This window comes from Talpa occidentalis, unplaced genomic scaffold, assembly GCF_014898055.3.
Source record: "Talpa occidentalis isolate TD23 unplaced genomic scaffold, MPIMG_talOcc4v2.1 talOcc4.12, whole genome shotgun sequence".
In the NCBI taxonomy this organism is placed as follows: Eukaryota; Metazoa; Chordata; class Mammalia; order Eulipotyphla; family Talpidae; genus Talpa; species Talpa occidentalis.
The window spans coordinates 28,474,445-28,617,803 of NW_023601212.1; the positions used below are offsets into that span (position 1 = coordinate 28,474,445).

General features: G+C 46.2%; 2 protein-coding genes and 1 long non-coding RNA gene across 3 annotated transcripts; 2 read left to right on the top strand and 1 right to left on the bottom strand.

Annotated features, from left to right (window-relative positions):
- Positions 1 to 25,790: 25,790 nt before the first annotated feature.
- Positions 25,791 to 27,809, top strand: LOC129145472 (uncharacterized). The gene is made up of 3 exons (XR_008551069.1): positions 25,791 to 25,974; positions 26,562 to 26,682; positions 27,432 to 27,809. It is a non-coding gene; the product is annotated as an uncharacterized LOC129145472 (long non-coding RNA).
- A 1,763-nt stretch (positions 27,810 to 29,572) lies between these two features.
- On the bottom strand, positions 29,573 to 71,904 carry ADAMTS8 (ADAM metallopeptidase with thrombospondin type 1 motif 8). The gene is made up of 10 exons (XM_037507904.1): positions 71,838 to 71,904; positions 50,057 to 50,886; positions 41,486 to 41,725; positions 40,412 to 40,547; positions 39,657 to 39,824; positions 38,186 to 38,487; positions 35,771 to 35,954; positions 33,242 to 33,414; positions 32,947 to 33,122; positions 29,573 to 30,804 (listed from the first exon to the last, which is right to left on the bottom strand). The coding sequence occupies exons 1-10, from the start codon at positions 71,902 to 71,904 to the stop codon at positions 30,234 to 30,236; spliced, it is 2,847 nt and encodes a 948-aa protein (XP_037363801.1). The 3' UTR covers positions 29,573 to 30,233.
- On the top strand, positions 71,461 to 91,973 carry ADAMTS15 (ADAM metallopeptidase with thrombospondin type 1 motif 15). The gene is made up of 8 exons (XM_037505644.2): positions 71,461 to 72,859; positions 83,457 to 83,589; positions 84,400 to 84,567; positions 84,788 to 85,071; positions 86,857 to 87,034; positions 88,015 to 88,196; positions 88,301 to 88,476; positions 89,231 to 91,973. The coding sequence occupies exons 1-8, from the start codon at positions 71,903 to 71,905 to the stop codon at positions 90,003 to 90,005; spliced, it is 2,853 nt and encodes a 950-aa protein (XP_037361541.1). The 5' UTR covers positions 71,461 to 71,902; the 3' UTR covers positions 90,006 to 91,973.
- The last annotated feature ends 51,386 nt before the right edge of the window (positions 91,974 to 143,359 follow it).

Consider the following 143,359-nt stretch of genomic DNA (forward strand, 5'->3'; position numbering starts at 1 on the left):
AGACTGTTTGGCCTATCATCTTTAGAAATTTATACTAGTATATGGTATAGAGTGCTTTTGTTTTTTAACAGCAAAAGATTGGAAACAACACAAGTGCTCATCCACATGGACTGGTTTAGTGAGTTGTAGAACATCTATACAATGGAATTGATTAGAACCATAAATTAAAAAAAATTGAAGACACTTTCCAAATTAAATATGGAAGAATCTCCAAGTTACATTTCCCCTATAGTTTATTATTATTTTTTAATTTTTTTAGGGGAGCAGCGGGCGGCAGGAGAGGTCTTCGCGCCATGTGGGAACCTCCTCCGGTGGCCAGGGAGCAGCCGGGGATCGAACCGGCACTGCAGAGGCTGCGGGCAGCTTCGCAACCCAGCGCTCAACCGCTGCGCCACCAGGGAGGCCCAGGACTGCTTTTTTTTTTTTTAAAGATTTATTTATTTATTTATTTATTTATTTATTTATACATGCACTGGGTACAGTCAGAAGTGCAGGAGGGTGAGAGAATCCACCAGAGTGAGAGCGGGGAGCGGAGCAGGCAGAAGGACGGAAGTACACTGCTGAGGGGAGCAGCGGGCGGCAGGAGAGGTCTGTGCGCCATGTGGGACCCTCCTCCAGTGGCCGGGGAGCAGTCAGGGATCAAACTGTCACTGCAGAGGCTGCGGGCAGCTTCGCAACCCAACACTCAACCACTGCGCCACTGGGGAGGCCCTCCCCTATAGTTTAATTGTGCTATAATTGACACAGAGCATTTTATCAGCTTTAAGTATACAGCACGATGATTTGGTATATGTATTTATTCTCAGCCATTTCAAATATTTATTACAGTATTGTTAATGATAGCCCCTATTGACTGAAATAATCACCACTGTGAAATGAATTCAAAATTTGGTGAAAGAGAAATTTATTAAAGAGGTGAGGAGCTAGGCTTGGGGGACCAATACCAGATTTCTCTGGGTGACTGACCTTACCCCTGGAGTTTTTGGTCTTGGTTTATATAGTTAAGTTATATGCACAAAATAAAGTGCATTTGTTTTCTGTTGTTTATTTTTTAACAGAGGGATGAAGACACCTAATTAATTTCTAACATTTTCAGTTAACTAAAGGAGGGGTTCTTACACACTTAGTTAAATGATAAGGAAGAAACGTGATTGATAACATCCCTCCATCTTACGAAGCTGATTCACCCAGAGATGTCTGTGTTGGGAAGATGTAAGAACCAAAGGCTAGTCAAATCTCTTATCCTAAGCGTAACCTAAAGAAGTGAGGGTAGGACCTCCCTGGTGGCACAAGGGGTTAAGCACAGCACTATGAAGCTATCCTCAGCCACTGCAGCACAAGTTTGGTCCCGGCCAGCCAGGGAGCTACCCACGTGGCACAGCAGACCTCTCCTGTCTCGCCTGCTGCTCCCCTCAGCAGTGTATTTCAGTCAATCAGTTTGTTCTGTACCCACTCTGTCTCTGGTGAATCCTCTCACCCCCTGTACCTCTGGCCTGTACCCCAGTTCTTGTATGCATAAATAAGTAAATCTTAAAAAAATGAGGATGCATTCATAATTCCTCCTCCATAATCTCCTCCTCCTTCCTGTAATCACAACTATGACAGGGGCTTGATCTGTGGACTTTTCAGGCATTTCCTTCTCTCTCACCACAAGTTTCTTCACAGTAATGCAACCTTTTAAGTTGGAGTGGAGGTAAACCAGTCCAACAGCGCAAAATGTAAACTTTTCTTTCTTTGGTCCTTACCACATTTTGTATACAATATCCTCAGGGTGTTTATCTTTTAACTAGAAGTTTATACCTTTGACCACCTTTGCCATATTGCCAACCCATGAACCCTGGCCTTGGGCAACCACCAATCTCTTCTCTGCTTCTATGACTTTGGTTTTTTAAGTGGATCATGAAGCATTTGGTTCTCTCTGTCCAACTTATTTCATTTTTTTAAAAAAAATTTATTTTTGCGTAAAAGAACTAGGATGTAGGCCAGAGGCGCAGGGGGTGAGAGGATTCACCAGATACAGAATACAGAATGGGGAACAGAACAGGCAGACTGACTGAAATACACTGCTGAGGGGAGCAGCGGGCGAGACAGGAGAGGTCTGCTGTGCCATATGTGGGTTATTGAACTAAAGCTGTGGTGGTAATAGAGCTGACACTTAACCACCAGGGAGGCCCAATTTATTTCTTTTAGCATAATGGTCCTCAGGGTCCATTCATATTGTTGCAACTGGTAGCATTTCTTTTTTTATGTTGAATAATATCCCATTGTACATCTATACCACATTGAACTATTCAGCAAGTTATGTTAAATGGGAAAAAAATGAGGGTTAATATCAGAGTACATTGTATGTTATCTGTCTAATTAAATAAAAATGCAGTTGTGTTTGATTTGCACAAAATATCGGGAAGGATAGAAACAAATAAAAATGGTTATGGGGGGACAGTCTTGTGCAGATTATAGGCACTGGATTCGAGAGAATGGCGTGATAAGGGCTTGCATTATTATTTGCACTAAAATAAATATTGATGCTTGTCAACATACTTTTTTACAAAATTAGATAAGAGGAAATTTCACAAAAGAGGCTCAGCAGTCCTCTCCTGTCTCATATACTGCTTTTCTTAGCAGTATATTTCAATAAATCCACCTGTTCTGTTCTCAAAAAAAAAAAAAAAAGAGCACTTGATTCACTAGACAGTCAATAGTTACTGAGCATCAACCTGTGACAGGCACTGCACTAGGAACTGTGTGCTCAGAATGGGATTTTGTGTATAGGTTTGTAGTGATCATTATTTCTGCTGTCCTCATAAGGTTTCAAACCATCACACATGCACATGCACACAGAACCCAATACATAGCCTTATTTGTGACTATAACGATACTGCCAAACTACCTAAAGACAGTATCCTTCTGACAGTGTATCTGGGAATGATGATGGGTACCAATAGAGCAAACCACCTATAGTGTCTTGATGTGACCCCCAGTAACCAAGGATGCAGTAGACATTTGCTAGGCTCTGGTTTAGGTAGATGGGTAATCTCTGGTCATGGGGGTTCTGTTTTCATTCCAAATGAAGCTAAATGGGGCCTCCCTGGTGGCACAAGGGGTTAAGACGCAACCTACGAAGCAATCTGCAGGCACTGCAGCATGAGTTCCATCCCTGGCCAGGGAGCTACCCACATGGCACAGCAGACCTCTCCTGACTCGCCCGCTGCTCCCCTCAGCAGTGTATTTCAGTCAGTCTGCCTGTTCTGTTCCCCACTCTGTCTCTGGTGAATCCTCTCACCCCCACACTCTGACCTATATCCCAGTTCTTGTATGTATAAATAAATAAATCTTTAAAAAAAATGAGCTAAATGGTCCATAAAAATTAAAACCCCGACCTCTTAATATCATATTCTACCAAACAGATTATGTAACACACTAAACAAAAAATCAAGAAAACAAAACCAATCAAAATGTGAAATATTCAGAGAACAGAATAACACATTAAATTATTAGATCCTAACAGCCATGAGGGATATTCTTGCCACGTTGAGGTCATGGATAAGAGATTGGATTGAATGATGTTTGGCAAGCATAATACTGGGTGGGATTTGAAGAGTGGTTTATGTGCTTAAAGAGAGAAACTCTGGCTTTAGATCACAACTTTTATGACCTGCTGCCTGCTTTCTGAAAGTCTCTTCTAATTATACCTCAACTCTCTTTTATCCCACTCTCACTGCATTTTCCCTCTTTTTATAACTGTTTACTAGGGGTGAGGTTTTTAGTGGGAAGTACTGTATCTATTTCCTCCATATTCCTCCAGCAGCTAGCACAGCTCCGACATTTAGAAGGCTCTTAGTGTTTGCTGAAAAACTGGTAGAGACATGTCCTGTGAAGCAAGAGACTGGGTCACATTGTAGATTCCTCTTTGGTTTGGGGGATTTGGAGTCTAAAAGACATATTTTCCAGTTGGGTGGGCTGAAGGATTGCTGGATGTTTTTGGTAACTGTTGAGATTTGTCCTCCCAGCTAGCCTGCACTTATGCATGCACACACAAGGCAGCTGGCTCAGCACAACCGACTGTGACAGTTCTCAGCTCCCTGCCAGCTGATGAGGCTCTCCCAAAAATCTGTCCCAGAGTCTCCCACACCCTGCCATCTGACTGTAATCTAATCCTCATCCTTAGAGTTCTCTGATCACCCACCCTGTGTTCTCCTCACCTCTGTCCCTTGCTGTCTGAGCTACTCAGACTTCAGCAGCCATATGGGACTAAAGCAAAAGTGAGTTCATCCTCAGAGCATGTGCCTGGGCAGCCAAGTCCTCCAGGTTTGAATAAAATGACCCAATCCATTTGGTATTCTCTGTGTATTCATACAGGGACATGTCCATTCTGGGATGTCCTTCACCAGGGCAGACACTGCCTCAGCCAGATTTGCTAAGGACCCTCCAATTCCTGGTAGGAGGCAAGGGAGGTCAAAGTCTGCCTTCTACCTCCCCACACCAAATGATCATCCCACTAACCACAGGTTTTGCCTTAATGAATTCCAATAGGAGTTTCTAGTCCCAATTCCATTTGGGTTTTCTGAAATCCCTCACCTGGTCTATGGCTGCAAATTTAAATGACTCAAAATAATGGCTTTTATACAAAACAGACTATTTTATCTCTAGGGGGTAAAAAATTGGCAGTGGCTAATGAGTTATATTCCAATCTACAATGCCCTCTGATTGTGTATTATATATTAGCACTCTGAACTTGAAAGAGACAATTGTATAATGTTTGCCCATTCATTGAGAATAATCATCTCAGCTGCATAGCACTTCATTCCAGCCAAGCTTGTCATGCCCATATCCCAGACCTTTTAGTTGTTGCATTGTCCTTTAATGGCAACATTTTTCAGAGTTTGTGGAACAAAATAAGATCTACCTAAATATCAGTTTCTTCTCACGCTGAGAGAAAAGAATCCATTTAGATGCAAAGAATTTGTGTTTTCTAATTCTCAGAGAGTGATCATGCCTTAGCAATTTCCAATATCCATCAGTGATGCAGCAACAAAGTAAATGTCTTTCTCTGTCCTACCAGATAAGCTTTCCCATTCCCTTTATTTACCTTCCAATCTTAAGCAACTTTGTTTTCTTACATTCTGAGGGGAAAGAACATTTCTAGGAAGATAACAATGGAATTGCTGACCACCAGGTAATGGCCAAAGCAAGCTGGCACCAATCAAAATCTCCAGATGCTTGTTTTGCAAGGAGGGGCATGTGTCCTGCCCTGCCTCTTCTACTCTGTTGTAACTCTAGATAAATACCCCTGCATCTTCTGAAGAGCAGGATGGCAGTCTTTCAGACACTGGTCTGCTGCCCTCCTCAATGTGTCGATAAATTAAACTACTTTCCTTTCCCTCAAATTCTGTTTCCTTTTATTGGCCAAGGGAACTGAGACTGGCCAGCATTCCGGTAACATCAAGTCTAGATGCTAGACCATTGGATTGATTCTTCCTAATAAAGCTAGAAAATGTATCAGACAAGAAAAAGGCTTGCATGATTACACAGTAAGCTGGAGACTTAAGACAGAAGGAATGTCATAAAAATCATTGTCGGAATCTTTTTGAATGCAACAGAAAATCTAACTCAAATTGTTTTAAGCAAAAATTTTTATTGGATCACATAGTTAAAAAGTCCCAGGATGGAATTGTTTCTGCTTGTTCAGATCCAGTTCTCGAAGATGTCTTCAGGATTTGGTCCATGCTCTCCATATGGCCACTGTCCTTTCCTCTGATACAGCAGTACTAGTGTGTCATCTCCTCCTCTGGCAACATAACAGCCAAGCAGCTCATTTCCAGCTTCATGGCTCTGGTGAAAGTGCTGATACTGAATTTCATTGAATCAGTTTGGGTCATGGTCCTCATTCTGAACTAATCATGATGATGGGGGTGTGGAGGTGATGATGTTTGCTGATTGCCTTACTCTTGGAGGTGAAAGGCAGGGTCAAATCCATTAACCTGAACCCCATGAACTAGTCATGGAAGATGGTGGTGATTCTCCAAGACAGAATGGAAAAATGAGAATGGATGTCCCAAAAACAAGAATAACTGAAGGTACTGTACTTTCATCAGAAGGTCCTACCAGGTGAGTATGTTTAACTCCCTTTTCAAAATAAGGGAATGGAGGCAGGGGGATTAAGTGCATGCTCTAAGTCACACAACTGTTAAAGACTGAGTCACTATTCAACCCTGGCCTAAAGGCAAAGCCCATGCTTATTCTCCTTGTCTGTGTTTCCCAAACTTGCACACTTACAAGACTTTCTGGAGTGTGTATTAAAATACAGGTCCTCAGGTACCCTTCCCCTGCCCCCTCTGCCTCTCTTACCTGGAGATTCAATCAATCTGGGCTAAAGTCTGGAATTCTCTTTTGTTAATGAGTGTGTTCAGTGATTCTTATGATCAGATTAGTTTGAAAATGTACAACGTGTGCCTCCCACAGGTTAAAAAGCCTGGAAAATGACCACTGCTTGGTGCTCTTCCTGTCCTCTCTTCCCCCACAGAAAGTCTAAAGGAGTTCTTTTTTTTTTAATATTTTATTTTATGTAATTCTTACATCATTTTTCATTTTGCACAATGTATGCATTTTCATTTTGGTTATATTTCCCATACAATTGCACCCCTCTTATTTTGACCCTAATCCTTCCTCTCCCCATCCCTTCCCCCTCCCAGTGTGTCTCTGGTCTATAGTTGCTTGTTGATTTTGATTTTTTACTTTGTATTAATTAGTCTTTTTCCTGGTCCCTTATTTAGGTTTTCTAAATTCCTGCTATGAGTGAGACCATCCGGTATTTTTCTTTTTCTTTCTGACTTATTTTACTTAGCATGATCCTAAAGGAATTCTTTTAATTGCTGGTCATGCACAGTCTCTAGGGCAGTGTCCAAATATGGATGCATAAAAGGTTTCTCTGCTGTATTGGAGGCAATATTTTTTATTTTCTTTAATTTCTTTTTTTTTAAGATTTATTTATTTATTTATACAAGCACTGGGTACAGTCAGAAGCTCGGGAGGGCGAGAGAATTCACCAGAGCCAGAGCAGGGAGCAGAACAGGCAGAAGGACCGAAGTACACTGCTGAGGGGAGCAGCGGGCGGCAGGAGAGGTCTGTGCGCCATGTGGGACCCCCGCCTGGTGGCCTGGGATCGAAGCAGCGCTGCAGATGTTGCGGGCAGCTTTGCAACCCAGTGCTCAACCGCTGCGCCACGGGGGAGGCCCTTTAATTTCTTTTTTTTAAAGATTTATTTTTATTTACTTATGCATTTAAGAACTAGGGTACAGGCCTCAGGTGTGGGGGGTGAGAGGACTCACCAGAGACAGAGTGGGGAACAGAAAAGACAGATCTACAGAAATACACTGCTGAGGGGAACAGCAAGTGAGACAGGAGAGGTCTGCTGCACTATGTGAGTAGCTCCCTGGCTGGGAATTGAACTCTTGCTGCAGTGGCTGTGGACAGCTTCATAGTGCTATGTCTTAACCCCTTGAGCCACCAGAGAGGCCCTCATTTCTTTAATTTCTATCTAAAAAGAAAAAGCACTACGTGAGTGATGGGAGCAGCAGGGAGGATTCAGTACGTGAGGAAGTCTCCTTCTGCTGGTGAGGACTGAGTCTCAAATGGCTGTTCTGCCAGTGTCCCATGCCAGGGTGATATGGCTTGAAGACATTTGGGCTTCACTCAGAGAATATAGATTTGGAACTTGACATACAAACACAATAGTCCTCACCTAAGAGCAACCCAATTTTGCAGTTAGGGAAATGGAGGCACAAAATCATTTAGCTTTCTATCTTCTAAAAAATGGGGTCGAGATAACCACCTCCTAATGCCAGGTAGCTGTTCAGACTCCCACCTACCTGTAAATCTTTCTGATTTTCTGCATGCCTTTGCAGAAAGACTGTCAAAAGAATTACAGGCTTTCGCCCAAGGGTGTTAATAGCTACTATCTTTTTTCTGAATTTTTATCAGGAACTGCTGTTCTCACAAATTGTACTGTGAAAACATTTGCCAGAGATTTCCCAGGACCAGGCTTAACTCTTCCAGTTATTTCAGAATTAGCCTCTTTAGTGGTCTTCACATTTCTTGGTGCCTGAGCCACTACCAAGCCAGGTCCATTCTGTTCCTGGACGCTGGTTCTCTGCTCTTTTGATTTGATGCCTACCTCTACCTCTCACCCCCAGTAGTGAGGGGCAGAGGGAGGATGGAATGTTTCTGTAACAGTTTTCTAGAGGCAAGAAGACTAAGCTTGCCCAGATAATTTCCTTTTGTAGGTGCTGAACCAAGTCCAGGGAGGCATCTGCCCTACTGGTATTTTGGCAGGGGAGATAAGGACACTGCAGACAGCTATTTTCCTGATCCTGCCTGCTGACAGAGGACCTGTAGTTGATTTCTCACATTGCCCACAATTAGGTTGTGACTTTTGATAAAAGTTTCCACCTCACTATGACCATAGTCTAATCTAGGGATTACTTTTGATCTTGAAAGACTTGTGGGTTTTTTTGTACTTTTTTAGATCATGTGCTTTGTTATGACATTTTCATTTTATAGGTGTTTATTTATGCCCACTCCGAAGGAATAGGATAAAGAAGGGGTTAATAGAAGAGGATGAAAAGAACAAGGATGCTTTCTGGTCCTCTTGAATGTAATCCCATGACATATGTACCACACACTGAAAGAACAGAGACTAATAGTGATTGGAATGGTGTAGAATGTTAACTTAAAAATAATTGTCACCGCTGTATGACGGAAAAGAGAACTTTAATTTTAGACTCAAAGATGAGGGATAGTAGGGGCTTCTCTGGTGGTTCAAGGGGTTAAGACGCAGCACTATGAAGCTATCCCTGTGGGCCAGTTCGCTGACCCACCTCTCCTCTCTCCCCTTCTGCTCCCCTCAGCAGTGTGTTTCAGTAAATCTGCCTCTTCTGCTTCCCACTCTGTCTCTGGTGAATCCTCTCACCCCCTGCATCTCTGGCCTGCACCCCAGCTCTTGTATGCATAAATAAGTAAATAAATCTTTAAAAAAAAAAAGAGATGAGGGATAGTATGAGGAAAAGCAGACTGGTACAGAGAATTCTGGTCTGCTGTCCACCTCTCCTGCCCTCCAAGATAGAGTGTAGCTTATATACCATTGGAACAGGCCGGCTGATTTCAGGAAGAAAAAAAAGATCACATTAATTAAAGTAATAAAGGATTTGTTTCTAAGGGCATATGGTAACTTTCTAACTAGCAGAATAAATGCTTGCTATCAAGGGATCCTTATCTCTGTGGCAGATGCAATCTGTGTGTGAGAAATGCAAGAATTAGGAGGTAAAATCTATTACAAAATGTCTCTTTTATTTCTTCATGTGGTGGGAGCAGCATACAGGGGTGGGGCAGATGGAATGGTGGTGGGAGAAACTGCAGAGTGCTTCATAGCCGATAGTTTTATTATAGCAACATGCTATCACTGATTTAAAACAAGTTATTTCTCTATGCCCAAATTTTGCCAAAAGAGTCAAAGTTCTTTACTGACCAGTGTGGTTGCTGTAAGGGTTTATTCTTTGTTGGCCTCAGATTTATGTTTATAAAATAAGGCTGATAATAACTAACCTAACTAAAAGTAAAAGGTTCAACCTGTTAAATATCTAGAGTGACTTTCTTTTTCCTTAAATCTGGAAATACTGACAATCCATGTCATTCATTCAATGATTTACTGTTGTTTTACATGCTCATTCATTTATATATTCTTCATTCAACAAATATGCATTGAAGACATACTATGTGAAATTAGCAATGCATGACACTATGGAGAAAAAGAAAAAAATTTCTGTCCTCAAGAATTTCTAATTTAATTGGAGCGACAAGATGTGCATAGAAAACTAATATAGAGTGTGCTAAGTATACAGTAAGAAAGGTGCCAAGTGCTACGAGAGTTTAGAAAAAGAGAAATTGCTTCCAGGAAGGAGTGTCAGGGAAGACTTGATGAAGGATGGAGTGGCTGAATTGAATTTTAAGTAATAAATAAAATGTGGTTAGGCAGATGTGGGGGAGAATATTCCTTACGCAATAAGGGCCTGAGCAGAGACTTGGAGGTGGAAATAGATGGGATATATTTGGGAAACGATAAATCATCTAGAAAAAGATAGGAAGCTCAAGGGGATTTGCATGGAAGACAATTGGAGGCAAGGGCAATAATTCATTTAGTGAGTATCTGGGGGGACATAGGGGCTGTTAAAACTGGCTGGGAAAGTGTGACTGTGGCAATGACAAGGAAGGGGTGGAAGTGAGGGAAACTGGCAGTAAGAATCCTTACATTTTCTTCTTTCCCTAAAGGCTGGCGGTCACTTCTGCCAGGCCTCCCACTTTTTATTTGAATTGCACTGATTTTAATATCAACCATCTGTTCAGAGTGAGAGTTTGACCAGACGACGATAACTATTTGCATCATGATCTTTATTTTGGACTATATTTGTGTTTTGCTTATGTATGTTGCTTTGCTTTAAAAGGTAGGGGGGAGTGTTGGCAAAGGTGTGGAGATAAAAGAATCCTAGGACACTGTTGGTGGGATGTAAATTGGTGCAGGCTCTGTGGAAAACTATGGCCATTCCTCAAAAAGTTAAAAATAGAACTCCCATATGATCCAGTAATTCCACTTCTAAGTATCTTTCCGAAGAATATGGAAACACTCATTTGAAAAGATATATGCATCCTTATGTTCATTGCTGCACTATTCACAACAGCCAAAATAGGAAACAGCCCAAGTGGCCTAAGATGGATGATGGGTAAAGAAGATGTGGTGATTGTATCTTACTGGAATGCCAGCTTGCTTTCGCTATCACCTGGCAGTCAGAAATTCCCTTGTTATCTCCCTAGTGATACTCTTTCCCCTTGGGATATAAGAAAACAAAGTTTGGTAAGCCTAGAGGGAAAAATAAAAGAAATCAGAGAGCTTATCTGGTGGTGTTAGTGAGCAGAATGAGGGACACCCCAGGGCCCCAAAACATGCACACTCAGAATAGGTTCTGCCATTCCCCACACAAAGACAAACATACACTGAGTGAAGACGACCTTCAATAGAAAAGAATTTAAATCCAATTAGTGTGCAATAGAGAGAAGATAAAAGAAAAAGAATATGGTTAAACACTCATAGTTACCCATCCCCTCGTGGGTAAATGCCCAGCCAAATAGGCTTGGTTCAAAGCAGAGCAACTAAGGCCTGAAAGCTTGCCACAAGTCTAAGGCACCTTCTGTTGGGGACCCATAAGAAAAGGGCAGAGGGAGCTGGGCAAGTCTGGAATGAAAGAGCAAAATCAAAAAATAAATTATGATAAAGGATGCCATTGTCTGCCTTTCCACAGGTCTTACACACATCTCTGTCTTTCAAGTGTCTCCTTCCATGTCCCCCAAGTCCCTGGGAGAAGTCCCAGGTTGAGAAGCAAGTGTGGCTGCTTAGCATGTCTCTGCTCCATGTGCTTCCCCCAGGTCTTCCTTCCTCCTTTCTCCTAGTCTTTTCTAGCTTCTCCTTGCCACTCAGCTCTACCCTTCCTTGGGTAGGGCAGGGAAACTGGAACCTCCCCTTTCTGTGAGGATTACCCTGTTGCATGCGACAGAGAGGGACATATACTTTACTGCTGTATCCTACACACAATGGAATATACTATTCAGCTATATAAAATAAAACAACCCACCATTTGTGACAACTTGTATGGAACTTGAGGTAATTATGCTAAGTGAAGTTAGTCAAAAAGAGAAATACAAATACCAGATGATTTCAGTTGTCTGTGGAATATAAAGAAATGAAACTAATGATCAAACAAAACAAACTTTTTCTCTGCCAACAAAATGATGGTTACCAGAGGGGAAGTGCATGGGAGGGGGAGGCATGCGCAGAGGGCGATCCATGGGATGTTGGTAGGAGGTTATTAGAACGTTGGCAGGGGGTGTGGTATAGTATTATACATTTGAAGAGGTGTGAAGTTATAAAACTTATACAATATTGTAAACCAATATCACCTCCATCATAAAATAAAATAAAAGTCAATGTCAAAAGTCAGTAACATTTATTGAAAACCTAGCAAGGCTTAAGATCTGTATTTGTTTTTAGTTAGAGTTTATTGAATCTCTCTAAAGTGGAAGATGATGTAGAGAGAGGAGGGAGATTAAATCTTTTCCCCTAGTTCCACTGAGATATAAATTCAAGGTATACACAGCAATGTATATATTCCAGGTACACAATATATTGACTTTACTTACAATGACTTTACTTACTTTATTGTGAAACGATGACTACAATAAGTTTAGTTAATATCCATCCTATAAGTACAAAAAAAAAAAAAGAGAGAAAATGTGCTTTCTTCCTTGGGAAAATTATATTTGGAGTTTACAAATTATTATAGTTGTGTACACAAATAATCAGATTAAATGGGATATGTCAACAGTGCAAGATTAGAACAAGTTCAAGACAGGATACGTTTAGGTCTAGTTATCTGGGATAGCATTAGGAAAGAAGTGGTCAATAAAAATTAAAAAAAAAATGGGTCTGTCTATAAACACTCAAGGGTGAGGAATGAGAGAGGAATGAGAGGCTGGTGTTTGAACTGAAAGACCTATGCAGGAGATTGTGTGTTGAAGTAGGTCTAATTAAGGGGATTGTGTGTGGGGGCGGCTACTGTTGATTTGTTGTTTTTAAATATTTATTTATTTATTTTGTAGAAGAACTGGGGTGAGAAGATTCACCAGAGACAGAATGGGGAGCAGAACAGGTGGATCTACTGAAATACACTGCTGAGGGGAGCAGCGGGCAAGACAAGAGAGCTCTGCTGCACCATGTGGGTCACCTCCCTAGCTGGGGATTGAACTCAGAGAGGTCTCCTGTGCCATGTGGGTTAGCTCCCTCTTCGGTGGTCAAATTCAGGCTATAAGACAAACTCAGGCTGTAACGGTGATAGTGCTAAGATTTAACCCCTAAGCCAGGAGGGAGGCCCCTCTGTTGCTGGTAGTTCTATATCTAGGAGTCTTCAAACCCAATTTAGCCAGTTCCCATACAATCAGCCATACCAACTTTTGCAGTCTATTCTGCTTCTGGATGGGTCTCTGGAGAAGAGCTGTTGGAAAGTAGGACTAGTGATTTGGGGAATTGAAGTTCATGTAAACTATGTGGTCTCCCAAATGCAAGATTTCAACAAGGTTGGACTTTGTGTGTGAGTTGATGGAAACCGGGCAGGTGGTGCCCCCCTCCCATCCTCTCACCCACCTTCCCGGCCTTGCCCTTAGTCTTGCCTTCCAAGCCTTCAAAATAGGTGGGGTCTGCTCAAAATCCCACCCACTGCTTTTACCAAGACCAGCTTTCCCCACTCTGAGGAGGGATGTCTCTTGTGGTCTGTGGGCTGCTGTGCGGTTTGCCCTACTGGATTCCTTTTTGTGGTTGGAGGTCAAACTCTTTCTTGCCTGCTGCTTCCAGGAATGTGTGGTGTGTCTCGACGTGCTGCACAGAGGGTTTTATTTTACCTCCCTTGAATGGAATGGCAGTCATCCAGTAGGCTTGGGTGCATGTATAAATAGAGGGTCACGTAAGCCTGCATTTAATATCCAGAGCATAAACTAACCACCACTGTATGCGACACTGTCGTATTTTGATGAAAGGCTGCTGACAGAACCACAGACCATGCCCCAGGCCACCTAATCCCCCTGCTTTATCCCAGCGTAGAGGGGCATATGTCACCATCCTGAACAATTTCTTTCTAGCCACCGGCAACTCTGAGTTTTTTACGATTTTCACACTGCTTCTGCTGTCTATTACCATGACCTTTGGTCAGGGAGGATGAGATGAAATTGGAGGACTGTAACGTACAGCTAATCCCCAACCTTTTTTTTTTTTTTTTTTTTAAGGCAGAGTATTTAGACTCACAGAGTATTTAGAATCTCTTTGACCACAGAGCTAATGTCAAAAGGACCCTTTGACAGGCCAGCCTTTTTATATCTCCTGCCCAGCTTCCTAGGATGTGCTGTAAGAGAGAATCCCTAGCCTATGACTCCCTGCCATTCAGATTCTTTACCACCTGGCCCCAAACTGCTTTCCCATCTTATCATGATTGCATCCTTATTTTAGCCTTTATTTAAGCAGATTGGTCTACTTTTGTTTTCCAAAGCCAGTTACATCACTATTCCACGATTGTAGCAGTCACCATCCTTAACACAGTTCCCCTTCTTTCCACCTCTTGAAAACTTTTCTACGCATTAAAACTGTTTAGTTCCAGGGCCTCCATGACCACTCTCAGGCATAGTCTTTCTCTCCTTAGTATGTAGTGTTTATACTCTTTACTCAATGCATAATTATGTTACTTATGGCATATTCTTTACAACATTACATCTGATTAGAATAGACAGATTTTTGGATTGGAATTCTAGATTTTATTCTAGATCCTACACTAGAGATCCCATAAGATCAGAGGTCATACATTATTTTCTTTGTAACTCCTGCAGTGTTAAGTACTATGTGCTATATATCTATATATCTAAATCTATGAGGAACCAGGAAGTGGTAATTGATGGAATGAGGAACAATCCACTCTTGAAAAAGCAGAGCATTGACAGTATTTTTAAATGAATCTAGAGACATTTCAAGGACATTCCTTGGCTGAGCAGTGGAAAATTGGGATATGAGGTAATGGTTACAGTTATTCTCAGGTCCAGAAGGGAGCTCAGAGAATATTACTTTACTGAAATTCCTTGGAGCCATCTAGAATGTCAGCTTGACTTAGCTTCCAGGCTGGGTTGCTTTCATAATTTTAGGTTTCTTGAAATTCTGTGCCATGGACTTAGAAGACCTGATTTTGACAATTGTCATTTCTCAATAGCCTTAGTATCCATTGCCAATAAATACTTGATGATTTTAACAAGGCAAGGGACAGTGGGTTTAATCTTTTACCTGATATCATGAAGAATGCCTGGGATATTTGTATAAGATGTAAATCTTTTATACAAAATTTAGGTTTTGAACAATGCCTTTGGAATTCCATAATCACCTGAAACATATAGTTAGTGGTTATAAAACTTTTTCTTTAAACGGTGCATTTGACTTTTGTAAATCTACAAATATAACTTTTAGATAAATCTGAGTAATGTAATGGAGACTCAAATATGGCAATAGTTTAGCACAAAATATGGACTATAAATTTTTTTTAAAAAACCTCAAGCTGTTTGCTTGTGACTTATAAAAGGACTTTGAAGGTAAAATTCCAAAAGAGAATTTTCAGAAATATATAAAATTATAGAAGCATTACTGTAATAATAATAGCTTCCACTTACTGAGCATTTGTTGTGAGTCATTAAGCACTCAATTTTCAAAATCTCTTTTAATCCTAAAATAACCCTGCAAAGAGGCATTTGATTAACTCCATTTTAGAGATATGGAAACTAAAGGTTTGGGTGGTTAATCCGGATTTGAACTTCAATTTGTCAGACTCCACAGTCCATGCACCACTATGATGATGTGGAAAAACAGACTGATTGTATACGTTCAACTTTAAGGCCCCTTAGGCGCTTTATTGTACAACTCCGTTGGGCCTGGGGAGGGGCCAGGAGGGGAGAGGGGCTGCTTGCCTTCTGCTCAGGGCATATTTGCATAGTTGTTGTGAATAATTTCTAGCAGGTATCATTAAAATGTCCGAGAGCAGTGTGTGCCTAATTCACAGTTGCTCAAACATTGTTCTGAAAGTTCTGAAGGCAGGGACACTTGAGGAATTCAAAATCTTGATTTTCTAGATGAGTGGTCTTGAAACTGACAAATGAGAGATTTTAGGATCTGAAGTGACAGTTCACTTGCTTGATATCATGGTACTGCCTTTCCTCTGTCTTTGGAGTGAACTGTATTCTCTCGATATTCTTTGTTATTAATTTAATTTAATGAATCAAACAATGTATTGAGAATATCTTGTGTGGAAGATGCTATGACAGGCCCTTGACAGGAGAAATGAGGGTGGGGATTGGGGTGTGTGTGTGTGTTGGGTGGGGGGATGGAAGGACACAGTGGAGGTGGGATTTTGAGGGAGGATGCAGAAATGAATATGTGAACTTGTTCTCAATTTATAAACCACAGAGGAGAACGACCTGTGAGGGCAATAAGTATTTTAATGGTGGGGGTGGAGGGAAGGTATAAACAAAACCCCTTTGGGGACAAAGAGGAGAGTGTATATTCTGCCTGGGAGAGCTGGGGGAGGATTTGTGGAGCAGGGAATATTTGAGCTCACTCTGGAAGGATAAACAGGTTGCTGACAATTGGAAAAGGAAGGAATAGTAGCAGGGAAAAACACGAGGTGAAAGTGACTTAACAGCCAAGGTGAAAGTGAGGTAGTACTTGTTTTAGTCAGGCAGGCGCGGTGGTGGGAATATGGCCAGTGGGAGACACTGAGGGTCTTTGAGCAGAGGAGTAGCATCATTTGATCTTCTGATTTTCCAGAGATGGCTCCTTTTGCATATACAGTCATTGGACAGTGTTGGCTATACTACATGGAACAAGGCTGAACTTCTGTTTTTCCTTTTCTTAAGGAGTCTTGTTGTTGCATTGCAGGGAGAGGGGCACCCCAGACCCCGCAAACCTGCCTGCTCTAAATAGGTTTTGCCATCCACCGCATCAACAAAAAAAACATATGAAACTTTAATGAAAAGGAACTTTAATACAATTAGTAAACAATACTGGAAAGGCAAAGAATATACTTTTCTAAATCAAGCGCCCAAAGTTACACGTCCCCTCGTGGGTAAAAGTCCACCCAAACGGGATTGGCCCAGAGCAAGGCCCCAAAGCCTGCCACAAGTCTAAAGCACCTTCCAGTGGGACCCACAGAAAAGGATCAGAAATAGACAAGTCTGGAAGGAACAGAGCAAAATCAAAATCAAGACAAAAACTGCCATTGACACCTTCCCACGGGTCTCTCACCCACATCTGTGTCACCCAGTCCACGACCAAAAGGCAAGCGCAGTTTCTTCACATGTCTCTCTGCTCCATGTGCCTCCTCCAGGTCTCCTGCTGGCTCCATCCTGCTTCCTTCCTTCCTCAGTCTCCTCTTCTCCCCAGCTCCACCCTCCCTTGGGTGGGACAGGGAACCTGGAACCTCCGCTTTTCCTGGGGACCACCCTGTTACATTGTCAGGAAAAAGACCTTATTGTCCCTTTATCCCCCTTTGTCTGGGTTTAGTTTGATATTCTATTTGCCAGTTGTCTTTCCTTTGATGCTTTTGGCAAGGCAAGGGGAATACCACTGCTTCTTCCTATTGTCATCTGGGTCAGGTATTTGATTCACGTTACTTTGTACTTGTTCTTTTGGTATATTATCAAAAAATGGGTCAGTGAGCAAGTTTTCACTGTCCATGGGTTGAAAGTTTAGTAATAAAGGGTCTGGAGAGAGAGAAGCATATTCACTCAGAGGTGGGAGATGCATCCAAGCACAGGACCGCATGCCATGGATTGAGAGAGCTCTCAAAATAGAAGGTCCTTCTGTTGGGATTCACACCACAGCTCTGGCAGACAGCCCACCCTTATCACCATTAATTTTTAGAGTTCAGATTTAGGCACCACACCCTGGTGTTAAGCTGTTAACCTCCAGCATCAAGGCCACAGCTGCTGGGAAGAATTCCATTTTCAAGTTGTGGCCTCATCAGAGTTCTTCATCTGGACACACCACAAAGGGTAAATGTCCCTAAATCCTATTCCATCGTTCTGGGATTCCATATATATTTTAGTGCATCCTGCTTCCCTCCCTCCAGGACACACACACACACACACACACACACACACACACAGAGTAGTCGTCCTGGAGCAGAGTGGATCAAGGCTTTACAATCCCAGTGTGTGTGTGTGTGTGTGTGTGTGTGTAGAACTCTCAATGCAGAGGATGAGACCACTTTCAGATCTTTGCTACTTCACGAAAGAATAAAACCTGAAACTACGAGGATAATTTGAGGAACTTAGGGACTTTTCTAGAATCTGACTTTACTCAGAAAAAGTCTGCTGCTGGACTTAAGACAAGTTGCAGTTCTCTGATGCCAGAGTTGTTTAACCCAGATTTCTTGCTTTGCCCCATGAAGTTACACTCAAGCCATCAGCAGAGGGCTCCCTCACTCTTAAGAACTGGCAGTGATGCTTGGAAAACCAACTAGTGTAAATCAGAGAACTGTAGCTCTGACTCTGAGTTTACAATCCAATGCCCCAAAGTACTGCTCTAGCAAAGAAACCCTGACCATCTTGAAAACAGGCCAAGTCAACCAGGAGGCATTTGCTAGTGTTTACATTAAATGACACTGTTTAAATTCCTGGATCAAGGTCGGCATAATGTTTATGCTCAGGGTCACACATAGCTAACTCATCCTTCAGTGAACCTAAGAAGCAGAGTGACTCCACGGCCCAGTGGTTTGTTTCTGCTCTGATGCTTGTGGGTCCTAAACGTCGACTCACAGAACCATCAATCATCAGGTCTGGACCACAGCTTTGCAGATGCCAAAGCCCTAGGTGGCATGAGCCCAGATTCATGCCCAATAAGCATAGAGCCTCTGATTGGTAAAGCATGATGCCAAGGGGTTGAATGTTCACTACCTGTCTGTGTAATTTGAGTTGGCCAACTGCCTCAGTCAAAATGGAGATGGCAGCATGGTGGGAATGGAATCAGGAAAATGAGTGTACACACTGCCCAAACAACATCTCCCTGAAGTTAGCATTTCTTGGGAGTGTCCCTGATTTCCTCTCTGAAGACACAGCCATCTAGAATCCAATACCAGGTGTTAGAATGAGCATGCTCTCTTCATGGCGACTTTCTAGCTTTTACTGCCTCTCTTATTTCTCAGCTCTAGGCAAACAATGACGTTTATTATAACCTCATCTGTGACTGTGCTAGGAGAGGTGCCACTTGACTGGCCTCAGGTATTCTTCTCTGAGGCAATTATAGGAATCCCTCCTAATTCTTTGTCCACTTTTGGGAGGCATCATGACCTTTAAGGCATTTGGGAGTGCCCAGGACATACCTTGCCTGTAGGGAAGGTTTCCTGACCTTTTCAAATTCCAGAGGAAAAGAGACACACTGCTGTGAATGAAATCTCCTCCCACCTGCCTTCCTCTGATCAAATGTATCAAAGACAGCAATAAGGTCAAATAGCCCCTGGACAAACTCATCACAGAAGGGCTGAGTGGACTTGAGGAAAGGTGGGAGTTTGTGAAGTCAGGGTTAATCAGCATGTCCTGGAGAAGTTTCTGGGAAGACGCAAGCCTGTGTCCTCCTTGTGATGGAAAGACTAGGGAGTAGAAGTAGAATCTTTGGGGAAGCCACTGGAGGCTACTGCAGTGGGAAATGTGATGGTTTTTGTTTGTACTGGCATCTTTCATTCAGATGTTTCTCATCAGCCCCATACAGATTGATTCCATTTGCAAAGCTCTCCTGGCAGTCTTGCTGGATGAGACTTGGTGGCAAAATCTCTGGCATTTTCTGATCCTACCCAGGCCCTGCTCTTGTATAGTTTCTTGGCGCTTTGGCGTCTAAGCAGAAATTGGCTGAGCAGAGGCTGCTGCTGAACAAAACCAAATGTAAAACAGAGCATTGGAATGGACGCTAAACGAAGAGATTTTTCTAAATGTGGGGGTGGGAGTGCAGAAGTACATGGGGCGGGGGTCAGGAAATGAAGAGGCTTCCTTAGAATTACACTGAATCATGCTCTGGTGAGGGGTGGTCACTGTCCATCTTGTTTGCATGCTTGCTAATTGTGCAAGATCTAAGGCCATCATTCCCTTTCCTCTTCAGTTCCATGAAGGATGCACTATTAAATATCCAGGCCCACTCAGCGCCATCCTCTCATTTTCTGGCCCTCATGCAAATTTGTGACCTATGACACCACTTATTTTTCTCATAATCCTTTATCCCAGCCTTGAAGCCTGTCATTCAGTGTCCTTCTTGACATTTTTCCCCCAGCCCTGCTGTTTCACACATGTGATCCATATTTTTAAAAATGGCTTCTTTGAATGAAATTCTGTGATTTATTCATTTAGTCCCATTTGGACAGGCATTTAGTTGTTTTCTTTTTTGTCATTATTAAAAAAAAATAAAGTTAATGTCCTCACTCTTAAATCTTGTGTTTATTTCCCAAAGACTCAGCACCAGAAGGGGGCGAGGATTGTGACCCACATCCCCACATGTCTGCCTGGGCTGGCATTAGATTGAAGTCCTAGATTGTTGAGTCAAACACATTCATTTTGCTCTTTTGTCCCCCCTAATTCTCTCCTACTTGACATCAAGCACAGAATTTATGTTACTATTTGTGGTGTTCATTAAATTAGGTAATGTATATGCATGAATGTGGTTCTTCCTCCCCAGGGTGTATTTTCTCTCTGGCAGTTTCTCAGCACTAGGAGGACAGGTTTCTGGCAGTTTTGCTGCCTCTGTCTATTCGGTGTCCTCAAAGCTCCGCTGCAGCAGTTTGTAGCCCATGGGAGCTGCGAACAAGGTCTGGTGCTACCAAAGGCACAGTTACAGCTGTGGCAGGGACATAAAAGACGATAGGAGCATTGAACACACTCCTGAACAAGAAAGGGGAGTTTTGAGGGAGGCAATTTAGGAGGTAATTGGGTTTAGAGAGGTCATGAGGGTGGGGCCCCCATGATGAGATTAGTGTCTATAAAGAAGATACCCTGGGGGCCTCCCTGGTGGCGCAGGCAGTTGAATGCATCACTGCAAAGCTGTCCGCAGCCTCTGCAGTGCGGATTCGATCCCGGCCAGCAGGCAAGAATCCCACATGGTGCAGCAGACCTCTCCTGCCTCAACCGCTGCTCCCCTCAGCAGTGTATTTCAGTCAATCTGCCTGTTCTGTTCCCCACTCTGTCTCTGGTGAATCATCTCACCCCCACATCTCTGGCCTGTACACCAGCACTTGTATAAGTAAAATAAATCTTTAAAAAAAAAAAAAGAAGATACTGTGGGGTACCAGGCACACACACCAAGGAAAGGCCAGCCACCTGTAAGCCAGGAAGTGGGACTGTTCGGGGTGGTCCCCAAGGAAAGGGGAGATTCCAGGTTTTCTGCCCCATCCAAGGAAGGGAGGAGCTGAGCAGGGAGAAGGAGAAGCTGGAGAAAAGACTGGAAGAAGGAAAGGAGAAGGATAGTGGAGACCAAGAAGAAAGATCTGGAGGAGGCACATGGAGCAGAGAGACATGTGAAGAAGCTGCACTTGCTTCTCAGCCTTGGGCTTGTACCAGGAACTGGGGGATGTGGAAGGAGACACTTGCAACAGACGTAGGTGAGAGAGCTGTGGGGAGGTTGACAAAGGCAGTGTTTATCTTGATCTTTTTTTTTTTTTTTTAAGATTTATTTATTTATTTATTTATACAAGCACTGGGTACAGTCAGAAGTGTGGGAGGGTGAGAGAATTCACCAGAGCCAGAGAGGGGAGCAGAGCAGGCAGAAGAATGGAAGTACACTGCTGAGGCGAGCAGTGGGTGCCATGCGGGACCCTCCTCCTGTGGCTGGGGAGCAGCCAGGGATTGAACTGGCGCTGCAGAGGCTGCAGGCAGGTTCGCAACCCAGCGCTCAACTGCTGCGCCACAGGGAGGCCCTATCTTGATCTTGATTTTGCTCTTTTCCTTCCTTTTCTGGCCCCTCTGCCCCTTTCCTATGGGTCCCCACCAGAAGGTGCCTTAGACTTTTGGTGAGCTTAGTGGTCCTGTTTTGGGCCAACCCTGTTTGGCTGGGTATTTACCCATGAGGGAATGGGTACCTTTGGGTGCTTGATTTGGAAACCATTAATATATTCTTTGTTTTTCCCTATTCACCTCTTTATTGCACGTGAATTGCATTCAAGTTCCTTTCCATAAAAGGTTTTAAGCACTAGAGTGTGTTTTATCTTCATGTGGTCAATAGCAGAACTTACTTAGAGCACGCAGGTTTGGGGGTTCTGGGGGTCCCTCATGCTGATAACAGGTCCTGATAACAGGATCTCATCAGGAACTAAGCATTCTGACAAACCGATCTCAGACTTCCAGGCTCGAAAACTATTAGGAAGAAATTTCTATTGTATAGTTCACACCTGGGATAAGTTCTGAGAAATGTGTCACTGGGAGATGTTATTGTGTGACTGTCATTGAGTGTAACTACACAGACCTAGATGGGATAGCCTATTACACAACTAGGTTATATACGTGACCACAGTCGAGTAGGAGATCAAAATGCCGTTAAGTAGAGCAGGACTGTACTTTGTTATGGCAGCCTGGGCTGATAGAGACAGCATATAATTTCGGCTTTGTACATTGGGGATAAACAAAGTCCTTGTTCCTTATGGTGTTGACAGTCTGGTGGGAAAGAATGGGAAGCATGAAATGAATAACCCACAGAGGATACACACAGAGAGACACACACACATGCACACGCACACACACACACACATATATATAGTAGCATATATATATAGCTACTAATTATGAAAGGGAGTAACGTGGTCTCACTTAGGCCAAAGGAGAGGTGGGGGGGGACTTCCTGAGGATGTGACCCTCATCCTGAGCCCTGATGGATGAGTCAAGAGGAACCAGGTCTAAGAGCAGAGGAGTGAGTGAAGCTTGGGAAGGGCATGTGTGCAAATTTTGGATGACAAAGGACTTGTTGAGAAGCTGACAAGATACAAATGTCACCAGAGGGGGAGTGTGACGCAACTGAGGAGCTCATAGGTCTAAGGGTTTAAGTGGGAAAGTGAAATTTTCCAATTTGCGTGTCTAAACTGTTGTGAGAATCAGATTGGAGGGATGTCAAGTGGAACAAGAGAGGCCCATTCTGAGGACTGATGTAGTCATCCTGGGTGAAGTAATCCCGAGCAAGGGGTGGAAATAGAGGGAAGTGGCTGTAGTGGAGAGGCTAGTGGGGAAGGAGGGGTCACAGAAGACAGGTCATAGACAAAACTGGGAGGAAAAGGATGAGTTTCTGGACAAAGCTGGTGGGAAGTTGCAAACATTTGGACTTGTAGTATGGGAGATAGATCCAGCCTTTGCAGAAAAGCGTTAACACAGCTGGTCTGACTTGCTGTTCTTAGAAAGGCCTTTTTGAGAGGTTGGTGTTAGGGAACTTGGCTCTCAGAGTGTCCCCAGTCAACAGTTGACTGATAAGGGTGGTTCTCAGTGGCCAGACTGTTTGCGCAAACAATATGACTTACCCGGAACACCTGCTTTTCTTATGGGAGTCTGGGATTTGGGTATGTGCTAGGGAGAGGGTGCCCACATGTCCAGCCTCCAATTAAGATGTACAGCACTAAGTCTCTAATGGGCTTCCCTGGAAGAAACATCATATACATCATACACATATTTCTGGGGAAAGAGTAAGCTCTGTGTGAATCCCCTTCCCCTCTAAGAGGAAAAGAACAGAAGGAAGGCTCACATGGATTCCCCTAGACTTTACCTCTGTGTCTTTGTCCTTTATGATTGCTGTATATCTTTCCTAGGAGTTATATATCTTACTCAGGAGGACAACTACATGCTGAGTATTGTGATTTCTTCTAGTGAGTTTCTGAATGATGGGGCATCTTGGGGGACACTGACACAGCCCCATTAAATTTAAATCTGGGAGTGATCAGTGAAACCATGGGAGCACATGCAATCGCCCAGGAAGAGTGAATAGAACCCTGAAGATCTCTGCCACTTCAGGGTGATGAGGGGGACAGGAGCTACAATGGAGGGCCTGACTCAGGCAGTGAGAGAGGAATGTCTGCTATACTCAGCACAAGGACATTGAATGACCTTGCCCAGTCCCCGTGGGCAGTTGAGGAAGAGGTTGGCTTGTAGGGGGGTGAGCAGGGGAGCAATTCTCTTCAGTGTGACAGTGAAAGAAGCAGTGAGGAGGCCACAGGAGGTTTAAATGTCCTGTTTCTAAGCTGGAAAAGAGAATGATTGATCGCTGCTTTCTCCTGTGTGGAGTGCCCACTATATGATAGGCTTTTAGGTCAGAGGAGAGGGAAGCAAGCAAACACAAGGTGTAGTGCGGGCCTCACAAAGAGTGTGGCCCAGCAGTGAGGACAGGAAGGAACTATCAGTGTGTGAAGTATTTGAAAAATAAAGCACACTGTGCCTTGGGATGTTTAACCCAACCTGAGGGTTTCTTTGATAAAGTGACCTTGAATCTGGGACTTGACCAATAAGTAGGAGTTAATTGAAATGGGGAGTGGTGACAAGGGAATGAAGGGCATTATGTCTAGAGAGAGAAAAGAGTACTTACTTTGGAGGAACATCAGAGCTTAGGGAGCAGGAAGGAGCGTGAAGAGATGTGGATGCAAAATGGTGGCTGTGAGATGAGGCAACACTTAAAGACCCCAAGGGAAGGAGCCAGCAGAGAGGGAGAAGCCACATCTACAAGTAGGGTTGTCGTGGCTGAGGCCCTTGAGAAGGGGGCGCTAGTATCTAGAAGGGATTAACTCTGATAGTTGAAACAGATGTCATTATGTAGCACAAAGAAGAGGATCGATTTTTAAAGTGCTTTCTTTGCCCTTGTGTGCATGGATGGCAGGACCCTTTTAGAATGTGCCCTATAAGAGTTTGGGGTCCCTGGTACCCCTCAGTTGCATGGTTACAGATTCATGACTATAATTTGACCTGCTAACAATGAGATGTTCCTTTTTCTCCTTTCATCACAGGAGATGCAGATTTGGGGTCTATTTAGTAGTGGGAGGTAAAGTCATCTTCTTATAGTAAGGGAAAATGTGGCAGAACTCTGAATTTGAGGAGAGTAGAGAAAGCCTGAAGTAACTTCACAGAAAATAGTGTGACAGTGACAGAAGCAGAGAGGAAGCCACAGGAGGTTTAAATGTCCTGTTTCTAAGCTGGAAAAGTCTGATTGCTGCTTTCTTCTGTGGGATGCCTGCTTGGTTTGCTGGCCAGAATTTCCCCTAAAGACAATAAAAAGTAAAAAGTCAAAATCAACAAGCAACTATAAACCAGAGACATACTACAGTGGGGGAGAAGGGAGTAGGATCAAAACAAGGGTGGTGGGAATTTTATGGGGACTATAACCAAGATGAAAATGCATACATTGTACAAAAATGAAAAATGATATAAAATATATAAAATAAAAAAATTTTTTACATGAAAACAATGTCTAATTAAAAAAAAAGTTAAATTCTTACAGCATATCTCCAGTCATAGAAACATCACCAAACTTCTAACTAAAGACCAAAACACTTCTAGAATTAAAAAAAAAGTGGCACCAGCGTGCTAAGAGCTGCACGTGTGCTCTGATAATAAGGCAGAGAGGTGAATGGTCTGGAACATGGTTCTGCTTTGTTAAGTGCTATGGAAAGACAATGGGACAATATTGGGGAGAATGAGGTTGGAGTAATGGAAGTGGATTTAGTACAGGGAAAGAGGAGTAGAGGCAGGAGAAATAGAGGAGAAATGTGGGGGTGGGCAGAGGAAGGTCAGCAAGTTGCAGTGAGGGCAGAGGATATGCACATGTATGACTGCTGAGGTGGAGAAGTTCTGAGTAATAAGCAAGTTCAAGATGTGGCCTCAGAAGGGCTCACACTGACTCTTGTCACCAGGATCCTCTCTTTGACCCAGTGTCCTCGTGGCTTTTCCTCTCCTTTAGTACCTCCCGTCACAGCTTTCCTTTCCTATTCCTACTCCCTGGTCCAGCAAGAGGAACTCACAGCATCTTTTCTAACTTCCGGAGAAATTTCTTCCACGTGTGTCTGATTCATTTGCGTTTACAGAAACTTGAAATCTCCAGTGTCCAAAACTCCTTTCAACTATTATTTTTCTTCTCTTTCTTAGAAACAGGAAGTTGTGTTTGGCAGAGGATAAACTCTTCCAGTGCCCCCGGGACTTCCAAGATGTTTGGAATGAGGAACAGTGAGATCTGGGAGAAGGTTTCTTTACTCTCTCCTTTCCTGGGCCAATCGTGTATCTGCCAATCATGGACTGCCATGGTGATGGACTGGTCAGAACTTCAGTTTCTTTTGCTGAACCCAAGCCTGAGGGAAAGTATGTTCTAGAAGAGACAGGTGCCATTGAAGTTTCCACTGTTTCTCTCTCCATGCATTAGCCTTATAGCTCAGAATGCAGCTGTATGTTGGGTTTCATCTTTTCCTTCCTAGTATTTATTTGAACAGTGTCTGTGAGGAACCCTTTTATATAGGTTTTTGGGTGTGTGGGCTGGTACTCAATTTTAAGAAGTAAGGCCGACTACTTCCTGAGCAGAATCTCAGAGAAACTGAAGAAGAATGAAGCAAGCTGTAAAGAGGCTCACATATTTTGATTAAGTCTGGCCAGGTAGCTGGGAACTGTTAACCTAGAAAGCAGATGGGTGCCTAGGGAGGGTTGGCAGGGTGCCAGGGAGCCAGGGAATGCATGGAGGTTACAAGCCAACTGCTCTGCCCGCTCAGTCCTTCTCCTTTTAGTTCCCCTCACTGTGTTATTTTGTCCTGTTTAGAATTTTTTCATATGTAAGGTCGATAGGACCATCGTATGTCATGTTAGTGATTATTGAGACTGAATCCACAAAAATGTCAGACTAGATGGATGACTTCTTTCTCTTTCACATTCCATGTGCAACTTTTTCAATGCTGCAGGCTCAGCCAGAGCACCACGGGAAAACATGCTGTGTGCTGCAAGAGAGCCTTTCGCAAAGACATCTGTCCTTCAGCTGAGGGCCACCAATGGCAAGGAGAGCCCTGTTTGCTTCTCAGCTGGGTGTGCTGCTACACGACTCCCATCCTCAGCTCCTCATCCTAGCCAATAGGCTATGCCTGCTCATTTTGAGGGCAATCATTTGGGTGGAGTTAGAGGTGGGGAACACTGGGTGGGAGACTCTTGTCTTCATCAAGGGAATTCCCTCTTGCTCTGCACAGAGCTGAGGGGGCTGGAGCACAGGTGTCAGCATGGTAACTTTGCCTTGCCTAAAATCTGCCTTCACTGTCTTTGTTGTGCTCACTCACCTAACGGCCTCATTTTGGCCATGTATTCAGTAATTTAGCATCACAGCCAGAGGGAGTGCTGAGGCTGCTGGGTCAGAACGCTGTAAGCCCTAGGATTATGCTGCATTTGGTTCATAGGTAAATTCCACATTTCCTTCCACTCTTATAGACAAACCACCTCTAATCCCAAACTGAAAGGGGACATGGTGGCTTCCTCAGGGGTCTGGGACCTGAGGTAGAGGGTGTGTGGGAGAAGCGGCTATGGGCTCGGGAGTCTCTTCCCACAACCGGTGGATACTCAGATGCAGAAGTAAGTCTGGGCTTTGTGAAGAACTGGTATGTGGCAGCAATGCCGCCTTCTCACTTTACAGACTCAAGAATGCAGTAGTGACAAAGCCTCTTTCTTTATTGGCCCTGGAGCACAAATCAAAAATATCAAGAGAAAGCAGAAGTCAGTATACTCTTAAGAACATTTCTGTGATTCTTATGTTTTGTTTGTTTGTTTGTTTGTTTTTTGTGGGGAAGGAGATGGAAAAAAGTGAAGAGGACTACAGAGAAAAATAAGAACTACACATTTGGACTTGAGAAAGGAGGGGGCATCATCATTAAGAGGACCCACTTGGTTAAAAAGTCCAGAGTGAAGGATCTAGAAACTAGTGGACATCATCAGAGACTAAGATATGGATCTAACGAGAAGGTGGGCCCATCATCCCTGGAAAAGATTCCTGGGGTGGTGTGCGAAAGCGGATCATAACGTTGCATACTTTTATAAATTCACCACCCCTTCTGGTCAGCTACTGGGGAATAAAGGACAGAGAGGATACCCAGGTAAGGATTCCATTATCTTAAGAATAAAAGGCTGGATATAAACATTGATGCTAATGTACCACTTTTGAAATACTTCTGGCAGGTGCTGGAAGGTAATGACCATGTTACCTGCCAAGATCGAGCCATTAGGAATCCTATCAGGAAGCACCAATATTTAGTGGTTGTGGGAGCACTAGCTGGAAAATGCAAGCTCACAGCAGAGAAGATGCAGTTTTCCCTTCTCTGGAATAAAAGGGTGGTCATGGTTGGCCAGGGAAAATAGTGCTCTGGTCTCTCTCTGCAGATCTGTTTTCTGAGTCCCTGAGCTGCAGCTGTTGAATTCCCAGACACAAACAAGTATGTATTCTGTGAGCCTTGCCGAGCCCACACAGCAAGGAAGAGCCAAGCTGGATTCCATTCTGCTTTGCACATCAGTGACTCCACTGCCAGCTGAACTCCAGGGCATATGCTGTGGCTGGTAATGATGCAGGCAGCAGGGATGCCGCAGCTGGACTGGCAGGGACAGTTAATGAGGGACACACTTGGCCTTGATTATTTTTGGGAGAATGAAAACGGAAGGAGATGAAGAATTGCAGAAAGATACTTTAGCCTCTACAACGCTGGGGTGCAGCAAGGAAAGCTCTGGTTTTACTAGTCATCATCAACATGCTTTGTTGTTTAGGTAAGCCTGGCCTCCCACTCACTAAAGAGTCAGCAGACCAGGGAAAGGGGTCAACTCTGTGTCCAAGCCACTGTGGTGTAGAGTTTTGTGCGCCATGTACAGGGTATGGCAGGCACTGAAATCTCATTTGCTTTGCCTTGTGCCCCAAGGGCCTGAGTCTTCCCCGAGGGCACCCTTTTTCTCCTTCACCCAAAGGCTCCATAGAACCTCCTCTCTGCTCCTGTCACCATATATTTGAAGGGTCTTGGGAGAAAGCTAAAGGGAAGGACAAAGACATCAAAAGTGATGGAAAAGCAGAAGACGCAGACTTAGATATTTTGTTCCTTTTACTAGAGGGTCATTTATTGATGTCTGTTTCTTATCACCCACTTATGCCCAAGGACTAAGTTCCCCCTACACTAGACCCTGTGTAGGACCAACTCAGATCTGTCCTCTGAGCCAGGAAGCAGCAGGAAGTTACGTGGGGGAATAGGGTATCTGAGAGGTTTGCAGGGAGGTTTCAGGCACCTGTGGGGATGCTCTTCTTAGCAAAAGGACTGACTGGGACTGTTACAAGGTGCTTGGGCCAAAGAATTGTGGGTTGGGGGTGAAATTTGATGTGGAGAGCAGGAGCCGAAGCCATTGGGATGATGTCCCCTAGATACAGGTTTAGAATTCCTTAGATCCTAAGAGAATCCTGTGCCCCCAGCTAGTATGTAAGTGTGAGGATGGGGATGTGTGCAAAGAGTAAGGGGAGAGCCTTTCTCAAAAGAATAATAAGTCCAGCGTTATCACATAACTGCTGTCACCTCCGAATTGGAAGTTTCCATTGGAGTAGTAGTACTCAGAACGTGGTCTCCAACCCAGCAGCCCCCACAGTATCTGGAAACTTGTTAAAAATGCAAATTATCAGTCCCCCCATTCATGACCCATTGAAGAAGAAACTTTTGGGGTGGGGCCCAGCAGCCTGCACTTTAAGGATATCCCAAATATACTTAAGGTAGCTTCTGGAATATCCTAAAGCCCATTGATATTTGAGACCCACTGGTCTCGATTTTGCAGGTGGAGGGTTGTCCCAGTGAATTGGGTTCAGCAGCCTCATTCCAGGATGAGGACCCAGAAGGAGGCCAGGAGGGACTCAGAACTGCAGGTTTGCCTGTGTGAGGTCAAGGTGCACTGACCTAGGTGGGTCTCTGTGGGCTTTGGGTCCCCTGCCCTTTCCAAAGAAATAGTAAACCAGAGCAGACCACTACAATGGCATAAGATCATACTTTAGTTTAGAGACACATTTGCATAAATACTTGAAATGATCAACCCCTGCAGGTAGAAGCATGACAATAGGTGGCTTCCATAGTCCTGCAACTCTGCAGCCCTTTAGATGCTGGGTTTTAATACTAAAGTCAGCCACGGTCATTCCTGAAGACAGCTCGGGAGCTTAACTGTACAGCTTGCTTTGACATTCACCATTCACTCCCCAGCCCCACCCCTCTCTTTTACTAAATCTTTCCCCTCTGAGGTAGATTATTTATCGGGGAAATCAAATAGAAAATGTTTTTCATTTGGGTTTGCTAGTCCTTTGCAAATGGGCTGATTGAATCTCCCATTTGGGTCAATAAGTGCACATTTTTATCTTTTAACCTATGTCCTCTACTTGAACAAGGTCCGCTCCACAAGGTTTAGACTCTGTTGTCTCCATCCTCTTCTCCCTCTTATGAATTCATGCCAAACTGGAGGGGCTGTGGCAATGGGAGGCCTGGACAGGCCAGCCCATGCCACCTCTCTACATAGGGTCACCGTAATGGGGACCCTCGTCTGCACCCCGAGTCCATGAGCACAAGTCTGGCCCCGGCTCCCCTGAATCACAGGGGGCACAGCTGGTTTTCGCAGGGCTTGGCATCCTCAGGTTTCAGAGCCTTGTTGCAGGTGGCTGAGGCCTGGCCTGACAGGTCGCGACACTCCACTGTCCTCCGTTGCCAGCCAGCACCACAGCTGCTCGAGCACTCGGACCAGTCCCCCAGGACCCACCGCGCATTGAGCAGGGGCTGGATGACGTTAGTGGTTGCTCTTTCTTTGCTGTTCTGTATGCTGAAGTTCACCTCATTAGGAACAAAAAAGGTATATTTGACTTTGGGGGGAAAGACCTCACCAGGGACGGTCAGGAGCTGCACGGTCAGAGGCTCAGGCAGGGGCCGGAAGCTCTGAAGCCGCTCCAGGGTGGCAATGGAACCACTGTACTTGAGGATGGTCCCTTTCACCAAGATGTCCTGTTCTATGGCCGAGATGGCCAGGTTTCCATTGAGCAGGTACTGCCCATCAGCCGTCTTCAGGGCCAGGTAGTTGCCATCATTCTGGACCCCCGAGGGACTCCGCTGTTTCACATCAATATTAGTGGCACCAGCTGGGATGGTGACGATGTCATTGTAGCCATAACTATGACAGGAAGGAGAGACATCCTTAAGACCCAGCTCAGGACCTCAGGGAGTAAGCATGCAGGTGATTAGGACTGGGAAGACAAAACCCACTAACAAATAACTCAGCAGTTGTCCCAAAGTTCTAAATAAATTAGCTGCCGAGGCTGACAGGAATGTTTGTATGTTGAGATTTTCAAGGACTTTGCTTTGCCTGGCAACTCTCTTAGAAATGTTAGTATTTTTTTAAAGATTTATTTATGTATGCATACAAGAACTGGGGTACAGGCCAGAGGTATTGGGGGGGGGTAAGAGGATGCACCAGAGACAGAGTGGGGAACAGAACAGGAGGATGTACTGAAATACACTGCTGAGGAGAGCAGCGGGCTAGTCAGGAGAGGTCTGCTGTGCCATGTGGGTAGCTCCCTGGCTGGGGATAGCTTCATAGGTTGCGTCTTAACCCCTTGTGCCACCAGGAAGGCCCAGAAATGTTAGTATCGAGAAGTTTAGATGTGTGGGTCGTGACTAGCACAGAGGGATAGGCAGCCCAGAAAAGCCACCGGGGGCTGTCAAATCTGCTGCTTTGGCTCAGGTGAGATGGCACATACAGGTAGCTCACTGCACTGGTATAATAACTTGGTGTGGCCACTTTCTGACCCAAAGCTCAAACCCAAGTGGAAAAGTCTGCCCCACATACCCTGTTCTACCCATCCGGAGGGACGCCTCATCCCACTGGTTAGAGATGACCAGCTCCGAGGATGGGCTAATATGGTCCTAATCAGAATCAGGGTATAAATATCTGCCTCTGAGAAGCCTCCTTTTGGGTGTGCTCAGACATTAGGGCCACGTACTTCCACAGGCTAGGATGCTGTTTTGGAAAAATGATTCTGTTCTATTGTAGGTTTAGGGCTTCTGTGAGATAGAGACACTACTTTGTTCTGTTCTTTTCTTCTGGAGTAAAAGTATCTGGGTTATAGAGCCTGGGAGAAAGTGAAGGGATTTGAGGAAGACAACCACCTGGTTCTTGGCCTAGCCATTTCTTCGGGGGCAGCTGTTAGAGAATTCATGAGCCCACATGCTTAGTGCCCCAGAGAAAGCAGGCAGAGGGACTCAGCAGCTGAATCGCCCATGTTCCATGCTTCTTTTGTTTATCTCCTTTGAGTTTAAATTTGAGAAGACTCTCTGCTGTGGGCTGACTGGTTCTCTGAGCCAGCTGGGGTAAGGAGACAGAGGACTGCAGTGTGGCAGAGAATACCTGCCTTGCCCTTCCTCCTCAGGAAGTACATGCAACAGTAGGAAGAAAACTGTCCAGGAACTTAGACATGTGGCTTCTCCTCCTGGCTGCCAACATCAGCGTGACCCTTAGCAGAGTCATGGAATCTATTTGTGCCACAGAAGTGGAAGCAAATATTAGGAACTTTATGAACAGGGGCATTAAGAGGTGAGAAAGTGTCTGAAGTTCTCAGATTCATGAAAGCAGTGAGGTGACTGAGTCTCCCCCATTTTTCTACCCTCTTTTTTGAACATCCACCTGCAGAAAGGACTCAGCAGCTGCAGGGTGAGATATCCTTCCCCAAATAGGCCTGGAAGAGTCAAGCTTACTCAGCGGAGCACTATTGCTAATTGACTCAGCGATGAAACATCCTGACCCATGTGAGTTCTGGCTGCCTGGAGTGCTGTCCTCTCCATGGGCCAGACCCTGAGCCAAGAGCTCTGCCTGTGCCCTCTCTCAAGGATCCAGGGTAGGCAAGATTGCCAATTTTTTACAAGAACTGAAGCTCAGGGGGCCACCCTAATGGCCTAGGAGTTTAGTCTCAGCACTATCACCTTGATGGCCTGAGTTCAATCCCCAGCCAGGGGGCTAACCCACATGGCTCAGTGAACCGCTACTATCTCTCCTGCTGCTCCCCTCAGCAGTGCATTTCAGTAAATCTGCCTGTTCTGGTCCCTACTCTGTCTCTGGTGAAACCTCTCACCCCCTGCACCTCCTGTTTGCCCCCCAGTTCTATGCAAAAATAAATAAAATCTTAAAAAAAAAAAAAAACACCTGAAGTTCAGTTCTCCATGAATGTGAAGGAGCAGTCCTAATTTAAACTGAGACTAATGTGATTCCAAAGCCCCCTCTGTTCTTCCAACTTGGGAAGCAACTACCAGGGAGACTCACCTGGAGGGGTTGAGTGAACCGGAGACCTTCCTACATGAGTTGCCTTTGCCCCCACACACCCCACATTTGTCCAGCTTCCTAGGTGAGTCCACCACGTGGTCACAGCCTGCCTTGACACACTGGCCACGCACACAGATAGCCAGAGTCTCTGGCCCACACAGGGTGCCGTCGATCACCTGCAGCAGGGAGGAGGCAAGTAAGAGGATGCGGTGAAGCGTGGAAACTGCCTGCAGATGGGCTATGCCAGGTGGCCCTCCTCTCTGGCTGTGGATCTGAGTTCTGGGAGAATTCTTACCTTAGCCTCGAACACTTTGAATTCACTCCTCCCCCGGGCCCTGCAGAATAATTTGCAGCGATCCCGAGGGGATACCCCAGCATACTTGGGGACCCACTGCAGGAGGTTCCCATCCATGTCAGTGTAGTTGTAGGCATTGTACTTCTCACACTGCTGCTCCCGGAAGCTTTTCCCTAAGGAAGAAAGAAATGGCATGGAGTTAACAAGCTGTGCTGAAGCAGGTGGACCCCCTCGGAGAAGTGTGTGGATTTAAGGTACCTTTCTCCCTTCTGGTTTTGATCCACCCACAGAACACAGGTCCGTTGTCATCTGGGCCCAACATTCCTAGAAACACTGAACTACGTCCATGGGTGACTCAATCACAGGGACAAAGAAAGGAGCATCCAGTCTCAGCAGGGCTCTCTGGGATAAATATCCTTTCCATTTGGGGAAGCTGTTAATTCCATTTTACAGATGAATAAATTTAGGTAGGAGCAGGGAAGAATTCAGAAAGCTTGGAAGGCACAGAAATGAGGCAGGGAGCTATATTTTGGGGTCTCAGCTAATGGTGCTCTATCTTAACTTCCTTGGTGATGATGGATGTGTGGACTTTGCTCTTGCCCCTATACCCACTTGTCATAACTCTGGGTGAGGAACTCCATTTTAGGTACCATGATGACTCCAGCTCAGCAAGGCCCAACTCCAGATGGTTCCTCCCTGAACTTGCTTGATTTTCATTGGGTGAAATTACCATATTCTAGCCTCAGACTGAATGTTTGAGCATCTTCATCCACTATTTCCAATGTGTTCATTAAGTCTTACACTATATTCAGGACAATCTGTGATTTTTTAAATGTCTCCACCCCATTCTCAGCATCTCGGCCCACTGCTTCCAAGTCCCAGCTTCATGGCATCATGCATGACCCTGCCTCCTACAAACAGCCCGCCTCCCCTTCATCCTGCTACATGCTGCTTCCAGAATAATTTGTCCAAGCAAGGCATGTTTTTTCCCACAATCCTGAAATTAAACCTTCTCTCACTACATTCTCTTAGGAGGTTCTCCACCCTCACTGTACATTTGCATGGCCTGAGGATACTCTTCCAAACACAGATGGCTGTGTGCTTCCTGATTCTGATGCAGTACGTCTGAGGGGTCTGGGCCTCGGTGTTTAAAGAAGCTTCCCAAGTGATGTGATGGAACAGTGGCACAAAGAAATGACAGTTGCTCTTTTAGCTTTTGGGGTCATTGGTGGCCCAACCTTGAAATGCTAGTTCATTCTGTTTGACTCCACTGGAGTGAATCAGCCGGTTCAGACCTGGTCATCCCCCTGGCATGTCCTCCCATATCGCATCACAGTCTCCACCTCCTTGTTCAGCCCTCGATCCCCATGAAGCTTCTGAATAGCTCAGGCTTTTCTTGCTTGAATTTCTCATAAACCTGTGGTCTGTGTTTCATAGATTAAACTTACATTGCTTTGTAAAGGGGGTTTGGATCTCTAACTAGGCTGCCAGCTTCTTGAGGGCAGAGATCTTGCTTTCTGCATTTCTATGTCATTTATAGCATCTCTTTTAGTTCAAGCCACCAAGAGGTGCTAAAAACCACTTGACTGAGATGGCTGGTCCTGGTGCATCTGAAATCACATAAACTATTGTCCACATCTGCCTTGTATATATACTGACTTCCCACCCCCACCCCTCTCCATATCTTTCTCTTTCTCAGAAGCACTGTGCCCCACATATCTTACAATCCTGAGGCCAAGTTTTTAGAACTTCATTAGACATAATCCAATGCCAGTGTCTTGCACTTGGACAAAGCTCTCCTAAAGCTTTGCTTGTCTTTTGCTGCCTGCCAGTACTTGGAGCTGGATGGGATGGTGGGGAAAAACTTACAGTGATTCCCTCTCATCAGTTCCACTGCTGCCCCTTACTGCCTTCTGAGTTAATGTGTGTGATTTCTAGCAAGTCCAAGGAGGGTAGGACAATGTCAAGAGGATGCAGAGGCAGTGTTGCTCCCTGGGATGTTTGTCAGGCAGTTGCCACAGCCCTAAGGGGAGATGGGCAGCTCTCCTGAGAAGGAATGTGCACTAGAATCAGATTCAGAAATCCTCCCTCTGCCCTGGGCTGAATGTTGGCTGGAAAGATATTGGAGGTTTGGCTCTGACACTTGCTTTGGAAAACACTTCCATTTTGCACGCAGACATGGGTTCAGATGCCTCCAGCAGGATTATTATCCTAGACACTAGCCCTCCTCGAAGACTCCCCTGCCCCTACCCTGGCATCTTGAACAAGCTTGGTTGGGACTAACATCCTCTATGTCCACTTCTGGAAGGCCAGGGAAATCTCTCTTCCCTGGATTTTGCGAGGCTCTCCAGGCACAAGAGTGCTCTCAGGCCCCTAGGGTCTGCCTTAAAACTACGTGCCTCGCAGAGTTCATTTATGTGTGATGGTCGGGAAGCTCTGCCTCGTGGGAGAACCATCCTACCCCTCCTCTGGGGAATTGGCTGCAGCAACAAAGCAGCTGCCAGGGCAGGTATGACTGGTGGCGATTACCATCAGGGGGACATTCCTCTGTGTGGCACGACTGGTACTTGGCTCTCCGACCCAGGCAGTATCTTCCTCCATTCTGAGGCTCAGGGTCCTTGCACTCGCGGTGTGAAAACTGTACTCCTCCTCCACAGGTGCGGGAGCATTCTCCCCAGGGTCCCCACGGGGCCCAGCCTCCATCAACCACGGCCTGCAACACAAAAGGTCACCCTGCAACAGGAGACTCAGTTCTCTGGGGGATGATATGTGGGAGGTGCAGTTCATTCTGCTGCCCGGAGCTCAATCATTGGTTAGTCCCAATCATTGGTTAGTGACTGTGTGGTCTGCTTGGCTGGTAGTTTTGTGAACATAAGAGTTTGTGCTGGACTGCTGGCCCTACCTCACCAGTGTCTAACACAGTGCCTGGCCCTTAGGAAGTTGCTCAATGTAATAGTTGTTGAATGAATGTCTTTTATAGGAATAAAGTTGGGTCTAATGCAGCTGTTTGCCATCAGGGTCAGTTTTGCCCTCCAGAATCATTTGGCAATGTTTGGTTGTCACAATTGCGGAGGGCATACCCTAGTGACCTCTGGCGGGTGGATGATAGGGGCTTGGAGGACACCCAACAATAAACAAGACAGCCAAGTCCAGTGCCGCCCAAAGGTTACCGTTGCTGAGGTCAGACCAGTGCCTAGACTAAAGGAATAGTCACTGGGATGTGTTGTAACCCGTCGACCAGCTACTATTCCAGGGGGAGGGTAATGTCTGGGAACACACAGAGTTGCTTCAGGTTTACAACTGACCAGGAAAAGGACAAACCTTTGTCCTTGACAGTCACAGAGTTTTCAAAATGAAAATAATTAGGGAAAAAAAATATCAGGGCCTCCCTGGTGGCCTAAGGGTTAAGTCTCAGTGCTTATCAACGCTAAGGCCTGAGTTCTATCCCCTGCCAGAGAGCTAACCCACATATAGTGCAGCAGACTCCCTGTTGCTCCCCTTAAGTGTATTTCAATAAATCTGCCTGTTCTGCTCCCCACTCTGTCTCTGGTGAATCCTCTCACCCCCTGCACTTCTGGCCTACACCCCAGTTCTTCTGTATATCAATAAAATAAATCTTTTAAAAAGTCACAAAAGCAATATTTACTTATATGAAAATGGAAAAATGCAGTAAAGTGTAGAAAAGAAACACTGTTAAATAAACATCCCTACCCAGATAAATTGGCAGGGATTTTTATAACTATCTTTTCATGTTTTTGCTCAGAATATGTGATCATCAAGAAGTAGTACTTCTGTTTTACAAAGGTAGGATTCTGTCACAGATAACATCTTTTCGGACCTTATTTCCCCTTAAAAAAAATAGAGGATTAACATCATCCATCCCAGGATCATTTCATGTCAATGTTCCCCTTGCTGAATTGGCTTTGGTTCTGGGCAGAGGGGAGGGAATCCCCCTCCCCTTCTACCAGTAACGTGTGAAGCCACAGGAGAGGCTGGACCTAGAAGAGCAGCTCAGTGTCTGAGCAGGGAGGTGGGCAATGGCGGAGGATGAATTCATGAATCCTGCCCCAGATCTGGCTTGGAGAAGGTGTGTAGCTCCCTGGGTTGAATCAGTGGTCTGAGTGTGTAGGACATGCCCACCGAGGACAGTCCTCTCGGAGAGGCAGAGTGAGTGTGCAGGCCACCATGGGGACTCGGTGCTGGGCTGGGTACAGGCTGCGGGCTCAGAGGATGCTGTTTCCCAGAGATGGCTCGACTCTCGCAATATGAGACATGTGGTCAGCCCCACAGTTTGGAAGTATTAAGAGCAGGGCAAAGAAGTGAATCATTAAAAGCTCTCACTGGCATTGCCTTGGTTTTTCTTGCAAGTTGACTCTGTCCTGGGCCAAGTTTTCTCTGCCTGGTCAGAAGCAGTTCTAATTTCTCCTCTTTGAGGATGGAAATCCCACAATTACTCTCACTCTCCTGACCTCTAATTATGAATTCAGCTCAGACGTGGATAGGACTTTCTCCCCAGTTCTTAATTGAATATTTCTCTTCCACCATCACTCTATTCTGTTTACAGCAGAAACCATAAGCTTCCGCTTTTGGAGTGCCCCTCGTCTGGCCTTTGTGAGGAGTGTTTCACATCCATCACCAATCCTCACAAGCTTTCAAGTCAATTCCAAAGTAATTCCAAAGGGGGGAGTTCCCAACATGCCCAGAACCCTGGTTGTGTCACTCCATTCACTAGAAGTCAGCCTCCAGGGGCTCCTCAGGCATTGGAATAATGCATTGGAATAAATAAGCGTTGCTATGTTTGTTAAAAGATGAGTGATCATACTTAGGAGTCAGCTGCAGTCTGGCCCCAAGTCTCCTAGCTCGTGGCTCTCAAGTGTGAATTCCTCCTTGACACCCGCGCCCAGCCCCATCCTCCCATCCCAGCAGCAGCCAGTCCCTCCTCACCTTGGGCCTCTCCACTTCCTCCTCCGGCCGGCAGCTGCCCGCCCAGCAGAGCAGCCCCGGCCCACAGGGCGTGCCATCAGCCCAGGGCAGGCTGCCGTTCTTCGTGTGGCAGAGGGGCTCGGCGCCGTCGGTCTGGCACCAGAGCTGGGAGCAGACATCCTGTGCAGAAGTGTTGGGGCAGTGGCGGAAACCCGCCCCAAAGATCTGCTTGCACTGTTGGTCCAGCCCATAGAGGGCGCTGCGGCCTGGCAGGTCTGTGGGGAGGGGCAGGGCGGAGGTGGGGGCGTCCAGGAGGCAGTCTCCTGAGAAATGGAGGAAGCAGAGGAGCGAGAATAAGGCCCGAGACCCCTCTCCACTCTAGTGCCTCCCACATTACGCTTAATTCCTAGGACGGGGTTTAAGGACTAGACATAAACCTTCATCTCAAAAAATGGTCAACAGTCAATCATCTATAAAGAGTTCATCCAATTTTTGACTTCCGTTTTTTTTTTTTTTTTGTAGGATTGAATTTCTGTCGTTGTTCAGAGCATCTAGCATTCATTCATTGTACACCAGGAGGTGCTAGCTCCCTGTCGTGTCACACAAATCTAGTCACAATCCCAAGGGGGATGTAAATGGGGTCTTAAAAACCTGAGGGCAGGGCCTCCCTGGTGGTGCAAGGGGGTTAAGCAATGCACTGTGAAGCTATCTGCAGCCTCTGCAGCACTAGTTGGATCCCTGGCCAGCCAGCGAGCTACCCAGATGGCACAGCAGACCTCTCCTGTCTTGCCACCTGCTCCCCTCAGCAGTGTATTTCAGTAGATCTGCCTGTTCTGCTCCCCACTCTGTCTCTAGTGAATCCTCTCTCCACCCCGCACCTCTGGCCCCGCGCCCCAGTTCTTGTCTGCATAAATAAATAAATCTTAAAAAAAAGCAAAACCACGCCTAAGTAGTGATGTTCAGGTAATGTGACTTTTACATCTTCAATGAGAAGAATCGAGAATAAATTTTCACTGTTTTACACAATAGTTCAAATGGTTTTAGGCAGGCACAGCACCCCTGACCTATCCGCCCCCAGTCTGCCCATGTTCCCTGCCTTTGCAATTTCTAAGTTACCATCTGATTGATAACGCCAGTCCTGGTGACTGTCCTTTCTCCTCTGTGCCACATTCTTCTATTCAGACTGCTCTGCTCAGACTCACCTCCTCCAGACAAACCTCTCAGACCAATTTTACCTGCAGCATGACTAATAATATAAAATCAGCCCAGAAGCCAGGCCAAGAAGACTGGGCCAAGAGGAGCATACTTTATGGCCAGAATGCTTGGCATGCGAGGTTGGATGAGGAACCCACCTCTGAAGTCTCTTCTGACCCTAAATGTCTAGAATATTTTGTGATGTGACGGAGCACAGGCAGAAACAGCACCGATGCCAGCAGTAGCCTGAGGAAGCAGGCCTGCCAGGAAGAGGCAGCAGAGGCCTGAGGATGCCTACCATGCCCGTTGTCCAGGAGCTCTGTGAGGTACATGGCGCTGCAGGGGGACCAGGGTAGCGTCTTGTTTAGGTGGACGAAGAGGGGCGCCATCATGTGGTGCTTGCCCATGGGCCCAAAGAGCCTTGAGCAGGGCTTAGAGTCGTCGTGGGGCATGCTGAGGACGTGCCCTGTGACAAAGAGAGACACACAATTCACTCCAACTAGTCTCTGCTTCTCTCTGGCTGTCTGCCCTGCCTGGGACTGGCCATGGAACCCCGCCCCTTACTCCCTTGCAGGAGACCCACACTCTGCTGACCAAAGAAGGCTTAACCCATCACTTGCTCTTCATGGGAACTACTACTCCCCTATTAGTTTTGTTTCAGGTTTCACAGGTATTTTCTGCCTCAGCCTGTCCTAAATCCACATTCACTTCATTTACTCCCTTGTTTGCACTGCCCTCTCTTTACAATCTATCTTTCCAGAATCTTTCCTACTTGGAATGGATTCAGTATCACTTTACTGGGGCATTTGGTTCAGGTTTTGGCATTTTCCTGGTGTCCTCTGATGAGGGCAGGACACTTTTAATATTTTGGCCTTCTGCTTGGGTGGGCATGGAGAAAGCACAAGATGCACTTATACACAATCACTCTGTCAGGTGTATGAGGGGACAGGGGCTCAGTGCGAGGGCTGCTTGTTTCTTAGGCCCTGGGCTAGCCAGGATTGGGAAGAGCACCTCCCTCTGATGCTGTCAGCGGGCTTGGAGGGCAGGTCTTACCCAGCTCGTGGGCCAGAGTGTAGGCCGCCTGGAGGCCCTCGTCCTCGATCACAGAGCAGCTCTTGTTGGGGTCGCAGATGGTGCCTATGTCGGCCACGCCTAGGGTGTCACACATCCCCTCCTTCCCGCAGAAATTCTGCTCAAAGGAGAGAGCGAGAGCATGAGCACAGACAGAACAGAAAATCTCCCTACGCCTGCTCCTCCTGAGATAAAGGGAAATTTGAAAGCCAACGCCTATTAGTCCGTATAGGCCATTCGTGCGCGCCAGCTGTTTCTCTTTCCATGTTGGCGTGTCCTAGAGCTGGCAGGGACTGTGAAAGCTGTTTTGGGGAGGTAGGACAGCAGAGCAGTTGAGCGCACTGACCCGCAGCAGGAGAGCCTGGGCGTAACTATGGTGCTGGCTCTGTGCCTCAGTTTCCTTGATTGTAAAGTGGGGCTAACACAGGGCCTCCCCTGGTGGCGCAGCGGTTGAGCGCTGGGCTGCAAGGCTGCCCGCAGCCTCTGCAGTGCCGGTTCAATCCCCGGCCACCGGCGAGGGTCCCACCAAAAAAAAAAAAAAAAAGTGGGGCTAACACAAACTCGCCTTATGGGTTGCTTTGCAAATGCAGGAGTGAACAGGGCCTAGTCCCTGTTATTATACTCTCTCTTCATCATGAAGCTGTCCATTTAAATTGCTCCAGATAGGTGAGCCGGCTTCCCAATCTGGGGAAATCTCAAGGCAACACCCTGGTTACCTGCCCCTATTTTAACAGCCGTAGAAGATGAAGTCCTCTCTTATTCCAACTCCAGATCTCTCTCTGGGCAGTTTGAGCCCATTTCCTCTTTTTATGACCTCAGCAGACAGCTGGTCACAAACGTTTGGAAAAGAGCCCTTCTGAGATTCCTTTCCTTCCCTTGCAAATACCTCACACTTGTCCTCATGACCTCCTCCTCGTCATTCCTCACTTGAGGCTCCTGGCGTCCAGCTGGGACCAGCAGGGAGACATTTCCCATGTTTGGGCAGGCCTGGTCCTGGCTTTGATCCGCCCATCCCGCCTCCCTTCCTCCCAGGGTTTCTGGAGCCAGTCCACAGACCTGTCTGGTGAGCAGGATGGCCGTGTCGAAGTGCTCTGGGTGCCGGTCACTGGGCTGGTTGAAACGCCTTTGCCAGCTGCAGAAGTTGCGCAGCGTGAGCCCCCCATTGTCAGACACTTCTGGACCCCATTTTTCATCTTCCACTATCAGCACTTTTACCACCATCAGGTTGATGGAGTTCCTGATGCTGGGGTGCTTGTAGATGCGGGCTGCCACGGACATCAGTGTCAGGATGTGGTTCTGGAGGGAAGGAGGCAGCAGGCAGAGTAAAGGTTAAATCCAGCCCTTTGCTTGCCCGTGGTCACCACCCCTTCTTGTGTATCCCATGTGCTAGGCTCTGTGTTGAGCACCTGGTGAAGACTCTTCAGACCTGAGGCCCTGGTGTTATTTACCTTCATTTTATAGATCAGAAAACTGAGACTTAGTGATTGACCAAAGAGCACAATGTTAATGAGAGTGCAGCCAGCATCTGAACCCAGACTGCCTGGATCCAAAGCATTTGCACTTGACATCTCGTGCAGTCACACATGGCTACGTAAATTTAAGTCAATGACAATTTAGTATGATTAAAATGACAGTTCTCTATCACACTGGACACATTTTAAATGCGTCAATGGCCACGATGGCTCATGGCTGTGTACTGAACTGAGCAGACAGAACATTTCCATCATCACAGAAAGTTCTGTATGACTGCACTGCTTATTCTGCCTTAACCTTGACATCAGCTGCTTCCCTGCCAGTCACCCACAACCCTCCCTGTTCTCAGAAGCAATGGTCTGAATGCCTGAGGTTAGCAGAATTTCCCTCTTAGAATTCAGTGGAGCATGTCCCTAATATCTGTTGGGGGTAAACTCTTCAGGAAGGGAATGGTTAGCCCTGAATACTTTCCTCTAACAAACACTACTAACAACAGCTACTCTGTGCCAGTCTGTGGCCTGCACCTTACATAAGCCACTTCATGAAATTCTCACAATAATGCTCCAAAGTAGGTATTATAACTCCAGCTGTACAAGTGAGGAAATGGAGGCTCATGCATGTTAAATAACTTTCTAAAGTTATACAGCTCTTCAAGTCAGGATGCCAGACTGTGGGCCTATCTCTGACGCTCTTCTCGTTAAGCTTTCCAGTTCTTGGCCTTGGCATGAATGACTCTAAAGGGGTTATTCCCTCCAGCCTTTTGCTTGAGAGGATGCAGTGGGCCTAATGTGACCGAGAAGCTTAGGATCACACCTGCTTTCAGTCCTTCCCTCTCCCCCATCCCTCATCAGCTGAAGGAGTCTGCATTATCCCTTGGTCTCTGCCTATCCTTGGGCTGCAGACTGCCCCAGGTTTGGGAGGAGGCTAGATCGGAGTCCACTCTTCTGCCTCTGGGACCTCTAGAAAGGAGTGCTTGCATCCTTTGCTGAAGGGGCGACAAAGGGACTGAGGCAGGTGTGTCTTGAGCCAGGAGCAAGGTCAGCTGAGCTGCCCCTCACTTGCGCCATCTCTATTCCTTAATTAAGCACCATCTCCCATAAGCCTCTTCTTTGCTTCCATAGTCCCAAAATTGGGAGTGGACAGAGGGGAAAGACTGGAGAGGGACATTCCATTAGTAGAGGCCATGTGTGGGAGTTCCAGACAAACCCCATTATTTGTGAATGGGATCTGTCTGTTCACCTCGCCGGCAACAAGCCAGGTATTTTGTAAGCCCTACAAACAGGGGTTGGCAGGTTATTTAGAGCGTCAAGCACTCTAGCTATGTTTAGGCTGATGTAAACATCTTATCAGCAAAGCTGAAACTTGGCACTTGCTCCTGGAGTTGGATTCCTAAGGGAGAAAAAGCAATCACATCATTATGCAACTGGGGGTGCGGGTTGAGCAGTGGTGGCTTGCTGTGGCCCCTTCCTGGCCAGGTCTCCACTGCTTCAGGGAGCAGAAAGCATCCTCTGGTGTCTTGTTCTAGGGAAAGGCCAGAGTTCCCTGACAGGGATCAATCCCTGGAATTTCTTCCAAGAAAACCTACAACTGTCCTTGCAAGATTTCTTTCCTTTGAGTTCCAATTTCACAAACTCAGAATTGAGGATGATGATATTTTATAAAGAAGGTGTGGTGATAAGAGAAGCAGCTGGTCAGCACGGGTCCAAGAAGATTCAGCATGTATGCTAGAGCTTTAGGAAGTGTCTGTGTCCCAAGATGACTGGGTCAGGCTGAGGTTCTCATGCAATGCAGCTGGGCAGGCATCGTGCAACAGTTCTCTCCCCAGAGAAAACCAAAGGTATGGGGAGGGGGGGTAATCTGAATGTAGGACAGGGTGAGGCATTGGGGATCCTCCCAGCTCTAAGCTTTTTGGGGAGTATCTTCCTTTACAGTGTGAAAAGCTTATCTCATCTTCTCTAGATAAAAATAACTGTCCACCTGGGCTAGTTTTAGAGCCATTTTCCTTCCAGGCAGTGGGTTTGACTTCAGCACATTTGAAGGTCCTCCTGGCTGCTATCTCAGGTGATAATTTCCATTGCAAGAAGGCTGAAAGGACTCTGTGGTCCCAGGTTTCTGTTAAACTCCCAGTCCCAGTTCTGCTTGCTTCCCTTACCTATCCTCGTGCTGAGATTTTGGAGGCAGAAGCTCCGTCACCCCACTCTCTTCTTGGTGACACTTTTCGGAGAAATAGTGTCAGGAATGTCTGACATTTGCTATGCATCTTACAATCCCCCATGGGGAATGTCCTCTGAGCTTGCATGGGATGGTGTTGTCACCCGTGGGCCTCCAGTCTCCTCCAGCCACCCAATCGCCTGGGCCTAATGGGCAGCCTGATTTATGTGGTGCCCTGGACAGTGGGCCTAGGAGCCGGTCAAGCGAAGGTCAGGCCATGTGCTCCACCACCTGGTGTCTATTTATAACTCCCTACTCACTACACAGGCCAAGGCTGCTGCTGGAGGAACAAGAATAAGGTGAGGCCCTCAGTGGAGTGCGGGGTGGGGGGTGGGGCGTCCCAGCAGAACAGAAAACCTCCAACAACCGTGTCAGGTGGGTTGAGCCCACGACCAGTTGGGCTCTGAATGACTTGGGGCTCTCACACCCTAATTCTCAGGGAAGGCGGGGAATTTTTCTGGGAGTCTCCTCCTCTATTGGTGCCTTGGGACCTGGAAAAAAGAAAACACCGCCCCAGCGAGCCAGGCTGGGACATAGCCGCTTTGATTCTTTGAGAGACAAACAAGCAGATTCCTCCCTCAGAGCTTCCGTGGCAGCCAAAGCTAACTCTGGTGGGAGTCTGGGGAAACTGGGTTGGGGCCAAACACATTTCCAGCTCCTTCTGCTCAGAACTCATCCATCAGGCTTTGCTCATTTGCTCTTCACACTGAGAGTCTTACCGTTTTCCTTGTAGTACGCCTGGCAGGGGCAAAGAGGGGAAGAGTGGCAACATGGAAACCTCTGACCTCGCCACCCAATGCCATTACTTTTCCTTCAGGCCGGGCATCTCTTTAGGGCCTGAGATGATGTTGAGGAGGCGGTGGAGGGGAAGCAAAGGAAGAGGATGGAAACCATAGGGAAAAAAGTGGTCCGTCATAATGTCCTTCATTTCTCCTCGTTCTCCAAATAGCTAGAGGTCACACTACTCCAGAGCACACACTCCCTACAGCCATGAGGAGACAAGCTTAAACATCCTGAGCAGAGCATGCTGAAAAGGCTGGCCTCTGCCCTTCAGGACAGCAGAGCTGACACATTAGTGGCTGGCTATGGTGGCATGTGACCACACTGTCCTCCCACTCTGACAATGTCATCATCCAAGACCAGTGTCCTATTAACTGTGCTTTGCTGAGCACCTTCTATATGCCAGGCACTGGATTGGGTGCTTCTCATAGTTGGCTGCATCCTCAAATCAATCCTAGGATGTTGGTACCACTGTTGCTATTTGGGGGGTGAAGAAATGGAGGTACAGAGAAATTGGTAACTTGTGCAAGGACACTCAGTGATTTCTGTTTCCCTTCTAAGTCTACGTTCTTAATCATATACTGACTCTACCCATCTTTGCTGCTAGAAAGAAAACTAGATTAGAGCATGACCAAAACAAACCCAATGCATGCAAGCAAGCAAGATTGCCCCTGACATTGTCAATGTACCCCTTCCTGCAACCTTCCCCAAGAGGGAAGTGGTGGATTAAAGGACTTTGGATATTAAGGCATTTGCTTTGAGAAATACAGCTCAAAAAATTCAGAGGTTAGGGGTGCTGACCATCACACAGTTGAAAATCTGAGTTTCATTTTTCATTCCCCCAAAACTTAACCAGTAATAAATAACCTGCTAATGACTGGAAGCCTTACGTATAACACAAACAGTGGGTTAACAATACTTCCTGTGTCATACATATTATATACCGCATTCTCACAACAAAGTAAGGTAGACAAAAGAAATGTTATTAAGAAAATCACAAAGAAGGGCCTCCCCTGGTGGCACAGCGGTTGAGCGCTGGGTTGCGAGGCTGCCTGCAGCTTCTGCAGCGCCAGTTCAATCCCCGACCAACGGTGAGGGTCCCACAAAAAAAAAAAAAAAAAAAAAAAAAAAGAAAATCACAAAGAAGAGAAAATACATTTACAGTGCTGGACTGTATTTATCAATACCATTAGTTTACATCAGCTGTTTACCAGAAGATCTGCGTATATGTGGACACTTGCAGCTCAAACCTGGGCTGCTTAAGGGTCAACTTCATTGTTTGGTGCAGCAAACTTGTAGCAAAATCCAGCAGCAAACAAAAGAGATGGTAAAGACTCCTTCTTTTGCCAGTGGGAGAACCTAATTCATATGTAAATAACACTTTGCCCATGAAGACTTAGGTGGCTAGAGAGCCTGGGGGTGTATCTGTTTCCATAATTTTTCAAACCAGGATACTTCTGAGACTGAGAGATAATACTATGGCTAATTATGCCAGAACTGGGCTAAACAAACCAGCTGGGCAAACCTATGGTCACCTTAGCACAGGGCTTAGGGGAAATATTTCCCAGTGGCAATGGAAGGGGGAGATGGAATGACTGTGACTTAACTTTTCTCTGAAATCACCTGCTGGTAGGTAGCCTGACATCCTGGGAATTGTTTGGTTCATTCTGGGGAAAATGTGTGTCATCTCTGCACCTTCTCTGCTCTGATACATGGGTGGACAGATCTCCCAGACGGAGTATGCCACTGCTCAGCTCTCTCCTCCCTTGCTCCAGTTTCATCAGGGAACAATGAGTAGGGGCTGGATGCAGACAGAGTTAATGGTCTTTTTGAGGTGGTCCTCCTTCCAGAAATTCCCCTTTGTCTGAGCCCCTTAACTCTGAAACCAGATAAGGAGGTGGGAGGCAGGGGCCCATTCTCTCAAGGGATTAAGTGAACTCAAGTGTACAGAGTTCTGGAAAACTTCATTGTCACTGAGCATTGAGACCAGTTTCGACAGGGCAAATTCTTTCTCCCAGTGTTGAAGGTGGTACCTGCTCAGGACAGGGCCTCCTACTTTTGCTGGGTGTTTTTTGTCTTCTGCTTTCAGGCACCCAATCTTACAGCATGGACAAGTGTTGGGGGGTAAGAATCAAATAGTCATTGAGCCGACCCTCTGCTAAAGAGGCAGCAGGGCACAGTGAGAAGGAGAACTGGACTAGAGTTCTGGAGACATGGGTTGTGGACTCTGTCCTGCCACCTAGTAGCTGTGAGACCTTGAGAAGGTCAACATCCCCTGCGAGTCTTACCTTCATCCTCTGCTTCCCTCATAGGTATTTGCCCTGAGGTGGTGAGTGTAAGACACTCTGCAGATTGAACACACTCAGTGGCACCCCTGTCTAGTGCTGAACTTTCTAGAAGACTCACATGAAGCAGCCTCACAGATGCTCAGACTAGAATTGATTACTTAGTCCAGGTGACTGACCCCATAGATAGGAAATCCAAACCTCATAGAGGGCGAAGTCTCTTTTAATCCTCATCGCACATCCTGATCACTAAGATACCCCAAAGTACCTCCATCTGTGTGAACGAAGTCTGTAGGAGACTTCTTTGGAGAACAGACTAAGATAGGGCTTCAGCATCTCAGCCTCTCAGCTCTAGGTTCTACTTATGAAAAATTGGATTCTATTTGCAGGAGGTGGGTCTGGGCAGGCAAGACTTTGAGGGATGGGGACTTGATACTCACTTTGACTTGGCTGAACTCAGTTCATGGGCCCATTTCAGAAGCCAGGGGACTTCTGAAGTGGAGAAGGTCAAGTCTGTCCTGTGTCATCTCATAGCTGGTGAATGGTCAGAGAAGAGGGTCTGTGGGTCATCAGGGAACAGCTGTGCCTCAGGCCCAGTCCCACCCATCAGGTACCCACAGTGATGCAGGTTTGGCAGTGAGAGAATGAGGGGGCAGGGTAGGGCTGGGCCATCGAAGAGAAGACATTCTTTTAGATGTCAGACCTAGAAGTAGACCCCTAGAGAGAGGAACTCAGCCTGCACAGGTATCTGATGCTTATTCTGATGCTCTCCTGGGCCACATGGGATGGCTGGGCACAGAGGCATGTCTATGAGAATCCCAGAAGGGATGTGACAAGCGTGCACTGGAACATCCAGCCAGGAGTCACATAAGGGTGGAAGTGCGAAGAGAGCTCTGCCAAGAGAAAGGCACCTGAAGTATCTGTACCTGGTTTGTCTGGTGCAGCAAACCTGGGGCAAAACCTAGCCCTGCTTCAGTGGCCTGGGAATCCCAGAGTGTAGCATCCAAGCATGTGTCCTTCTAGATCACTGTAATGTTTGGAGATGCCAAATATGTCCTTGAGGTAAATACTCAATATCTCAAGTGTCTAGTGATGAGCTGAGAGAGTAAGGTGGTAGGAGGCATTAGAGGGGACATTTAGGTTTTGAAGACTGAAAAACAATGGCTGTTTTGGCTGCTTCTCTGTGTCCTTGTTGGCTTTCCTACCTCCTGGTGCTCAGGCAGATGTCAGAAACAGGTGCAAACTAAGACAGGGCCTCAGCATCTCAACCTCTCAGCTCTGCATTTGCAATGAATGTGCTTTAGCCTCTTTCTAGGGGAGCTCCTAAGAGCCAGCCATGGGGGTTCTAACCTGAGATGGGACAAGCCTGGTCTGCCACCCTCTGGAGAACTTGCCTGGGGAAGGAGCCAGAGAAAGCAGCTGGTGCTCTCAGGGTGGAGAGATATTAAGTCAGTATAGACCCAAAGCCCACGAGGCAGGCTACCTTGATAGCTCAAAGCTGCCTTGCCACCTTGGGAGAAGCGAATACCAAGACAGTCACCAGAGAGGCTGCCTGTAGTGTAACCGGCTCCTACCATACCCAGAAGAGTGGCCCCCCACACCTCTCACCCCTAGCGCTAAACATCCTTTCACATTGAATGCATTTCCCAGTGATAGCAGACTGGGGCAGACACAATGAGAAACAGCCAGGTGGACTGTGGCTTGTTTGCAGAGGGGATGACAAAGTTCTTGGGCACAGGTTGAGCCTAGAATTGGGTCCCCAGACAAGACTGACATGATCAATTGAGGTACCAAGGTCCCTGTTCCTGGGAACTCTGACTTCTAAGCGACTCTTCTATACCTGCTATAACTCTGGTTCTGTGCTCTCCCTCCAGAGCACAAATATAGCCCTCTCCTGGAATCCTTACATTTCACATGGTCCTTGGGGAAGGTTGGGTCTTGGCACTACACAGACTTCTCTAGACAAGTCCCACCATCTCTAGTTAGAAATAGTCTGGCTATAGAAGCTGTTTCTTGACTCAGTTTTCCTGCCCCAGCTCAGTAAAGAGCTGTGTCTGGGCTGAGAGCAGCTGGGGTGGACTGAGCATGCTTCTGGCTGCCCTAAGAAGATTAACTGAAGGAGTTCATATCCCCCCTCCCTGCTCCCCTCCCTTTTCCACTGAAGGTTCAGTTTCCCGGGCTGAGCCCCCAGGCAGAATTCTGTTCCCCTCCCTTCTTGAGCTGATGCTGGCACTGCCAAATTCTACTGGGCTGAGTGCCAGGTTGGCAAGGTAGTCCATGCCCCTTGATCAGAACCAGCTGGGCGCACAGAAGTCGAGCAGCCCCTTTCCAGGTTCAGCTCTCTCCAAACAATGTCTTTTACTTCTGGCAACCTCAGTTCTGTATGCAAAGGGAATGAAATAGCATCTTTCCACCCCAGCTGCCTTCCCTTGGGAGTCTCTCAGGTCTGGAGACAGCAGAGGGCTGAGAAATGTGCGGGTGGATGGTGGTGATGGTGGGGGATGCCTTTTTTTCTTAGATGTTCAATTTTTGTCTATTGGGAGAGGCAGGTGCCTGGGGTGCAGGTAGCGGGGCTTTAAAACCCACTTTCAGTTTTGTTCTGCCAAGTGCTGCAGGAGACTCAGGGTCAACAGCAGAGCGGAGGAGGCACCACGACCTCCACTTGAAATTTGAGGGCACAGCCTGAAAGGGGGAGTAGGTATTAGGGTGTCAGAGGTAAGAAAAAGTCACTACGCTGTCTCACAAAGATAAGTTCCTTGTCTGTGGTCAGTCTTGGGAGGGTGAGCATCGCAAGGGGCTTTTCCAGCGGGACTGCAAAGGGAAGGGTTTGCAGACTCTGCAACATGACTGGGGGGTCTCCAGGCAAAGCGAGTCCTACCTGCAGGTCGGCCCCATAGAAGGCAGCCATGGACGCATCGGCCACAAGCAGCGTTTCCACAAAACGAGCCTCAGACACAAACCGCTTGGTCCGACTCGTGGCCCCCAGCGGTGGCGGCGGTTCGCTGGCGCCGGCTGCCTCGTCTTCCTGGCCCTCCTCCTCCTCCAAAGCGTCGTCTCCTCTCTCCTGCCTCTGATCCTCTCCCTTCTCCACCTCCCACTCTGGTCTCGCCGGGAGAGGGTGGGCTTCCGCGCCGGCCGTGGCTGCGCCCTGGGCTCGCTGGCGCGCCGCGGGCCCCCAGCGCTGCAGGCGGTGCGGCTGCTGCAGGGAGCCCCCTGCACCCCGGGGCTGGATGGTGAACTCCTCGCCTTCCAGCAGGAAGGAGCCGCTCAGCCCGCCGCACAGGCTGACGGCCGCCAGCGACTCGGGCTGGGCATTCACGGTGCCGGAGAAGAAGCAGGCGCGAAGCTCCCGCTCGCCCCCAGCCGCCCCGCCGGAGCCCCCGAGGTGCTCGATCTTGAACTCTGGCGCCAGGAAGCTGGCGTCGGGCGCCAGGCGCAGGACGAAGTCCTGGCCGAAGGCGGACAGGTGGAGCGCCAGCTCGCCCGCGCTGCCGGGCAACCGTGTGGGCACCACGAGCTCCGAGGCCGGCCCCTCCGCGCTGGGGCGGGCCGGGGCGCCGCGGGCGAACTGCGGTAGCAGCAAGAGCAGCAGGAGCGGCGGCCACCGGGGGCGGCGGGGGGCATGGAGACTCCGGCGGCGGCGCGGGAGAGCGGAGAAGCGGGCCCGGCGCGGGCAGGTGCTGGCGGCGGCAGCGTGGCCCAGCCGCTCTCTCCAAGAAAAAGAAAATCGATCAGCTCGCCGGCCTCCCGGGCCTGCGGGGACTTGGCGGCGGCGGTCCCCGGGCGGCCCCTCTGGCTGGCGCCACCAGCTCCTGCCTGGATCGCCCGCCCAGCAAGCGCGAGCAACTGGTGCCCTGGACAGGCAGCCCGCGCGCGCCGCTCCTCCGCCCCGGCCCCGCGCGCTGGCCCGGCTCGGTGGCCTCTCGCCTCCTCCCCACCCTGGGAAGCACCGAGTGGGCTGCCGATCCCTTCGTATTTATACTTCCTTCCCGGCTTTGACATAAGAGGTTTATTTTTGATCTCTCACTATTCCCGTTTCCCCTCCCCTGGGATCAGAGAGAAACTGAAAAGAGGGAGCGAGAGAGGAGAAAAAAATTTTTTGGATGAAATGTAAAACCAATCAGGAGTCAGCAAGATTCGTCGTCTCTCCCCCGCCCCCTCCCTCCTTTGGTAAGTGTCAACTCCAACTTTTTCCTCCAGGCTTTGTGCGAGATCCACATTAACTCCTCCAGTGCTGGACTGGACCTGCAGGCAGGGCCCTGGGGGAGGCCCCAGTTACTCCCTCCTCTGTGAGGCCAAGGGCCCAGGGCACATCCTCCGGAAAGCCTCCTGCCCGTGCTGCAGTGACAGTGTTCGGATATCTGCAGGGTGACAACGTGAATCCGATGCAGATAAGCTGTATGAGAAGCTTCTAGAGCTTTCAAACTTAAAGCTAAAGAGAGATGTAGGAAAGGGCATACTAAAACCCTGCTTCCCAGTAAACAATGTGGCATGGGCTAATTTTCACCTCAAGCTGGGTGGGGATGGAGGCAAAATACCACCAGAGGCAAGGTTGGCAGCAAAGTGGTATTACCTGGAAGGAAACTAAGCCTTTCCCTAAGAGGGCAGCAGATTTCTAGAAACTGCTTGTTTGGTCCTGAGAAATCCTCTCCAATACTGCTCAATTGCTGGGGAACTTCAGGAAAGGTGGCCTTTCAGGGGTACTGCCCACAGCAGGTTCACAGGGATGAGAGTTGACACTGCCCCTCCCTTCCTGGCATGAGCAGGGCCTGAAACTAGGGAGAGAGGATTGTCATGGTCTATAATCCTTGCTCAAGATGATAAAACAGCACTTAAGGCACACCGTTTTAATGTTTTAATGTTATGCATCTGGATTGGATTCAAGGTCTTGTTCTCCAGGTACAGGCTCTGGAGCCGCCCCTTTACCCTTTCTCTGAGTTTTCCCCATGGGACTTCCCTGCATCAGGACCTTATAGTCCTTTGCCCCACGTGACCCCACCTACCCTGATCTCTGCCTGTGTTAGGGACACTGATAGTTGAATTAATCCTGTCTTGTTTTTAATCAACCCAGGTCCTTTCAGTAACTCTGGAGTTCCAGCATGCATTGAGACTCTCGGGGCAAGTTACCTCCAAAAAGGAGGTTCTCACAGCCACAAAGTACTTTTTTTGACTATAGATCCCAGTGGTATTATCTGGGAGGGAAGCCCTGCTAAGTTTCCTCCAAGTGTGCCCTCTCACTGCTTGCTCAGAAGCACAAAGGGCTGCCTTTGAATTAGGTGAAAGGATCAACTTTCCAACCTAGCATGCTGCAGAATCTTCTTTCCTGGATAATTTACAAGATAGGAATAGCTCAAGTCTCATTTGGGGAAACACTTCTGGAAACAGGGGAATGGAAAAAACAGCCTCTTTAACACTTCCAAAAATGAGCAAACCACTTCATCTCTGCACCATTGTGGAAGAGTCCCAGGGAGAGTGACCTGGGAGGCAGCTGTGTTTCAAGGTGATTGTAACATTTTCATCAGGATTTTTGTTTCTTCAAGTTCCTTATCGGCCTTTTCCCAGAGTGAAACTTCTGATTTTCAATAGCAATGAAGTCTTAGAGGTTTCCTTCCTTTTCCCTGGTAAACATCCGAAAAGCGTGAGTTTGAATGGTTGTGCCCTTTGCTCTCCCGAATGTATATTTGTGACTGGGAGTGGGAGTCTTAACCAGACCAGGGAAACTCTTAGTTATCCTTGGAAACCTCTGATCTCAGTTGGGGAAGTGGTTTTTTTCTTTTTTTTTTTTTTTTAATAGAATAAACCATCTCCAAAGTCAGGGCTTTCAAAGTACCCTTTGGAGAGAGTTCAGATAGTGAACTAAGGGACTTTATTCTGCCTCATTTCAACACAGCAGAATCATCATCATCATCATCATCAGCAGCAGCAGCAGCAGCAGCAGTTATAACAACTACTGCTGCTGCAGGCTCACTTTGGGTTACATCTGCCTGGCTGTCTCCTTCCTCCTATGCTCCTGGATTCATTCTTCCAGGAGATAGCCCCTAACTTCCTTCCTCCTATGCTTCCTGGATTTACCCTTCTAGGATGGCCCCTACCTCTTGTAGTATGACCTCAGGGTGCCAGGCTTTGCCTTAGCTATGTTTCAACCTAAGGCCTTGATGCTGGGCTGGTTTGTGCTTGAAAGCCTTTAGGAGGATGGCAGATGAAAACAGTAAACAAAACAAACAGACCAGCGAAAATCCCAGAGGGGTGTCCTTTTAATTACGGATATCCTATATTATTGCATTTGTTCCCAAAATACATACTTGTAGCAGGGCTGGTGAAATCTTACATGTTGCCTGCCTTTGCATAGTCTACAAAATAAGAATGATTTTACCTTTTTTTAATGGTTGAAGAAAATGAAAAAGCATAATAAAATTTCAAGACTCTTGAAAATGGTATGAAATCCAAATTTCAGTGTCCATAAATGTTTTATGGGAAGGCCATCACAGCCATTCATTTACATATTGTCTGTTCTTGTGCTGTAAGGGCATGGCTGAGTGAGCCTAAAATACATTTACAATCTGGCCCTTTGCAAAAAAAACTTTGCTGACTCTTGACTCTGGAATTACAGTAAAGCAGTATTCATTTGGAGTCCTCAAATTTGGAATGTGGGATTATGTAGACTCAATATATATGATTCTTTTGGAATTTCTTGCTATGAATATGAGTAAAAAATTAAAATAAAAACATGTTTGTATTTTTAATTCTGTGTCTAGCAATTATTATTTAACTAGCCCTGTTATAATTAAAGAACTTAAACATTTATGATACCTTATATTGTAGATTTTTTTGTGAATTTTAAGTTTTTTAATGGTACCTTATATTGTAGATCTTTTGTGAGTTTTAACTATACTGACATAACAGGTTATTTCTTAGTTTACAACTAGAGCTTTAGAGAGTATATATTATGCACTTATAGGGGATACTAAGCTCTGGTGTTGTCTAGGCTCTCCTTCATGGGACATTAGTGGTCATAATCAGTTCCCATTCTACAGACAAGAAACAGAAATGAAAACATTTTGTGACGTGTACACGAAAAAGAAACACTCGTACACCGTTGATGGGACTGTAGACTGGTCCAGCCCCCTAGGGAAAACAGTTTGGATGTTTCTCAAAATATTAAAGACAGAGCTACCACATGATCCAGCAATCCCACTTCCTGGTATCTACCAAAAGAATGCAAAAATGCTAGTGCAAAGATACTTGCACTCCTACGTTTACTGCAGCACTATTTATAATGGCCAAGTTATGGAAACAACCTAAGTGCCCAATGGCAGATGAATGGATTAGAAAGATGCGGTCTATGTACACAAGGGAATTCTACTCACCTATGAAAAAGATGAATTGTCCCATCTGCAACTAAGTGGAAGGATCTGCAGCAGGGGGGTTTGCTAAGTGAAAAAAGTCAGAAGGAGAAATCCTGGGTGGTCTCACTTATACATGGAATATGGAGAAACAAAACAAAGGATCAGATAAAAGCCAAACCCAAACCAAATTCTAGAAATCTGACTGTAGAATTGAGGTTACCAGAGGAGGAGAGGGAAGGAGAGCAAAGAGGGGAGGGTGCCCAATAGGGAGTGTGGAGGACTATGGGTAACTTGGTGGGGGTAGGCATCTGAACAGGTAATAATCTATGACTCTGAATCATATACAGTGTTGTACATCAATGTTACCTTAAAAAATCATATTGTAAAAAATAATTAGATAATTAATGGTAAAAATTTTCCTAAAATACTATATGGTACTTCCTGGGCCTCCCCTGGTGGCACAGAGATTGAGCGCTGGGCTGCGAAGCTGCCTGCAGCCTCTGCAGCGCCAGTTCAATCCCTGGCCACCAGCGAGGGTCCCACATAGCTCGACAGACCTCTCCTGCCACGGCCGCTGCTCCCCTCAGCAGTGTGTTTCATCAGTCTGCCTGTTCTGTTCCCCGCTATCGCTCTGGTGAATTTTCTCACCCTCCCTCGCTTCTGACTGTACCCAGTGCTTGTATAAATAAACAAATAAATCTTTAAAAGAAAAGAAAATACTATGGTACTTCCTGCATGAAGATAAAGAAACTGCATTACTTTAAAATACCTTTTCATTAAAATTGCTTACAGGGTCAGACATTCTTTTAAAAGCTCATTTAAATTAAATTTAAATTTAATAGTCAGAATAATAGTATCCATTGTCCAGTGCTCGCTGTGGGCTGAACTGTTGCCAAACAGCTCACAGACATTTCACTTTATCATCACAACAATCCTCTGAACAGATACCCTAGCCATAAAGAAGTAGGTTAAGTAACTGACTCAGGGTCACCTAGTAAGTGGTGGAAACGGTGTTCTTAACCAAGGTCATATTCATAAATTACCAATTAAGTATAATATTTTCCTGGTGATAATGTCCTACACTGGATTAGTGTTCCTTTCTTTGGAACCAAGGATTAAATCATGGTATTACAGAGCTGGAAGAGATTCTAGGACTTTTATCTTTATAGATCTCAAAAAAGTGATAAACAGCTTTTATCAAAAGCCTGTTTTAGTAGTTAAATACAGAATTCTTTCTTCCTAAACAAAATAATATCCTTTTTGTCATAACCCCTATTCATTTTCTGTCGTATTGGCTATTATACAATTGCCATGACCCTGTATTGCTTATAACACAGAGAATTTCCCGGTCCTTATCTTTTTTCCCAGGCAAGCCATGTTTGATTTTTGACCTGACTTTTGCATTCAGCTTCACTTTGTTTTCCTTTGGGCATGCAGGCTTTTGTGATTGCCACCTGTAAGAAAGCAAGCATTCCTAAATATTTTTAGCCAGTTCTTTCTTATTCCGAAACAGTCTATCTTTTGAAACCTTTGGAATTTCACACAGCATTTGGAAAGCCATGGCTTTGTAGACTCAAGGCCACTTTAAGTTCAATTTCCTAACTCCTGTAAAGTGCTATCTACTCTGATTATTTTTCCTACCTTCATCTGGCTGCTCTGACATTTACACCAGTTATAGTCTTGATGGGTACGTGCCTGACTCTGTTATCTATATCACTGAGAACGAAATCTAGTACCAAATTTAATGCAATATTGACATTTGTCTGCTTGGGAAACAGTTTTAATTTATTTTAAAAGACTGAGAAATTTTTTTGTTCCTACCATTTTTATTTTTAGTTACTAACTTGCAAATATTGGGTTCAGTGTTGGGCACTCGAAACATAAAGTTTCCCAAAGTTCCATGTGGAATGCATCTGTGCCTACGACCTGTGATCACCACTGTCACAAGGCAGGAGGTATTACTCCCACATTTTGAGCCCTGTGTTCAAAACAATAGCCTCAACAGTGATGGAGGCTAAGATCATGCTTGCACTATCACCATACGAACAGCAGGTGGCACTATTGGAACTTGTTATTTATCCTCCTAATTTTTAACAGCAATTTTTCCAAAAGTTTGAAACCCCTGCCATGTCATGCAAGTCTGAAAGAACAGTTCTTCAAAACTGTACAAATAAAAACTTCAGTGTTCATTATATTTCTTACTATCAGTCGCTGAAGGAGTTTAATGGTGATTTGTCATTTTAATATAACATTTCTGCCGTCCTTTATCTAGATTTCTGGTTTTCATCAGACCAGCACCTCTCAGTTAAAATTATTAGGCAGTATTGGGGAGATGGCCAAGCTAAGATGTCTCCAGGGCCCCTGGACTCCTCCGCACTTGCTTGTCTGACCCCCAATTATTATGAGAATGGTTGGGTTTACTGTACACCCATTAATGCAAACAACACCTCCGCCTAGATTGCCATTATTGATTCCTACCACCAGATGGGAGTCTTGTCACATTTACCTTTTGTGACCGCTACAAGAGGGTCTGAAATCTCTCTAAACTAAGGCTCTAATTAGCCACTTCTAATCATGCATACACAGACACACCGGCACCACTCACACACACACTTATAAATATGTATTTTATTGTACTAACTGGAAAGGTTGCACTCACTTCTTGTTTTAGGGAAGAAAAGAGGAATGAAGGACAGTGGTATTTCAAGGAGGGTGATTTCTCAAACAGTTGAGTTTTTATTCAAGATCTTCAAGGGACTTGACATAAAACTACCCACATTTTATCAACGTGTTCCAGTGTGCAGTGCAGAGAGGTGTGCTCCACACATAGCAAACACATGTAAATGTTCCTTGTTTTCTATCCTCCCCCTCATCTTGGTCTTCATCATCCTCATCATCACTGTTTAGTCCCACCTGGTCAGGTAGAGTTGTAATGAGACTGCAGTGTATGTGGGCTCTTTCCTGCTCCTTGTCAGGCTCTCCCTTCTTTTTGAGTGACAGGGAGCTCAACTAACCTCTGCTCTCAGGGACGGAAGGGACCCCAATAGGAGAGGAACACTTGGGCTTGATAGCAAGTCTTCGTAGGAGTGTTTGGATTATAAGAGATCTGAGGAGGGGAATCCACAGAAACAATAAGAGGCAGAATATCAGACAATGTGGCATTAGCATGAGGGAGAAACCTGGGGCCCAGGGCCACCTGTTGGGGCTTCTAGGTGGTCCTCTTCCTGCTTGCATTTCTGGGGGACTTTGCAGAGGGGGAGTGTCCTCACCCTGTTCAAGCAATGACAGGGGGCACTTGAGGGGTTTTTAAAAGGATTCTTGAATCTGGTGGGAAACCGCATCATGAGACCCTTATGGCCGCACCCGTGCTAATTTTCAAGTATGCTTGAATAGTGGAGGAAATAAACATTCTTTTCATTCTGGTTAAAAAAATCCAGTCTCTTTTGCCTTTAGACATCTAGGCCTGGTGCAAACTGTGTAGCTGTCCTTTGACCCTACTTCCAGAGGTGGCAGGAATTGCTTCTTTTTTCCAGAAATTTATTCCTTGTAGTCCACTCTGCCTGGAGCCTCATCAAAGTCTTTGGTATTGGGGGATTTTAAAGAGGGACGCAGACATCAGAGGTGCATGTAGGAGATCTTTTACTTACCTCTTATGATGTAGCTGGGGGAACAGAGGCCCACCAGGTGGTCATCTTCTCAGACCCTCATGGCTGGTGGACAGCAGATAGGGTTCTCAGCCCAGAGTCCTGTCCATGTCACATCTAATTCCACTCTCCCCTGCAGAGCAGAACCGGGGCTCAGAGTGGTCAAAATGGTGTTCTTAACCAAAGTCATATTCATAAATTACCAGTTAAGTCCCAGAGCTGCTTGGAGACTGGTGGTAGAATCTGGGTTCCCTTAATGCAGTGGGACAGGGGTTAAAGTCCAGCATCCCGTGTAATCCAGCTGACTGTTACATTCATTCAGAACTCTGTTTTTGGTGTGTTTGTTTTTTCTTCAGCAAAAGAACCTTCCTTGTGGAAGAATTCAAAGTATTAAGAAGCTAACCATATTTAGTGATTTACAAAGGCGTGTTTCACCCTGGGTTCAACTCTCTAAGATTGTGAAGGTATCTTCTGAATGCCTCAAAAGGTGATGGAGAGAGAGGGAGGCCTGAGGACTTAGGAGATAGAGAGACTTAAAGTGAGGCTGGGAGGAGACAGAAGGGCACAGGGATGGAGAAGCCCTGTGTACTTACAAGCAAAAGCATTTTAATTAGCAATGAAGCTTCAAACGTTGAGGGCTTTTTTTCCTTATCTTGCTCTGTGTGTGTTTGTGTGTGTGTGCACGCACGTGCATGTGTACTACTTATGTTTCTTTTTTATTTTTTTTAAAAAGATTTTTTAAAAAAGATTTATTTATTGGGCCTCCCTGGTGGCGCAGCGGCTGAGTGCTGGGCTATGAAGCTGCCCGCAACCTCTGCAGCACCAGTTTGATCTCTGGACACTGGCGAGGGTCCCACATGGCGCGCAGACCTCTCCTGCCACGCCTGCTTCTCCCCTTAGCAGTGTGTTTCGTCAGTCTGTCTATTCTGCTCCCCGCTCTAGCTTTGGTAAATTCTCTCTCACCCTCCCACGCTTCTGACTGTACCCAGTGCTTGTATAAATAAATAAATAAATAAATAAATCTTTAAAAAAATAAATAAAATGTTAAAAAAAAGACTTATTTATTTATGCACACAAGAACTGGGGTACAGGCCAGAGGTGTGGGAGGGTGAGAGGATTCACCAGAGACAGAGTGGGGAACAGAACAGGCAGACTGACTGAAATACACTGCTGAGGGGAGCAGTGGGCAAGTCAGGAGAGGTCTGCTGTGCCATGTGGGTAGCTCCCTGGCAGGGGATCGAACTTGTGCTGCAGTGTCTGTGGATAGCTTCATAGTGCTGTGTCTTAACCCCTTGTGCCACCAGGGAGGCCCTAAAAAGATTTTTTTGAAGACATTTATTTATTTAGGCATACAAGAACTGGGTTGTAGGCCAGAAGTGTGTGTGTGTGGGTGTGGGGGCGGGGGCAGTGAGAGGATTCACCACAGCCAGAGTGGGGAGCAGAACAGGCACATCTACTGAGAAACACTGCTGAATGGAGCAGCAAGTGAGCCAGGAGAGGTCTGCTGTGCCATGTGGGTTAGCTCCCTGGCCTGGGATCGAACTCATGCTGTGGCGGTAATAGCGCTGAAACTTAACCTCTAGGCCATGAGGGAGGCCCTTATGTTTCTTCTTGACCAGACTAGGAAGTGTCTGGATATAAAAGGTGATCAGCACAGAGAAACTACTTTTCCCCTTCCTGGCTCATGTTGTCTGGAACCACTTTTGGTACATAGTAGATCGTATTTCCTGAAAGTGAGAAAATAGGGAATGGGAAGCTAAGAATGAAAAGATGAAAGAAAATTCAGAAAGAGGGAACAACTGCATACAGACCAAGGAGAAAAGGAAAGACCAGGCCAGGGATTGCAGAGATAGGAGCTGGGAAAAAGAAAGGAAGAGGAGAAGTGGCAAGGAGCTTCTCCCCTTTCCGCCACCCACGGGCGCATGCAGGCGCTCTGGGTCTGTGCACAGAGGGAGTGGCAGGTTTGGTGTCTGGCCTATTGGGACTCCCTGGGATGTCGAGGTGAGAGAGCTACACGACAGTGAAGATCCAGCAGGGATGGGGACTGAGAATGTGGGTTTGGGAGCCCCATGCAGAGAGGCGGGGCAGTTGAAGTTGTGAGTGAGTGCATTCAGCGTTATGATGTATGTGAAATTAGGGCCTCGCTTTAGTTCCTTCTGCCTTTCTGCTCACTCTTCCACTTCCCTTCTTCCACCATTTTCCCTTTTTCCTACTTCACAGGTGAAATCAGCCTGTCTAATCACCATTCTTGCTGTCTCCTCTCCTGCCCCACCTGGGCCTTTCCAGAAGGAGCAAGCAGCCTTGGTTTTCCTCATGAAATCAGAGCTTTTCACCCAGTTAGGCCCCGTGGTCTACAAGCATCTTCCACTTGGTCTGTTCACCGACTGAGAAATGTCAGGGTGGCCTACGCTAATGTGAAGAAGAAGATTCCTGGCGAACCTGGAGAGGATAGGAGAGAAAGGGAGAAATCTCCACTTGCTGTGACTTGATGTCTGGAGTCTCACCAGCTACAACTTGAAAGGATTGGACAAGTCACTAGGCTGCTTCTGCCAGGTTGGCTAAGAAATGACATTACTGGATCCCATCGCCCCTTGGCTCTCAGCAGTGACAAGGAGGCTGCACAGAGGTGTGGGGAGGAGGAGGCAGGAGCAGGCAGAGCCCCAGAAGCCTTATGAAGGAAAGACCATTGGGCTTCTCAACAGAGTGCTGGGGACCACAAGGTGGAGGAGAGTGGGGTCTTCAGGAATGCTGGGCTCTGCCTGCAGCTGCTCTGAGGTAGTAGGAGGGCTTGAGCCATGAGAGCCTTTCCCCGACCATGGGCCTGGACATCAGTGGTTCTTCTTCAGTTATATACTAGAGCTTTTTGCCCTTTGAGGTCTCATGGTTTTTTTTTTTTTTTTTTTTTTTAAAGATTTATTTATTTATACAAGCACTGGGTACAGTCAGAAGCGCAGGAGGGTGACAGAATTCACCAGAGCCAGAGCGGGGAACAGAACAGGCAGACTGACGAAACACACTGCTGAGGGGAGCAGTGGGCATGGCAGGAGAGGTCTGCTGCGCCATGTGGGACCCTCGCTGGCGGCCAGGGATCGAACCGGCGCTGCAGAGGCTGCGGGCAGCTTCGCAGCCCAGCGTTCAACCGCTGCACTACCAGGGGAAGCCCTGAGGTCTCATGTTTTGAGGATCAGAGAAAACTCACATTGACAAGCCTCATGCATATTGCGTTGTGGATGCTCAGTGGGAATTTGCTCTTTCACTCTGGATGCACCATTCTCCCTGCAGCTAGCCACGGTGCTCTGTCCCACTTCCCACTCACTCCTCCCCAAGTGAGACAGACAGGCAGGCAATGACCTGGACCAAGCTAACAAGCACAGGCCAGGTGGGCGTTCCACAAGGCATTTCTAGATGTGAAGCCAGAGGAAAAAATGGAGGGTAGTAGCTTGTGAAGTGGAAGCCTCTCATCCTGGGAGTTTCTCGAAGAACCCTTCCCATCTATTGGGTTTGGTGAGAATCTTGATGGATGAGAGCAGGGTGGATAGATGGACCCAAGAGCAGAGAACTTGTTTCTTGTTTATGAGACTCGTGTTTCCCTCTGGTGGTAACCTGTACAACCTCCATGGCGACCTGGCCTGGGAAGCTCATTCTCCCTTCTCTCCTCTTAAAGAAACTCCATGCTGACCTCTGTCTGAAACTTTCTACCATATGAGTTTTGTTTTGACACAGCTTTGCACCCTTGCAGGTGCAAATGTACCCAAGTGGTAAAAACTTAAAACATGTTATCAGTTCTTTTCACCTTCATGTAAATGAAGACGAAATTTGAGAAAATGGAGTGAGGACACCTGAGAAGAATTAGACTGAGCAACAGCACGCCCTGTGGTGAGAGAGGGCCCCGAGGAGGGGTGCAGTGGGTGAGGGGACAGAGGTGCCCTCGGAGACAAAGGAGGTTCGTGTGAGGACAGGAAGGGTTGGCTGCCTTGGGGCTTCCATGGGCTACATGCCTATCCCCTAACAGTACCCACATGAAGAGAGCAAGAGTCTGCCCTGCACTTCAGTTTTTCCTGGCAGAAGCAATCAAATAAATTGCAAACTCCTGCAGTGAGAATTGGATCAAGCTTCTAATCATAGGAGTCCCAAGTAATGCTACTCTGTGGGCTCCACATGTCCTTACTAGTGATAGTAAGAATTTTCTTCCTCTTTCATAAATAAGGAACCCTAAGTTCCAGGAGACTGGGAACTTTAACTAGCATTAAGTAGAGGGGGGCTCAATTTAAGGGTCTGCAATTTGGGGTCTTGATCTGGATGTTTCCCGGCTCCCAACCTCTGAGTTCTGTTTCAGGCTTGGGTGGTGGAGATCCTGCGTGATGCTGGGGTATACCACTAGCATGTGTGAGAGGCAACTATTCCTTCTGTTTGGGCACTTGCACGGTGTAATGACAGGAATTTTGTTACTGCTTTGTGGCAAGAATGTGATGAGGGACACAGCAGTCATGGAGCAGGTTTGCAAGGCAAGACTCTGCTGCTTGAGGAGTTCTTGTGCCATGTATTGAAAGCATACAGGATAGTAAAGCTGATCATGTGACAATGGTATGAGGAATAAAGTCTGGAGGGTGGGATAGGAATGTGAGCAATGTTTTACGAAGGACAGGGAAGGGGACATCGGAACATATGTCAAGAGACATTTACGTTAACAAAGTATTTGATGTTATCACAGAAAGTTATCCCCAGACCACCATGGAGATAGTCACGTCATTATGTCAACAGTGGCCTAAGTGTCCTCGGGCCTGCCTCATGATATGGGCTATACTCCGTAGGTAGTCAAGGAATGCTCTGCTGTGATTTGTAGATAGCAAATAGGTCACAGTTGCCCATGAGTGGCCAGCCAGTAGTCAGCTCATAGGAACCCACAGCAGGGCTTGCTAGACCTCTGGGGATTGAGGAGTTTTCTGAGAGTTTGCATATCTCCCAATGCTTTGGATGAAATTTTGTGTGAATGTGCGTGCCTGGGTACTTTTTAGGGGTGAGGTTTCCTGTGATAAAGACATTCTCAAAGGTCCCCAGATGGTTAAGAATTGCTTCACTAGAGCAAATGGCCATCTGCTGTGTTCCAGAGAGCTGAGCTCCCTAGTGCCATAGTGTCAAGGAAAGGGAGTAAAAACAAATACAATGGAGGAAATGCTCTTTTATATAAATTAGATCACATGGGTGTTCTCTGTAGCTTTTTGTAAAGGCTCCGAAGACAGTAAACCAGTCATTTTAAGACCATCAAGTTAATTGCTGACAGAGTAGAATCAGCTTCGAGGCAACTCATTTGTTCTTATAAATTCTATTTTAAGTAACTTGAAAATATATGTTCCAGGAATGTGATGAGGAGTGAGTGAGTAGAGGGAGGATGAGGACAGAACTGTCTGTAGCTGGGCTACAGGATGGGACGGGAAAGGGGTGCACCCACTGGGTGAGGGGCAAGCCCCATAATGACAATGGCATCGTCCTGCCAGAAGAAAGGCATCTGAATGGGGTACAGAGGACTCAGCTGGCTGGGATTTGACAAAAGAGTTTCAGACTCACTTTTGTGCCTCATTAACAGATGATGTTTTTTGTCCAGCCCCTTTAAGTCATACCAAAGTGGAGATGCTAATAATTCCTGTCCTGCCACTCCTCCTCCTCATGTGTTTTTCTGAGGATAAAGTGAGACGATATCTGAACTCATTTATAAATCATAAGCTATTTTGTAGCTGTCAAGTATTTTTATTAGATGGAGAAGGGGCTGATGGGAGAAAACATGGTGTGTGAGGAGTGATGGATTCTATTTTGGAGTCTCTTTTAACATCCTGGAGCCTAGAGGGGCGCTTTACCTTGGTATGGTGGACGGCTTGAGGTCCCAGATCTAGCTCATGCATGCTGAGCTACTCTTCTGCATGCTGATGGGGATAGAGGAGAGGGTATACTGGGAGGGGCAGAGGAGATGGAAGCTTGTTTGGCAGAAAAAAACAATTTGCTTTCTAAACACCTACACAGGAGTCAAGGACTTAGGACAAGATCTTGCTCAACTTTCAATAAAATTATATCCTAAATGAAGGATTGGCCTCCCCCAGATGTCCAGCTAGACTTTTTCAGAACATGTCACTTGGCATGTGTATTATTTTGAGCTGAGGTCAGTCAAGGCCCTACAGCCTCACAAGAAAACTTTACTATTTCTTTAACTACCTAGAAGAATAGAAATTGGGGCTATTACCCAGAATTAAGATTTTTTTTATCAGAAATAATTTTTCTATTCAAGAAACCTGTATTTATGGCAGGCAAACACCCTGGCTTTATTCATGAGTCCCCTACTTCTCATCATGTAAATCTCTCTGCTCTCTTCTGGAAGTCCCAAAACCCCATTCTTTTCCTTAATTTATTACAAATAACTTCATTCTAAAGCCAACTCTATTGGCTTTAGACTCTCCAACCATGGAGATTCTTCATACATATGTAATTGTATTTATTCTTCTCTCCTTCTAATCTTTCTGATGTTCATTTGATGCCTTGACCAGGACCGAAAGAACCCAGACATTTCCTTTCTGCGCTTACACAATGAACCCATCATAAACTGAAAATATTTAAGGTAAAAAAATGCATTTAATCTACCGAACATCATAGTTTAGCCAAGTCTACCTTAAGTGTGCTCAGAACCTTTACATTGTTCTGAGTTGGGTGAAATCATCTAATGCAAAGCCTAATTTAGAGTAAAGTGTTGAACAGCTCATGTGATTTATTAATTACTGTACTCAAAGTTAGAGCAGTCTGCAGAGTATTGGGTGTTTACTCTCGTGGCTGTGTGACTGGGAGTGGCTTCCCCTGCCCAGCATCATGGGAGAGGGTCCTATAATCTATCCTTACATGGGAAAAGATCAAATATGAGCTAAGGGCCTCCCCTGGTGGCACAGGCGGTTGAGTGCAGCGCTGTGAAGCTGTCAGCAGCCTCTGCAGCACCGGTTCGATCCTAGCCACCCAGGAGGGTCCCACATGGCGCGGAGGACCTCTCCTGCTGCAACCGCTGCTCCCCTCAGTGTATTTTGTCAGTTTGCCTGTTCTGTTCTCTGCTCTGTCTCTGGTGAATCCTCTCACCCTCCTGTGAATCTGGCCTGTACCCCGGTTCTTGTATAAATAAATAAATAAATAAATCTTTAAAAAAAATGAGCTATGGTTTCCATTGAATGCACACTGATCTTGCACTGCTGTGAAGTCAACAAGTCATTCAGCCAAACCATCCTAAGTTGAGACCATCTGGTTAAATTCATCTCTTTTAAGTATTCCTCCTCAACCAGCCCAGAGGCCAGCTATCTTGAATAGCCAAGAACAACCAAAGTAAGTTATATTGGGGTGTGTGTGTGTGTGTGTGTGTGTGTGTGTGTGTTTGCATGTCTGTGTTTGCGTGTGCACAAATCTATAAAACCAATTACTACATTGGGGAGCTTGCGGGTGGTGACTTTTATTTAAGACTCTGCAAGGGGGAATTTAGAGTGTGAGGAGGTAGGTGGGAACTATTATTTAATTAGTTTCCCTAAGCCTGGTCAGGACCCATTGTTCTAACCTCCTAGCATTCAAGAGAACAACTACAAGACTTAAGTACCAAGGGACTTCTAGTAAATACTTGCTGCAGAGAAAAACAGAGTGGGTGGTTCGGAGTTGAAAAAACGAGTTAAATATTTCCTCTGAACAGAGGAGAATGGACCCAGACCCAGAGCAATAATTCACAGGGCCTTGGATGAATCTCCAGCTGCTTCAGCTGTCTCCACATCTGGGAGGTGATTGGCCAAAAGTGCCAGCACTGGTGAAGGCCAGTGGACAATGCGGCTACAGTTCCTGAGTCTTCCACAAAACCTCCCAAGCCTGTGCCTTTCTAGATATGTCTGCTCTGCCCACCTCTCTGGCACAGTTTCCTTGAAGAGCAAATCAAACATATCTGGGGTCTTCTGCAAAGCGTGGTAGAGAAGTGAAGCACACAATAAATGATAAATCTTTAAATCTATTTCTGAGAGACTCTGATCTGAATCCTTACATGGAAGACCAAGGATTTATAATATCTGATCTGAGGAATTGGGAAACTTCTTTTATTCACTTCTTTCCCCAATAAAACATTGCCTAGATCATAGAGCTTAGTCCTCATTTCTTCCCCAACTCTTTTTTCTCCTCAAATCTTTTTTTTTTCATTGGGGAGGTACTGCAGTGTGCTGATTTTACAGGGAGGTGGAAGTCACTGTTGGTTCTGATGTTGGTGAGTAATCAGGATCTCAAAGAAGTGTTGTCTCCACATTAGACCCTCATGATTGCCTCCTTCTGGCCTCAGTGCATCATGCTTTTGGGATGATCTTCTGTCTGGAGCCTCCTGCACCCACCTGGTTCAGCCAAGCAGCCAATACCTGGCCTGGAGACTGTCATGGAGATGGATATAAAAGAAAAACACTGTTTTGGGTGAGTTTCCAGAGCAGTATGACTGTAGCCCAGACTTATGAAAAGGATTTAATTAACAGGGGACAATCAAGTTCAAGTTGAATGTTACTATGATGGAAGTGGAATACAGATATGCTGCAGGAACTAAGAAAAATGGAATAATCAAAGTTAAGTGGAGAGTTATACAGACAGGCATAGAGGAGGCTGACAGGGTAGCCTCTATGGGAGAAATGGTTCACATAAAGCTGAAAGGCAGGCTGAAACAATAACTTCTGAACAGGAGAACCAAGCAATTAATTTAGCTAGGCCCAAGTTTTCACATAAAGGGTAAAGAGAAGTGAGATTATGAGATGAGCCCCAAGCGACTGGCTGGGTAGCCTTATAGAAGTAACTTTATGTCTCATGGCTTGAGCTGCCTCCACTATGAAATGAGAGTACTGGCTAGATGACCGGGATGGTGGATTCAACTTCCTGTAAAAGAGCTTTAGGACATTATTAATTATGGGAGCAGCGTGTCAGACACTCCAAATTCTCCTAGGACATAGCCATGTCCTCATTTCAGAGATGAAGTGTCTTGTCCAAAGTTTCACAGACTGAGATTAAATGGAGTCAATTCATTCATTCTATATTTATGGAGAGCCCCAATCTTCCCAGCACGGTGCCAGACCCTCCAAGATAAAATCGTGAATGTGACAGAGGGAAGAAAGACAATAAAAAAAATCAGAACCCAAGTAAGTGAAATAGGTCTAGATGGAAATAAATGCCGTGGCAAAAATAAACCAGAGCATCAAGATTGTGATCTGGAACTTCTTAGGTTGCGTGGCCTAAAAACTCTACAGAGTGGGTACTTGGACTGAAACCTGATAGGGAAGGAAGAGGTCAGCCTCATTGGTGGACATAAAAGGCCAAGCTGAGGTATTTATTTATTTATTGTTAAAAATTTATCTATTTATTTATACAAGCACTGGGTACAGTCAGAAGCGAGAGAGGGTGAGAAAACTCACCAGAGCCAGAGCGGGGAGCAGAACAGGCAGACTGATGAAGTACACTGCTGAGGGGAGCAGCGGGCATGGCAGGAGAGGTCTGTGCGCCATGTGGGACCCTTGCCGGGGGCCGGGGATCGAACCGGCACTGCAGAGGCTGCGGGCAGCTTCGCAGCCCAGTGTTCAACTGCTGCGCCATGAGGGGAGGCCCCCAAGCTGAGGTATTTAGATTAGATAGAATGAGTGAGGTGCCCATCTTTCTTTGAGAGGAGCTGGTGCCCGCCCACACAGCTAACCCCCTTTACATAATTTCTCCATCTCCATCCCCCTTCCTTCTGCTGAGATGTTGTTCTTATAGACTAAGAGTATGTTTTTGTTTAGATTGGTTATCAGTTATGCATATGGTGTTTGTCTTTCTCCATCAGACGTTTATCATTTAGCAGAATACCCTGCAGGTCCCCTATGTTGTTGCAAATGACAGGGTCTCTTCTTCTTATAGCTGATTAGAATTCCATTGTGTGTATATACTATACCTTCTTTATTTAGTCACTGGTCAGTGGGTGCTTAGGCTGTTTCCAGCTCTGGGCTATTGAGAACAGAGCTGTGACGAACAGGGGATGCACGGATGTTTTCCCCAACTAGTGTTTTTTTTTTTTTTTTTCTTCAGATAGATACCTGAAGAAGGATTACCAGACAAAAAGGAATGTCTATTTTTTTTTTGAGGACTCAAAAGTTGCGGGTTTTTTTTTCATTTCTAAAGCTCTTAAGATCATGAAGGACCAGGAGAGGCAAGAGAGTGCCTATGACAAGCCCTAGCATGGAAGCAGAACTGCTGAGTGACATTGGGAGCCCCTGAGCAGAGCTGGGGAAGGATGTGCCCACGAGTTCTCCTCCCTTCTGTGTCAGTAATACCTGGGAACTTCAGAAGATGAAGATGGCAATCCTCTTGGGGCTTGGTAGCAGTAGTAGTGGTAGCACTACTAGAAGTAATAGTATTAGCAGTGATAAAATAATTTATAAGAATATTAACAGTACTATTAGCATTTAAGAAACTTTTCTTTTTGTATAAGCACTTTTGAGTATTCTCTAAGCATTAACTTTTTATTTTTTTTAAATATTATTTACGCATACAAGAACTGGGGTACAGACCAGAGACAGAGTGGGGAATGGAACAGGCAGATTGACTGAAATACACTGCTGAGGGGAGCAGCAGGCAAGACAGGAGAGGTCTGCTGTGCCATGTAGGTCAGCTGCCTGGCGGGAGATCTAACTCCTTGCAGTGGCTGCAGATAGCTTCATTGTGCTGCAGATAGCTTCATCGTGCTGCATCTAACCCCTTGCTCCACCAGGGAGGTCCAGCATTAACTTTTTAAATCCTCATAATAGTTACAGGGGCTGGGTAGTAGTATCATTATCACTTTAACAATGACAAAGAAGAGGTTTAGGGAGGGACAGTAACTTACCCAAGTTTCAACAACTAAGATCTGGGGGAGCCATGATGCAAGTTTGGGTCTTCGAGGCTGGACTCTTAATCATCATGCTATGTTGTTTTCCATAGGCCTCAAGCAGTCATGTAACTTTTGATCAGGAAGGATCTTTGATATAATCTACACTGGAAATTTTTAGCACAGTCCTCTGATTGAAGTCTCTGCTCTAAGAGAATTTCTCCTCCTTGACAAATGAGAAAATTGGGGTAAGAGAATCACATCAGTGATGGAAATGGAGTGTCAATGTTGAGTTCTCCTAATTTCTACTTGTCCTCTACTTCATCTTATTTCAAGAGTTTAAATTCTTGGTTAGGAAACCCTGGTAAAATTTTGTCCTCTTGGACAAAATTGCAGCTTCCCAAGGAGAGAAGCATTAAACAAGCTAATGCACATAAAATTCTTGGTGTGGCTTAGCACAGAATCAGGGTTCAATGGATGCCAATGCCTTTGAGAAAGTGCACATGGTCGGTTTCTGTGCTCAGCATTGAGAACAGCTAGGCTATGACCGGGGAAGGAAAAGACAGGCACACAGGAGGAAAAGTGTTCCTTGCCCTGAGTCTGCATCTTGACCGACAAGCCACAGCCTTGCCAAACCTCATCCAACACGGTGAAAGTAAAATGTCTTTGGAAATCTTGTAACCCACCATTAAAGCTTCTGGGTGTAGGAAAACAATTCCTTGCCCTAAATAAGTGACTTAATGGTTATCCTCAGTTTTCTGAGTTTTCTTTTAATTATAGGCCCTCCTTAAACACTCCAACACACAATGCCTTTGTAAATTTGAACTCTCTCTCACACACACAATTGTCCCATATGCACATTTTCCCTTTCATTTACAGAGCATAAACACTCACACTCATTCATGTAATGAATTTCAGCCCCATGCATCTCAATTGGAGAGGGGCCCCAAGAGAATTTTGGGTATCTGAGCAGTCTTCTTATCTTAAAGCTCCAGGGAGCCCTCTGAAGAGCCAATGCTTTATGGAGAGACGATAATGGGCAAAACATGCTCCTTTCTGATGGACAGGTCCCAGATTTCTTGCTACTTCAACAGCAGGGTTATTTACTTGGGTGGCCACTTCCCTAAGAAAGTTCTAAAACTCTTCCACACCATTCCCTTTCTTATACTTACAATCACTGTGTACTTCCTTTCCCTGCCTGCTCCTCTTGCAGATTCAATCCGGAGTCTTTGGTTTTGTAAAGACTTTCTAGGTATTGAGATTAGTAAAGATTTCCTTACTCTACTTGTCTTTCTTCCTTGTTGGAAGAAAGACATGGAGTTGATGGAGCAATAATGAGGACCTTAAGGACCATGCTGGAAACAAAGCACCTCCCACATCCCTCCGAACTAGAGGGGAACTCATAACTTGATGGTGGCAGTCCCATCCACTCACAGCCCTGCAAGATGAACTCATGGAGGAGGTGCCATTCATTCGTCTACTGTCTGCAGCCACTGGGTGTCCTCTCACCCCCCAGCCTGCAAGAACACAACTTTCCCATGTTTTTGGTGTGTATTTTTATTCTTTGACAGGGGCTCCCCTCTCCTTCCAAGCCCTGAGTGGTGGCGTTTGCCTCTTTCAGTGGTGTAAACCTATTCCAAGTTCTCAGGTAATGTCCTTGAATGGGGACATGCAGAGAGGAGGGGCAAATGCAGCTGATGGGGACATGAAGATGAGCACCCCAATTAGCAATTCCATCAGACTTCCACTTACTCTGCGCCCTTTTCTGGAAACTGTTAGTTGTCCTGGGAGTAGGGGATGGGAGTTGGTGGTTCTGGAGGCTCAAGAGCACAGATAATCAAATTATTAGGGAGAGGTGGGGTTTGTTTTAAAAAATAACTTAGAAGTTTATATACTTTAATTTTAAATAATAACTGTGTTTAACAGCTGACTGGCAAAATTCCTGAAAATTGAACAACCTCCACCAGTCCCTGGAGCTGCCCCAGTTTCCAGGAGGGACCAAGAGGATCCTGACTTCTAGAAGGGCACTCAGTGTCCCTGGGAAGTTGCCCTTTTGGCAATAGGATATTTACAGGGTAAGTCTTGGTTCTGTGTGTTTAAGGGGCACCGTGATGAAGAAACCCAGAGGTTACAATGGGCGGGACCAGGTGGTTTGGGAGTGGGGGGCAGTAGTGCGTCTTCATTCCCAATTCCTGACTCCAACTGTCTTGAAGGGAAGGCTGGACCGCCTGGACAGAAGTGGCTGATGTGTGCGTAAGGGAGGGGGGTGAGGAGGGGGCGCACTGAGGCACGGCGGAGGGGTAAAACAAGAACCGAGACTCTAGTGTTGGTTTCCCGGGCCAGCCCACGCCTCCTGCCTCAGCGAACGCCACTCCCTCCGCCAAGTGGCTCTCCGCTCTGGAGGCGGGACCGAGTTCTTCGGTGGCCCCTGGAGGCTTGGGGCTGCAAGCTTTGGGAGGCAGAGAGGGAGAAGAGGGAGGGGCGCCGACTGGGCAGTCCAAAGAGGAGGGGGCCTTTAATAGGCTCGCCCAGCGCCTGCTTTGCGGCGCTGCGAGTGGCGGAGGTTGGGAGAAGCCGCCCGGCATCTCCCTCTAGTTCTCGGCTGCAAATCTTCGTCCTTGCACTTGACAGTGATTGTACTTAAGCTCCCAGGGCGCGCTTTGCTTGGAAAGGCACAGGTAGGAGGCGCGGGCTGCCCGTTGCAGGCTCACTGCTCTGAGAGGAGTCTCTCTTCATGCGCTCTCCTTTCTGAGAGCTGCGGGCTTCTCCAAGTGTTTTGTGGTTTCAGTGCTGGCTGCAAAGGGGTACGTGCCGGCAACCGGGGGAGCCCGGCTGAGCCCTTGCGAGAGCGCCGCTGCGCGCTGCCCGGCGCCATGCTCCTGCTGGGCATCTTAACCCTGGCTCTCGCCTGGATACCCGCCGGCGGGTCCGAGCCAGAACGGGAGGTGGTGGTCCCCATCCGACTGGACCAGGACATCAACGGTCGCCACTATTACCAGCGGAGTCCTGAGGACTCCGGGAACCAAGGACTCATTTTTCAGATCACAGCATTTCAGGAGGACTTTTACCTACACCTGATGCCGGATGCTCAGTTCCTGGCGCCAGCTTTTGCTACCGAGTATCTGGGCGTTCCCCTCCAGGAGCTCACCCGGAGCTCTCCAGACTTGCGACGTTGCTTTTACTCTGGGGACGTGAACGCCGAGCCGGACTCGTTCGCCGCGGTGAGCCTGTGCGGGGGGCTACGCGGAGCCTTCGGCTACCGTGGAACCGAGTATGTCATTAGCCCTCTGCCCAACGCTAGCGTGCCGGTGGCGCAGCGCAACAGCCAGGGCGCACACCTCCTCCAGCGCAGGGGCGTCCCCGGAGGGCCGGCCGGAGATCCCACCTCTCGCTGCGGGGTGGCCTCAGGCTGGAACCCCGCCATCCTGCGGGCTTTAGACCCTTACAAGCCTCGGCGGACTGGCTTAGGGGGGAGCCGCAGTTGGCGCAGGTCCGGGCGCGCGAAACGGTTCGTGTCTATTCCACGCTACGTGGAGACGCTGGTGGTGGCGGACGAGTCCATGGTCAAGTTCCACGGCGCGGACTTGGAGCATTATCTGCTGACGCTACTGGCCACCGCGGCGCGACTCTACCGCCATCCCAGCATCCTCAACCCCATCAGCATCGTGGTGGTCAAGGTCCTGCTTCTCGGAGACCGCGACACAGGGCCCAAGGTCACGGGCAACGCGGCCTTGACTCTGCGCAACTTCTGCGCCTGGCAAAAGAAGCTAAATAAAGTGAGCGACAAACACCCTGAATACTGGGACACCGCCATCCTTTTCACCAGGCAGGTGAGTTGATCTGTCACCTCTTTGGACTCTCATGGCTGCATTTTCTTAGGGTTATCACCGGTAGTTCTCCAAATCTCCTTTGTGCGTGAAATGTCCCTGAGTCTGAATTCTGAGTCCCACTTTGGATCTTTCGGAGAGAGCCCGCTCTTTGCCTCAGCTGAGCTCCGGTTCACAGGCATCTGGACACACGTGGGCCGTCAGAGGAGCGTCTGCTCTTGGGAAGGTGTTGGCCTGGAGTGGCCAATCAGCGCCTCCTAGATCAGGCGCCGAGGGGCCGGAACCCAGGAAGTTGCCGCCCCAGAACCGCAGTTTGTCTCCAAGGTAGACAGGAGGCGCTCTGAGGATGGTGTTAGAGAGGGCGGGAAAGGTCCTCCTTACTGCATGGCGGCGTCTAAGTTCTTTCAGACACCCCTTCCGAGGCGTCCCTTCTTTGTAGAACTGGAAGGTGATCTAACTGTCCTAGTTCAGTACCTGGCTACATATCTCCAGGACAACATAGTCGTTTTCTTAGCTCTGACTTGGGCCTGGAAAACCTGGGTTGGGATAGAGGGAACTATCCTTTCACTGAAAGGACAGACTGAAGCACTCAGAGCATCCATTCCCTCCTTCTTTTGCCACTTTCTCGCACGTCCTTCTGTCCTGGGACTGCCCTTTATTTTAGGGGCTTCCAGTCCATTTGGGGTAGGTAGTCTAGTTAGGGCACCTGTTTGGAGCTTGGCGTTTCACTTGCATCTGAGCTGGGAACTTCTCTTTCAGTTTTCCTACGTCCTTGTTGACGGAGGGTGACTAGTTTTCCCAGATGTGTTCTCCCGAGCAGAGTAGCCAAGGTTGCTCACGACTGAAAATTCTACCTATGACTGCACTTGACCATAGAGCTCCACCCTTAGTGCTGTGGGAGAGGCGCCACCTAGCAAAGAGCTTCTGCGGAGCCCAGCTGCAGGATTGGGAGCTGAGTATTGGGGTTAGAAAGACGCTCAGATTAAAAAAAAAAAAAAAAAAAAGCAGATAGAATCAGCTCTACTTTTTGCAGGTCTTCACCTGATAGTTTGTTTTAAATAAACTATGGATGCATGAACATTTCGCAGCATAGAGTGAGAATAGTCATGTTTTTTTGGAGTCTTGAAATTTCTCAGATCAGGAGACCGGGAGGAGAAGGCATCCAAGTGACCTGCTTCCTCTGATTTTGGAGACTGCAACTTGAATCTATGCCATACTCTGTTTTGCTATTGTCATAGTCATGGCATTTGGGGGATGGCCCGGAATCCTTGGTTACCTGTGGGGGTCTAATGCTCCACCCTTTCCAAATGGCTACTCAAAGTTGGAGGGGAGCGCCTGGCCTGGAACCAGAGTCTTTCACACTAACCCATTTGGCTCAGCTAGTCCCTTCCTGGAGTTGAACATCTTCCTTTCCCAGCCTTCTCCTCCCACCACCTGGTTTCTCTAGGGAGGTCTTTGGCCTGAGTCTGCTTCCTTGTACTCATTCTTCCAACTGAGGTCTGTAGAGCTGCCACTGCCCAGCCCCTACAAGCACTGTCTGAGTCATAGGGAAACTGCAAAGGAGGCAGCTTCAACCTCTGCACACAGACCAACTCGGTCGTCAGATTGCTGGGGGGAAAAGCAAAGGCCAAGAACAGGATATCTTAATGGGGAAAGCAGCTGTTGCTCCGTCCACTACCTGGGATGCCCCTGCAGGGGTCACTCACTGGCATAAAGTAACAGACCTCAGTCTTTGCTGCCTGGTGGCTAGACTGACTTTCGGAAGCAATTCTAGGAAGAGGACTCCTGCTGGGAATGTGGACCTTGCCATCAGAAGACCTGCCTTTGAAGAAGCAATCAAACAGCGTGACAGCTTCTGCTTGTCAGTGGTGTGTGCTAGACCCAGGCTCTGTTGACTGTCCTTAAAGGGTACAAGATGTATCACCACTTGGGTCAGAAGCAGTGATGTGCAAGATGTGACTTAAAAGCTGTCTTTCCCTTAGGCATCTAGAGGGCAAACTCAGAGAGTGGGGAGGCTGTTTTGGCAGGTCCATTACCCAGGTATGTGCTTTATTCTTTAGCGTAAACATCTCTCTCCCACCTCCTTGCCAGCACAGACTTCAGGGCCTTCTGCATTCTTGGAGTCTTAGAAACTGCTCATTCCTGAAATCCTTGGGGAAGGTACTGTATTTGATGAGAACATGAGCGCACAGCTGTCCTTTCTAGACTAAGGCAGATGTGGTCTCCGGGAACCTGCAGCAGGGGTCGACTGCTCCACTGCAACACAAGAGGGACTTTTGTTTTACTTTGTAAGGGTCAGTAGTAATCCTTTCAACCAGATGTATGAGCTACTCCTCTTAACCCTGGCTTATTACAATGTTAGTGTAAGCATTGCTTTTTCAAATTACAATTTGAATATAGATAGTAGATAGATAAGACGGTTTTGGAAATGTGTTTGTTTTGTAAATCATCTTTGGCCTGTAAGGTATCTTAAACATATGACCAACGTTAGGGTCACCCATTTCTTGGTTCCCCCAGAGAAATCTGAAAAATGACTAGAGACTCTTTTGGCTGATCATCCTGTTCTGATCATGGTTTTCACTGGGGGTAGCAGTTGAGAAGTTCAGACTGTATTTCCTACTGTGAGAGAGGTGAGGGCCACTCCCGAAGAACCCCGGGTGCCAGGGGACTGGGAATGAAAGCAGTGTGAGCGAGGTGACTGGCAGGCCAGAGTTCCCTCTTTCACCGACAGGCAGAGTCACTGTGCATGAAGACAAGTCTGGGCTGGGCCGCGGGGTGACACTGCTGTCCTCTTGGCAGGCAGAGGGAGGGGTGTGGGGTTTTGAAATGAAAACACTGGACAGAAAAGACCCAGGGAGGATCCTTTACTGTCCACAAGGAGAATAAATGGATCATACCACAAGTATTTTGACAATTGGAAGAGTTTGCTTACAGATTCAGAATAAGTTCATGTTCCTGGAGAAACAGCGCACATCTGATTTTGCAAAGTGATCAGCCTGCAGGCTCATAACAGCAGGGTGAGGTCAGAGGACTGGAACCAGAATCTGTGAAGAATCAGAGCCATTCTTTCTGGGCGAACATTTATTTCTATGAGGAGAAAAGTTCCTATGGCTTCCTGTCTCCTTGGGAGCAGGAGCCAGATATTTCAAGCTGGGACTTAGTAGGACCGAATTTTCCTGCATCCTCTCTCTCTTTAGATTCCATATTTCTGCTCTTTGGGTAACTTGGTGGTAGGCTAGCTTTCACTCATTTATTCATGCATTCTTTTCATACTTATTGAGCGTCTATTATTTCCAGGTGCTATCTTAGGCTGTGGAGATACAGATATTACTAGGATGGGACCTAGGGTCTCCTATGAAACCCCCAAGGATTAATGACAATGTGGAGTGTTAAGTGCCTGGGGGAGGCTGGACCCTCCTCTGTTGGAAGCTTAGTGGCAGGTCATTTTTCTTAAGGCTGGAGCAGAGGAAGCTGCTTGGAGAGACTGGGAGCAAGAAAGGCAATGGTGTTGGGAGCTGGGAGTGATGGGAGAGGATGTTTGTTGTCTACCTGTCGGAGGCCCTCTCCTCCATCTTCCCCATCTGTCTTATTATTTGGACATTTCTTCCTTTGCGCTGACTGTGCTTTAGGAGTTGTAATTTGTGGTTTTTCTGACTGCTTATTCCTGTACTCATTTTGTCTGTTGGCTGAGTACCATTCTATGTCTCTCTCTTGGCTCTTCGCTCACCATTTCCTTCCTCACTCTCTCCTTCCTCTTTTGGGAAAGACTCTTTCTTGTCTTTCCAATCTCTTATTCATTCATTCTTTACCTTTCCACTTCTCACAATCCCAAGCTTATCGCTTATCTTCCTATTTTGGTCTTGAGTAATTCTGTGTCTCCCGAAAGGGACGTGTGTGTGTGTGTGTGTGTGTGTGTGTGTGTGTGTGTGTTCTTTCCATACCCTGCAACCTGGAACAGCCTTCCGGAACCCCATTTGAAATAAAGCCAGTTTTTTTCTATAATAAACTACTTTGCAATACAGCAGTAAAATTTAGCATTTGGATAAGAAATTAATAAAAAACTATAATATTTTATATATATCTCCCAATGCAATAAAAAGACTCACAATTTTATCAGGATCTTTTTTGAAGATATTAGCAAAGGGGGGCAATCTATAGTTTTGTACTTACTAGTTTGTAAACCCTTATCACTAAGTGGAACCTCAACCCACTCCTTTTGTTTTGTTTTTTTTTCCCTAAATTATTTTTTTTAAGATTTATTTAGTTATGCATACAAGAGCTGGGGTACAGGCCAGAGATGTGGGGGGTGAGAGGATTCACCTGAGACAGAGTGGGAAACAGAACAGGCAGAATGACTGAAATACACTGCTGAGGGGAACAGCAGACGAGACAGGGGAGGTCTGTTTCGCCATGTGGGTTGCTCCCTGACTGGCTGGGGATCAAACTCGTGCTGCAGAGGCTGCAGATTGCTCCATAATGCGGCGCTTAACCCCTTGCACCACCAGGGAGGCCCTCAACCCACTCCTTTTGGAAGAGAAGAGGCAATGTGAGAAAGAGGAGAGCAAAGCAGAATATGCTTCCTCCCTGGCTCGTAAGGATACTACTCTTCTCCTTCCTTTTCTTGCTTGTACCAAATAGCTGATATTAATGATGGAGGATGGTGGGAGGGGGGTTGGGAGGAATGTGCACTGGGATGTTTTCCTCTGATTTTTAAACACTGGTTTAATCAAGAAGGCAAATGAGGTTTTCTCTCTCCAAAGGCCTTGCTCCTCGGGCCTCCCCGGTGGTGCAGCGGTTGAGCGCTGGGTTGCGAAGCTGCCCGCGGCTCTGTGCAGCCGGGGATCGAACCGGCGCCACAGAGGCCGCGGACAGCTTCGCAACCCAGCGCTCAACCGCTGCACCACCGGTTCGATCCCCGGCTGCTCCCTGGCCACCGGAGGAGGGTCCCACATGGCGCGCAGACCTCTCCTGCCGCCCGCTGCTCCCCTCAGCAGTGTACTTCGGTCCTTCTGCCTGCTCTGCTCCCTGCTCTGGCTCTGGTGAATTCTCTCACACCCCCCCCCCCCACGCTTCTGACTGTACCCAGTGCATGTATAAACAAAACAAACAAACAAATAAATAAATAAAACATGCCTCTATTAAAAAAAAAAACAAAAAAAAACAAAACAACAACAAAGGCCTTGCTCCTCTGTTTCCTTTGAATTTCTCTGTGTTGTTTTTGCTTCTGGGTGCTATGTTTGTGCCTGGGCCTCATCATGCCTTGTTCTGGTGGTGGCACAATGGAAGAGCACAGACCTGGAGTTGGGCAGAGCTGACTTGGAATCTTGGCTGTGTTCTCTCAGCATTGGGCATGGAATGAATCAGCTAGTTGAGCTTCACTTTCCTCATCCTTAGAATGAGGGTGAAGATGACGATTGTGGTACCTAACTTACAGGGCTGTTTCAAGGATAAATTATGGAGTGTTCCAGAATTGGCACCCAACTAATGGCAGCTGTTTTCATCACTACCTTAGTAGACACTCAGTTAAGTTTGTGGTTGAATAATTACCTACAGGTTCTTTTCCAGAGCTTACATTTGGGATCGCCCCAATTGAAAACATTCTGTCTCATAGCCCTTGCAAATGTACTTACCACTTGTCTGATTATATATTCCTGCTTTTTCATGGAAATTATGGACTCCAGCACCTGACATTTCCATTGATCTGTCAACATCTTTGAGATGGGATCTCCTCACATCTTTGTAGCCCCTCCAGTGGCCCCCACCCTATTGTGTTGTTCAGTATATGTTCATGGAAGGAAGGTGCTGAGCTAAGGGAAAGTAGTTGGGGTGCTTGGGTAGTTCTCCCTACCTGAGGAATCATTAATCTGGTGTTTTGGGCTGTCAGACTGCAGGGTTGGGAGAGGACTCTGGTTCTTTTGGGATTTCATCAGCTCTTTGCTGTCATTTTTTTGTTTTTCTGGAGAAAGGGGGCGAGCAGAGAGAAGCTGGAAGACAGGGTGCATAGGAGAGATGGGGTCAGTGTTTCAGTGCAGGTGTGAGGCCAGGAGCCAGGACCTTGCTCACCCAGGAAAGCAGTGCTGATACAGCTCCAAGAACACGTGCCACTTAATGCCTTTCTGACCAACCTGCTCTCTGGAGGTGGAAATATGGAGTGGATAACCGTGACCTTTTGAGATTTCACAGTCACTTCATTTATGGGGGGCATTTGCCCTGGAAGGAACGCAGAGGCATGGGGAGAGCCCAGCTCAGAGGCTGCCACCTGCATTTCCACTCCTGGCTGCAACCCCTCCCTGTCTAACCTTGGGCTCACTCTTTGACCTTGGACTACCTTCTCTGGGTCTTTCCTGTAAAATGGGGCCTAGTAATAGCCTCTCATAAAGCTGTTGTGAGGATTCAATGAGCTAATACAGGTAGAACTCTTAGACCAGCACCTGCTACACAGTAGCCTCTCACTAGATATTACCTACTATCATTCTATTTAGTAGGCGCCTTCTCTTAGAGTCAGGGTTTGTATAAAAAGTTTGGTCTTCCTGCAAGCTTTGGGTTCTACTTCTTCCTCACTTTAGTAATTCTCGTTGTTCTAGTTACCTCAGTCTCTCACTTTATTACCATGTTGTCCATCTTGAGAGATTTATATTCTAGTGAAACTGACTCTAGATAGAAGTTATTGGTGTGTGATTTCTGTCTTTACCTAGCATTCTTAGTCACTTCGCCCAGACCCTGACTTGCTAGATATTTTTTCTCCTTCTACATTAAAAAAAAAAAAATTCCCCATCCTTGGAGATTACAAACAGAAGTGATGTTGGATTAGACAAGGAAATAGAGTGGTGCATGATGGGTATGCAGATGGAACAAGTTACAGGGGCAGTGTTAACACCGTGCAGGGCAGTCCCCACCCGTGCTGCCATCCTAACCAGTGTGTGTGATTCAGGCCAGAGATCTCTACTGCCCTTGGTGTCAAATTCTTCCTGTTCTTCTCTTCATAGCTGCATGGCCTGGGGTGAGTGAACTTGGTTCTTGGTTCACTGAACCTCAGTTTCCTCCTCTGCAGAAGGAGAGGGCGGTTGTAGTCCTGTGAGTATGATACGTGGCTGTGCTGTGGTCTTGAAGGTGTGCCCTGGCTCACTGAACGAGGAGCAGAAGTCGGCTGTATGAGGACATTGTATCTTCTGCCACATCATGGAATTTATGTGCCTGATTTTTGTGGGTGGCTCTCCCTCCATGCTCCTGGAAACTGTTGAGCTTCCTAGTATGTGATGGGGGAAATGAGAGGTGCGAATGAGGTCTGGAGGGAAGACAGCAGATAGGAGGGCAGCTGTGGGCAGGGAGGGAGCCATCAGGGTGAACACAGATGGGGCATGGGCCAGGGGTGCTCCTTAATTATTTATTTTTCAAAAGGTGGCTCCCATCCTGAATTATTTTACATAATGGGACAGTTAGAAAAGAATAATCTGGGAGGGTTAGGTTCTCGGCCACGATGATCCTTGGGTTATCTGGAAAAGCTGCTGTAGCCCGCGGAGAAATGGCACATTACCAGAAATAGTGAGGCAGGTAAGGGCTGGGCTGGAAAGCGATTATACCCACCAGGTGGGAAAGACCAGAACAGTTTCTATCTCTAGAGACTAGTGCCTGAGTTGAAGAGGTTAAAGCCGGGGGAGTGCATCTGAGTTCAATCCAGAAGGGTGGAGACATTCAGTGCCACAAATGAGGCACAACCGCCGTGGGTGTTCAAAGTGGTCCGGTGACTCTTCTTGGGACCAGACAAGCAGAGTCTCTGACCCCAACAGCTGTGTCTTCCCACCATGAAGACACTGAGGGAAGGCTGCTCTCAGCTACACCCCAAGCCTCAGGAAATTCGCAGCTCCTTCCTTGTTCCTCTTGTTTGATCCAGGGAAACTGGGGTTTCTTGATGGAAAGAACAGGTTGCTCCTGGCCAGGAAGGGCCTGCAGCTGTATTTCATTGCTCCAGAGAGAATCCACCCTCCTTGAGAGGGAGGACGGCTTTTGGCTTTCAGGGCCTTCCAGCCGCAGAGGTGGCCTGGCAGGCAGCTGAGTTCCCGTGACCCCTGAGACCCGGGGCTGACCTCTCATTTTGATGGAGCTGCTTCTCATGGGCCGGGTCGGGCACAGGACACTAGCTCTCCCTATGGGTGACCGGCACTCTGCTGGGAGTTAGTTTATCAACTATGTAACATGGGTCAGTAGACAAGATGATCCCTAGGGTCTTTTCTATTCTAAAAGCCGACCATTCTGTATGCTCCTTTCATAACCTAAAGGGCCAGGAGGGGCTGAGAGTCCTGGGCTGTGGGAAGGAGCAGAGGCTGAGGGCACTAGTTTTAGTGGGAAGTAGCTGAGAATGGGCCCTTCCACAGAGGAAGAAACTGAGGCACTGAGGAGAGACGCCGCTTGCCCACAGTTACGTATCTGCTTGGTGATGGGGCCAGCATGGGTGCCTAGGCAGCGGCTTCTTATTCCTGCACACTCTCTTGCTCAAGGCAGTAGTGCCCAGACACGGTGCAGCTTGCTTGGCCGTAGGCTCACCCTATAGGCTGTGACCACCAGGCTGGAATTTCCAGAGGCTGCCACCTTTGTGGGGGGTTTTATATTCTAATGTCCAGGACTACAGGGGCTCTGTTTCTCACCACCTCCTTCACTGTGTCCCTGCACGGGCCTTAGTCCCCTCCTTCCTCATCTTGGCCACTTTCCCTCCCGTCCTTCCTCCCAAGTTTGGACATTCGTTGTCTTCTAGGTTTCAGAGCTCTGGGGAAGAAGGGCTTTCTGGGAGAATGAGCTGTTGGAGAGGGAAGGGTACTTGAAAGGAAAGGGACTTTGAGGTTCACCCTGTGGGGTGTGAGTACAGGATGGTGAGTCAAGACTGGGTGTGCATGCCACTCAGCCTGACATGGGGGCACCTGGGTAATGTTTGATTGCTCTCATGCTTCTCTGGACACAATAACTGTTAACTCACTGGGAGGTGTGACTGTCGGCTGACTGTGGGAAGCCACGTGTGACTGCTCAGGTGGTAAACCTCAAGTGCTTTGGGTTAAATTTTGCTGATTTTCTGGACTATGACCAGTTTTCCATCTATGTGCCTCACCCCACCCCACTAGCTCTGCTGCCCACCTTCCCCCATATCAGCATGCACATGAACACACATGTTTGCACACATACAGGCCTGAAGGGAAACAAATTTGAGAAAGTGAGGGCATCTCTGAGTATGTTTATATGAACATCTGGGCTCCCTGGGAGAGCGTGAACACACATGTGTGTGCATACACACACAATGCTCATGTGCGTGTGCACACACACACACAGCTCCTTCTCCTGAGTGGAGTTGGCAGGCAATCAGCTGTGACACGGAAATAACAGTGAGGACCCCAGGATATGGACCCCAAGTGCATGTTTTTCTGCTCTGTGACTTGAGTCTTTGAGCTTCGATTTGCTCATCTGTGGAAGGTGAATGTAGTAGTCCTTATTTGGCCGGTTGTGGGGAGGATTAAATAGGGTCAGCATGGAAAGTGCATGTCTGGTTCAGCATGGACTACGTCATTGTCACGATCAGCTAGGCATCTCAATTTCCATCTTTGGCAAATATGTATATTAATGTATCTGTCCCCTGAGACTCTTGTGGAAACCAAATGAGGTGATACTGGTAACCGTAGTTTGTCAACTATAAAATGCTCTGGCATTAAAGGTGAGGATGACAAGAATGCCAGCTCCACTGAGTCAGCACTGTCTTCTCAAGGGGGGCAGAATGTGTACAAGTGTCCTATCCTGTTTCTAACTGCAGGGCTTTTAGGAGTCCGGATGCATCACTGGCCTGTGGTGCCCAATATGTCCTTTGCCCTTTCACCCTCCCATAAGTGCTCTCTGTCAGGATTGCTGCTGGAAGCCCTAACTTCTGCTGCCAGTTAAGTTTCAGTACAAAATGGGGGACTTTCTTTTTTAGCTCATGGTCCATGTAATTCACCTTTTCTTCCTAACAGCCATGATGCCCAAGCTCCCTGGAGCTTCTGTAGCCAAATGAGCTAAGTCTGGATAGGTGCTCAGAGCCTCCTTAGCTATTACCCCCTCACAACCCAAGGAAGTCAGATCTCAGCCAGGAGCAGGTGGCTGGCCAGTGTCCTTTTGACAGAGGACCTGAAATAAATTTGTGTTTGTTCAGAGGCAGTGTCATAGCAATGACTGAGGCTGCTCAGAGCTGACTCTGGGTAGGGGATGGCTACCATTCACTCCTCTTGCCTCAGTTACTATGACCTGAACCTCAACCAGCTATGGGAGTTGCCATTTCCTGGTCTGGAAGGCCCTCTCTATATAAAGCAGTTTAATTTTGTACCTCCTAATTTACTCCCACAGGACCTCCCTGTATAAGTGGATAACATCTTCTCAGGGAGCCACAGAGCTTTCTTCCTGAGGGTTCCTCCCTAGCATGGCTTGTTCCATGAATAGCCCCGTAACTGCTGGAGAAAAAGGTGCTGGGCTTGGTGAGGCATGGGGAGATGAGCTGGAACGTCCCACAGGGTGCCCTTTGTGCCTGTGGGGACTCTTCTGTCACTGTCTCTCACTTCTGACTGGTTTTGCTTCTCCTCTGCCCTGGCAGGACCTGTGTGGGGCCACTACCTGTGACACACTGGGTATGGCCGATGTGGGCACCATGTGTGACCCCAAGAGAAGTTGTTCTGTGATCGAGGATGATGGGCTTCCGTCAGCCTTCACCACTGCCCATGAACTGGGTAAGCCTGAGTTGGGGTGCGCTTGGATGGAGTGAAGAGAGATCCCCTTGGATTATTCTTAGCTTGCACTGCATGCCCTGGGTGGGGAGGGGGTAGATATTTGTCTTGCTCTCTCATGTCCTGAAGCCTTAAAGATCCCTTATTTTTCATTTTTTTAAAAAAGATTTATTTATTTATGCATAGAACTGGCCAGGGTACAGTTCTGGGGTGTAGGCCAGAGGTGTGGGCGGTGGGGGGTGGGGTGAGAGGACCCACTAGAAACAGAGTGGGGAGCAGAACAGGCAGATCTACTGAAATACACAGGTGAGGGGAGCAGCGCGCGAGACAGGAGAGGTCTGCTGTGCCATGTGGGTCAGCTCCCTGGCTGGGGTTCGAACTCAGGTAGTAGGGGTGGTAGCACTGAGACTTAACCCCTGTGCCACCAGGGATGGCACAAGATCCCTTCTTAGTGTCAGAGTCTGCCTTAGCATGGTTTTTATTTTCCCATGGGCTCCAGCCCAGTTAGCCAGTCTGGTATGTCTGACAATGTCTGGGTATGTCAGTCACTGGAGTATCTCTGCAGTCAGGCACTAAGGGGAGAATATGTTCAGTACACGATGTCTTTACACACAGATGGATGGAACAGAGAAGCTAAGAACATGACCTTGAGACATTTGCAAAAGATCTAGTGATAGGCAGACACAACCAGCCTGAAAACTGTGGGTGTGGCTCCCTAGCTTCCCCAGCTAATCCCTCCTCCCAACCGGGCCCCCCTTGAAAATGGGTAGGCCACATCCTTCTGCCTCTGAGTCCCCCTGGCTCACCCCACAGGCCATGTGTTCAACATGCCCCATGACAATGTGAAAGTGTGTGAGGAGGTGTTTGGAAAACTCCGAGCCAACCACATGATGTCCCCCACGCTCATCCAGATTGACCGTGCCAACCCCTGGTCAGCCTGCAGTGCTGCCATCGTCACTGACTTCCTGGACAGTGGGCACGGTAAGCAGGGTGGCAGAGTAGGCGCTGTCGCGGGAGGCGATGCTTGCCACCTCTCTGGACCTATCCTCTGTTAACTAAGGTGTGCATGGCCCCAAATAATTGAGCTCTGAATTGGGTGGGTTCCATTGCCTCTTAGTTCATACTCTCCCTGCCATTTAGAGACTGAGCTGGTGAAGTCCCACCTTCCGCTTTTTATCAATGCTGCCTGGCCTCTCTGCAGGTGACTGTCTCCTGGACCAACCCAGCAAGCCCATCACCCTGCCTGAGGACCTTCCAGGCACCAGCTACACCCTGAGTCAGCAGTGCGAGCTGGCCTTTGGTGTGGGCTCGAAGCCCTGTCCCTACATGCAGTACTGCACCAAACTGTGGTGCACCGGCAAGGCGAAGGGGCAGATGGTGTGCCAGACCCGCCACTTCCCCTGGGCAGATGGCACCAGCTGTGGTGAGGGCAAGTTCTGCCTCAAGGGGACCTGTGTGGAGAAGTATAACCTCAATAAGTACCAGGTAAGTGTGTGGGAGCTGCGTGGCAGGGATGGCTGGGAGGTGGGAGAACAGGGGCGGGGGTCCCCACTGGGATCTGCTCCATCAGATGCGCACCGTCTAGGGGAGACACTGGAGCTGTAATGTTACAAGACACAGACAGGTGTACATTGTGTGTTAAGACAGGAGTGTGAAAAGATGCCACTGGCGAATAGGAGATGAGAGATAAACAGTGGCTAGGAGTCGGAAAAACTTCAGTTAGGTGGTTGAATTTGAGGGATCATCCTTGAAGGATGAATCGGGCCTTGCTAGGCACACCTGGGGCAAAGTCAGGGAGGTGGGGCAGACTCAGTCTGGGTGAATGAAGCTTCTTCTGTTGGATTTTCTGCACGTGTTGCCAGGAATGTGGGAAGAACTTGACAAATAGTTGGTGAATGAATGAATGACTAGCTATGGCAGGAAGTGTTTCCTGTAGGAACAGGTGAGATGTGATGTCAGGTAAAAACACAGCAGGGTCTCAGAAGCCACTGGAACCATGTTAAGTACGAAGAAAAATTGGAGCTGACAAGGCCTGTCATGGCTGTTTCCATCTTTCCATGGTCACTGCTGTCTTTGGAGAGAGTGGCTTCCATGGGGTGATCGGGATGAAACCCAGTCCCCAGACCCGGAGGAGGGAGGAAGGAGGAAGAAAAATGTAGCCGACTGCCTCAGGGAGTAAGAGGTTGTTGGAGGGAGGTGGGAACTGGCTTGGGAGAAAGCAGGGTGAAGGGAAAGTGCTCTTTAAAAAAAAACAAAAAAAAAAAAAAAACACAGAATAAAACAGACATGTTGACACAATGAGACAGGAACTCCCCGACAGAAGGACAGATAGCATAAATATCCCGAACATATACATCAGTTCAAGTATTTCGCTTGCACGCAGCCAGTTCTTGATTAGCTCCATGTGGGTCCATCACGTTGGCTGAGCTGTCCCGTGTTTAATCCCAGGCTTCTCCAACTGGGCTGTTTCCTCTATTGCCCAACTAATATGTGTTGAGGGGATAAAAACTGACTTTACTGTCATCCTTAGAAAAACATAACGAAGATTATAAATTTTCTATCCCCTCTCCACCCTCTTAAAAAATAAAAGAACACTGCATAATTCACCCCAAAGCCAAATGGACTTTTAGGATTGCTTAATAATCTCTTATCTGTATCTTCCCTTAAAACAAACATTCAAACTGCATGTAGTGAAACGTTCTCAAACTCAGTCTTCTCTCGAGGTAAGAAGTCTGAATTGCAGGACATTTACAGATATCTAGGACAACATAATTTACCAGCAAGGCTGGAGGCTGGCCATGCCTTAGATTTCAGGACTCAGTCTTATAACTACGCTGATAGATAAGGAGAACCTGAACTCCCGTGGCGGCAAGCTGGGTGCAAGGGATTTTCATTCCTGTTGCAACATTAAATCTTCCAGTCTACTCACCCCTGACTATTATTGGACCCAGTTTTGCAGAGGAAGTCCCTGCAACTTAAGGTTTTACTACTTGCTCAAGACCACCCCTGAGATGAGGGAGAGGCCACTGGTGACTTTGACCATCCGAGCTGATAGCCCTAAGAGTCTGCTCAGAGGGGAGCAGCTGGCATTTGCTAATGAAGCTGCTGAAGTGTGTGGGTCCCTGCAGGCTGATCATGGGCATTCTTTCCCCTTGACAATACAAAGTGGCAGGATGAGATCCCCAGGCTGTACCAGCATGCCCTCTGCAGGCTCAGCGTGTGGGCGTGGCACTCGACCCCTGCAAGAGGATGACACGCTCTCTCTCACAGGTGGACGGTTCCTGGGCCAAATGGGAGTCCTATGGCCCCTGCTCCCGCACCTGTGGCGGGGGCGTGCAGCTGGCCCGGAGGCAGTGCAGCAACCCTGCGCCTGCCAATGGGGGCAAGTACTGCGAGGGAGTGAGGGTGAAATACCGATCTTGCAACCTGGAGCCCTGCCCCAGCTCAGGTGAGGAGGGGAGAGCAGCGGTGGCCTCAGCTTGAGGAGGCGAGGCTGGCGGCCATGGCCTTTGCTCTGGGTAATTGGTGGCCACCAATTCACTATACTGTGCAAATTTCTTTCAGGGTTCTCTCTCCTCACTTACCTTTGATGAGGGGTGGGAGTGTGGTGGTGTTTTCTTCCAGTTACTTAGACTGGGTGGCTAAATGGCCCAAGAGAATGAGAAACTAGAAGTTCCCTTAGTTGAACATTGAATTCTTTATCCAACATCCATGGACTTGGGTGGGAAGAAAATTTCATCTCCTTTTTTACTAACCTTTTAATCTAAAATTTGGTATTTTCTTCAATTAGAAATTTAATATGTTATCTTTTACTAATTTGTCTATCTAAAATTTTGCATTTATTTAACCTGGAAAACAAACTACAGTACTTCCAGCAGGTGACTTTGTCACCAATAGAAATACTGGGTGTTTTCCCTTGCATCACAGATGCTGCAGATTTCACAGCATTGGAGCTTATCACTCCTGCAAAATTGCAGTGGTTTTTAGACACATATTGAATGTTGCCATTCAATGCCTGAACAAGGAAGCACATCTATCACAAATGCTTTAATATATCAATGTAATTTGTACTCTTTGTAATCCATGGGGTTTATTTCATGCATTTAATAGCATTTTGTAAATACTTTTCATAGGCTGCTGAAGGATTCTGTAGCACAAATTGGTTAGGATACCTTTACAGAGGAAATTTAAGGTCAAATTCTGGGGAAGGCACATTGCCTGGGGGATCATTACCATCTCTACCCTGCATCCTTTGGTCCCACCCTGCTTAGTCCTTTGAGATGGGGTGACTTGGGTGATGAGTCACTTGGCTGAGAGTGGAGAGGAGCTGATCAGAGTCACTGGAGATGAAGCACCCCCCATCCCCAAGCATCTCTCTTGGCCACACCTCAAGCTTTAGCTTCCTGCATGTCCTTTTTCTCTCCCCAGCCTCTGGCAAGAGCTTCCGGGAGGAGCAGTGTGAAGCTTTCAATGGCTACAACCACAGCACCAACAGGCTGAACCTTGCTGTGGCCTGGGTGCCCAAGTACTCAGGCGTGTCTCCCCGGGACAAGTGCAAGCTTATCTGCCGAGCCAATGGCACTGGCTATTTCTATGTGTTGGCACCCAAGGTGAGTGAGCCTGGGGCAGGAGACCGGAGCAGGGGCCTGGTCTTCCAAGAGAGCAGTGGCTGAACTGTCCCTCTGCTTTTCTTACCCTCCTGGGGTTGCTGCAGGTGGTGGATGGCACCCTCTGCACGCCCGACTCCACCTCAGTCTGCGTCCAAGGCAAGTGCATCAAGGCTGGCTGTGACGGAAACCTGGGCTCCAAGAAGAAGTTCGACAAATGCGGGGTGTGTGGGGGAGACAATAAGAGCTGTAAGAAGGTGACAGGACTCTTCACTAAGCCTATGTGAGTACCGTACCCTGGAGGGCGCTGCAGGGAGCAGGGGTAGGAGTGAGTGGGATTGCCCCAAGTGTTGGAATCTTGGGTTAGTTTGGGATAAATCTCAGGTCCTGGCCGCTCAGTTCTTCTAAGGCTGATTATTCATTCACTCATCAAACAAAGGTGAATGCTTGAGGGGGTTACCAAGTAACAGGAGGTGATATTCAGGGATATGGCAGATAGCTGTTAGGGTCCGTGTGGAGTTTGATTAACTTCACCACTCAAATCTTAGTTCCTTATTTTCTGGATAACCTTGGGCAAGTGATGCAGTCCCTAGAATTCTAGATTTCTAGACTGCAATCTAGATGCAGTCCCTAGAATTCTAGTGGGTAGGACACTAATATGGTTTGTGCTGTGTAGTAATGAGGATTAAAGGAATTTATCCAAGTTAAATGCATTGGTAATTACCTAGTACATCACAAATGCTCACTAAGTTCATGATGGTGATGACATAACATACCTGGAGATGATCACTCAAAGATAAATGTGCTGAAGAGAAAAGATCCTGAGGCGATACAGCCAGTGTATTTAGTTATAGGTGATCTGGTGATAATCTTGCTTCCCACATTCCAGGTCGGGGGTTCCAGGGCCTCTGGTTAGTCTTGGCATTCTGCAAGCTTCGTGACCTGCCCCAGGGTTTGTGAAAGGGGAATCGGTTATGACTTTGGAAGTTCTTAAGTCTAACATTTGTCTAACACATCATCCCCCTTTGTGACCCCAGGCATGGCTACAATTTCGTGGTGACCATCCCCGTGGGCGCCTCGAACATTGACATCCGCCAACGTGGCTACAAGGGACTGATCGGCGATGACAACTACCTGGCCCTGAAGAACAGCCAGGGCAAGTACCTGCTCAACGGGCACTTCGTGGTGTCGGCTGTGGAGCGGGACCTGGTGGTGAAGGGAAGCCTCCTGCGCTACAGTGGCACGGGGACCGCGGTGGAGAGCCTGCAGGCCTCCCGGCCCATCCTGGAGCCTCTGACGGTGGAGGTCCTCTCTGTGGGGAAGATGACGCCACCCCGAGTGCGCTACTCTTTTTATCTGCCCAAGGAGCCTCGAGAGGACAAATCTCCCCACCCTAAGGACTCTCGGGACCCTTCTCTGCTCCACAACAGTGTCCTCAACCTCTCTAATCAAGTGGAGCAGCCAGATGACAGGCCCTCTGCACGCTGGGTGGCAGGCAGCTGGGGCCCTTGCTCTGCCAGCTGTGGCAGTGGCCTGCAGAAGCGGGCAGTGGACTGTCGCGGCTCCCCAGGGCAGCATGTGGCTTCTGCCTGCGATGCAGCCCATCGACCAGTGGAGACTCGAGCTTGTGGGGAGCCCTGCCCCACCTGGGAGCTGGGTCCCTGGTCACCTTGCTCCAAGAGCTGTGGCCGGGGATTTAAGAGGCGTCCACTCAAGTGTCTGGGCCATGGAGGGCGGCTGCTGGTCCGGGACCAGTGCAACCTGCGCCGGAAGCCTCAGGAACTAGACTTCTGCATCTTGAGGCCATGCTGAATAGGATTGGCCCTTCTTCTCCTCGCTCTGCCCATTGGTGCTGCCAGCATTCTGGCCGGCTGGAACTGTGGGCAGAGGGCTGTGGCCGGTTGCCCATGCCATGGTGTCCCCACATCCAGGGACAAGGACCACGGCAGAGCCAGAGAGTCCCTCCTCCTCCCTGGCCTGGGCAGGGGAAGCTGAGTAACTAATGCACAGTCTACCTCATGCCCGGCTCCTCCAAAGCCCAGTCTCGGGGAGAGGCTGAGTGGTGCGGTGCTGGGCGGAAGGCGCTGGGGCCCAGGCAGAACTTCAGGGACCTTGGCCTCCATCAGTGAGGCCACAGGCTGCTGGAAGAGCCATGGCTTGGTGGTGTGGCATCCTCAGGTGGCCCCAGGGGCTCTGAGCCGTCTCTGAACAAGGCAGGTTTTTATGGTGCTTTCGGCCTACTTTCCTTCTCTGACTGACATGGACAGAACATTAAAGATGGGGTTGGGGTGGGTGGGCAGAAGAGGAGAGGAGAGTGGGATTAGGTGTAACTGGAGCCTGGGCTAATCCATTTGGGAAGAGGTGTGTGGGGAGAGAGGGTTCTGAGGTTTCCCATCTTCCTCCGAAGCTTGGTCCTCTTCTCCCCTCTGTCTGGGTGCACCAGGGCATCTCTAGTGGGAGGACAGGCACGTAGGTGTCCCTTGAAGCTCTGTGGGTAGAAACAGGAAGTGACTAGAGAGTCTGTTGTCTTCTTCAAGAGGATCTGGCCATTAAAACAAGATGCCCAAATTTACAAGGGGTGAGGGACTCTGTGACTGAAGCAGGGAGTTTGAGGGAGATCTAGGAGGTTTTACTGTCACTGGGGCTGGGTCAGAGCTTTGGGGGAATGTCACCTTGGACGGAATGGAGGAGGCTCCAGTTCCAATGGTTTCTTCCTCCAGAGAGGCAGGGATAAATAAGGCTGACACCTTCGGCTCTGTGTTGCCTTAGACAACCTTCAAAGTGGCCACAGGGATATACCCACAAGTGGGGCATGGGAAATGCTTAGGAGGCTATGTGTCTGATGCCCACACGCTTCAACTAGACAGCTACAAGCAATCTGGCCCTGGGCACATCATGTCACCTCCCAGGCTTCTGCAGTTGGATAACGGGGTTCATTGTTTGCTACCTCAGACTATGCTCTTTGGGAACCCACAGTTGTCCCTTTCTGGGGATAGTGGTGACCCTGGTGCTTCCAGCAGACCTAGCTGCTGTCCTCTGTGGATTGAGCTGCCCAGCATGAACATGAGAGTGTGGACCTATCACCCCTATATCCCACAACCCGCTGGGGCTCCAAATACAAAGACAAAGCCTTTCTCTTTAGGTGCTTGGGGACAGGTTCCGGGAGGCACTGAGATTCAATGACTGGCCCAGGGGTGCTTGCCAGTCTCCAGTAGTTGTCGCTGGGGAACCCCTATCTTGGAGACATGTTAGGGGCCTTTCCATTAGCTCCAAGTGGGAAGATGTTTTGGGGGTACAGATTCTTTTGCCACGCAGGGCATTTCTTGAGGATGCAACTGCCACAGCATGTACCTGTGAGATTTTTCTTTTGAGTGTAGGTAATTAAGTCCCCAACTTCAATGAGGTGACATCAGAGCAAGTGACTGTCCTGGGAAAAGGGTTCAGTCCTTTGTTCTCCCCTAATAGTTAGAATCCACAAACCAACCAGCCAAACAGGCAAGCCTCTGTGTTGCTGTTCTAATCCGAGTCTAACCCCAGTCTAACCCCAGGTGAGCCCTTGAGTGAAGCTTGGGGGAAGGGAGTGTGGAGGGCATGTGGGGCTCTGAGTAGGGGAGCTGTTGCCCTTGAAGAGCAGAATGAGAATGACTGCCCCCCATTGAGAACCCTGTGGGGTTGTAGAGCGCCAGGGCAGATGGGCCCCCCACTAGTTGACGACAGCGCTGTGCCCTGTGCTCGGTGTTCCCACCCGTGGTGGAGAGGGTGGCATGGGGACTGTGCAGAAGGGACAGGGGGACGGGGCGGGAGGGAAGGGAGCTGCCGCCTTCGGGGGTCACTGGCCCTTGAGTAGAGTGGCTTTACACATCTTTTCAAGGAGGGACAAGCAATCTTGTTCCTGACACAGCAGGGTCTCGATGCCCTTTTCTGTCATGGTGTTTTTCTTTTTTCCTCTTAAAAGAACTTTGACCGGGACAACTTGGCAGGGTTATCTTGTCTTGGGCCATTTCACTAATCCAACCACACCCTCCAAGACTGGAGAGTCAAATTTCACAGCACAGGTGTCTGGTGATGGAATGAGAAGTTAAGGTGGTATCTCGGGACTGTGGAAGAAGAGGGACATTGGGGGGCTCTAACAACTTCTTTCATGGGGTGTGTGGAGCAGTAGGGGTCCGGGCTCTGGAGCCCCCTGCCTCCTCTGCCTCCCATGTGCACTGATGGAGAGTCCACCCTTTTGGGCCTGGGCAAGCTGTGTGGGGGCCAGGAGGGAGCTGAGCACAGGTGGGGGGACTTGAGCACACCCAGCCTGAGAGCTGGTTCCCGAAGGCACTCGACACTGTCATGGAGAGACACTCCCTTGGCGTTTGGTTCTTTTGCATTCCATGCACTGCAGATGGATGGGAGGACCTGGACACTGGCTGGGCTGTGTATACTGTGTATACATGGGAGTTGGCTGCTGCGGGGACAACAGCCCGCTCCTAATAAAGTTGTAAGTATTTAAAATCTGTGTCTTGCCTCTGTGACTTCCTCTCATGTATGTTCCCCATGCCTCTTGAACACCCACCATACTGGGGCTACAGTACAAGTGACAAGGACAGGGGGCGATACCGTCTCTATCCTCTGTGGTTCCAGGCGAACTGAGGAGCAGAGCAAATAGTCCATAAGCAAAGAGACAGACTAGTGACACACCAGGTAAGTGCCTAAAAGAGATAAACTGATGCTGAGAAAGACAACTGGGCTTTGGGTGTGTGTGGGGCAGAGTGACAGAGGGAGCCTGGCAGAGGAGGGGACCGGCCCTATTGAAGGGGGACTGGAGTCCACCAGTGAAGGAGCAGCAGGCTGGGGCTCCCGGGACATCAGAAGTGGGTGGGTGCCGTAAGGGTGGAGAGAAGGCCTCTGGGACTGGGCCATGGAGAGCGGGGCACAATTTGAGGTCTGAGGGTTCATCATACAGGGGTTTTCATGCACCTCTCCTTAAGAGGAGACCTCAAGTTTCCTGAGGCAAATTTCATTCTGTTTGGAGAAAATGTCTTGTTTCCTAGTTCTGTTTTGTTCTGACAGCCTCACAAGTGCACAGGCAGAGGAGGGGCATGGTGCATTTTAAAGAGCATCCAAAGAGGAGTCCAGAAACTTGCAAACTTGCGTTGGTCTCAAATCTGAGATCCTCCCTTGGAATCTCATTTCCTGTCTGCAGAGGAAGAGGGAGAGTCTGTTCCTTTAGAGGACTTCCGGTTGCAGCTGTCTGGGTTTTTAGGCACTGACATGATTTAAACTTTGGTCGATAATCATTTGGTTTCAGTTTGTGGTTCAGGGGAGAGTGGGCTTCTCGTACCTTTTCCGCAGGCCTAGGCTTGGGGTGAATGACTTCATGAGCTGGTTATGGATAGTGAGGCCCACACATGGATTGTGTGGTCAGGATGAAGTGGGGCTTGGGTGGACCTTTAGCACTTGATAGAAGTTTCTGGTGGAAGGAGGAGTCAGCTAGCAGAGCCCTCCTGATATCAGAAGGTAGAAGCCTGGGAATGACCTGGAGGGGTTCTGCTTGCTGTCTAAGCTAGCAACTGTTAAGATCTTCGCAAAATTATTCAAAATGTTGTTAAATTCCTGGACTTGTTATTTTTGTTTCCCCTCTGTTTTTCCATTGTAACAATTGCCAGTAAAACCTTTCTAAGGAAAAGTTCCCATGGGTTGGTGTGGGGGGGGGGTGAAGGAAAACTGTTTCTCTAATTACATTTCTGACACCAAAAGTGTGTGTTTTTCCCATGCCAGTTTTCCAACTCTGGAAACCAACCAGGTATACTATAACTTAATTCATATCTAACACTAACTAAGTGGACTCAGCATCAGACTCCACACACTGAAGGGCTCATTTCCATAAGGGCTCATTTCCTTCCTTCAGACACCAGTCCTAGGTAAGGGGTCCAGTGACCCACACTTCCTGCTGATTGAGCTGCAAAGTGGAGGATGCCCCCAACCCTCCCTCAAGTTCAATAATTTGCAGGGATGGCTCACAGAAGCCAGGGGAACATTTGTTTATGTTTACTGGTTTACGATAGACCAGTAAATGATGATATGATTTAGTGATGAAGGATATGGATGAAAAGCCAGAGAAAGAGGTATGTAGGGTGAGTTCTGCACGTCGCCTGAGTGCAGGAGCTGCTGCCCCCTGCAGGTAGGGTGGGGTTCGTCACCCTCCCTGCAGGGGTGTGTAGGGAAGCTATGCAATGGCAGCTTCATTACACAGGCATCGTTAATTATGAGTTCAGTTTCCAGAGTCCCTCCCTCCCCGAGGATGGGTGAATGGAACGGAAATTTCCAAGCTTCTGACTATGGCTTGTTTTTTCTGCTGGCCACCCCACATTCTGAAGCTCTCCAGGAGCCCATCCAGAGTCACCTCCTTAGAAACAGACACTTCTCCCAGCCAGGAAGCTGTAGGGGACTTAGGAGCCCCGTGGCAGTGTTATAGGGCAGCCCTGATACAAAACGGGGTGCCTGACTGTGGGTCCTCATCCGCACGCTTAAAAGGACTTATCAATGCTCTGCTGCAGGCACACGCGAAAGGTTCATAAAAGGTTTATTTACAAGGGAAGGGGAAATGAGGAAATGTACAACTCAGGGAGAAAAGTGGGAGACAAAGTTTTAAATGCATCCTACCCAATCCGCCAATCAGGAATCCCAAATGGCACTCTGAGAGCTGGTTGCAAGCCAGGAGCCGTGAAGCCAGGAGGCAAGCGATAGAGTGAGAGACCCCAAGGCCCACATGTTTGGTTTTTATACCCAACCTGGCTGCTTAACTCCACCCTCAGGTCCCAGCCACCTTCCCTTTGGTGGTGACGGTATTTGTCTTTCCCAATGTCCTGATGGCTTTGGTCTGGAGTGGGGGTGGTGTCCATAAAGCCTGTGTGGGATTAGCTTAGAACATCCTTTCCCCCTAACAGCAGGAGCATAAATAAATGTTCTTATTTTTCCTGATGTTGCAGGGGGTCATTGTATAAGGAGAGGAGGAGGCTGGGCTCCACCCTGTTGTTGGTTTGGAGGCTCAGGAACGCTCCCAGGAAGGCAATAGGGTAGCAACTCTCACTCAAGCAGCCTCCAGGAACACCGACCTGCCTGTCCTTTTAGCTTTCTGGAGAAGAAAGGACCAGTTTCCTAATCCTGCTGGCCTTTGAAGAGATTTAGAACAATTTGCTTTGTAATCCATCCTCAGGAGAGGAATGCATTCTTGCCATAGTAGAGAAAAAGCCTCAATAACTGCAAAAAGGTCTTGACCCTCTGGGCTGTACCCACCCCCACCAGTGAGCTCTGGCCATTCCCCAGAGGGCTGAGCTGGCATGGCCAAGGGCGGCATGTGTGACCCGCAGAGTCTTCCTGTGGCTTCTTGGCCAGTGCCCAGCCCTGATGGGTGAGTCAGCCCTGAAGCTCGCAGTCCTAGAAACAAATCCCAGAAGAGCAGAACATTGCTCTTCAGGCTCTCCTGCCCCCACCACAACACCCCCAATTCAGAGCAGCCACGAGAGAATTTCAGTGACATGTTCACTGCTCCCAACCACGAGACTCAGCAGAAAGAGGGAAGCAGGAGCAGGCCTTGTGCTACTCCAGCACCTGAGTGCTCACCCTTCTCTCCCTCCCAGCCCCCTCCCCTCACAGTCCTTGTGCTGGGCTGGGAAGCCCTGCCATTCTTTTGCTAGCCCTGCCATTCTTTTGCTCCCCCTGCTCAAAGTCTGAAGTCCATAATGTAAATCACATTCCAAGTACTGGCCAGAATGCTGTAGAGGGAGATAAGAGTTCCAGAGGCATTTCAAAGAAGAATCAGAACTATTTGTCTCCAAAGGAGAGTGATTCAGGTAGAAAGGTCAAGGTAGAGGGAGACAGAAGGGAATCGTCTCATAAAAAACTGGATTTGGCAAAATGGTAAAAACATTGTGGCGGTAAATGGCCGGAGGCTGGTAAGACTTTAGCTTCATCCCCAAGTTGTTACAAACAGTCCTCTCCCTGCCCTCAACCAGGCCACAGCCCCAGGCAGGACTACATAGGTGTGTAGACTGCTGCCATCTCAGACTTCTGACCAACTGCCTGGATGACCACACAGACCTGGGATTCTTATCTCAGTAGGGAGGAAACATCTCCTCCACCCCAGGTAACCTATCAGGTATTCTTGGTGTGATGTTGGTGCTGAGGATTTAGAGAAAAGAGCCTGGGGGAGGCCTAAGGAAATGTGCTCAGGGTGATTGATGACATGACCTTTGAGAGCCACAGATGGTGGTTATGCACAACCTCGCGCCCAGGGCCTCAGCACCATCCACCTTCAATGGCTTCTCTGGGAACACAAATAGAACAAGAGGAGAAGACACAGCCTGCCTTCTCTGGAACTGAGGACCCTTTTCTATGCAGGCACTTTCCTAACCCAGACATCTGATGGCATTTCTCTTCATAACCACCCTCTGAGTGTTGGTCCATTCAGCCTTATTGATGCTGAAACAGGGGAGTAGCTTAAACAAAATTCTCCTGGCAAGTGAGACAAGAGCCAGGAGTCAAGCTCAAGTTTGCTTCCTTTAAAATGAGGCTCTCCCCAGGCCTGTGTTTTAGGAGGCCACATCAGCTTCCTGGCATGGCAGGAGACAATGATCCTGTTCCTTTCTTTGTTCCTGAAAGATTCCTTGGAATGACTTATTAGTGTGTTCTTAAAGTAATATCTTGTGGTTTCCAAAAAATGTATTAACACAACCTGTACTTGTCCCCAATTCCTATAATCTCCCCCAACAGGAAACCTATTCACTGGATGGCTTTCTTGGTCTATTTCCCCATGGAGTATCGTCTGAGGTTTTTAGGGTTGACACTTGAAACCAACCTGTCAGCAAAGGAGCCTAGAGTTCAGAGAGGCTCCAGAAATCTTGACTGGCTTGAGCTCCTTTGAGTGTCAAAGGGACAGAAAAGAATGATGAGAAGTGAGTAAAACTCTGGCGATGGAAGCTAACAACACTTGTGACTCTTTGTTTTCCCTGGAAACCTCCAGAAGTTTTTTTTTCCTCTCCTTTCCTTAAAATAATTATTAAATACCTAAAACATACAGCAATACAAAGAATAATAAAATAAAGCCTAGGTGCTAATAAGCCGGCATAAGAATTAAAACATTATTCGAGTTGAAGTATTAGGTGCTGCCCATTTGATATCCCTCCCTCCTCTGCCAGGGGTAAGGTGGTCTTGAATTTGGTGTTTACCACCTCACTCATTTCTTTATTCTTTCACCCCACATATCTGTATCCCTGCACCATGCATAGTTCATCTGCTTTGCATGCTTGTCAACTACATGTGCAGGTTGTACCTGCAGATACCTGCATGTTACCTATGTTCTTTTGCAACTTTCTTTGCTTAATGTTCTGTATGTGGGAGTCATTCATGTGGATACCTGTAGTTCTAGTTCCCTTGGTTTTTGGTCTGCCATATTATTTCTCAGGAGGTAACTTACGTGAATATGAGTGACAGATATATGTTATTTCCAGAATTTTGCTAATACAAATAATTTTGCTGTGATTTTTAAAAAAATTTTCTTCTGTGGGGTTGTGGTGGGGAGTAGTGGACAGTGGGCAGGCTCTGCATTTCTCAGCAACTCAGTGCTCAAAGCACTGAGGCTGGGTGGGCGGTCCTGGCCCAAGGGCATGGGGTTGGAGACTAGCAGGAAATAAGACAATCCTGGCTGGCTGGATGACTATGGAGATTATTCAGCAGGTGAGTGTGGGTGGGAGGGCTTGGGACACTTGGGCCAGGAAGGAGGTACCTGGTGGGGGGAGTGAGAATGAAGAAAAAGCTGGGCCAGTTCCGTGGTGGGCCCAGCCATGTCGGGACTGTCCTTCTGGAGCCTCGGGCCTGCGATAGCCAATTGCTCACCACCCATCCTCCCACACCTCTAAATTTCCTCTATAACCTCTCACCCATGAGGCCCACAGTATCCTCCCACATGAGTTAAGGTGTGGGTGGGGGGTAAACCAGCCCAGCTCCTACTGAGGTTCTCAGGGAAAGGGGCCTTGTGCAGGGGCTGGAGGCTGGCTCACCTGACCAGGTGCTGGGTCCCACTGGGCACCTGCCCAGACACAGTCCCAGGGAGACTCAGCTAGGAGTTGACCAGGTCCCTAACTGCCCACTGCCCACCACAGCCATGCCTTTCTACTGCAGGTGGGGAACCCTGCAGCCTGGCCCCACCTCAGGCCTACAACGGGGAGGTATGAACTCTTGGCCAAGGTGACTGTGTGGACAGGGTGACTGCAGAGCTGCAGTGGGGGAGGGTCAGAGTAATGGCCATTGAGGGAAGCAGGAAGTGGCTGGTGCAGCTGGGGGCCACCACACTTAGGGTGGGCCAGTCACTGTCCTGAGTCAGGAAGGCCATCCCAGAATGTATTTTACCTGGCAGGTCTCCAAGAGGCCCCCTGTCCTTCATCAGGGTGGAGGTGAGGACCCCAGCAGGAGGGAGGTTTTACTCCTGTTGACGTCAGCCTCCACAGCTTCTGTCCTTTCCACATGGAGCATGGCTTCTTTACCTCGGTAGATCCAATCCTTTCTTCCCAGAAGAGTTTCCCACTAGGGGTTTTGTGAATTCACTGGGCCCTGAAGGGTGAAGGGAGTAATGGGAGATCAATCAGCCTGGCAGCTGTCTGACCTTGTTAAAATGTAACCTCCTTTAGGTAATCTCATCTAGACAGGCTTTAGAGAGGCAAAACTCGTTGTTTACATTTACTTTGCATTATTTACTGTACCAGACCTATGACTCTTTAGCAGGAAACAGGAAAGATTTCATTTGATTAGCAGTTCCCTTTCAATATGAGAACTCTTAGGGGTGCAATTTTTGGACTACAAAGCATGTGCATCTTCAACTTTATTATGAGCTATTTCCAAATTGTTCTCCAAGGTGGTTTTACCATGCCCCAAGTTTTGACAATTTGCCTTTCTCTTTTTAGGGGTCATATTTTCTATCATCTAGGACTGCTTCCTGATCCACCTTACTTAAGAGCTGATACAGAACCCCAGATAGGAAACTGTGGGGCTCAGTTTCCACACTGGCCCTGAAGGCTGAAGGGAGAAACGATTATGAGGGCAGAGCAAGAGAGGTCAGAGTGTGCAGACAGGGATACTGGACAGGAGGTGAGATTTGATTGAGGGTCACAGCTTCATTTAATTTATCTACACAAGGGGAAATAATAGTACTTACTTCATAGAGACATTTTGTGAATTTGTTGTAGAGCAACCCCGATACAAAACAGGGTGCCTGACTGTGGTTCCTCACCCGCGCGCTTAAAAGGACTTATCAATGCTCTACTGCAGGCACACGTGAAAGGTTAATAAAAGGTTTATTTACAAGGGAAGGGGAAATGAGGAAATGTACAGCTCTGGGAGAAAAGTGGGAGACAAAGTTTTAAATGAGTCCTACCCGATCCGCCGATCAGGAATCCCAAAATGGCGCTCTCAGAGTTGGCCGCCAGCCAGGAGCCGTGAAGCCAGGAGGCCAGCGATTGCGAGCCAGCGAGCCCAAGGCCCACGTGTTTGGTTTTTATATCCAACCTGGCTGCCCAACCCCACCCTCAGGTCCCAGCCACCCTCCCTTGGTGGTGATGGGATTTGTCTTTCCCAATGTCTTGATGGCTTTAGTCTGGAGTGGGGGTGGTGTCCACAAAGCCTGTATGGGATTAACTCAGGACATCATTTCCCCCTAACAAATTCAGCGGGCTAATGTGCCTGGCATCAGTAAGTACTCAATAAATGCCAGCTAATTGTTACTCTAGACCAGGATTAAGTTACAAAGGCTCAACATGACCCACAATAATAATAGAATGAGAATAGCCACCACTAGCATTAATTATAAGCAAGCATTAAGGTAGGGGCTTTGCTGATATTATTGTATATATTCTTCATCACAACATTATGAGTTATCTTAAATGACTACACCCTTTTGCACATGAAGCAGCTAAGGATCACAGATGTTAATGACTTCATATAAGTTCTCCCAACTTGCTTGTGGCAGTCAGGACTCTAAACTCCGTATTTATTGCATGAGCTAAAGAATGAAATCCCTTGTCCTAGTCCTCAAGAGGCTCACAATTTATTGGAGAGATAGGCATAAGCCAATGATTGTGATACACCGTGTATCTAGACCTATGGGATTATAGAGGAAGCATTTGCAGTAATAACTTTTAGTGGACTTGATAAGATCTCACAGAGGGAATGATGCTGGAGCTGGGCTTTGAGAATGAATAGAAGTTTCTGGTAGATAAGGAGGGAAGCCTTCCTCTGTGGGGGCCAGCATCCGCGATGGCATGGGATATTTAGGCATGGAAATAGCTGTGGCTGAGCTGTAGAATGAGTGGGGAGAGTGGTAGGAGATGAGACTTGAAGGTTGTGCTGGAGACTCATCATGAAGGGCCTTCTATGCCATGTCAAGGGAATTGTGTTTTGTTTAGTGGGCAATAGAAAGTCGTGGAAGGGCGTTAAATCCTATTTTTAAATCAGATCAGATATTAATCAGCTCCCGACTCTGGTGAGCATGGATGAGTATAGGAAAAGATTGTTGGCAGAAAGACGAAGTAAGAAGTTCCTTCAATCATCCAGATTTAAGACCATGAATTCTGGATTAAGGCAGTGTAAGTGGATTGGAGAGGTTGGCATAAATTCTTGAAATATATAGGAGCTGGTTTGATAAGGACATGTGTACAGGGTATAACTTGAAAGAAGTGTCAGAGGAAACTGTGAATTGATGTTTTCCCATCAATGACTTCCTTGCTTTACAAAGGAAGTGTAAAGTTAGACTGTTCTTTGACACATGGGTATGATGATGGACAAAAGGGAGAGGAAAATGGAGATGCTTGATATCCTCTCTGGATTAAGTTTCTAAAATATAGACCTGCCAGGATTCAGAGGGACGGGATGACTGATACTTCTCTCTTGTTGCTCCTTACTTCCTACTAGACTCTCCTTACTGACTGCCTTAGTTCCTGGCATCACACCTCCTGCCTCTACGCTTACTATCCTGTGGTTATCTTGGCACCATGAAAGCATACAAGGAGACCTGGGGGGGGACTGAAAGGAAAAGGATAGCACTATCAGAGGAAAAGATAGAAAGATAGTCCACGTACATTAGCGTGAAAGAAACTGTATGGTATTTCAAATGCATTTCAGCATAGGTCATATAAACAAATTTATTTTTTAATATACCCCATGTTTCTTTCAATTAGCCATACATTGTGCATAATATATTTCAGAGTGGGAATAGCAGAAACATATGTTAACAGAGTTGCATTAACTCTGGGGACAATACCACTGGGTTACGAGATATTATGGCTCCATATGTTACCCATAAAGCAGGCTGTGACTTTAATGTATAACACACTCTGCACTGGATTGGCAAGTGGCTTACAGTCAGACTGAGAAAAACGAGGATCTTCTGAATGAGAAGGTTTATGTATTGAACCTGAACAAAACTTTCCTTTTTTTTTTTTTTTTTAAGGTAAATCTCTTGCTGCCCAGTCTGCATCTGAAATGAAAATTCTAATGGTTTAGGCCATTGCTGTTTTCTCTCCACCATCTTGGGGGAAGTTTGACACATATATATTGCCTTTGAGATAATTGGATAAATGTCTAATTGTTTAAGGGGAAGGTCTTGCCTGGTTCCCATGAGTCCAGGACACTATATCTTGATAAGTCACTTTGATCTTATTTCTTCAAAAGTCACCTATTTAAGACTCTGCTAGTCTGGAGATCCATGGCTAAGAATCAGGACACCCAACCTGTCTAGGCTCTGCTTCCATGGACCCAGTGCCTTTCTGCAAATCTTCTTTCTGTTTTACTTCCTCATTTGCCACATGCAGCTTTGGACTCGAACATTAATTACAAAATCCCCTTTAAACTATAATACTCATCAGTCCCCAAGTTGAAAATCTCAGCCCCAAGGGGATACTCCAAGGGGGTTTTGTCTGTCACTTCTTCTGAAACAAAAGGAGATGTATCTTTTTATGCTTTCAAATTTCCATATCTCTCCATGCCTGTTGGAAGTTTCCCTCCCAAAGCATGTCTATCTGCTCTTCCCACTGTAGGCAGCCCTCTGAAGCAGAATAAATATTAGACAAATTTAGACAAATAAATATATAAATAATAAATATTAATATTATAATATTAATATAATAACATAATAATAAATATTAGACAAATAAATATTAACAAATAAGGTTGTTTCTGACCCTGGGATTTCCTTAGTCTTCTTGGTTTTTACAGTAGTTTTGGATGTCAGGAACCAGAAAGTGGTACTTAAATATTTGTATTTCTTCCAGGTGTTTATCATGCCCATACCTAGACACCAAGATCTGTTTTGAACTCTGCACTGCCCCCCCGTGGGTAGCTTTCATCACTGCATTCTCTTTGTATGGGGCCTGGGGGAATAAAACCTGGATACCTTTTGGAAGGTGAGAAAATAATAAGGCTGCTGCTACTAATAATGAAGGGCTTTTAAATCCTACCCAGGCACAGTTAGTTCTTTATATATATTGTCTATGTTTTATGTGTGTATAGGCTATATGAATATATATTCACATGTTGTCTGTCCTTAGCAACTCAGTGAAGTAGGTTCTATTATTATCCCCATTTTGCAGATCAGAAAACTGATATTGATTTTATGACAATGAGTTTGGTAAGATTTGGGGTTAGAAACAGTGAGAATGGTTCCTATTGGGCTTCTGATGTCAGAGAAACTCTCAACAGTCAAACGTCTGTCTCAACTTCTGCTTCAAGCTTCCCAAGAGAATGGGGTTTATTGTTGGATAGTATTTTCGGTTCAGTACAATAACTATTTCAGTGCATGTTTGGAGTTGTGGAGCCTAACAAAGAAGCCCAAGAATTGGTCCTTGTTCTTAAAGGGTCTATAGTCTAGTTTAGGGCACTGTGCATATACAAAGGAAATGAATAAATAGTACAGAGTGGTTCAGAAAGTCTCCTAGGAGTTGAGAGGAATGAGATGGAACTTGGAAGCTGGTGTGGATCAAGAGAGAGACAGAGTATGGAGAGACTGGAAGCTAATCTCCTTGAGGCAGACTTTATGCCCTTCCCTATTCTTTCTCTGTGCCCCACCCCCCCGCCACACTTTTCAGTATTTATCAGTTTCTCACTAGATCCAGGAATATGGAATAAGAGACAAAGGATCTGTATTCAGCTCAAAGTCTGATGGAGTAACAACCCCCAGCCCAGGTCCCACTCAGGATAACTCCTCTCAGCAGAGGCACAGGCTGGAAAGGTATGGTGGATCCAAGTGGATAAGATGCAGGCTGTGGAAGATTTGAATTCCTGCCTGGAAAGTTGGGGCTTTATGCTGAGTCATAGCAATGGGGAGTCTGATTGCTAAACAGGCGAACAGTGTTCTGAAATCACGTCGTATTGACTTTTTTTCAACTAAGAGAAATGAGGAGAAAAGAATATAAACCTAAATGCTTTTGCCAGAAATGAACCTCTGTGTTGAATTCTTTGAAACCAACTATGGAGAATCCTCTGCAATGTTCTGTGCCACTTTCTCCATCCACGAATATTCCTGGAGGGATTTTGCAACCCCAACTGTCTCGACTCTTAGGGCCTCATTACTCCAGGCCCTATAGTGTAGTCTGTTTTTATATGTATAAACCAATTATTTAATTAATTTATTATTTTTTAAACAACCTTATTTACTTTTTCACAATACAAGATTTTTCCCTTCAGGGGTGGTCACTATACTTTTTCCACCACCAAAGTGCCCACAGTCCTCCACCATCTTCCACTGATCCACCCAGCTCTCCAACCCCCACCCCCACCCGCCTCTCACCCTCTGCCTTCCCTCCCCTCCTGGGTGTCTTAGATCTACAGTCTGCTTTCAAGGGTCACTCTTACAGTTTGTCTTAGTCTCGTCAGTTTTAGAAATTGCTTAGGAAATTCAAGAGCTAATGAGCCCAAACGGAAGCTGCAGAGAGAGGAGGCTCCTTGACTTCCGGGAGGCTGAAGGGCTCTGCCAACTTTCTGGAGTTAAACATGTGACTGAGCTTCCTTTTCTTTTTCTTTATTAGCTCCCTCTGTATGAAAAGGTCAAAGGTAATCCAAAAAAGCAGAATCAAAGCCAACAACCCAAAATAGGAATAATCGAAGGGAGGGCTGGAAACAAATTTAATTCAGGGAAATAATTATGATGAATTATTTAACAAACTAAATGCACTCAAAACTCCCAGGCAGTGTGTCCTGACTTATAAAATAACTCCTTATTTGAGTTGAGAACTCTTCTTTGATGAACCTGACCTATGGAAACACCAATGTGCAAGAATATCTCTACAGGAGGCTATATCATTATTGTATGACTTGTAATTGAAAGGGAAGAAAGAAAGAAAAGAAGGAAGAAAAAGGCATTAGATTCTTACCAAAAAGGAAACTATGTAAATCAATTATGGTACATGTCTACTGTGGGTTTATGTGGTTGTTAAACAGCAACGTGGTGAAGCAATGTTCTAGTTTTCTAGAAAGTTGTAATAAGCACCATGGACGTTCTCTCTTAAGCAATTTTTTCACAGCTCTGGAGGCGAGATCAAGGTGTTAGCAGGTTAATCTTTTTCTTTCTTTTTTTTTTAAAGATTTATTTATTTATGCATACAAGAACTGGGGTACAGGCCAGAGGAGTGGGGAGTGAGAGGATTCACCAGAGACAGAGTGGGGAACAGAACAGGCAGACTGACTGAAATACACTGCTGAGGGGAGCAGTGGGCGAGATAGGAGAGGTCTGCTGCACCATGTGGGTAACTCCCTGGCCGGGGATTGAACTTGTGGTGCAGAGGCTGTGGAGAGCTTCACAGTGCTGCGCCTAACCCCTTGTGTCACCAGGGAGGCCCAGGTTAATCTTTTTCTGAGGCTTCTTTCCTTGGCTTGTAGCTGTCTTTTCCCTGGATCTCCACCTGGAATTCCTTCTGTATATGTGTGTGACCTAATCTCTTCTTACAACACTAGCTGTGTTGATTAGGGACCCTCATCCTTTCATTTTAATTTATTACTTTTAAAGTCCTATATCTAAATACAGTCAAGTTCTGAGGCCCTGGGGGTTTAGGTTTTCACTGTGTGATTTTAGGGGGAACACAGTTCAGTCCACAATAAGCTACATGCACTCATATGGAAAGGTGTCTGGAATTCTAAGTTTGATACCAGTTTGAAGTAGGATATATTCAGTATGTATATATACACACACAAAAGCATTTGGAAGGATAGATATCAAACATTTAACAGAGAGAAAGGTGGACATCATGATGACAGAGATGTGAAAGTATAGGTATGGTTTATGGAGATCTTTCTAATTTATTTATTATATGAATTGAATTTGCAATGTATGTTATATTTGGCATTCATTTGGTGATAAAGAGCACATGTCCTAGAGTCAGATGGCTTGACTCATAATTTGAGTGCAGGTTGAAATTCTGGCTCTGTGACTGCTTCTCTAAACCTCTCACACTTCCTGTGTAATGGGAAAAATATAATAAGATTTTTATGGCAGTCACATTAGAGAACGTGAAGCCTTAGGCACAGCACTTGGCATCTACTAAGACCAGTGGATATTAGTAATATTTTATTATTATTTTAATTATATGAAATCTATATAATACAGAAATATATATTTCTTGTGCTAATAAACTTTTACAACTCCTATTTAAAAAATATGAGTCTTATCTTTATTACTACACTAATAAAGAAAAAAAGCTTTCACTTGTATTTTGGGATAAAGAGGTGTGTTCTTAATCCCAGAATGTTGTTCACTGAATCTAGTTCAATTGAAGAAATAATTGAGGGTTGGCATCTATTCAAGGACCGTGCTAACACCTGCAGGAGAGCAAAGGCAGTGAGCTCCGTGCCTGCCTGTGAAAATTTAACAGTAGGCAGACATGGCTTCACCTACAAATAACTTCAACTCACAGGGTTCTTGTGGCCATCCAGGGAGAAATACTTGCAACCTCTTAGTAAGAACTCCATGTATGACAGTGATCGCTATTGTTATTTTCCTCTCTTTTGTAGCAACATTTACTTGGAAACTTAAATTTAGAAAGCAGCTTAGGAAGGAAAGATTCCGAAAAATTACTTAAGGCAAGTGTCACCAAGCCATGTAGATTCGAGCTCATTTCAGACATCTCCAGGAGCAATGGGAATATCAGGGATGGCCAATGAGGGTGTTGCCTCACCAGCACCTGGGATAGGAGAATCTGAAACATTTACTTTTCACTATTGCTTTTTGGTCACCAAGGCTCCTGTAAATATAGTGTCACCAAGTTACAGTTTCTTAGATCATTGTCCCAACCTAAAAGATTGACTTCTTTTCAGAACTTCCTTCAAGTAGAATGGATTATTTTCTGTAAGTCTGCAGATTCTTGTCCCTTACCCCTATCTTGGAATATGGCTTAGCATGTGGCCCTGTTAGCTAGTCCTTGCTCAGCTACACTCTGGCCGTTCTCATCAGTAGTGATGGGTGTGTTGTGGCCTGGGGGCTTTGCTCTCTTGGTCTCTTAAACAGGCCCCAGTGTCTTCATCTTCACAGCCATCCCAGCTCCTGCTGCTCACTGTGTGCTCAGAGCATGTGGGCAGCTCAGGGCTGGCAGCCCCAGACTCCTCCATAACAGCATGGTGTAATCAAGGTCAACTTGACTATCAATCAATCAATTGAAAAAGGTATCTCCTACTTTTCAAAGCCCTCATTCTGCCACCTTGCTTTAAGGAAGAGCCTATATTAGTGCCTGTTTCCACTAGCTGAAACAAATCCAAAGAGAATTTTTGCTTTTACAATAAAAGGCGAAAAGCAAAACATCTTTGCTTGACACCATTTTGGGTTAAGAAAGGTTTTGTAGGAATGCTTTATTGTTGGATAGTAGGTATTACATGTTTTTGGATTAGAAAGAGTGAAATGGCTCACTCTTTTTTTCCCATTCTTTTTCTTGAGACAAGTCATGAGGAACTGGCTTTTTAGTGAAAGAGAAGACGATATATATACTTGGAGACTCTGTGCTAGAGGCTTTGTTGCTGAGAGAAATATGATCCCAGGGCTACAAGCAGAAACCCAAGGGGCTGAGCAAAGGGGGCATGCAGGCCATCCATAATGGAACCCTAGACATTCATGGAAAGAAGCAACCTGGAGGCCCAGGTGAGGGAGAGACTTGCACCTGGAGGCAGCCTGCAGGGGTCTGCTGGGGTGTCTGCAGCCAATAGGTGGTAAGAGAAGGCTGAGGCATAATGATGCAGCTCAGCTTTGGGCCCATGGATCCAGGTTCAAATCCAGTGTAAACTTTATGACTTGTATGTGACCTTGGCCATGGTTGCTTCTCCCTGCCTTTGGAATTCCTTATCTGTAAATTGAGATGCTAATAGTATAAGCCTGGTAATTTTGCTGGGCGAACTAAGTGAGATAACATAAGAAGAAAACTTAGAACACAGACAAGCAGCTGTTTACATGGTCACCCCAAGTTGGTGCAGAGCTGTGAATGCAGAACAGCTGAGGGTGTATAATAAAGAGCTTAATCCAATGGCAAATTTGGGGGAAGCTTCAGAGGGAAAGTCCTCTGAGGATCCCAAGCCTCCCATGTTGCTTCCTGTCCCTTATGATGTGAGGCAGATGCTTAGCGGAAAACGTGGTTCTTCCGAAAATGGTGAGGTCATTTTTCCAACCTCACAGAGATGGGATGGCACCTCTTTAAACACCAGCTACCCCGGTCCTATCCTGAAATTCTGGCTTTTGCCTTGTTGGGTCCTAGTGTCATTGGACATGCAGAACTGGCCAGCAGAGACCTCTGCCTCCGCCCCACTGTGGCTGGGCCCTTGGCTGCACAGCTTTCCCCTGAAGAGTACCAGACCCAGCAGCCTCTCCAGCTCTGCGGTGCGCACAGCCCAGCCCTTCTTGGACTTGTATGTGGAAATATGAAGTGTGACTTCCCTTGCACAGGGAAGCTCCAGCCAACACAAGGCAGAGCTTATCTCTTTACTCGACATGGTGTTTATTTTAAGAAAATCAAAGGGTGTTCTTTTTCTGTTTTCTTCAAAGAGAGGAAGAGCAACGCTGGCTGCTGCTTGGGGGTAGGGGCTGCCGAATTTAAAAGGGTCAGATCAGCCCTTCTTCTTTCTTTGTCCCTTTGCCTCTGCCCCTTGGCATGCCCTTCAGAGGGCCAAACTGTGGAATTGGATTGTATCAGGGTGTCCAAACTCAAGGCTGTGCCTCAGGCAGGCTATTTGAATTTGGCTCTGGGAAGGGGGACTATCAGGGCTCACTGAGCTCCCTAGAGCCCCTCACTCCCAGATCACAACCCCTTACCCCCAGCACTGCTGAATCCCTTCCTCTGTTGAGGTTCCTCATGGCTATGGTCACCCTCTGATTCTGTAGCATCTGCAGCTGCTGCAGCTGCACAGCTAAGTCGCAAGTCTGCAGGTAGAGTGGACAGAGGTGTTCCTTTCTCCTCCCATTCCTGCCTTACCCATTCCTTCTTCCTATATCAGACCATCAATCCAGAGGCCAGCACATCTCCCCTTCCCCCACCCCACCTCCACTGCAGGGGAGGCCAGAGCCCCCATAGTCCCCATCTCCACTGAGGGTCAAGTTTCTTGTTACAGCATTGAGGACACTGAGACCAACTCTGCAAGTCCCAACCACTGGGGTGTACAAAGACCTTGTTGTTTAAGATGCCTCTAGGAGCACTCAGAGTCCACTGGTCAATGGTGTCCTCCTCCAGGAGGGGACAGGGCCTGTGTGTGAGCTCTGGAAAGCCACTTGTTGGGGTCCTGGAGCTTTGAGTCACAATGGCAGCAGCGACTAGCTGGTAACCCTCAATACTGCTTTATGGGGTTCAAATCACACTTCATAGTTACAATCTTGCAGTATAAACTGCAATGCTCTCAGCTATTTTTTTTTTTAAAACATATTGTTACGGATGTTTTGAAATACATGCAAGCAGAGTAAAATAGAACAACGAAGAGTCAGTTACCCATCACCCTAACTCAAAATCCCTGACTTTCTGCTGCTGTTTCCAAAGGCCCCTACTTCTCACCTATTCCTATATCATAATTTTCTCTGACTTGCAAACAATGATGACTTTTTAGATGAATCTGGCACAAATTCTTCCACCACAATAAAGGAAACCAATGTTATTATCATGGCTTAATATTATGGCTGATTTTTTACACTCAGGAGCCATGATCTGTTGTAATAAAGAGCTTAATCCAATGGCAAATTTTGTCAGAAAGAATGCCAAATGGAAAATAGTTGTTTTAGGAAGGCATTTTCCTATAGCCAATGAGACCACATTAAATAATGATGTGACGGGCCAATTTATGCAGCTGCTTGGGGCTGGTGAGGGGGCGAGTCAGCTGGAGGCCGACTTTTTACTGAGGACCCTTTCTGATCCTTTCCCAGAAGCAGGGCCTCTTTGGATTACGGATTCTTCTTGCTGTTATCCATCAGCTTTTTTAATGGAATGACACTATATTCCTGCAAAAGGCAGCTCTAGGAAAGGTCTGTCTTTTCTCATACTTGGTGTGATCTTTTTTTCTGAGAATGAAAATGAAAACTATATTGTTTCTCACCTTTTGCCTTGGCTACCAGGAAGCTTAGCCTTAAATATAGGACTCAGATACGCTGACATTTTCCCTATGCTTGCAGTTAACTACTCTCCCCCTCTCCCGGTTTCTTCTACCTGATTTCTAATTTCTCACTCTTTTTTTTTTTTTTTTTTTTATGCCTAGGGCATAGGAGTTTTATTATACTCAGACTCCATTTTCATTTCTTTGAAATTAGGAATGATAGAAATTAAAAACCAAAGCTAACAGAATGCAGGTGTGCCTGCCCTACTATCCTTGTCCATATAGTCTTATTTATGAGAAACCCAAAGAGGTTAAAGTTCTAGGCCAGATCCCACACTCAGAATTTATATATGCAGTGCATTTATACTTTGTAATTTGTGATATTTTAAAGGCTTTTAAAAAAGTCTTCCTTATATCTTGGGCCTCCCCGGTGGCACAGCGGTTGAGCTGGGTTGAGAAGCTGCCCGCAGCCTCTGCAGCGCCGGTTCGATCCCGGCTGCTCCCCGGTCACAGGAGGAGGGTCCCACATGGCACGCAGACCTCTCCTGCCGCCCGCTGCTCCCCTCAGCAGTGTACTTCGGTCCTTCTGCCTGCTCTGCTCCCCGCTCTGGCTCTGGTGAATTCTCTCACCCTCCCGCGCTTCTGACTGTACCCAGTGCTTGTATAAATAAATAAATAAATCTTAAAAAAAAAAAAAAGAAGTGTTCCTTATATCTTGAGAAAATTGTCTCATTTTATTCTGGCATGTAATTTATTTATTTATTTATTTATTGAGGTAACTAGTTTACAACACCGTACAGGTTTCAGATGTGCAGTTTCTCTCTTGGCAGCTGTATATATTACACCATACCCTCCACCAAATGTCAGTCACTGTCTACCACTAAGTGATTACTCCTCCCCTCCTCTCCGCTCTACCTTCTCCTCTGTTAAACATCTTTTGGGTGTCAATCTACAGGTTTGTTTTATTTTAGTTTTATTTACTTCTTCGCTTTTTCCTCCTTTTATATTCCACAAATGAATGGAGTAATAGAGTATTTGTTTTCCTCCTGATTTATTTCACTTAGCATAATCCCTCCCATACCCTGGCAAATTCCTTCCATGTTGTTCCAAATCACAAGATTTCACCAACTGTATTTTTTATAGCTGAGTAATATTCCATTGTGTGTGTATATTTATATATAAATATATATATATTTATCTTGCTTTTGGTAGGAATGGACATTTTAATAATGTTAATTCTTCCAATCCATGAATACCACACCTTCTGTATTCATTCACCCATTGTTGGGCACTTGCTTTTTAACATAGCTTAGCTGTTGTGAACAGCGTTAATGAACATAGGTATGTATATATCTTTTCAAATTAGTATTTTCATATTCTTCAGGTAAGTACTTAGAAGTGGACTTGCTGAATCATATGGTGGTTCTAATTTTAATTTTTTGAAGTCCCTCGATACTTTTTTTTCAGTTTTGAACCATCATATTCCTATCTGCAATGCAGTAGGGTTCCTTTTTCTCCACATCCTTGCCAATACTTGTTAATTTCTTGGTAAATGAAGATGTTCAGGCTTTTATACTGCTGGTGGCTATCACCTGAGGCCTTGATTGTGCTAATGCAGGAGGTGCTATAGGAGTATGGGCTCCAGGCACATGTGCCTGATGGTGGACACCTGGAATTTGGTTTGGGCATGCATAAGTGTGCATGTGCCTAGGAGAGCAGGGCTATAAGGGTGGCATCACTCAGAAGGTGTGGTAGAAAACAGCTATAAGAGGGCAAGCCGCCGTTGCAAGATGAAGACACCGCAAAGAATGCCAGAGGGAGCCCAAAGAGAATGAGTAAAGATTCACTGGGGGCTGGGAGGCCTCACAACAATTGGCATACAAAGAGCATTAAATATGGTGGTCCAGTTTTCCCAGCACCATTTACTGAACAAACTGTCTGTGTTCCAGTGCATATCCTTTGCTCCTTTGTCAAAGATCAGTTGTCCATATAAGTGTGAGTTTATTTCCAGGCTCTCTATTTGGTTCCATTTGTCTGTGTGTCTGTTTTTGTTCCAATACCAAATTGTTTTAATTATTATGGCTTTGTAGCATAGTTTGAAGTTTGGAAGTGTGATATCTCCTTTCTCCTTTGTTTTCATCAGTAGGGCTTGGGCTATTTGTGGTTTTTTTGAGGTTCCGTATGAATTTCATCAGTATTTGTTCTATTTCTTTGAAGAATGTCATAGAGATTTTTATAGAAATAGCGTTGAATCTGTATCTTGCTTTTGGTAGGAATGGACATTTTAATAATGTTAATTCTTCCAATCCATGAGCAGGGGATGTCAGGGCAGGAGGAGCACAGGGGGCTGAGGTGATGGTACATGGGTGCATTGGTGAAGGAAACTCTATGGGCACTACACCTGGGGGAGGGGGAAGCAAATATTGTTGAAAAATGAACAATGATGTAAAAATAAAAAAAAAAGAAAAAAAGAAAAAGAAAGAGCATTAAAGTCTGTAAAAGCCACTGAGGGCTCCAAGACTCTCCTTTACCAATAGAGAACCTGGCCTGTGCATGCTGGCACAGCACCATTCTAATCTGTGTGAGGTGATGAAATCTCATTGTGGTTTTGATTTTCATTTCCATAATAAGTGATAGAGACCATCCTTTCACCCTCTGTGTATCTTCTTTGGTGAGATCCTTTACCCATATTTTAAAAATCTGGTTATGCTTTTTATTGTTGTTTATGTATTTTTGATATTAGCCCCCCTTGTATGATATATGATTTGCAAATATCTCCCATTCAGCAGGCTACCTTTTCTCTTTAATTATGGTCTCTTTTCCTGTGTAGTTTTTTTAATTCGATGTAGTCCCCTTTGTTTATATTCTCTTTTGTTTCTCTTGCTATTGGAGACAAATCCACAAAGACATCCTTAAAACCACCATCAAAGAGCTTTACCTATGCCCCAAATTAACTAGGGGAAGAATAGGGTGATGGCCCAAAAGGGTGACCAGTATTCTAGAATCTAACCTGCATCTGACTCTTCTAGCTGTATGACCTGAGTGTCTTAATGAACCTCAGATAGTCTCCTAGTCCTTAAGATGTGAGTGGTGTCTCCTTCAGGGGCCTCAGGGTTTAATTAATAGCAGCCATGGCTGTGCCTATGTTGTAATTCAAGGCAACAAGCTTCTGAGAGCACACAGACTTTGGGTGCTTCTGGGTTCTTTTGAGTTCTCAAGGTTCAAACAACAGCCAATTCTGACCTCTCTTTTTTCAAAGATTTATTCATACAAGAACTGGGGTACAGGCCAGAGGTGTGTGTGTGTGGGGGGCAGGGGGAGAACATTCACCATAGACAGAGTGAGAAGCAGAACAGGCAGACTGAGTGAAATACACTGCTGAGGGGAGCAGCAGGTGAGTTAGGAGAGGTCCGCTGCACCATGTGGGTTGCTTCCTGGTGGGGGATCAAACTCATACGGCAGTGGCTATGGATAGCTTCATAGGTTGCGTCTTAATCCTTTGCACCACCAGGGAGGTTCCTGACCCCTTCTTGGGGCTGGTAGCTGATAGGCCTCCCCATTGAGACACAGGGCAAGCTAGGGTTATTAGGCAGTTTTAGGGACAGTGCAGGAGGGGACCTCTGAAGAATTTAGGGAGGCTTTAGAGATAAGGACAACCAAGGAAATGCTCAGGACATCCTTTCCCCCTAACAGGTCCCCACTGGAAGGTGCTTTAGACTTGTAGCAGACTTTCAGGCCTTGCTCTGGGCCAGTCCTGCCTGGGGTGGACTTTTATCCATGAGGGGACGGGTAAATTTGGGTGCTTTATTTGGAAACTATATTCTTTGCCTTTCCTGTATTGTTTACTAATTGTATTAACGTTCCTTTTCATTAAAGTCTCATGTTTTGTGTTGATGTGGCAGATGGCAGAACCTATTTAGAGCAGGCAGGTTTGTGGAGTCTGGAGTGGCCCTCTCCCTGCCCTGTAACATCACCACGGGACTGTTAAGTCTGAAAGCAGATCAAAGTTCAGTGTTGGTTTTTTATTTATTTATTTATTTATTTATTTATTTATTTATTTATTTATTTATTTATTTATTTATTTTAACCATTTGATTCTTAGGTGCATAGTTTCATGAGCAGGCTGCACAGGGTATGCTTTGCTGGTGAACTGGCCTAAGTAGCGAGTCCTAGGTCCAGAGGAGAGTAAAAACTCCCAGGGACCAGTGGTGTCCTGGAGTCCTGTGTGTTTCACTGTGGGAGCTGCAGAGCTGGTGCAGGATAAATGAAGATTGCTCAGGCTTTTGTGCTGTTGGCCTCTGTGGCTATCACCTGAGGCTTTGAATGCAGGAGGCACTTGGGAGTGTGGGCTTGGGGTACACATGCCTGATGGTGGACACCTGGAGTATGGTGTGGCCATACATAAATGGGCACACCTGAGCCTGGAGAGCGGCTATAAGGGCAGCATCACAGAAGATGGAGTGCCGCAGAAGGACCACAAGGCCAGAAAGCCCAGAGGGAGTCAAGATTTGCTGGGGCCCAGGAGGCTGGCAGGTCCTCTGCCTGCCCTGTACCTGGTTGCCTCACTACAAATGGTGTAGAAAGATCATTAAAAGCTTGAAAAAGCCATGAGAACTCCAGAACTCTCTTTTACCTGACTCCCAAATAGATAGAAAACTTGCCCCGTGCCTTGCTGGCATAACAACTGGGTTTGGTGACTGTTGCAGCCTCTTGAGCTCCTGAGTCAGAATCTCCTACAGTTGGTAAGACTTAGGCCCAGAGCCCAGGGCTCAGAGTCCCTGGATTGGAAATAAGGTAGGAGAATACAAATGCCTAGCATGCTCCTAGTGTAACAGGGTGGTCCCCAGGAAAGGGGGAAGTTCCAGGTTTCCTGTCCCACCCAAGGGAGGGTGGAGCTGAGCAGGGAGAGGAGAAGCTGCAGAAGAGACTAAGGAAGGAGCAGGATGGAGCCAGGAGACCTGGAGGAGGCGCATGGAGCCTAGAGACATGTGAAGAAACTGCGCTTGTCTTTTGGTTGTGGACTGGGGTGAGACCCATGGGGAGGTGACAATGGCAGCTTTTATCTTGATGTTGATTTTGCTCTTTTCCTTCTGGGCTTGTCTGGTTGTTTCTGACCCTTTTCTGTGGGTCCCCACTGGAAGATGCTTTAGGCTTGTGACAGGCTTTGGGGCCTTGCTCTGGGCCAATCCCATTTGGACAGAGTTTTACCCATGAGGGGATGGGTAACTTTGGGTGCTTGATTTAGAAACTATATTCTTTGCCTTTCCCGTATTGTTTCCTAATTGTATTAAAGTTCCTTCCCATTAATCTCATATGTTTTGTGTTGATGCGGCGGATGGCAGAACCCATTTAGAATAGGCAGGTTTGCGGGGTTTGGGCTGCCCCTCTCCCTGTCCTATAACACTAGGAGGCTCTGATGTGGTGTGTGGCCCTGTTCCCTAGCACAGCACCAGTCCCTTCCTCTGATTACCCCGCTTTAGCTTACTCATTGGCAAATGTGCCATCTTCCCTCTTCCCTCACCTGAAATGTCCTTCTGTTACTGATTTCTAGAAATCTCCTGTGGTCTGAGAGCAGACGGTGTTTGATTTCTAATCTTTTAAATTTGTTAAGCTTTGTTTTACGGCCTTAAACGTGTTCTATCTTGGTGAGTGTTCACAGGCACTTGAGAAAAATGTTTATTGCTGAGAAGAATGTGTATTCTTCTCTTGTGGGATGATGTAGTCAATTAAATCCAGTTGGCTGATGGTGGTGTAGAGTTCAGCTATGTCTTTACTGGTTCTCTGTCTTGTCTTCTGGATCTCTCCATTTCTGATATGGACATGTTGAAATTTCCATCTGTAATAGTGGAATTCAATTATTTCTCCCTACAGTTCTATCAATAGGCTCACCTATTTTGATACTGTTAGATTCAAATTTACTAAGGATTGAAGAATTGACCTCTTTTTTTTTGGTTTCACTCTTTATCCCTGAGAACTTTGCTTGCTGTGAAGTCTGCTTTGTTCGAAATTAATGTAACTATTCTTTCTTTTGATTAGTGTTAGCACGCACATCTTCATTTATTTTTAATATACATGTGTCTTTATATTTAATTTTTCATGTAGACAACATGTATTTGGGCCTTGTTCTGACAATTTGTCTTAATTGGTGGTACATTGAGATCATTGGTGTCTAAACTGGTTATTGCTACATTTGGGTTAATGTCCACCCATCTGTTTTCTATTTGCTGTCCTTGTTCTTTGTTTTTGTCTTCCACTCATTTTGTCTTTTGTGGTTTTGACTGAGCATTATATAATTCTATTTTCTCACCTTATAACAGCTATACTTCTTTTTTAAAAAATCTTTTATTGGTTGCTCTAGTGTTTGCAATATACATTTACAACTAATCCAGGTTCACTTTCAAATCATACTCTACTATTTCACTAGTACCTCAAGTAACTTAAAATAACAATATAATCCTAATTCTTGCCTCTTGACCCTTGTATCATTGCTGCTATTCAATTCATTTTATTTACACATAAGCACATATAATGTATATATAATTTTTCACAATACATAGACACACAATCACAGAAGTATACATAACTGGATACATTATTGCTATTATTTCAACAAACTATTATCTGTAAGATCAATTAATAAGAAAAATAAGTTTTTATTTTACCTTACTCTATTTTTCCCTCTGATGCATTTCCTTTCTTTATGCAGATCCAAGTTTCTGACCTAAAAGAAAAACTTCTTTAATATTTTTTCAAGGAAGGTCCAACATCAGTCATCACTAGAGTCCCAAGTCTGGTATATAGGAGGCAAAAAGGGAGCCCAGGGAACTCACCACTTACCCTCAGGTCCCCAGGTCCTTAGCCAGTCTGCCTCTTCTCTTCACCTTTCAGAGTCTTACATTTGTTTTCTATATTCTGTGCAGGGCTTTTAGTTGTATGTGTTGGGAGGGGTAGAAAAAAGCATGCCTGTTCTTTCTTCCAAGAAATGGAACTCGATTAGAACCCTCACAAAAGATATCAGAATGATCTAAATCAGTGGCCAGAATTTGGGGGAAGGGCAGCTTTAACAGTTTTTTAACTTAATTTAAAATTTTTTAAGATTTATTTATTTATGCATACAAGAACTGGGTTATAGGCCAGAGGTGCAGGGGTGAGAGGATTTACCAGAGACAGAGTGGGGAGCAGAACAGGTGGATTGACTGAAATACACTGCTGAGGGGTGCAGCAGGTGAATCAGGAGCTATCTGCTGGGCCATGTGTGTCAGCTCCCTGGCGGGGGGTCAAACTCATGCTGCAGTCGCTACAGATAATGTCATAGTACTGAGACTTAACCCGTTGCACCATCAGGAAGGCCCTTAATTTAATTTTAAATTTTATTAACATAAAATGTATTTACCACAACATCAAAATTCAATAGCCAGGAAATCTACAAACCACTTTACAATATCTTATTTAACCCTCACAAGCCCCCCTTGTATGGGCATTGTTATGGCCCTGAATTTACAGAATTGGGGCCTGCTCAGCAGTTTTCCAGGGTCACATAGCTAGTGAGTGCAGGGCAGGGCTTTGGTTATGCATCTGACTTTAAAAGTCCTATCAAGGTGCTAGTCACCTGGTTCACCTGTCTGGCAAGTTGTTGGCTTATTTATGGGCTGTTGCCTGAAAGAATGAAGTCATTTGGCCAGAATCTCACTGGCTGTGGTCACTGGTGCCTTTTCAGGACTCCCACTGACCCAGGAAAGTAGTTGGGGATAATTCTCAGAGTCTAGGTTTGGTCTCAGGACCACCTTCCCTCCTTTTCCAGCTTCCAAACCAAAATAAGTCCTTTCCTTTACCTATTTTCCAGGAATTTGGATACATTTAAATGTTTTACCAGGTCATTTGAACTAGTACCTGACTTCGTACCCCTGAATCTCTCAAGTAGAAAAGAACATCTTCCTCAGTCCGAGGAGCACTCTCACTGTGACTGTGTATGCCTAGTAAAGGTTTTTCCTGTTATAAGCTTGCTGGACTTGTAGTTTAGGAGGCCTGATTTAAAAACTAACACCTAGCTTTTGTCTTGGACCATAACCAACTCATTTGACTTTCTCTTTATTGGCAGTTGTGATTCCAAAGAGGGTAGTGAAGGACAAGAACACTCCACACATATCACTTCTTTGTCCCTGGCTGGAGCTGAATGTCCACTTGAATGTGGTTGCCTGCGGGGGAAGGGGTTGGGGGTTGGGGGGTGGAGGAGTAGGGGGTGGTGGGGCATGCTTCTTCTGGGGAACTGACTTGAACTTGGGGGGAAGGTGAGAGATGAGTGTTAAAGAGATAGGGTTCAAAATTGGTAGGTTCATAAAAACTTACCCATACACATGCAGACATGTGGGGGTTCTGGTTCCATGTTTTGGAAACTCTGATGAACCCACAGGCAAAAGAAGTTGAACTGAGATGATTAAGTGCAAGGGCTTTAGCATCTGAGACACATTAGTTCAATCTCGCTTTCTCTGCTGTACTTGTGCACCATCAGGAAGGTGCCTGAACTTCTTCGAGCTTCATTTCCTTAGCTGTCAAGTGAGGAGAATAACACCAGACTCCCAGGTGTCTGCCGTGAAGGCTACATTAGATGACACTGGGAATGGTCCAGGACGTAGTAGTAAGCACTCTATAAATAAATGTTTATAACTTATTACATGATCAAAAAGCAACTTAATATTTGTGTGTCTCATCATCTATTACTGGTGAGTGCAATAGTTCCTTGCTTTAGAAAATTCCCAGCAGGTACATCTTAACATGTTACATTTCTAATACCCTCAATTCAGAGACCGCAATGTTCTGTCAAAGTGAGAATCCATATTCTGAACTAGAATTGAGTTTAAGTCTCCTTCCTTTCCTTGGTCCATGTGGGATCCTCTGAAGCTGGCCTGGGGGTGAGGGCCGGTGCTTGCTTTCTGTTTTTCCAACCTGCTATTTTCCTCTTACCTCCTGATTGGTTTTTGTTCCCTAAATAGATGGAGAGGTAGTGAGAAAATATAGGGAGGGGGAGGACATAGGTAAAGTCCCAATGTCTATATGTCCAAAAATGACTTTATGCTGCATTTGCTTCTTATGGGTACTTTGGTGGCTTCTTCAGATACTTCTGACATACTCCTGCAGATTCCTTGACACAGTGACTATTTTTAATCTATAGGGACCATAGAAAACGTAACTCATACAATATTATCTACCCTTTCCCTTTAAAAACAAAGACTGAATCCTGATCACTTCTTTGGAGGTATCCTCAAAGCACAGTTATCAGTTGTGAAATCAAAACCATAAATAATCCAAGGCAAAGCATCACATGAAGTGATGCATGAAAATGGAGAATGTTCCCTTCTGGCTTAGGGGTTCAAATCTCCCCACTATGAAGTTATCGCCAGCCACTGTGGCTTGAGTTTGATCCCCGATGAGGGAACTAACCCACATGGCACAGCAGACCTCTCCTGTCTTACCTGCTGCTCCCCTCAGCAGTGTATTTCAGTAGATCCGCCTGTTCTGATTCCCACTCTGTCTCTGGTGAATCCTCTCACCCCCCACACCTCTGGCCTGCACCTCAGTTCTTGTATGCATAAATAAATAAAAATTTAAAAAAGGTAGAGTACAAATAAGATAAAAATAAAAGTAAATTCTTAGACTAATTTAAAATTTAGGCCTCCTAATATATAAAATAATATTAAAAATAGATTTCCTATGATTAAAAATGCAGATGGAAACACATTTGTCCTAGTTCATACTATTATGTTAGCAAAAAATTTAAAATTGCTTGTGTCCTTATACCAGTTAGCATTCTTATATTAGCAGTTTTTTTTAAAAACACTTAAATTGAATATTATAAGATTTTTAGAGGTAATTTATCTTTTGACAGCTCTAACTCACTTTGAGTAGCGTATTACCAGGAAAATACTTAAAAGAAAAATATGTTACTTACACAAAGATTTCTAGCATTCTTTTCACACAAATTAAAAAGCCCACTAAATGAAAAACAGGTAAGTACCTATTGGTGTATTAACCTATCCTAGGTTATGTTATATAGTAATATATAATCATATGATAATATATAATATTGATGTATGTACAAATACATAAAAATGTTTTAATGAGACTCAAAGGTGTTAAAGCATAAAATACAGTATTTTATTGATTTTATATGTATAAAAATTTAGGTTTTTACATCGAAGAGAATCAGAAGAAAGCATGTCATTGGAGTTTAACATTAAGGGGTTCTTTTTTTTTTGGAAAAGTATTGATATGTGCTTAAGATTGATCGTTTAAATTGAAAGAATTGATCTGTCCGACAAACCAATAGGAAACATATGATTTAAACTAAATGCCTATAAGATCCAACATTTACAGAACATTCTACCCCATAGCAGCAGCTACACAGCCTTCTGAGGCACACGAGGAACATTTTCCAGGATCGATCAGGCAGCGACTCACCTGCCCTGTGGTCATCTGCACGTTCTCAGGAAGGACTCCCACACCAGGGGTCTTCATCTTCCTTGATGGCTCAATGGGGAGGAAACAGTGCAGGCTTCCTGAGGAGTCCTCTAGAAATCCCTTTGGACTAGGCTTGGATCTGAAGGAAAGTTAACACCAAGTTCGAGAGGGATGGGACTCACACTCAGCCACAGCTCTTTCCACAGAACTTTCTTCCTGCACATTCCCCCACAACTCTGTGCTCTTCCTATATCACTGCTTGTCTGGAGGGTCCCACAGTGGTATAATTTGTTCTGGAAGTTGCTATTTTGAGGGTCACATATGGATTCCTATGCTGAAACTTTAATTTTAGCATCCTTTTATACATTTAATAGACCCAGAACTGAAATCATTCTTAATTTAGTTCCACTCCCTCCCCTGCCAAAACCTGGCTGATTACTCCCTCTTAGCTCACCTGACAAATGGCCAGGGTGACCTCTTGAAGTTTACCTTGTTCACAGTTTTGGAAAACTGGCCCTAAATGAATGGGGCTAGTCTTCAGTGCTAAACCACAGATTCAGTAAGAAGTTCTCATAGATGGAGATTCAGATTCAAGTGGACATCCACCATGGGCATGGAGGGGCTGGGAGTGGGACGGGAGGAGAGTTGGAGTTGTGTTGGTGAGTTGGAGCTGCTCACATTGTGATGTGATCAGCAGGTGGGCCAGGGCTCACACAGGCTTGGGAGGGCCTCTCACAGAGGACCAGAAGGAATTTGGCATCAGTTTCAGAACTGGGCGTGTCGGGGAGCTTGCAATTGGGAGGGCAGAGAAGGTAATATCGGAGAAGACTCCATCCAGGCTGCTGGCTCCCTGGGCTTTCCCAAGTGTCCTGCAGCTTTCCAGGTTCATTTTCTGTCTGGGTTTCCTTCTTTGATCACCTTTTACTAAATAAAGTCTTCCTGGGGAAGAACTTCAGAGAGGACAGTGAGAAGAGGAGGGTAGGGGTCAGAAGGAGTGGGCTCATATTCTTGGATGAGTCCCTGGCTGGTTGGGCTCCCTTCCCTCCAAGCCCAGGATCTCTCCAGTCCTGAGAGTCGGCTGCAGTCAGAGGTCTGAGCTGGCACAGGGAAGAGTCCTGCCCCTGTTTGGCGGATGCCCTGCATGCTGGCTCACATGGAACACACACCTAGTTCTCATGCTGGGACTTAGGCCAAGTGGCCTCATCTCCCCTGCAGCCTCCGCGTGGCTCCAGCTGATGATTTATGGCTGCCCATTAACTCAATTCAAATGGCTCAGCTCTTGGGAACATGTGCTCTGCGGTAGAGCAAGCTGTGATTTTGCAGTGACATATGGTCAGACTCTTCTGGGGACAGATTAAGCTCATGGAGGGACAGATGCTGGGACTTCTGCTGCCAAGGAAAAGCTAGGCTCATCAGAAAGCACTTTCTCCTTACCTTCAGTTATTGCCCCAGAGTTTAAGGGGTTCTGGGACTCTTTCTGGACTTTTGCCTCCAGGACCTACCCTCTCATCTTGGCTCTAAAGGAGGGAGAGGGAACCCTAAGACTAGACTAATGGTTTTTAAACCTGGGAGACTTGTAGAAACACATTGTTGGACCCATTTCCAGAATTTCTGATTCAGCAGGTCTGGGGTGGGACCAATAACATGCATTTCTAGCAAGTTCCCAGGTGGTGCTGATGCTGTTGGCTTAAGAACCCCTCTTTGAGAAGCATTGGCCTTGACACATCCTGGAATGAGGCACCTGGATGAGAAGGCTAGAGGGGTACCAGGGCTTAGGTGGAGGAGTGATTGATGTTAGGCTAGGCTGATGAAAGGGGTTTGAGTGAGAAGCTTTTAAGATGCTGCATTCTCAGATTACCAAATAACAAACTGTTGTGAAGTGTGACTCCTCAAAGTTCACACTGGGTTTGAGGCAAATTGCACTTGTTGATTTAATTAGTCTCACAGCAGTCTCAGAACACAAATCTCAGAATATGGGAGAGCCTGCTGAACTTGGCACAGAGATAGCTGGCTGTTGCTCTCTAGGTGTCTGTAAGTATGGTCTGCCAAATGAGCATCATGGTGGTCTACATTACAGAGGTTGAACCCTCTGATGGATCATTGGCTTTTTAGAAGACTGAGGGACCCCAACATGGCCTCCCAAGGACTCTGTGCCTTGGGATTCCTGCTCCCCTCCTACCCCTGCCCCTGTAGAATGAATGGAGGTGCTGCTGTTAATGGCCACACCCAAGCACCCGCTGGCAATCCCATCTGCAAGCTCCTGAATGGGCCTCAGGGATTGGCAAGGGGGAGGAGTCCCTGCAGCACCCGTGTCCATTCAGGGCAAGAGGCTAGGGGGCCATGGGGTCTTTGTTTCTGTTTAGCCAAGTGTAGGGCAGAGGTCGAACTGAGACCGAAACAGTGATCTGAAGCATCAGTGCATGTGTGGAGGGAGATGGCATCTGGGCAGCCTGGCCTCTAATCGTCCAGTAGTGCCCAAAGGGGTGGGGGCAGCCCACAATGAGTCACTGCACAGAAAGCACAATGGCACACAGGACTGACGCTGTATGAGATGGACATCTTGAAAAGTGGCACACTGCTTTGAAATCCATCCCTTATAAGCTTTCAGTCCAGGCGACTTGGGGCAGGCTGTGTGAGGACACCCCTCCCTGCAGACATCCCCTCTGACTTCCTATTTCTTCATGCTGGCTGCTGCCTTGTGCATGTTTGCACAAGGTTTGCAGCCAGCATGGAGGGTTATGGGAGTGACATGTTGGAAGATGGGGTGCAGTAATTGTCCAATTTTATGTATTTGCCTTTTGGTGTAGGTGGTATTGCAGAGCAAGAGAATCACCAGGGGAGAAAATTGAGACTCAGGAAAGTTACCCATTTGTCCAAGGCAGGTATTAGTTGGCAAAATTAATTTGATTCCAGGAACTTGTGGTTCTGAGCCTGGATCCTCTTTCCTTTCCTTTCCTTTCCAGCTGTTTCCTTTCCTTCTCTCAGCTCTCCTTAGTCACAGCACGTGCATGAGAACAGAGGTCAGTGTGCCTTTGCGTAGAATTTGCCTGCACCTGTTCAGATGTTTATAGTCTGCTCTCTCTACAGAGATGTCGGCAGGTTTAATCAGGGAAGTACATCACTATGAGTTATGGGAGAAGAGATTTCTCAGACACAGGAATCCTCCTGTACCATGGGAGGAGGTATGTATTCTTCCCCCAAAACTTTGGGGGAAGAACTTTTCTGTACGTGAAATCACTGGATTTTCCTTAAAGACAGAGTCCTCACAGTTAATCCTACATAGACTTTGCTCTGAGTCCCATAACAAGGGCTCCCAATACCCTAGTTTACCTTATTTCCCTGCTGATGTCCCAGCATAATTATTAACGATGCCTCCTTGCACTCTCAAGAGTATGCTGGGGTGGGTGACGTTTTACAGTCACTTGGCCTTGGCTCAATACAGAGCTTCCATTTGCGGCTAAAGAGGGTAGGATTGCTGAGAACAGCACTGGGAAGCTGGGATTCCCTGCAGCTCCCTATCTCCTATCTCCTGCCTCTCAGTCAACCAGGGTTAACTTGGGGGTGAGATGAGACTCGTCAGCAGAACAGAGAGAAAAACAGACTAGGTTTCCTGGCCTAGTGCTCTGGTGTCCCTGTTCTTGCAGTGCCTCCCAGGTTCGCTGCTGGGTTTGGGGTTGGATCCCCAGGGAAATATAGCCGATGTCCATGTGGCTCATGGCCTTCCAGCAGCCTCAGTTTTTCCTTATACTCATAGAGGTGCTGCCCCACACCTGAGGTTGCACTCTTGTCTCCTGCAGGGTGTTTTCTGAGTGTGTTGCTCTGTGTGTGTGGGGGTGGGGTGGGGCATGGGGATGGGGATGGGGTGGGGGGTGGGTGGAGGATGGGCACAGGGAATGGTGCGAGGGGTACATGGTTTTTTAAAGAAATCCCCTGAGAAAAGTGACCTTTTAAGTGGGGCCCCCACTCCTCTGGCTCTCAGCAATACCCCAGACCCTCAGATCTTAGATCATCTGGTGAGGTCCCCTGGGGAGGCAGAGCATGGCCAGTGGCTTATCTAAATGAGCTAACCACTCGAGCTGTTTCTCTCCTAAACAATTCCTTTTCTTGGTCTCCCTTGGCAGATCAGGCTCACAGGTCTTATGAGAAATACAAAATTCTATAGTGGCCACGGCCAGCCTCTGAAAAAGGGCAGGGACCTCTGTTTGCACTGAGCACCGTTCTTCGCAAACTGTGTGATTTAAGATCAATTACTTAACTTTTCTGAGTCACAGGGACTCTTCTTCATTAAATAGGGAGAATAATAATTACCCTTTGGAGGGCCTCCCCAGTGGTGCAGCAGGTTGAGCACAGCGCTGTGAAGCTGTCAGCAGCTCCTGCAGCACTGGTTCAATTCCTAGTGGGCCAGGGAGTTACCCACATGGTGCGGCAGAACTCTCCTATCTCACCCGCTGCTCCCCTCAGCAGTTTCTTTGGTCCATCTGCCTGTTCTGCTCCCCAATCTGTCTCTGGTGAATGCTCTCACCCTCCTGCACCTCTGGTCTGTACCCCAGCTCTTGTATAAATAAATAAATCTTTAAAAGAAATTACCCTTTGGGTTGCCATTTGGATTAAATTAAGTGAAGGTCCTGTACAGCCTTGTGTGTGGAAAGTGCTCAGTTGCCCTCTCCTCCGTGCACCTCAAAGTTGTTTAATTCAGTGTCATTTAGCAGATCTGTACTGAGCCAGGTGTAGCTTCATCTGACACTTTTTCTTGGTTTGATTAAATCAGCAGGTGACTGAAATTCAAAACTTTTAGCATCTATTTCCCTCAGGTCACTAGTTGACTCCTTGGAATGAATGAAGAAATCACTAGCTTTGTTAAAGATGTCATCCACTGTGGGGAAACAGTTAAGATGAATCTTAATTTCAAGTCTGTTCCTGCAAACTTTCCAGACTAACTGGAGAAATTATTCCTCTGGTTGTTGTGGAAGCAAAAGTTGAGCTCAAATACATGCCAGCGCGAGAAGAGAAAGCTCAGGATTTCTGGGAGAGAAGGTATAGGGCCAGGGCCTTGGCAAGTGACCTAACTTCTCTGAGCTCACCTTCTTTTTCCATAAAACTGGGGCAACACTTCCTATTGCAGGGGCCTCCCCGGTGGCACAGCGGGTTGAGCGCAATGCTGTGAAGCTGTCCGCAGCCTCTGCAGCACAGGTTCAATTCCCGGCCAGCAAGGGAGATTCCCACATGGCACAGCAGACCTCTCCTGTTGTGCCCGCTGCTTCCCTCAGCAATGTATTTTGGTCCATCTGCCTGTTCTCCCTGCTCTGTATCTGGTGAATCCTCTCACCCTCTAGCGCCTCTGGCCTGTACCCCAGCTCTTGTATAAAAATAAATAAATTAAAAAAAAAAACCCACTTCCTATTGCATAGGATGATTAAAATATAGTGAAAGTGTATTTATATAAATCAATAAGGTGTTCAACATCACGTCATTACTCAGTAGCTGTTTCAAACAGAGTGATTGCTTATTCTCAGCTGTATCCCAAATGTAGGTCTGTTGCTAAACTCAGCACTCTCTAAGTATTTCCCGCTCATTTCCATTCTAGGCTTCCCTGGCTTACTTTTTGGATCCCTGGAATGCTTCCCATCCACTTTTCTCCCACCCATGAGCTTTAAGACCCCACTGGAGCCCCATCTTTCCATGAAGACTCCCAAGTTCTCTGTCTCCCCTCTGGCTCCATCCTTCACTTGGCATGATTACATGCTGCTTTGGTTGATATACACCTTCCCAAGGGTAGACGTGATCTTCCCTCTCCAGGACATGCTTGGATCTTGGCAGGCAGGAAATCTTTCCCTTTTTCTCCCCTCCTAGTTCAAGCTCACGGTGGGATCTCATGACAGCTTGCAGACCATCAGACGCATCCTCCCTCTAGGACAGAGCTTTTGTGGGAAGACAAACTTGAGAAAAGCTGAATGTTTACTCCATAGATTCCTTTATTTCCCAAAAATATCTTCAAGATTACATCGTTTTACTCTCAACCCTTATTTCCCAACATGAATTCTGGGGTTGCAGAAACCCAAAGGATGGAGTGACCCCAAGGTCTTGGGGTTTTGCCGAACGCTGCATCTCTGCTGTGTTGGGAATCTTACGTTGTAAGTGTGAATATCCTTCCCAGAACAAAGACTGGTGGCCTCCCTGGTCTTTGGTGTCACTTATACTGGCTATCTAAGAGTAGCTACTTGCTAGCTAGGAACTACCAACCTGGCTTGGGAGGAGCAGCTTGCATGCATAAGTGTGTATGTGCACAGGCGCATGCATGCGCACACACTCACATGCTTACAAAGGGATGAAGGGGAGGGGTAATGGTGGAGCAAAAACTTCATCCAGGTTGAATCCATATATTGGGATTATGCAAATCTGGCAACTGTATTAACTTTAGTTTTTAGCCACATGGCCTTCTTTCTTCAGATGAAATTTTAGTTAAAAATTTGTTATATACAGGAGCCTCCCTGGTGGTGCAGGTGGTTGAGCGCAGTGCTGTGACACTGCCCACAGCCTCTGCATTGCAGGTTCGATCCCCACCGGCCAGGGAGATACACACATGGTGCGGCAGACCTCTCCTGTCTCGCCTGTTGCTCCCCTCCGCAGTGTATTTCAGTCAGTCTGCCTGTTCTGTTCCCTGCTCTGTCTCTGGTGAATCCTCTCACCCTCCCACACATCTGGCCTGTATCCCAGTTCTTGTATAAATAAAGCTTGAAAAATATAAGTTTGTTATATACAAACACATATGAAGCTGTTCTGGGGGGTCCCAAGGGTAGGGAGAGGACTGCTGCCACTCCACTAAGCACAGTCAAAACTACTGGTATTGCAAACCTCATTTTTCTTGCCAAAAAAGGACAAATACTGGTATCTTTTTGACTCTTAGAGTGCCTAGCATGGCTAGGGCCTGGCCTTCAGTGCCCATTTGAATCCTGGTCTTTCTATGAGGTTCTGCAACCTAGAAGTGACACTTTTGCTTAAGGCTCCTGCTGTCCTGTGGTATCACAGCATTCAGTCACCATGTTGGACGCACAGGAAGTTCAGGAAGTGATAGGGTTAAGTAGCCATGTTTTTGTCTAGGGGTGCAGCCAGCAGGATGCCCCCAAGAGGGGATTTTCGTGTGTAGCACAGTGTGTGAGGTGGGCGTCTGTGTGAGGCCTGGGTGGGGAGCAGCCGGGGGGTGCGGGGTGCAGCCCTGCTGTGTGTGGTCTCCCGCTGCGGCGGGAGGCTCTGGCTTGGATGTCGCACTCTGTGTCGGAGGTGTTTGGGCCGCGTCCAGCAGAGCCGGTTGGTGTTGAAGGGCCACGGTGATGGCTGTGGGAATGGCACCAGCCTGCCTGGCCTCAGAGGCGGTGGGTTTCATCTGCATCCCTGGGAACAGGCAGAGTCGTCACAAGCTGCGTGGGAAAGGAGGGCCGCCCAGGGGTGGAGATGGCCCAGCGCAGGGTGTAGCCTGGGAGGGGCCGAGGAGGGAGGCCGAAGTGGGAATCTGGGGGGAATAAAGAGAGAAGGGCCTGAAAATCAGGATAAGGCTTTTCTCCAGCTCTTGGCTCTCTTTATCTCTTAAAATTAAAGCCAGGCCTTTACGCTCCACTTGGGATTCTGCTGTGAAATTAAAGATTAGGGAGGAGTAGGTGGTGAGTTGCACTTTCCCACCTTAGTTGACAGTGTAAGGGCTGCGTTGGGCAGCATCGTATTTTGGTGTTTATTCAATCATTGGTTATGGGGTACCTACCTTGTTCTGAACCCTGGTTTCAGGGATGGGGAAATAGAAGGCATAGCCACTGCCCCTTAATAAGTTCCAAGTCTAGTGAAGAATGCAGAAAAATAGATATTAGATCCTGAAAAGTATCTATAATATACATAAATTGTATGAAATATATTTATTAGCATATAGTATTACTGTTGATGATAGCACACTAATATATTAGTATATATATCACTAATATATATTATTATTATATAATATATAGCATATATACTAATATATATCATAATATATAGTATATATATCACTAATATATTTTATATCATATAATAGATCACTAATATATGATATATATATCATATATTAGTATACAAATGTTAGTATATATATTAGTATATATATCACCATGTATATATATCACTATGTAATATATATATATTTTATCGATATACTATACTTGCATATATGTATATAGACAGATAATATATATAGGTAATAATATATATACACACATACAAGTACTTTGCGATTGCCCTTTACCTGTACTGACAATCCCTGCACCAACTCTGTGCTGGTAAGTGCCATAACTGGACTTGAACTCAGGCCATCATCCCCCAGGGTCTATCTCTCATTACCCCATCATATAGTCTTCTCAACAGAGGTGGGTACAGATTGCAAAAGGAGATTAGAAAGGAGTATTTAACTTTGCCCTAGAGAGACAGAGAGGCTTTGCAGAGAACAAGGTGTCTTGTTCCAAGTGTTTCAGGATTGTCTGCACCTGTGTTGGGGTGGGGTGAGGGGGGGTGCAGAGGTATTCCAAGGAAGGAATCAGAGCTTCTCAGGGCATGGAAGCAGGAGAGAGCAAGGCACCCCATTTCAGGTCATCCAGGGCCAGCTACAGGAAGCCAGAACATACCCTGGCCTCCACATCATAGGAGGCAGTGCCAAGGGCCCCCAAACTCGTGCAAGGCTCCTATCAGCTGACCATAGTCCAGCTCCGGGCGCTCCTGATGACAGCAGCACTGAATCTCGCCAGTGCAGGCAGGGAGGCGAGGAGGGAAAGGGTGGGGGAAAACTGGAAGCAGTCTATTTCCCAGCAGTGATGCCCATCCCAGCCATCAACTCTTTGCCAGAGGGGTCAGCACAGCCACGGTGAGGGGGAGTTTAAGGAGCTGTCTGTGATATTGCTCAACCTCCGGCACGTGGAGTCCGCTCGCCTGGGTCAGCTGGCCATCTGTGTCTTGTTTAGTATCCAAACTCCTGTGAGCCCCACTCTCCGGCCCATCTGTGCAGCCGAAGGGAAGGTTGCAGGCAGAGGGACGCCAGTCTCAGTTCTTGCTTTGTTTCCTAACCAAACATGCTTAGAAAAAATAAACAGACTGGGGAGCCTTGGAGAGCTTGTGTCAGGCTTAGCTGAGATGTGCTGTTCTTCTGAAGGCTATTAATGTGTTGGAAAGATCCACATCTAAGACCATATCATATCTGATGTACATTAACAGCCTGATTCTCAGATCAGCCATAAACACTAGTTAATATTTTCGTAATTTTTTTTTCTTTTTTGTGGGACCCTTGCTGGCGGCCAGGGAACGAACCAGCGCTGCAGAGGCTGTGGGCAGCCTCACAGCCCAGTGCTCAACCGCTGCGCCACCAGGGGAGGCCCTATTTGCATAATTTTTACAGTTTCTGAGGTCCTGAGATCTCTAGCCAATAAAGAGTTAAGGGGACCTCACATACATGTTCTTGGAATTGTGAATCCTTCCTCTGCCTGTGTGACTTCTCAATATTGGGGGGACGGGGGCTAGTCTTGATCATGTTAGAAGTCCCCTCGGAAATTGCAAGGGGTACTTTGACTGGTATTGTGATTTTGTTGATTACAACTCCTTGGCTTCCTTTAGAGAACAAGCTCTGGGAAACCTGTAGGACAGAGCCCTGAGGTTTTGTTCTGGGGACTCTTCCTCAGATACTTTCCATCTTGGGGTGGAGAATGAACATGTTTTGGGGACTCAAATGGAAACTCGGCCTCCATTTAGCAGGAGCTTGGATGAATTGCTTTGCTTTGCTGAGCCTTCATTTTCCCCTCAGGGAAGTGGGGCTAATGAGGCCTTACTGGGGTGGGGGAGGTGTTGTGAGGACTCAACGGGGAACGTTGAACAACCGTGATCTCCCTTCCCATTTCTCCCCTGGCTTCTAACTCAAGTTTCTTCTGGCAGGAAACCAGAGCCAATTTTTTGGCCCTTCACTTCTCTCCTTTCTTGGCTGTCTCCTTTTCAAGTCATGCAGTCTCCAATCTAGCCCCCTCTGAGTCACCTATAGCACCAAGCATTTGATTACAGTGCACCTCGCAACCAAGCATGCCGATAAGGGTTCGATAGACTTGAATGAGATCACCCGGTTCTTGAATGAGATCACCCTGTTTGGTACTTAGCGGAGCAGTTGTCCTGCTAACCTGTTCAGGTAATGTTGGCTGTGACTATCATTGTTGTTAAGGGGGGGGTGGTCCATGAGGGTAAACTGAAATGACTCAAAATCTAGGGGCCAGAGGGACTTTGTGAATATTCTCTTTTGACAGATGAGGCCTCAGTGGTAGAGTAAGTTCATATCTGGAGGTATAACCCAGTAGTAATTCATTCATTCATTCAACAAACAATACAAATGGAATAATTTTCTCAGTTACCTGCCTAGAGAAGACATGGGGGGCATCACCGGAGAAAAGGGCTCTTGGCCCTTCAGGGCTTAGATGGGTACCTCAAAACTGGCGATTCTTTTCTGATACATTTCCCATTATAATTCAGCATTAATTAGGGTTATTGGTTGTAAAGAAGGAAACCAAATTAATTGACTTAAATAGAAAATACATTTACTAGAAGGCATATATTGAAATTTATGGAAAGACTGGTGAACCAGTTTTGGGTGCACACCAAGGGAGACAAGATCCTACCATGGTGGGGGGATGGTAGGCTTAGGATGCTATTCCTGCTGTCACGTTCTTGGACACCACTGCCCCTAGAAATTTGCCATGACAAGAATGGCCTCCTGGCCTCCCTGGTGGCACAAGGGAGTAAGCATCACACTATGAAGCAATCTGCAACCTCTGCAGCAGAGTTTGATCCCCGGCTGGCCAGGGAAAACCACATGACGAAGCAGACTTCTCCAGTCTCCCCTGCTGCTCCCCTCAGCAGTGTATTTGAGTAGATTTGCCTGTTCTGTTCCCCACTCTGTCTCTGGTGAATCCTCTGACCCCCCACCCCCACATCTCTGGCCTGTACCCCAGCTCTTGTATGCATAAATAAATAAATCTTTAAGAAAAAAAAGAATGGCCTCCTGCTAAGCTCTAGCTCTGAGCTCAGAATGCAACCCTGCCTGGAAGCCTCTGATTGGCTGCCCTTATGTCACATGGCCTTTCTCTAGTGCCAGGGAAGGGGGCAGAGGGGCTATGTTGACTTCTACAAGGAGGCCCATCTTCCACCTAATTTGGGATTTTTGTCCCCTAGTTGGAGAGTGTGTGGCTCCTGGGTGACCCCAGATGACCAATGTCTACCATGTATTTTGAACTGCTGGCCTAGCATCAGAGATGTTCTAGTCTCCAAAGCTGTCCCCTCTGGGTTCATACAGTTCTGAGGCCTAAGGGACTAAGCGGACTGCTGAGTCATTCTTGGATGCTTAGAGAGCATCTTGAATTCTTGATTGGTTTCTTCTAACTCCTTCCCTGGAAATTAGATACTATTTCTGTTTGAGAAGATGCAGCTACCTAATTAGTAACAGGATGCCCTCTTCCACTGAACAGCTATTCTTGCCCAATGCTGTGTACATCAGAGATGGGCAGGAGGGACTGGGCAGTCTCTCCAGTTGTATTTTAGCATTTTTCTCCTTTAATAAATGATACAGGCCCCCAAACTGAGAGCATGTTTCCTCCCTCCCCATCCCCCTCCCTCCTCTTCCCTCTCCCTTCTGGATCTAATTTCTGTTACTTCATAACCCTCCTGTCTATGGATCTACCTCCTAGAATCAGAGGGGATGGGGAACCTAGATGAAGATGCAGATTTTGAGCCTATTTGGAATTCAAACAATACTTGTACTGATTTGCTAGAATGAGAATGTTTGGCTTTGACTCTGATTAAGGCTGAGAAAGTTCATCTTTCAAAGGGCTAGCTCTCGATTTGTTAAAATTCTGGTATGATCCAGGGAGAGGGTAATTGAGATCTTTTGCTTTGTTTCTTTCTCCTTCTTGCTTCCTGATTTTTAGCCAGTTCATTGCTTTCTAATCCTGCCACAGGAGGATGCAAGGAGGAAGAGGAGGTAAAATTCATTCCCTTGCTTTCACATCTGATGACCTCCAGGGATAAGGTTTGCACTTGAATGCTTAAAGATGTGTTATGTTAAAATGAAGTCAATACATAGTTACTATCGGTCTTTTTGCTACCCTCCAGGTTTTCTTCTCTTCATGTGTTTTTTTTTTTTTGTTAGGCCCAGAAACCTGCATGACCATGGGCTCTTTAGAAAACCTCAGTAAACCTTAGTTTTCATCAGCAAAAATTATGACTGTTCCAAATACAGAAAAGAGAAACTACTTAAATGTCCAAAATTTCCCCAAAGGGCAGATTTTAGATTCTCACTTCCAGGTTCTTCATGGAGTCAAACTTGCTTTATAGGGGTTGAGAGAGGACAGGTAACACCCGCCTTTCCATTATGAACAGATTGCATACCCCAAGTCAATCCAACTGGAGTAGAATTTGAGGAGGCTATGGTTTCTTAATCACTAGAGTACTAGATTTATGGAAGTTTCTGATTACTTAAACAGCAGACCTGTGGTTGAACTTTTAGTCCAAGGCTTGCTAGCTTACACAGAGCCCCGAGTTCAAAGCCCCATCACCATGTGTACCTTCAATGTCACCGGCAGAGGTGTTATCAAGCAGCAATTATTTATGAACTCTAACTCTGCTTTTCTTCTTTTCTCTTCCTCTCTTCCCTTTTCTGGAGAATAGTGACCCAGAGCCACATTCCTTCATTATCACATTTCCTTCTGCAGAGAGAGCAGGCCCATTCCGGGACAGAGATCTGTGAAAACTCTCTAGGGCTGTGGGAACACTGTTGCCAGAAGGAATCTGACTTGTTTCAAGACATTATCTTCTGGCAGTTGCTATTCTGAAAAAAGAAAAAGAGCGAGGGAAAAAAAAAAGCCTGGGTAGAAGGATAAAAGTAAAGCACTAAGAGTGGTGTCTGGAATCAAGTGTTATACAGATTATACAGACCATAGCCTATCCCCAGGATTAGGGTGACTGTAGAAATGGATGTTGCCTAAATCCTCATCTATGGTTTGGAGGTAAACTAATATGGCACTCAGACACACTCACACTCATTTGTCATTTTCCTTTTATGACCAATCAGGTATGGCTCAGGTGGGGTTACCAGTTTGATTAACATTACCTATACTACCCCCTAAATGGAGCTTTTGCAGGGGATCACTTCAATGGAAGCAAGTGTGGGGACAAGCTGGGTCCCAAGAATGATATGTCCATTAGATGTTAGTTTTAGTGAGGGATGGAGAAGTTTGTATATGAATTTATACGTGCATGTGAGTTCAGCTGAGGGGGAGTGTGTGCTTGTTGGGTCCACATGTCTGCTTCAGATGGATGCTGGGTGTGAGGGAGATAGTGGTGGGATAGGCTGGGAGAGGGGAGTCTGGGTGGGCGCTAGTGGAGTGGAATGGTTGTAGCAGGGATTGGGGAGGCATGTGAAATGTGGGTGGCATGAGAACTGATTTTATGGCTGAATGGAGTCTGAAAATTCTTTGTCTAGCTGAATTAAAGGGATACAAACTTTTTTTTATTTTGAAAAAATTATGTTTTCCTTTTCTTCTTTCATTCGTTTTATGTAATAATTTGCCAAACTCCCTAAACAAAAGTCCCTGAAATGGGTTCAAGGTGCAGAAAGCACAGCTGAGCTCGTGGGAAGGAGCCACCACATGCTGAGAGCAGGCTGGGCTGGTTCAGAGGACTTACCCTGGGGCTGCTGGCCTCCACCCCTGCCAGGGCTCCAGAGTCCTGCCCACCCATTTGGAAAAGCTGCTCTTTATCTTTTTTGGTTTTTATTGGCATTTTCCTTCTTCCTTTTTAACTGTGTCCAATCAAATTGGCACAGATGAGGCTCAGGAACACCAGTTGGAGCCATCCCATTATTTCTGACTATCAAGTTCTGGGATATCTGTTTCCTGTCGCGTCCCGTCTTCTGTCCCCAGCTCACCCTGCTTCTGCTGATGTCATGCTTTATGCTTCTCTCACTGTGTTAGGTATTTGGGGTGAGGGTAAAAAACATAAAAAAAAACCATTACAAGAAAGAAACTGATCTCATTAGCCATTCAGAGCCTTGTCTGCCCCGTACAGGCTCCATTTTGTAGACAGAGAACCCTGAGTTATGGGGAGATGAAAAAGATTGCCTGATGGTTTTCACAAACTAGAGACAAGTGTGGCTTTTTGAACAAGTATTTCCTTTTCTTACCAATTTACATATTGTGGGGACAGTTGGGTCATAGAACCTTACACTTGGAGGGGGTCTTAAAGGATCTTCACATAGTGCTGTGGGGAGCTCCTTCAGACGTCACCCACTCTGTTTCAATCAGAACCGCTCTGTGGGACTGATTTCATATCTCAAATTCAGCCAAGTTGGAAAATCTGGTGGATTTCATGCACCATCTCTATTTAATAGATTAGTAAAATAAGCCAGACAGTAAGGGGAAAAGAAAGCAAATGTCTTCAGCCAAGAGTCCTACTAACTTGCAATCTGTCCATTACTTAAACACACACACGCACACACACACAAACACACACATACATACATATCAAAGTCCTAATATTTAGTTGACATTAATTTATCAAGACAAGAGTAGAAATGCTTTACATAATCCTGGGGGGAAGTCATGTGAAGTTCTTGTTAAAAAATGCTTTTTGGGGGGGCATTGTGGGAGAGATTGTTACTGTAAATGGTGACAGTCTTCAATTTTATATCTTTTTTTTAGAAGATTTATTTTATTTATTTATGCATACAAGAGCTGGAGTGTAGGCCAGAGATGCGGGGGGAGAGGGGATGAGAGGACTCACCAGAGACAGAGTGGGAAATAGAATAGGCAGATCTACTGAAATACACTGCTGAGGGGAGCAGCGGGTGAGACAGGAAAGGTCTGCTATACCATGTGCCATGTAGGCAGCTCCATGGCTGGGGAGCGAACTCATGCTGCAGTGGCTGTGGATAGCTTCAGAGTGCTGAGACTTAACCTGTTGCACCACCAGGGAGGCCCCCGGTTTTATATCTTAAGAACATAAATGGTGGTGATAGAGTGACATGAGATAATGTAAAAATGTGGGGTGACAATGTTAAGGTTGTTCATTAAACTTCTTGATTGGGAACAAGTGGGTTTTTTTTATTTTTCTGGATGTTAAAAGTAACAGTATGGGATGACAAGCTGGTGAATGAATAGTTTGAAAATCACCTGGTGATATATTTACCCCATCATTATTCCATTGCTAAAATGCTTGGTTTGTTGCAAATCTAAGTGAAAGGTCTTGCTTGGCTGGTGGCCATAATTAAAACAAAGCAGAAAGGTCAGAAAAACTAATTTGAAGCTCATTTATGTAATTGTGCAGTGAAATCTGATTTCAATATATCCTAATATCTTGCCTTACCTTTCTTGGGTGATGATTTGAAATAATTCAGTATCTTTAATTTTAGATCCCCAGACAGTGAAATCATTATTTCCTTCATCCATTAAATCTAAAATTATTGAAATATAGGACTCTTTTGATCATAGAATCTGGAGGAGCTATATAGATCATTTGGGGTGGAAAGAGGAGAGAGAGAGGGTGGCAGAGGGGAGAGAGAATGGGAATATGAATGAATTAAGGGTAAGTAAGAGGGTAGTCCTTAGTGGTGATCTTTGGTCTCCCCAGGCTGAAAGAGAAGCTTTATGTAACTGACTAGTCAAGTAGATCTTACTTTGGTTAAATAATGGTTTTCAAGATTTTTATTTAGCAATAAAATAATTTTATTTACATAAAATTTTCTAATTATACATATTATGAGTATGTATGTTTTTATCATATATAAAATACAGACATACACAATGTCAGTGTTATGTATATGTTATATATATAATATACATGATCAAATACATATTAAATAAATAGCTAAAATAAAGCCAGAATAAATTGGATTGGTAGGGGGCCCTGAGCCCTACTGATTTGGCTTCATAGGTCTTCTGAGATATTTCAGATTTCAGGGACACAAAATGGAAACCACCACTCTAGATAATAGGCATGTACCTAAAAGATTACGTATAAGTGGAATCTTTGCGGATGAGATAACATCTCATTTCTTCAAGGGTATCTTTGCATTTAATTAGGCAGAACAACCAAAAGCACACCAAATGTAAGAAATATTTTAGTTTGCAAAGTCATGTTTCTAATGAACTGGCATAGCAATAGCCCCTTGAGAATCAAAGGGGGCAGATAGGTCTGTGCTGTCTATGAGCATTACATGAAGCTCATTGTGAAAGATAAAGAAACCAAGCATAGCTCCAGGTACCAAACTAGTGGTAGTGCCAGAAAATCCCCAAGGCATGGTGTTGTGCAACCATGTCAGACTGGGCAGGTTCATTGTTGATTTGGGCAGACAAAAGTGAGCCTTTGATTATGGAGGCTTTGGTATCTCTAATATGCCTTTTAATGTTGAGTCAGTCACAAGCAGACCAGTAGGCAGGGAGGGAATGCTAGCAGGCAGCACTGAGGCCCCCAGCCCCCATGAACCTCCCTCTTTTCCCTCGTTTCTCTACCCAGGTGTCTTTATTCATGCATGCACAGCCCCCATGCTCTCTAGCTTCTCAGCCCAAGTGTCCATAATCAAATGCTCACGTGCCCCATGCTCACACTCTCAAGCACTTTCTGCGTCAGCATAATATCACACGCAGGTAATGCAACCAGGGCAGAAAGCAATACCACAGGTATCAGCTGTAAAGGCTGGTTGCAGGAGGCAAAAAAATAAAAAGTTTGATTAATTCCATATTCCCTACACATGTGTAGGGTAAGGTAAAAAGTATCAGGCTTTTCTGCCCTCCCTCCATTAGGATAGATGACGGAACCCTGTGATCCTGAATGCATGCCTGATGGCAGCACCTGGAGTAGGGTGTGGGCATAGGTAGATGGGATTCACCTGGGCTAAGACTGGGCTTTTAAGGGCGGCATCACCGGGATGTCAGCAGAAGCCGAGAAAGGAGCAGAGAAGCCGAGAGAAGAGAAACAGTAGAAGCTGAGAAGCAGAAAAGCAGAAGCAGAACCATGAGAGAGCAGAGCAGCAGAGATCACCAGAGAGCCCAGAGAGAGTGAAGACTTGCTGGGGGCTTGGAGGCCTGCCAGCCTCTTGGCCCCCCCAGCACCCCTGCCTGCCCTGTACCTGGTAAATCCCAATAAAAGCCTGCAAAAGCCACTGAGGGTTTCAGGACTCTCCTCCTTTACCCGGTCTGCTGGATCAGAAAACCTGCACAGTGCCCTTCCTGCACCTACAACATGGAAAGACTTCAGGTCATGACCATACCATCAGAAGTTCATTTTCTAACTTTTTATCCAACGATCTGCTCATCTTACTGACTCCCACATGGTTCCACCGATTACCCGACACTGCACAAACCTGCATGCAGGCAGTGGTCTCCTTTAAGGCCATGAGCTCCTGGGGTCACCCAGGCCTGCTGGCCTCCTTGTCCTTGTTCAGTCATTCTATTTGTATGTGGCAATTGGGATTGCCTGAGTGATCTGGAGAGAGGCATGGGGAGGAGAGTCATGAGAAAGTGGAAGAATGGCATAAGGCAGATGTTGAAGAAACCTATTTGGTTCCAGGTAATAAGGACTAGTGAGTACTGAGATTTTTAAGACTTTTCAATGAAAACCACCTAAGGAGACTTTCTGGCTAATCTCATTGTTGCTTTTTGCCTTAGGAAGTCTTTGACCACCTTGAATTGTCAGTGGTCACTCTATGGCTACCAGAGCATGCTAACCTTCAGAACATGTTATTTAATCTAGTCCCCATGATTTGGGGGGGGGGCAGTAGTTATTTGCCCTGAGCCTGTTTTTTAGAATAGTCCATCTCATAACTCACAACTTTTTCAGATGGTTGGTTCGGGGTAAGGGTAAAGTGTGGTTTAATAGTCCAATGTATGGATTTTGTATATACACATACACGTAAAGTAAGAAACAAAAGAAACAAGAAAATTTGCTTGGGGCCTTCTGTGTGCCAGGCACTGCATTAGGCACATTACCTGCTCTTGGAACACTCTTATTCTAGCATTGACACACTAAAAGCTGCATACTAGTAGGGAAAAAAAGACTTGTTTAAGAATAGACTTTTCCCGGTGGGAAGCTAAAAGACTCATGGTGTAATGATCTTGGCCTAGGGCCTGTTTAATACAGTTCATGAATTCTAATGACAAATATTTACTGCGGAGAACATACCAGGCAATGTTCTGATTGAGGTGGCCTGATATGGCAATGGAGAGTAGCTTTGCAAAATGAATAATTTTAAAATGTAGTTAGTAACCTATAGTTCTGGAGGCACAATGCCAGGCATTATTCGTGCATTAAAAACCATCCTTGACTTATCCAGGATGTCTGGAACGGCACTTTTGCTTTTTTTCCATAGCTGGGGGAAGGGAGGCAGCTCTCGGGCCCCTGCCAATGTTTGTAATCCTCACAGAAGATAGGGGACTATCTTCTGGGTGGGCCTGTGTCTTTCGTTACATATTTGTGCCCCAACCCAGACCACTTCTGAACTCGCATCTGAGAATGCGCCCTTGTGCTGTTCAGTGGGGTAGGCTGGTGGAAGCCCACAGGCCTAATTTGTTCCGCTTCCCTTCAGCCCTTCAGCACTAACTCACTTGGTTGTATTTGGAGGAAAAAAAAAAAATCTCTCATTATTTATTGTCTATCCTCTATTTCCTGGAACTTGACATGAAAGTTGTCATTGTTTTAGTTAGTGACCTCCAAAGGAATAAACCTTTTGAGCAACAACAGCAGCAACAATTCTCTGTGGTCTGGGTTTTAAACTGTTTGGCTTTTAAGTCTGGGTGTCCATTCTGTGAGCATTGAATGTGCACTGAATTTGGGGCGGGTATCAGGGGGGTCTGTATTTATTTTAAAACTTCTTTTGGCTGTAATGCAAGCCAGCTGCCTCTCCAGCAAGTGTATTGCTTTTCCCACAGAACGCCTGGTAGACAAGCTCCAGCTACAGGGGTTTCACGTGTTTTGACTTTTCCTAATTAAACCTACTTGCATTTTGCCCTTTATCTTTCAGTCCTTTACTCCTTGATCATGGATAGACAAGCCACCTTCTCTCCTGGCTCCTCTGGATCGGCAAGGTCAGTCCTTCTAGTTGGAGTGCACACATCACTCACACAGGAGGGTGCATGTGGCAGATCCCCTCCTGGGGAGGGTTGCCCCATTCAGTTTGAATCTGAGGTGAGAGCCAGCTTCTCTGAATGCCTCACAAAACTTGAGCTCTAGGCCAGCACGTTATTTTGAGTGCAGAAGACTATCTCTTCACTTCCGCCATCCCTTGGTGTCTCTAGCCACCTTCTCCACAGAAGAGCAGCAATGAATTCAATTCTTACCTCAGTCTATTTGTGGATGGGTAGAAGGGAGCAGGAATTGCAGTGGCTGGGAGAGTAGGTCGTCGGCATGTAGTGTGGCCCTGGCCACCTCCATCAGTTGGGCCACATGCGCCTGTGGAAGAATGACTTCCTGAGGGCTTCCTTCATGTTGCGTGTTTGATGCAGGCAAATGATGGAATTACTTTTCCCCACTGTAACAGAATATTTTTGATGGGTATGCTTCCCAGTTATTAAAAATGGGGTGATGAGGTGAGCTATAAATGCAAGCCTCCATGTAGGAAAATCTAGAAGAAATAAGAAGAGGAAGATGAAGTGGAGACTGTGTGGGGGAAAGAAGAGATTAAAAGTAGGTGAAGAGAAGAACAAAGGATTATTGAGATTGAATGGGAGAGACGCAGTTCAAAAGGGCTAGTAAAACATCAGGAAAGGAGTCCAAGAAAGCACAGGAGTGATTTGCTCCCTGCTCCTCCCTCATATAAAAGAGCATTGGGGGAGGGGCTGACTGGGGAGATTAAATTTATAGGTCAATGGAAGAAACAGCAAGAATGAGAACAAGGAGCTCAGGGATTTTTAGGTCATTGGACACCCCTGAAGCTGTGGGTAATGTGCATTTCAGAAGATTTGGGCAAATTTCCGCAGAACCGATTCAGAGAACATGATATAGTGTGGCCTGACTCTTTATGGAGGGACACGCTCTCTAGGACCAGAGAAATACACACAGCTGAGCCTTTACAACTATATCCGGTTTCCATGTAGTTTTCTTTCCATAACACTTGTTTGTGTTCAAGTATATTTAGGTCTTGATTCTATTCAGCGTAGTGAATTGCTGCTATTAGTCACTCAGTTCATTTTAGTTTAGCAAGAAGAGTGCTTTATATTTATTTTTTAGCACTCATGGACTAGTAGAGTGTGGGCAAAGGGTCAGTATAGAGAGCCAGGGGGCAAATGGTGACTTCATAGGCAGAAGCCAGTCCCCCGCTCCCTTCCTCCCTTGCCTGTCTCTTCCATCTTTCCCTCCTCCCATTCCTTCTTCCTTTGCTTTATCAAAAACTTCCTGTGCACCATGTGGTATCTAGACCCTGGGGGTGACCAGTAAACAAGCAGACAAGATGATGAAGCTTCCATCCCAGCAGGGGAGAAAGATGACATAAACACAGATAAGCACCACATTGCTCAGTGCGTGATGGGCAGGCTGTACAGGAGGGTAAGAGCTCTAGTTGTGCAGGGAATTACTTTTCTCTACATTTGAGTAGAGACCTGAGGGAAGTAGGAGAGATCTCTGAGGAAGAGAATTCCAGGTGTGGGACACAGTGTGGCCCGGAGTGTGTTTGGAGGCTGTCAAGGGGGGTGTGGTGGGCTCTATGGAGTCTGGGGAGGGGGTGGTTTGCAGATGAGGTCAGAAGGAGCACGGCCTGGACCAAGGGGGTCCGTTGGATTCTATTCTGGGACATGTGGGGAATGGACTGGGCAAGTGTGAAATTGTGAGACCCGAGGGACAACTGCAATAGTTGAGGCAGAGGTGGAGGTGACTGGGATGAGGGATATTGACTGAAATGAAGAGGCTGGATTCTGGATGTTTTTGGAAGGTGAAACTGATGATATTTGCTGACTGCTTCGATGTGGGGAATGACACAGAATTTTGGCCTTGTCAGAAGATGTGTATGTAACTTGAGTTTAGACTCTGGACAAGTGTTTGAGCAAAAGAAGCCTGGAATGATCCTGTGCCTCAGTTTCCTCACAGCTTAGCCTGTAATTATGACTATATGAAATGGTGGGTGCCAAACTATGCCTTACATCCAGATAAGGGTGGCCCACGAGGTGCAGGACAAGTTATTCATTAATTCTCCATCTATTTGGCATGGTTGTGGCTAATGTTTTAGGTTGGTTCACCTTTTCTATCCACTAGAATTTACTATTTTAGGATCCAAACTCATTCTGAATTCAAAAAAATCCAGTTCAGTTCTACTTCATTGTTTTTGCAAGATGGTCAGTACAAGGTAAATAGACTTTATTTTTTGGAGCAGTTTTAGGTCCAATGAAAAATTGAACAGAAAGTACAGATTTTCCCATTTTCCCCTTGCTCTTAAATATACACAGTCCCCCCCAACCCCCTTCACTGTCAGCATCCCTTACCAGACTGATACATTTGTTACCATCACATTCCTACACTGATAGACCATCATCACCCTAAATCCACAGTCTGCATTAGGGTTCACTCTTGGTGTGGTATATTCACTCTATGGGTTTTGACAAGTGTATGATGCTATGAATCCAGCATTATGATACCATTCAGTATGGTTTTCACTGCCCTAAATTTCCTCTGAATGATTTCTCCAGTTTATCCCTCTTCCTCCCACCACACACTAGTCCTGGAAATCACTGCTATTTTATTGTCTCCATAGTTTTTCTTTTTCCAGAATGTCATATAGTCAGAATCACACAGCAAGCGGCCTTTTCAAAGGGACTTTTTTTTCACTTAAGAATATGCATTTAATGTTTCGTTTATATTTCCTTCTATATATTTTATGGTTTCAGGTCTTATGTCTAGTTCTTTAATCCATTTTGAGTTGGTTTTTGTGCATGGTGTCAGGAAGTAGTCAAGCTTCATTCTTTTACCTACTAAAGATAGAGCTTCCATATGATCCACTCCTAGGTATTTACCCAAAGGACACAGAAACATCAATTCCAAAGAGCACCTGCACCCCTATGTTTATAGCAGCACTGTTTACAATAGCTAAGCTTTGGAAACAACCCAAATGCCCAAAAATAGATGACTGGATCAAGAAAATGTGATACATATACACAATGGAATATTACTCAGCAATCAAAAAAGATAAACACATGCAATTTGCAGCAACATGGATGGAGCTGGAAGGGATCATGCTTAGCGAAATAAGCCAGAAAGAAAAAGAAAAATACCGGATGGTCTCACTCATAACAGGAATCTAGAAAACCTAAATATGGATCTGGAAAAAGAATAATTATAAGAAAGGAAAAAACCAAAATCAACAAACAACTATGAACCAGAGACACTCTTTGGGGGGGGGGGCGAGAAGGCGAGATTGGGGTCAAAATCGGAGTTGCAATTGTATGGGGAATATAAAAATAAAAAAATAATAAAAAAGAATATGCATTTAGGTTTCCTCCATGTGTATTCGTGGCTTGATAGCTTATTTTACTTTAGTATGAATAATTCATCCTGTGGACATACCAGTTTCTTTACCCATTCACTGATTGAAAGATATCTTAGTTGCTTCCAAGTTTCAGCAGTTATGAATAAATTTTCATTAAACATTGGTGTGCAGGTTTTTATGTAGACATACATTGTCAACTCCTTTGGGTCAAAATATGATGGTGTGTGATTTCTGGATCATGTATGGTGAGAAGATACATAGCTTTGTAAGAATCTGCCAAAGGTGGAGAATGGGAGAATTGAATGAAGGTAGTCAAAAGGTTCCAGTTATAAGACAAACAAGTACATGTAATGTACAACTTGGTGACTATAGTTAACACTGCAGTATGTTGTATTTGAGAGTTGCTAAGAGAATAGATCTTCAAAGTTCTCATCACAAGGATTAAACATTTTTTGTTTTCTTTTGTTTCTGTATGAGATGATGGATGCTAACTAAACTCTTTGTGATGGCCATTTTACAATATATGTAAGTCAAATCATTATGCTGGATACCTGAGTTTATGTAGTGCTGTAAGTGAATAAACTCAATAAAGCTAAAAAAATAAAAAGAAATTGTCAAACTCTCATCCAAAGCC

Bases quoted from the DNA above. Each gene is read 5' to 3' on its own strand.
- ADAMTS15 (XM_037505644.2), top strand. From the start codon at position 71,903: ATGCTCCTGCTGGGCATCTTAACCCTGGCTCTCGCCTGGATACCCGCC. The intron at 87,035-88,014 runs GTGAGGAGGGGA...TTCTCTCCCCAG, and splicing joins GGAGCCCTGCCCCAGCTCAG to CCTCTGGCAAGAGCTTCCGG. The intron at 88,477-89,230 runs GTGAGTACCGTA...TTGTGACCCCAG, and splicing joins GGACTCTTCACTAAGCCTAT to GCATGGCTACAATTTCGTGG.
- ADAMTS8 (XM_037507904.1), bottom strand. From the start codon at position 71,904: ATGGCGCCGGGCAGCGCGCAGCGGCGCTCTCGCAAGGGCTCAGCCGGG. The intron at 40,548-41,485 runs GTCTGTGGACTG...TCCTTTGAGCAG, and splicing joins CCATCCTGCTCACCAGACAG to AATTTCTGCGGGAAGGAGGG. The intron at 35,955-38,185 runs GTGAGGAGGGAC...TTTGTGTTGCAG, and splicing joins AGGAAGTGGAGAGGCCCAAG to GCCGTGGTTGATGGAGGCTG.